Below are 119,581 nucleotides of genomic sequence, written 5' to 3' on the forward strand. Positions count from 1 at the left end.
AAGTAAAACAAAGTGCCAACAAAGAGTGAGACCTCACACACAGGAAGACAGGGTTTTCTGTTTTGAATTTATGGGTGCCAACATATCCTGAATTAGATAAGTGGTTAAGAAAATGAATGGATGGATGTATTTCAAAATTCTTGGACATGGTAATAAATCTACAATAAATGAAAACTGAATAATTTATAATAAACTACATGTCTAAATTATCTCGGGTAAAGATCATTTACACCCATGTTGAAAGTCATCTGTATTGAGATGTTTTGTAGGCTACACAGCAGAATGTTGTTCACTTCCTGGTATGCACACAGATTTACGACAGAGACATGGGGAACATGGGGAGATACAGTATCTCCAGAGCTGGGATGCAGTTCATCACGTCGCAGAGAGCCTAGAGAGCCTGATAATGGGGAGATGTATGGGTCTGTATATGTGGGAAGTTTTGTGTCTGTGTGTAAGAATGAGGGAACACGAGGCAGCACTAAAACGTCGCACATGGTGTTCTGATGAACTGTGGGAATAACAATGGAAGAATTATATTTGTGACCGTGATGCTGTGTCTGGCTCTGCTCACAGTTAAGTCTGATTAACCCCTGTTACTTTCTTTTCTCTCTCTTTCTTTGTCTTTTTTTGATCTTGAGATCGAAGCGCAGACCCTTCATGATCTGCGGGTCCTCTGCAATCTTAAATAATAACAGCCCTCTGAAACGATGGCAGATCGGTTACAATCAGTTTGTCACTTTTATTGTTAAAGATTGAACATCAAATTTAGACCAGTCTTGCAGAAAGTTGGCTTCTTAAATGGAGCTGTTTTTGCTTTTGTTGTTGTAGCTTGGTATTGTACTAAATGTAGAATTTCTGCAACTAAGAAAATTATGACATTGATTTGTTTTTTCTTTTCTCTTTTTTTTTTGCCCGGCTGCCTCTTTGGCCACTTGGACACCTCAGTGCTCTTTGGCATTGGTCCTGCTTTGCCTGTGTCACAGCAATAGTGAGATTAAACCTATCCAAACAGTGACTAAACGCAAAACTAAACCAGGAACAACAAACGCAAAGAGTGCGAGGAAAAAACAACAGAAAAGATCACAGCCATGCAAATTACCCCGCTGTCGCTCCATCTGCCTTCATATGTGTGCTTAAATCAAGTATTTTAAACATGAGTTCTAATTATACAGCAAACACCAAAATAATGTTCATAGATGCACTCGAGGAAGAGCAATGTAGCTTCTCTTGTTATAATTTTACCGCATGTGACGACAGTAACAAAAGCTAATCAGGTAATGTTTCGAGTCATTCCCGTACCCTTTAGTGCTTTGACTGTTTGATCTTGTCACCCCATTGTTGTTTGCCAGAGTCCTTGATCTCATTATTATTAGTGCCTGCATGCAAATCACACGCAACCCACTTCCTCTTGTGTGGTGGGGGCGGCAGTCTGTACAAATGTGATAACTTCCGGTTGGTGGGTCTTACATACATAATACTTTTATTTTTTTTATGTGTTCCAGTGCTGTTTCCTCACTGGCGTATGCACACCGCGATGGATACACCAACTTTTGTTCTTCAATTGCAGGCAAAAGCGACAAGCATTTCTCAGGCTGCATTCAGGAGAGCCTTTGGAAGGGGACAGCCTTGTCATATCTGGTAAAGAAACACAGACTTCAAAGGATGCAGCCCTGAATGGGGCCACAGACAGCATGTGTACGAGAGCATCAGTGCACAGTGACGCACGCGGTGTAGACATTATTAATTGGGTTACATCATAAAACGTACAACACGAACACGTCTTCACGCATTATATGTTGTGGCTTCATTACTAAGGTCTTTACATGAATGGGCTTTGTCACTGATCATTTGTTTATAAAGCCATCAAGGGATGGAGCCCATTTTCTTTATGTGTTTATATTACTCATAAATATGGAGGACAATAAAGTCTGAGATCCCATGACTAATTTCAACTGACTGGGCTGAACGCTTGGACAGACTGTTTGGAAAGACTATCTGTGGAGTACCCTGCGGAAACATTTCAACCTTATGTAACTACTTCTAAGTTCAACATATTTATGACCAGGATGATGAGTCTACTGGAAACTGTATTCCACTGGTAATCTTTTAAAATGTTCTCTCTGTTCTCGCTCCCCCCCCCCACACACACACACTTTTTTCGTGTGTGTGTGTATTTGTGATCATTAGTTGGTTACAGTGCAATATTATTTCTTGTCTTCTCACTGCAAACTAAATTATGAGTTGCTGTTTTCTCAGCTGGGTGCCTGGGACAACAACAAAAAAAGAATCCCCTTTTCTAATCTGGATATGCCTGAGTGAATAACAATAGCTTACTGACTGCCCTCTGGTGTCAACTTCAGTAGGAGGGTGTCTTTTCTTTGAGGGGATTCAGTCTTCCAAATTGGTTGTTGAACATGAGTAACAATAACCATGATTTTAATATTATTTGCTCACAAGAGTACAAAAAAGAAATAAAAATTAAAAGAAATTATGCAACATGACTGCATTAGGTGATGTGGAGTTGGAGTGTCCTCTGTTGATCATGTTGAATTCAGGTTGTTATTTACATTCAAAAATGCAAGTAAATGTTATATTTTTTTAATGCAGCAAAATCTTGCTGCATTAATCTAAAAAAAAAAAGACTTTGCTGATTAATTGATAATCCAGATCTCATTACTTTTGCAATGACTAAGCATCTCTAAGTGTTGCCATTTTTGCTTTTTAATAGAAATTCAATATTTTATTTCCTCCGCACAATAAAATGCACATTGGAATGATGACATTTAGAATAATTGCCCTTTTTTATTATGAACAAAATCCCAAATGTAGCAGTGGCATCTAACAGCAAGACCCAGTTAGAATTGTTTTAATATCTACCTGTCAACAGATCCTGTCATCACGTGGATGCCACTGGACTCCTATTAAAATCTGCAGTGGGGGACTTGTTTCTTCCTCCTTGCACTTTCTTAGTCAAGGTCACAGCTAAAAATGAATGAGTAACAGGCTAACTTTGTCAAACTAAGCTCCATGTATCCCAAGAGTTTTCAATTAGCCTAACACCAGTGTTATTTTAGCTCATGTAAAGCAAGTAACATCCACATGTTCATAGAAATTTTAAGCTGCAGTAGATCGTATTCCAGTTTAAGAAGGTGATGATAGTAATACAGGCTCTCTTGTCAGTTGTTAAAAGCTAAATCATATTTTGTGCACTCTGGTCTGAGTGGATGAAAGAAAGAGATAAGAAGAGGATATCAAAAGGTGAAAAACCTAATAAAAACACACACTGGTGCACACAGTGCAGCGATGTTTAGTAGTTTCAATGGTGGTGTGGGGAACAGGTGTGTAGAGGAGAGCTCTGTATAGCTCCCAAACACCAATGACTTTCACACAATGACTGCTAACATTAAACTTCAAACTGGCAGTTTGATGATGGAAAATGACTGAGGCTGAATGCCTCTTCAAACAATGAAAGGAACTTCTATGCACTTCTTAACACATTAATTCAGCCAATCAAGTGGTTTCTTTGCAGAAAAGGGGTTAGAGACACTTTTCGCACACACTGCTCATTACACATTTGTTCCAGTAGGTGTCTGTGTGTATGTGTAATAAAACAGGTCACTGAGGTCACATCCTAACCTGCCAATATAGCAGTCGCATCATATACTGACAATATGAAATGATCAGCGCTGAATGAGACCTCTGGCCTTTATATGATACTGAATGCTCACCCGCTGTCGATAGAGACATTTAGGGAATCTGCAAAAAAGAAGAAGCCATCACATACCCATCCATCTATTCTGCAGCTTATCCAATTCAGGGTCGTTGGGTGGCTGGAAGTTATCCCAGGCAAAAAACAAGCACCCTGGACAGGTCACAGAGCTAACTCAGAGAGACAGACAACCATTTGCATTCACACTAACACCTATGGCCAGTTTACAGTTTAGGATCACCAACCTAACCCCATGTCTTTGGACTATGGAAAGAAGGCAGAGAGAACCCACGTAAATATGGGGGAGAACATGCGAACTCCAGCCAGATGGTGGATTCAAACCCAGGAACTTCTCGCTGTGAGGCAACAGTGCTAACCTGCCCTAACCACCTACCCTCAACTCCAACTGGTCACAAATCACTGCCCCTCCCTGACCCTGGTTCTGCTGGAAGTTTTCTTATGTCAAAGGGGATTTTTTTTTCTTCCAGTGTCACCAAGTGCATGCTCACAGATGATTCTATGATTGCTGGGGTTTTCTTAGTATTATTGTAGGGTATTTACCTTACAATATAAAGTGCCTTGAAGCAACTGTTGAATTGAACGAAATATAAACAACAGCTTTAGTTTCTGTCTAATAATGTAATATCGATATGAAAAGACCTTTGAATGAAACGGGTTCCTTTTAATTTATATCGTGTAGTCACCCTTTTGTTTACACATTTGTTCAGTCTCTGCTACTTAAAGTGCGTTATTATGCAGAAGTGAAACCCCATTAATATGTAAACTTAAGGTGCGAGGTGTCCTGACGTGCTTTGTTATGAAGTTCTGGCTCAGCTGGACACGCGCGCATAAATGAACAGTGGCAGTTTCATTAACGTCGTTATAAAGCCAACTCTACTTTTAATAGAAATGCGTGTCACTGTTTTGCATATGAAACGCACCTCGTGCGTTATTCTGTTTGCATTTTCTGCAGAGATGGTTTAACCCAAAGCTCGTCGCGCGATTGTGATGGAGTTCGCCAGGTTCAGATTGTTTTAAGCAGTTCTGCATTACAGTAAATAGTCTGAACAGCTGGCGGCTCGCAGCGCACCGCCTGGCGACAGCTCTCCAAGCTGATAAGTGCCCTGAAAGTAGCAAGGGAGGGGGGTGTTCCATTGAAGGCTGGGACTCGCCATATCCTCGACAACCCGGAGAGCTGTAAAGTTAAATTAAAGAAACCCCGCTGGTGATCTGGAGCATTAATAACTTAGTTTATGTTACATTTTTATGTGCCTTGGTGCGATCGGGCGCGCAACAGAAGGTGAGCGCACATGGGCGAACATTTGTCCGTTTGAGTCAGTGACCGAAAAAAATAACTGTGAAAAAAAAAGTTAAGCCGGCGACAGAAGACTAACGGGAGGCTATAATGTCTGATTCTTCCGACCCTCGTCAAGAGAACACACGGAGGGGTTCTGGTTTGGCACGTGGAAAAAGACCACCGGATCTGGAGCTGTCAGAAATTACTTTTAGTGAGCCCGAAACAGGGACACCTGTGGGCAACAACACGTTTTGTGAAAGGGACAAAATGCCAGAGGACGGGTGTACCCCCAACGATGTACCTCCCGTTCACCTCCACCCTTATTTTTCTCATCCCCGGATGTCTGTGCGGATGTCGGTGTACAGCACCGGGGTTCGTCCAGTCCACACCCGAACCTACATCCAAGGGCGCGTGTATAATTTTCTGGAAAGGCCGTCTGGCTGGAAATGCTTCGTGTATCACTTCACAGTGTGAGTGTTTTTATTTTCCTAATCACCCAGATCCACTGGGTATTCAAGGGCATAATTGCAACTCTAAGATCCTAATTAAACAGGGAGTTAATTGCTCATGTAGAGCCTTGGAAGTCCTCACTACAAAGAACTGTTAATCCTATGAATTTTATAAAGATGCTACACAGATATCGCAGCACAACCGCAGGTCCCATTAGGAACATTATATGGATATTTTAGTCTTACCGTGGCAGATTAAAAAAAATAGCATCTAATTCATCACAGACAAGAGAATCTTGGACAAAACAAGCCTTCACAGGAGGAGTATAGGAATATTATACAGATCTTTCATTTGGGAGACTATTTTCCCCAACACCAGTGGGCATTTAATTTTGCAGAACAGTTTGAGTGCAGCAGAGAGGTGTTTTGTATTCAGCAAGCCTCTGACAAGAGAACTTTAAAAACCAATTCAGCCCAGCAGGAAATGTTTCAGTGTTTTCCCTTCCTGACAGCATGATCAGTATGAAGGACTACCTTTTATAAAAACATAAAAGTGGGGTTTATCAAGTGTGGCTCAGGTTATATGGGATAAAGTACCACTGTCATGAAAATTAGAAAACTTTGTCTTTCTTGGCAAATGAAATGTTGTTACTGAGGATAAATACTGTACACCTCTGATATCATGCTGTCTTTGTGTTTCTTTCTTTCTTTTTCCAAGTGTAACCCATGTCCAGTAAACTCACAGTCTGATATGTCCAAGATGGAGAGTTCAGGCCCAGGTTTAGGAATGTGGGATATGATCTCCGAGCACAACCCCACCGTGTGCTGTCTGTCCCCACTTGCTGGCACTGATAGCAGGCAGCTAAACTTGGCAGCATGTGTGCTTTAGAGGAGGTAGTGGCCCTGTCTGGCAGTGCCACCCGGTGACCCTGTGGTGTCGGAGGTGATGCAGGGGAACTCGGCCTGTCAGAGCGGCTTAGTCTCAGCGGCTCAAAGGGAGCAAAGGCAAACACAGTGCAACTCAAACATGTTAAAACATTACTGAGAATGAGTTGACACTGTAAAGTTAGTACTGTACAATTACAGGAAAATCTTGCAATGGTGTCTCAAGAAGGCCAAATCACAGGGGTTTGATGAGATTAGGTTACATGTGCAGGTGATCATTTTGGAAAACTGGGTTACGAGGTTTCCTCTCTCCTGACATTTTTTTTTCAAATTGAGAAATTCTTATTTGTTGTTTTTTTTTGTTGTTGTCTGGGTTTTCTTTTTGAAAAGAAAAAGAAAAGATGTAAAAGTAAATGCAGGGCATCATAATACTCTGGGGATCACTGCAAGAGTCACACTGTACTTTGTATTCTGAAATTTGTACTAAATATAGTGATGTGCAAGCAGAATAATCACTTTCACCTTTCTAACTGTGTCCCTGTTAGCAGTGGTCATGGTCAAAGGTAAACAAAGGAGAAACTGCCACGATTGGGAGACGGAGGGAGTCTTTTTTTAGGACATTGGCAATTCGATGGCACCCTTTAATGGCAAAAATATTCTCAGTGCCGCACATACAGATTCAGCTTTTTGAAAAATGGAGTACATTTGAATATATTCAAAACGATTAGATTAAATTAGATCATTAGGTTTAATTTGGTGGCGTATTGTTGTGCATTTAAGACGGAGCTTTATTGCTACTATGAGAGCAGCAGGTGCTTGCTGTAAGTATGGTGTGTAACCATGCAGCAGGTTTTTAGTGTCAGCTTAGTACCTTGTTTTGCAAATGTTTGAGTGGGAGAAAGGCAGTTAGGAACAAGTACCGCCTTATCACTGCCCCAGAACTCAAACACCAGAGTGACCCAAAGCCTTATCAGAAGCATGTGTGTGTGTGTGTCTGTGTGTGTGTGTGTGTGCGCGCACGCACAGGTGAATGCATATGTAAGTCAGTTTAGTGATATAGCATGCTTTAAGGGTCTGAGGAATGCTTCATTATGTTTAAAAAGAAAGGGCCCATGCATTTCCTTTGCAATGATTATAAAATATACTTAGCTATTGGAAAGAAAGTCTTGCTCCACATATTGCTTTTCTTGTAGCACCACATTTAAAACGAGTCTTCAGTGCCACAGTAAACTCAGCATTGTGTTATGAAGCCATTCCACATGCTGGTGATGGATCAATCAACTGGGAAATGAAGAGAAAAATCAAATGAAAAGTGTTTGTTTTTTCAGACTAACAATCGGAGGATGTTCTGTCAAAGACAACTTTAATAAGAAGATTTAATAAGAAGAGACATCAAGTTATTCTTTTCAATTAAGCAAATTTTTTCCCTCCATTTTAGATGGAGCTAAGAGCTAAGTTACCCAGTGAAGCACATACACAAGACTACCCATCATCTAGGAGCTGTTATCTCTGAACTATTAACCCTAACCCCATATTGGCCAAAGTTTTGGCTGTGTTTTCTTTATAGTTTTTCTTTTTCTTTTGATTGATTTATCTCTGTTTTATTGCGGGGGGTTTCATGGTACGTGACGGCTGAATGAAAGAGCTAGTTATATGGTCAGCAGCATTGCTACTCTTATCCTGTCCCCCACTTTGTCTCCACACTCGCTGCACAACAGACTGCAAGTGAATCTGTCCATCAATAATAGATAGGAGCAAAGCTTTGAGCTTTTGTTTAGAGTTCAGTGGTGCCTATGTAGCTTAGCCGATGTATTATTTTGTCCGTTGCTACACCAAGCCCACGGGTGCCAGACAGCAACACAGAGCCTGTATTATCTATAGGCCTCGAGGTCAAGGAAGTGAAATATGATGGTGCAGTTATAGTGGAGAGGGACTGACAAGTTAGATAGTCTCAGATGAATATAAAGTAAAGCAGAAGTGTATGCTCAGCATACCGAGTGTGTATGTTTACAGGGATTTCAAACGCTCTGAAATAATTTAAGCGGTGCTTCACTGACAAATTACAACCATTAGCATAACAGAGTGTATGGTTTGGAAAGTTTGATGTTCAGCTGTGTTTCTTTTGATCTTCTCTTTAACTGCCTCTGTCACATATTAGCATAAAGTTTGACAAATTACACTATGTTCTTACCGGTGAACATTTTGACTTTTTTCGTGTAATGTGGCTCGCTCTTCTTCGATGTATTTACTTCCATTTTTACAGGCAGCAGTCTGAAGATGTCGTTTTGAAGAGTCAGCTTACTGTGCTGCATTATCTACTTGTTCGGTCCTTTCAGACAAGACAAGCTGCTTTAGCTGTGTTATGCACCAGCCCTGAGCAGGTTTCTCCTCAGTCTTTTATCTGTGTTGACGTGTGGCGTGCACATTCATGCCTGTGTGTGCGTGTGTGTGTGTGACTGTGTTTAAGCTAAACACAGACACGCACAGAGGGGGTTATTTCGATTCCTGGCCAGTCTTCAATGAACTGAAGCTGTAGCGTGTGGCGATAACACTGACTGGAAACTGTAACTCTCCATATGTAAAGTTTCCATACAGGAGTGTTTTCACGTTGGAACAAGACAATGAATATTTAGGGCTGTGGTGGTTTTGGAGGTGATGGGGTGAGTTCATGTAGCTTCAGGCTTCACTCGCCACTAAAGCTGCAGTGTCCCTGATATGAGTCTGGACTGTACTTAGTGCCAATGTTGGCACCTAAAGTAGATTAGACTAATGAAATTGTTTTTTTTTTCCTTTTCTTTATTTTTTTGTTGGTAGTTTTATTTTACATTTTTCAATCATCTAAGCATTTTACAGCTCCAGCTGTCACCATGTTTGTGTACAGTTAAATTAGTTACAGCTGTCATTCTTATATAGCCGGGAGTATAGAAACAACTGAGGTGTTGTTTCTCTCACACATATGTACACACACATACACAGTTTCTATGTGTGCACTGCAGTGATACAACAGATGGACTCTCTGCAGTAAATGTAGTTAGCATTGTTATTTCCAAACTCTACAGCATTATAGCTGCTAAAGGTTCTCTCTGCCGAAGAGCAGCAACTCATTTAGAAGAAGACTCACTTATTCACAGATGTTGTCACCCAGGTCAGCGTTGGTAACATTATACAGTGATATTTCCTTAGTAAACAAGAGAAATTTCAGTGGAGTCCTGCAATTAATCCTGGAACTTGGAGCTACGTGAAGGTTAATCAGCTGAAAGTAACGTCATCCAAATAACCTGATAATGTTATCTCTCTAAATGTCACAGGACTAGCTACATGTTTGCAGGTTGTCTCGGTTTTGGTTTAATTTGTAGATTAGGTAGCTCATATGTCACTTTCATCCAAGTGGTAATTTCAAACAGCATTACTCTTAGCCCTCCTACTCCTCCGAAAGAAACACTTGCTACATTTGCAGTTTGCCTTAAATAAATAATTAAATTAAACTTTTTTTTTTATCTTTCAAAGATTTTTATTTTACCTGTTTAGTTATATAAAATTTTTTACATTTTTCAAGTGATTATTCATGTTGTTTTCCGTGTGAAAAACAGGTAATTATTCACTATAATTCTGTTGCTGTTTGGTTAAGTAACATACACATATCCACTTGTAAATCTGCTTTTCCCAAAAGAAACAAAAATCACACATAATCTAGTGTTCTTTAACATGTGTACAATGTAGATATGTGCAAAGCGTTTTTGTTTTATCGGGGGGTTTTGATCAGTGAGCCACTTAACACTGACCTATGAATCATTCAGGTATAACCTAACTCACTGGATCAAGCAGTTTTGAGTTTACACACACGTTAGCAGAAAGCCCATTTTAAGATGTATCTTTAGGCACTCTCTTACTTGCAGCCTGTCACAAAAGAACATATAATTCTTTCCTTGAATCTAAAATAAATAAATAAATAAAATTCCAAGAACAGCACAGTTTGACAGGCATAAAATAGCATTTTTGTACCAACAAGGTGATTCCCAAAGAGCTATTGGCCAAAGTCTTGACACATCTCAGCATTGTGTACAGAGTGTCCTTCAAAAAATCAAAGGAAACTGGACAAGTGGAGGACAAAGGAAGAGGCAGCAACAGATGAACATTATAAGAAAGTCGTGTACTTGGTAAAATTGAGAAAAAAAAATCTAGCAATGACCTAACACAGGACCTGAGAGATGTATCTGGCCCTTCATTTGATCCAGCTACTGTTCACTGAAGCCTCATCAGAAATAGTCTCATTGGAAAAGCAGCTGTCAAGAAGCTATTCTTAAAGAAAGAAAACAGGGAGAAAAGGCTGAGGTACACGAAAACTGGACTGAAAATCAGTGGCAATGGGGCTTAAGGAGGGGTGAACACTATCGGTCATGGATAGGCTTCCTCAGAGCCCAGAGCTAAACAATACTTGAAGCAGTGTTGGGTTGTCTTGAGAGAGAATGGAACAAAAGGCACCCAACGTCCAAAGAATAGCTTTGAATGTCCTTCAAGCCTGGAGAGGTATTCCTGAACACTAAGATATTGCAAGAAAACTTGCTTAAGAGAGTTCAGGGTGTGTTTAAGATTAAAGGTAATCATAACTCTATTGACTTCAAGGCTTGTTAGAATTGTACAAACTCTGTTTTTCCCATTTATGTTTGCAGAGACACAGCAATACATTTGTTTCTGGGTTAGTCAAAGTTTTCTTCTGTGCGACGGCAAAAACACTGACATTGAAACAAGAATCCATTCAAAAGTTTTGCCCTTTATCAGCAACATTCCATTCCCAAGGTAACGGAAATGAAAAGCCAATCATTTTAACCTTGGCCCTCCTGGCAACTTTTTGGCGAAGTATCGCATGACAGTTCTGTTAAGCTGCCAAAGTGCGAGTACACTGCTCGGTAACACGGCCGTGGCATCACTGGTGACATCATACTGAAGTGAAAGAGGACAGTAAAATACTATCTTAACTGTGGTGTCATATGGGCTCAGAGATATGACTGGAAACTGTGTTTAACTCTGGTTCTCAGCAATGCACCGTGTGATTTAAAAGTAGATCATATGTGATGAGCAGCTGTTGAATTATTGGCTAAAGAATTGCAATGCTTAACACTAGCATTACTTGAGCTCTGTAAGCTGAGGTTACTGCAGTACTGCAATGATAAAAATTTAAAACACAAACGTCTGTCTTATTGGACTGAAGCACATGTGAGAAGGTTATGGGTTTGAAAATGGTTTATCACTTATATTACAGTTAGTCCTGCTTTTCCACCTTCCTTTAATGTCGTCAAATTAAACAAAACCTTTCCCTTTGACTTTTATGAACAGCAGAGGGGAAAAAATCAATAAAATTGATGTTATGTTACAAGGTACTGTGTAGACCTTTTAAATAATGTCTGCTCTTTTCTTTCAAATAACAAAAACATTGTTAGAATTTAATCTCAAGGTCACATGGGTAGTAGGTTTTTGGTGTAGTGTCACAGCAGTTTAAAGCTTTATATCAACAATATATATTACTCAAGTAGTATGAGGAGTTTCAGACATCTCATTGTTTCTGCATTTGAAATGCTTGTGACCTTGAGAGGGATAAGGAGAATGTTAAAGAGCAATTTCATGTTTGTTGATACTGCTTGTGGGTTGTGTGCAAACCAGTGTTCTTATTATTTGACAAGTTTATCATGTGCTTTGCATTCATATGGTTGAGTTCAAAAGGTTCCTACTATTTCCTCCAGAGGGCTGTCCTTGAATGTTTTCTCAGATTCAATCAAATACTTTTCATGGTAAAAATACAACATAATGCCATGCTGTCTGGAACCTTCTTTTTTTGCAAGGTTGTTCAGAAGCTTAAACCCAAAGCAGACACCAAAGCTGACTGAATTTTTCAGCTTAAATCAAAGTGTGAACTGCTGACATAAATATGAGGTGAGGTATTGAAAAATGGAGTGAGGATTTTGCAGTTACATGTCTTGCCTGGCAATTTATGCAAACTTTTGAATTAGGGAAAATAAAACTGATTCATAGTGATGATCCATTTGGCTAGTAGTATGCAATTGGATGTTATAAAAAATTATGGTGCTATGTATGAACTGTATTGTAAAACTTCATAAAACCTTTTAATCAAGATTAATCTATGTTCTCTTTCATTCTCTGCAGATTTCTGATAGTTTTGGCCTGTTTGATCCTCAGTGTTCTCTCTACCATTCATCAGTACCAGGCCCTGGCGCATACAACACTCTTCTGGGTGGTGAGTGTTCAATTTTAAAATTAAGAAAAGGAACAACTGAGATTTTCTTAAAGAACACTGGTTTGTGCCTGGTTTGTTGTTATTTGGTTTTTTTCTTGTATATAGAGCTTTACATAGTGTGGACAACAAATTTTACAATAGCTTTAATATTTCATCCAGAAGGTATCCCTGTCCGATGCTGGAACCGCCTCAACTGTTTAGACAAACAGTGGCTTTACTCTGAGCTCCTCCAAAATGACCAAGCGTCTCACCCTATCTCCAAGCAATAGTCAAGACATCCGATTCTTGTATCTCAGATATTATTCTTTTGGTCACTGCTCACAGCTTATGCCCGTAGGCAAGGATAGGAATGTTACCAAGTAGATGAGTTAAAGTATCTCTGTGTAGACTGTGTAGACATTAACATCTTTAAATATAACTTGTCATTATATAAAATTTTAGTGATACTGACAAGAAATTTTCATAATTACGTGACATTTTTTTATATTTATGTCTGTTTATGTAAAAGCAAAAAAGGTCCTTTTGTAGTTATTGTGATTATGACAATAGAGACAGACTGAGTCAGATACTGTATTCTGTAGGTGATTAGTTGTTTGCTGTTCTTTTCCCTTTTATCAGTTAATGTTTATTTCATCTAACCATGACCATTCCATGACCTTAGCTTAGAGTGAGGCCTATAAATAATGCAGCATTCTCATGCTGTAATCTCCTCTGAAGTGCTGAAGGCTCAGTTACCACCTTTTAATACATAATCAAACCAACCAGGACACAGTGACTGAAGATACCACGGGGGAAGAAAGAATTAATACTATGGATTCCAAAAAAAGATCTGTTTGCACATAATCATAAAGAAGGTGTTTGCTAGATGCTCAGTGACCCAGCGAGTACTAGAGGGACTACTCTCTCTAGAGGTACCAAAGTTTATGACATAAAAACAATCTGATTTTGTTCCTGATGGTCTGCTATAAGCTTCAAGTAGGCATACAGTCCCTGTGGAACAGGAGGTCCTGCTACCGTACCTCATGTTGTGCTATAATAACCACACACATCCACAGGTACAGTCACGGCCACAATTCACATTTCATTTGACAACAGAAACGAGTCATGGGGATCATAAGCAGGGGGCTACGAAATAGGTTTGCAATTATTTTATGAATATATTGTTTGGTGTATTGAATTCACTGACAGTTTCCAAGGTCCTCGTGTCAAATCTGCTGTGCCGTATGACCAGACAAACTACCAAATACAAGTCACGACAACACTTTCAAGCAATTGCAGACAGTATCGGGATCTTCATGCTTGATGGTTGCAGTGATCCACGAAAGGTAGCAATGTGCGAGTACAAGATAAGGAAAAGAAGACAGCTCTAAAAAGATGTATGGATATTTTTTTAAGGTTGTAGACTTACTTGTTAGGCTGTAAAGATATGCAGGGTGCGTTTGCCAAGAAATGCTGAATCTAAACTGGTTTTGTGTATTTTTAATTATCCTGATCAGCAGTCTGTGACCCACTTGTTTCTGAAAGACGGAAGAAGTGTGACCGAGGTTTAAAAGAATCCAAATCAAAAGCAAGATTCACCTCTTTTTCTCACAGCCTGTCCTCCCTTTTGAGTCTCCTCATCCGATCTTTTATATGACTTCTATCATCTGCTCGGCACCTTTGTTTTGTCTCTTTGTGTTGGCCTACGTAACACAAACAAGCCCAATTGGGATATAGAAGGCTTCTGTTCTTTGCTAAACAGCTATCTTTAAATCAGTTTTTAAAAATGATGATGGTGCAATTAACAGTGACCGAGTTACGATGTATATTTTGATTTTGCCTGTGCGATGTGATACGTGGATAAAGCACTGTCTAAATGTCAGTGTCACAGTTCAGCTGGTCGCTGATCAGCTGTTTCGCTTTCTCTAGAGTTCTCTCTCTCTCTCTCTCTCTCTCTCTCTCTCTCTCTCTCTCTCTCTCTCTCGCTCTCTCTCTCTCTCGCCAGGGCGGAACTCATTATGGGTTCACGCCCTTGGCCTCCGGCGGAGGTATGGCAAGAGGAATGGGAAAATGGGACAGGAATTATGAAGACAAGGGTGAGCAACCCATGCAAATAGGATGCTCCAGATTAACGCCGGAAGAGCAACAACGGCATTGGAGAGCTGGTGAATGCTTCTACTGCGGGGCCATATGGCCGTTTACTGTCCTGACCAGCCAAAAGACCGCGCCCGCCAGTAGAGGGGAGAGTACGGGTGGGCGAGGTTTCCTGTTCACAATCTCCTCCTCGCTTGATGCTTGCGGCTAAACTAATGGTTCGTTCTGTTTCTCACCCACTCCACGCACTAATTGATTCAGGTGAAGAGCAGAATTTCATTGATGAGTCCCTCGCTCAAGAATTAAAACTAAACACTAAACCACTGCCACACTCACTCCAAGTTACCGCCCTCAGTGGGCAACGTCTCCCGGATATCACCCACATTACTGAGCCAATATCATTAACCCTCTCTGGTAATCATTCTGAGACGTTGCAGTTATTTGTGTTTAAGGCTCCTCTCACACCACTAGTCTTAGGGTTCCCCTGGTTACGTCAACACAACCCAGTCCTGGCTTGGAGGAAGTAAAGCATTCTAGGGTGGGGAGAGGAATGTCATATGTCTTGTCTAAAGGCCGCAACTCCACCCGCAAACCCTCAGAGTAACCCCCCACCATCAGAGTCACCCGATCTCTCGTCTGTGCCCTCAGTCTATCACGATCTTAAGCAGGTTTTTTGTAAAGATAGAGCACGTTCTCTTTCCCCTCACCGGCCGTACGACTGCGGAATTGATCTTCTCCCAGGCGGCCCATTTCCTACCAGCCGATTATACAGTCTTTCAAAGCCTGAACGGGACAGCATGGAAAAGTACATTAACGAGTCGCTCGCTGCAGGTCTGATTCGCCCGTCATCATCCCCTGTTGCGGCGAGGTTCTTTTTTGTTGCTAAGAAGGACAAGAGCTTACAGCCGTGCATAGATTATCGAGGCCTCAACAATATCACCACCAAAAACAAATACCCACTACCACTACTGATACCACCCTATGAACTGCTCCAAGGGGCCACAGTTTTTACTAAGCTGGATCTGCGTAACGCGCACCATCTGGTTAGGATACGAGAGGGGGACGAATGGAAGACGGCTTTTAACACACACTTAGGCCATTTTGAGTACCTCGTTATGCCGTTTGGTCTAACCAGTGCCCTAGCTGTGTTCCAGGCCTTTGTCAACGACATGCTCCGAGACGTCCTTAACCACTTTGTGTTCATCTAACTTGACAACATTCTCATCTTTTCACGCTCCGTCTCTGAACATGAACGTCCGGCTGGTTTTGCAACGTCTTCTCGAGAACCATCTCTTCATGAAAGGTGAGAAGTGTGAATTTCATGTGACCATGGTTTCCTGGGCTACATCATTGAACAGGGTAATCTCAGGCCCGACCCAGCTAAGGTCCAGGCTGTCATTAATTGGCCCGTCCCGACAAACCGCAAGCAACTCCAAAGTTTCCTGGGTTTTTCTAATTTCTACAAACATTTCATCCGTGACTACAGTAAGCTTGCTCTCCCACTAACTCGTCTCACATCTCCTAAGATTCCCTTCTGCTGGGAGGAGTCAGCACAAAGGGCTTTCAGCCTCCCGAAGGCTCGTTTCTCCTCCGCACCCATCCTGGTTCAACCTGACCTCGGCCTGCAGTTTGTCGTGGAGGTGGATGCCTCGGACACAGGGGTGGGGGCCATTCTATCCCAGCAACAGAAGGGTAAGCTCCATCCCTGTGCCTTCTACTCTCGCTGTCTCTCATCTGCTGAACAAAATTATGACGGTGGGGACAGGAAACTGTTAGCCATTAAGCTCGCCCTAGAGGAATGGCGTCCCTGGTGGAGGGCACTGCCCACCCCTTTGTAGTTTGGACAGACCATAAAAATTTGGAATATATCCGGTCAGCGAAGCGGCTTAATGCCCGCCAAGCTAGGTGGGTCTGTTTTTCACAAGATTTCAGTTTACTGTAACCTACAGGCCAGGTTCCCGCAACACCAAACCCGACGCTCTTTCTCGTCAATTCACTGCCTCTGAGGAGACTGCTCGAGACTCTCCCATCATTCCCCCCTCGTGTGTTATTGGGGGCCTGACGTGGGAGGTTGAATCAGCCATTAGGGAGGCCCAACGAACAGAACCAGACCCAGGAACTGGTCCTCCTGGACTACTCTTTGTGTCCTCCTCTGTCCGGTCACAGGTGCTACACTGGGCACACACAGCAAAATTCACCTGCCACCCAGGGGTCCACCGCACTGTCTCACTCCTTCAGCGCTTCGCTTGGTGGCCCTCTCTCATCAAGGATGTCCGTGAGTACATAGCAGCCTGTCCAGTCTGCGCTCAGAACAAAGGTGTTAATCAGTCATCCTCTGGTCTCCTTCAGCCCCTGCCTACGCCAAGCCGCCCCTAGTCCCACATCGCTGTCGATTTTGTCACGGGCTTGCCACCTTCGTCAGGTAACTTTGTCATTCTATCATTGATCGTTTTTCTGAAGCAGCTCACTTTGTTGCCCTTCCCAAGCTTCCCACGGCCCTGGAAACTGCCCAGCTCCTGACAAACCACATCTTCCGTCTCCATGGAATTCCGGTGGATATAGTCTCGGACAGGGATCCGCAATTCACGTCTCGCGCGTGGAAGGAGTTCTGTTCCTCCCTGGGGGCTCAGGTCAGTCTTTCCTCTGGCTTTCACCCGCAGACTAACGGTCAAACGGAGTGAGCCAATCAGGAGCTTGAGGCGGCCCTCCGATGCGTGGCGTCGACCCATCAGACCACCTGGAGCAAGCAGCTCCCTTGGATTGAGTACGCCCACAATAGCCTCACCTCCTCGGCCACCAGAGTGTCCCCTTATGAGGCGTCTCTGGGTTTCCAACCACCTCTGTTTCCGGCTGTAGAGGGTGAGCATTTCGTACCTTCTGTCCAGCAGCACATCCAGAGGTGTCGGCGCGCTTGGAGGACCACACGGGCTGCCCTTCTCCACACGGCTGAGCGGAACAAGCGCCTGGCGGTTTATGCACCCGGACAAAAGGTTTGGCTGTCGACCAGATTCATTCCGCTTAGAGCTGAGTCTAAGAAACTGTCTCCTACCTTTATTGGTCCCTTTGTGATTGACTCTCTGGTGAACCCGGTGTCGGTCCGTCTTAAGCTACCCCGGAACATGCGGATCCACAATGTCTTTCATGTCTCTCAAGTGAAGCCCTGTCTTTCCAGCCCCCTGTGCCCTCCTTCCAGGCCCCCTCCGCGCGCCCGGGTCATCGATGGCCATCTGGCCTTCACCATCTCACGCATCAAGGATGTCAGGCGCAGGGGGCGTGGTTTGCAGTACCTGGTGGATTGGGAGGGCTATGGAATGGAGGAGCGGTCTTGGATCCCACGTGCGGCCCTTCTGGACAGGAACATGCGGGCGTTCCATGACGCTCATCCTGAGAAGCCTGGGGGTCGCCGGGAGGCTCCCGTTGGGGGGGAGGGGGGTACTGTCACGGCCTGGAGGTTCAGCTGCTCGCTGATTCCCCCCCAGGGCGGAACTCGTTATGGGTTCACGGCCTGGGAGGAGGAAACAAATGTGCCTCATCAGTATGGATGGCATTTAAGCCAGGTAGCAACGGCTGTTCTTTGCTGGATCGTTGTGAGAATCTCGTCAGTGAAAGTCAAGCGTCTAGCAAGTGTTTTTCCATGTAGTTGTGTGTTTGGACTCTAACAAGCATTTCTTTGTGTGCAGACCCTCTGGACTGTTTTCCCTGGTGTTCCCTGAGTGACGGGTGTCCGAGTGGATTCGTGTTTGGAGAGAGACAAGAGTGTTCACCTGGATTTCCCCCGGAGCCCTGCCCCTCTCACCTTTGTATATAGCACTGCCCCACACCTTTTGTATATACACTCATTGGACATTGTTCATTAATAAATTCTCTTGTGTGCATCAATCCCTGGAGTCCAGTGCGTGAGTCCACCTTGTACACCGTGACAGTCAGAGTAAACAGATGTTTCATTTTGACCAGTTTGTTGTTTTGAAACCCCAAATGTCAGTGTGTGCTGTTTAAAAAAAATATCTATTTCATTTATTGGTGGCCCTGACCGCTGCATTACAAAGAAAACAACAACAAAAAACATTTTAGGGACAGTTTTGCTCATACTTTATAAGTGACTTTTCTACAAACAATTTCAGTGTGTCCCGCTGGCCTAAGAGGGTAAAAGCGCCTCCTCTAAAATCAATAGTAAATGAGATAAACTTAACCCCGAGACACCAGCTGCTGAGCACAGAGGAGCTGTCTGGGTGATGAGTGAGTCACTCAAGCTTGGATAAAAGAACCTAAAGAAAGGATAAAAAGGATTTTGAGGAGGACTGGAGCGTGCCACATGTGACAAGTTCACCTTGGCCTGAGGATAATGGGATAAAATAGTCATGGTGGGTCATGAGCCGGCACATCTCAAATCCTACAGGTTTATTTTCTGCTTCATATACAGGGCTGCTGTGCGTTCTTCTGTTTAAAAGTCAGACTTGTAATTTAGAAAAGAAACCAAAAAAGTCTGAAAGTCTTTTGTTAATAAATACTATGGTATCATCAAATATACATGCATTTTATTGCAACCTGTTTTTCTGCCTTAGGTTCACCCTCTGGAGATATTTAATCTTCTTATTCTTCTCTTCTACACAGATAATGAATAATTAATATTTGCTGCTAAAATCTCAAACATTCATCTCTTCCATCCTGCATCCCTGAGGGATTGTTTTGTACTTTGTGCTTTCTAGTTTAGAGATTTGCTCTGACCCTGCTACTCTTTCATTCTTTCCTCCCCCACCACTGAAGCCTCTCCTTTGTCTTGTTTCTTTCTTCCTGTATGCTCAAGGTTAACAGAAACCACTCTGTTCTTTAGTTGGAGATGGAGCTTTGGCTGGCACTGTGTAGTAGTGTTTTTGGCCAGATGCTTGGCGGTTTGCCCAAAGGATTCACATTCTCAAAAGAATTTGTTTATTTCTTTTTGGATCCAGAGCACCGTGACCTATTTAAAGTATAGCTGCATTGTTTTTGAGTGTGTCAAAGTGCAAAGGAATTCAGGCAATCTAAGCTGGCTGACCTGGAATTTCACTAATGAGACCAGTAACTCATCCTTCAGTGTAGATTACCATTACTAAATACTAGTAAATTACTAAATAGATTGGTGTCCTTTGGTGTTCACCCCCCAAAGGGTGGGATATAGTGAGAGTCTAACATAAGGGAACGATGCAGGAATGAGAATCAGTGATTTGTCTGGGTCAAAAAAAATCTAATAGCGTGGAGACAATGATTTCAGGAGGTGTTTTCGATTTGTTGTCACCCCCCCCCCCCTTGTGGTTCTCATAATAAGAGAAAAAGGATGGAAGAAGCAGAGTTGGGTGGGTGTGTAGGGGTGAGGGATTTCTGAGGAGTGAGATCTAGCGTAGCAGTGGGGTTAGGCACGAGAAGCTGGATGAGAATGAGGATTGATCTTTGCCACCTTTTTTTTTTGCTTGTCCCCCCCCCCCCCCATTTCCCCATTTTCCCTTCCGTAAATAGCTTCCTTGTCAAAATGTGCTGCATTGTTTTCTTCTAAATAATAAACAGACAGCTGTGTTTAGGTTCGATTTCTGACCAAAGGACGCATCCTTAAGGTCTTATAAACAAAAAATGATAAATTCCTAATCTTAACTAATAATTGTTTGCAAAATCATTTTTCTCTCTAAATTCCGAAAACCACATCGTCTTAGCTCACGTCTTATCTTCTCTGTGACTGATGGCACGTTGTCACCTGTCAGTGAAATAGAGTAAAACTACTGTCAGTATTCTGTGCATCTATCAGCTGTCTATAACACTGTCATCATGTGCAGACACAAGACACATAAACACTAAAAAAAAATTGCTCTACAGTACCCGAGGTAAAGAAAACTTTTAACTCAAGCTCCACGATTTACACCAGAGCTTTTGATGTAGAAATCCTTGCTGCAAAATTAAATACTTTAACATTTTACATATTAGCTTCCAGGAACACACTTTAGCATATTAATAATCCAATTTTCATTTTACAAGGTTTACATTTTTAGCTCAAATAATGAAAACAGCTCCAAAAGTTCTGAGATTTCGCCCTTAAAACACAATTTGCTCATCCAAAAAAAAAAAGAAAAGAAAAAAAACTAAGGAAAGGTTAGTGATTTACTGTCAGACAGCTGCTATCCTGAGACGTGGAGTTTATTGTTGCCCCATCAGTGCCGCCCACATAGTCCGAGAACCGCTGGGTTACACAAGCAATGTAGCTTTTAATGGTAAGCATATCTTAAATATGTTGATAGGCTGCTTTTAGGCTTTGCTAGCTTTAGGCCAGATTAGTTCCTACAATAGATGGTAAAAAGTTACCATTGTTATACGGCCCACTGCTTTTGCGCCACCATTTTGAAGCCTTTAAGTTTGCAACTTCCGTTTTAGCATCTTGATTTTTTTAAACTGGGTGGAACCACATTTGACAAGAAAATGTGGCTAAGAGTAGCACTGGCTGCTAATTTGGTTAGCAAGGTGCATTGACAGGCTAATACTCAAAGATCTTAAAGAAATTTGGACTTACCTATCACATAAAGGTACTAGGACACTAAACAAGCATAACTTTAAGCCATAATACATTTTAAATGGGTTATTAAACTATAACTGCTTTGCTATTATCACAAAGAGGGAACTTAGCTTAAGAGTACACAATAGTAAACATTTTTCTGCCACAATGTGACAAGAGGCGCAGGTCTGACTGTGGGATAAGACTTCTAACTGACAATTCCTTAGCCAGTGAGCCAGTGTGATACCATAGCTAATCACCATTTTAAAACATAGTATGACTGAGAGTTACAAAACAGACTGAACCTGTTATTCTGTATCACCCATAATCAGTGACTGAGAACATCAGCTCAAGTGAATACAGTGGTGCAGTCAGAAAGCTGTTTTCAGTTAGTGTTCAGATACAGTATGGCTTTAAGGCACTTTCACATTGGCTATTTTTCTGGCTCTGAAACTGTGTCAATGCTTGGATTTAATTATTTGGGGCAAGCTGCAAATTATATTCACGAAACTTTCACATCGGCTAATTAGTCAGTATAACCTAAGAAACTGTCACTGGGCTACCAGCTGCTATGAGTTTTCTCTCCTCTACACTAGTGGTCCCCGGGCCTTGGACCGGTACCGGTCCGTGAGTCGTTTGGTACCGGGCCGCGAGAGCTGAGGCTCAGATGTGAAATGTATAGTTTTCAGGATTTTTATCGGTTTTCAGCGTTATTTTGTTATCGTTTTTATCATTAACTCGGTTTTCCTGGGTCTTTTCACGTGTGTTATGAATAAATCTTATTTTTTTCGGTACCGGTACTAGTTTTATTTTGTTGTATTTATCCGCGACACCTTAAAGGCCGGTCCGTGAAAATATTGTCGGGCATAAACCGGTCTGTGGCGCAAAAAAGGTTGGGGACCGCTGCTCTACACTGTCATTGTAGACAACTAAGCTAGGCTAACAAGCTGCTGGCTGTAGCTTCACTGTACAGAAAAATGAGTGGAACTTCGGATAAAATCAAGTATCTTTTCTAGAATGTTTAAGTTTTTGTTTTATCAAAAGAAAAATATAAAAATCGATAGTTTGCCTTCCTCTTCCTTCCTAAAGCCACCTTAATCCTTGGGTAACATTTGCATGTGAGCAGCTAATGTAGCTTCAAGCTGCCACAATCAGCAGTAATGGGTGGGCTACAGAGGTCTTATAACCTACTTTTTTTCTCACTGTACACCTCCAGATTTTTGTCAAATCCCAGCTGATGCTGACTCAAATACTCAAGTCACTCTGAAATATATCAGATCTTATACGACTCTCTCCGGAGATAGAAAGACTTTATGTAACATTGCTCACATATATATTCTTCAAGATTTAATAACTTGGATGCGTAAAATAATCAAAATCCAGTTTCAAAATCAACTAAATAGAGATAAAGATTATTGAACCACCTGTCAGAAAGCACACGTACCTTATTTTATTGGGTACATTAAATTATTTTAACAGCTGACTCAAATCAATGGTGTGATACAAATAGGAAGTAGCAAATGGAGTATGCACAGAATGAAAATGAATATTTGACAAATTGGAAGTGTTATCAGGTTTATCTTGGTAATTAATAATATTTTATCCATATTATTTGTAACACAAACATTGTTTTAGTCAAAGCAGCTGTTCAGCCGTTTTTGGACCGAACATCCTGCAGCAGCATCTGATGTTTGTTTGTTTTTTTCTCCCTCCCTCCCTCTCCCTCATTTGTCTGACAGGAGATTGTCCTTGTGGTGTTCTTCGGCGTGGAATATTTTGTCCGCCTTTGGTCAGCAGGCTGCCGCAGTAAATATGTTGGCATCTGGGGCCGACTACGCTTTGCCAGGAAGCCAATATCTGTTATAGGTAGCAACACAACCCCCGTGCACACACACACACACACATATCTTTACACATGCATGCTGACAGACATATCACTCCCCACCCACGCACAAAATTTAAACAATATCTGTAATATACCCTGAGCTTTATCCCAAAATGAGATATTTAAGACAAATTCAGCATGAAATTAAAACTGTCACTGCAATATTTCTTGCACCTTCAGCTTGTTATTCTTAAATTTGATGCCTTCAGGTGTTTTTTTTACTATGTTGCAATGAAAATTAGTATTAATAATGTTTGTAACCCTTCTAAGCTAAATTGATTAATAGAATCACTCTGAAATGAAAACTGATGATAATTTCCTAAAATAACACTTTCTGTACTTTCTTCTTTGACCCCCACCGTCCCACCCCACCCCCATATGGAGAACAACACTTAATTGTATTAACCACCATAATCATGAGTGTAAAAATATTCATATTATATACGTTATTGGTTATGGCATATGTAGGCTTAAGACCCCTCGTTCTCTATTAATGCAGATCTGATTGTAGTTGTTGCTTCGATAATCGTGCTGTCAGTGGGCTCCAAAGGCCAGGTCTTTGCAACCTCTGCTGTAAGGTAAGAGACTGTGTCTAGTATGTACATCAGAAACTTTGTGGCCATAAGTATGAAGATGCTTTCTGTACCTCTGGCCTCGATAACATAACTATGTGCCCCTGCACAAAGCCAGATCCATAATGAATGGTTTCATCAGTTTGGGGTGAAAGTTTGTAGCCATGACTGTATGAACGTACTACACCTCTGGGATTAAACACTGAATTGCAAGCCAGGCCTATTGCTCACTGCTCTGCAAGGGAGAAAATTATACGAGTTTGCTCTAACATTTGTAAACGTCGAAATTCTTTACATAGGAATGGAGACCATTTATGATATATGTGATAAAGATGCACACATGCTTTAGGTATCCAAATATTTCTAGCCTTATTGTGTGTGCATGAATATTAACATTCAATTGCTGTGCAGAATAATATCTGCATATAAACACTTTCTCTTTTCCTTTTCCTGTTTTTTAATTGACCAGGGGGATTCGCTTTCTGCAAATCCTGCGTATGCTCCACGTTGACCGACAGGGAGGAACATGGCGTCTCCTGGGCTCAGTTGTCTTCATCCATCGGCAGGTACACAATCACTCCTTTAAAGGCTTCAAATTAGATTTTACGTCCAGAACTATTACCACCACCAGAGCTTCGGAGCATTATTAGTTATCTGCCAGCTTTCTGTCAGGGGATTATGCCAAGGATAGTCTGTCCTCTTCATGTTTTATTTTTCCTTTCTATGCGGTATAAAGAGAAGGTCCTCACATGGGAATACCTCATACAGTTAAATGAGTATTCAGCCGAGAACCACAACAAAAGCGCCACTGCGTAATAGCTTGGGTTTTTGGGTTATAGGCTCATCTGCTGGAGAGGGCCATGTCTTTCTCTAGGGTATCATTCAGCTGAGACACAGAGGTGGACATGATTAGCCCCAGTGGTCACAGTAGTTGTCCTTAATGTAAGTATAAAAAGAGAGAGTGATGAGCAGGGGATCAAGGATGTTACTCATATAGTAACACCTACCAAGCTTTCTTGTATTGGCTGTGGCTGATTTTGCTTGCAGCTGAAGCTGGTTATCATCAGCCACTGACCTCTGCTATGAATGTCAGCACAGGGACATATTGGGGCATTTTCAAATCTGATTTCTGACTGGCTGTAGAAAGCACTTTAGCTTGAAGGTAAAAAAAAACTAAAAAAAAAAAAACTGGTTAAGTTTGGAATGTATGTGTTATTGAAGGAGAGTGCAGTATCTATCACAGCTGATATGCCTAGGGGATGAGTTCTTGTGAATCTGCTAAGTTCTGTTTCCTTAGAAACCTCCTTTGTGTTGCATGCTGTGCTCCTAATTAACCGATTGTTTTAAAAGGTCATATTCACCTTCTCATGGTTAGTTCAGCTAAATTACTATTTAATAAAAACAAATATACACACAAATATACAATCTGCAGTGAAAACTTCAACCCAAGAGTGTTGTGCTGCATCTGACTAATTTTGAGGAAGTATATAACATTTCCTAGAAAACAAGAAAAGGTTGACAGAGATAATGAACATAGTTTATGCAGTCCATCTTTTTTTTTTTAATTTTTTGATTTCAAATGTATGCAATCAAGATGTTATTGTTTTTGGTTTATTTCAAGGGTTTAACAAAAGTATTGCATTAACCTTTTAGCAATTAAAGTCAAGTATACAGAATTATATATATGTCTAAACAGTTCCTAACAGACAAGCAGTTTCATGGTCAAGTCTGGATATTTTCGTGATTATGCTATGGCAAATTGTGCAGATGAAAGATCTGGACTTGATTTCAAGTGATGAAATCAGCTGTCCACTGGAACATTCAGAGATCCAAGGATCCAAAGTGGTGCATTCTTAAAAAGAATGAATGCATTGGCCAGCTCAGCAATAACAAAGTGCCAGGACGACAACGGAAGACGACTAAAGTAGACGATCACAGTATTCTTTCCACCTTCACAACATCTGGCCAAAATGCCTTCATGACTGCAAATTTTTATATCAAAAGTTTCTAACAAAGTGCAAATCACTGGTTGCAATCCAAAAAAGGAAAGTCAGATTAGACTTTGTCATAAAACATCTAAAGGAAATTGACAAGATCTGGGGGAAAAATAAATCCTTGAATGGATGAAACTAAGATTAACTGGTATCAGAATGATGGCAAGAGAAACAAATTGAGAAATAAGTGAACAGCTCAGAAGCTTATTACAAATCTGAAAGATATCACATCATCTGTCAAACATGGGTGAAGGTAATATTGCACAGGCATGTGTGGCTGTCAGGGGAACCAAGTCACTAGTGTTTATCAATGATGTGACTGGTGAAAGAAGAGCTTGCAAATGTTCTCTACTCAGCTAAATCCTGCAAATTGATTGTATGGCATGTGAGACTACAGATAGAAAACTACCCAAAAATTTTCTCAAGACGAAGAAATTCAACTGACAGGTCAGTCACCTGATCTCGACCGAACACTGCATGCTTTTCACTTTCTGAAGGCAAAACTGAAAGCAGAGAGATCCACAAACAAATAGGAACTGAAGACTGCTGCAGTAAAGCCCCGACAGGACATCTCAAGGGAGGAAACAGCATTTAGTGATGTTCATGGGTTTTAGACTTCAGGCCGTCATTCAAAGGATTTTCATCCGTGTACTGAAAACAATCACGAGATTTAAAATTACCCATGTTCATTTGACCAATTCGTTTTGAGCCCTGAAAATAGAAAACTGTGTATAAAAATGACAGTTATTTCTAAACAGTTAATGCAAATGTTTTGTTATGACCCTTGAACTAAAGCTGAAAGACTGCACTTGAATCCCATCTTGATTGCTTGATTTAAAGTCCAGTGTGATGGTGTTCAGAGGGAAAACTACAAAAAATCATGTCACTGTGGACCTAACTATAAATTGTGCCTTTCTTTGTCTTTCTTAATCCTTTTAATCATCTTGTAACTCCCCCACCCCCCAAATTTGCTTAGAATACACCTACAGCACGCAAAACCCTGTGGGACTTATTTCAGGTTGTCTCAATTTTCCAAACCCTGCTAGCTGAGAGTGACAAGCCTTCACTGATGTAGACCATTTAAGGGTTTCACTGCCCAATTCCACTCACACACTGGCTGGGCTGTTCCTAAATGGACTCTGAAAGGAGAGGACGAGTGTGAGACTGACTCTAGGAGAGGCCTGGCTAAATTCAGTCCTGATTGCAGGCATCAGAAGTCATCATGTGTAACATATAGGGAGCTGTTCCATGAGAACCACATTCATCACATCCATGCTTTATTTTTGTTTCACCTTGCACTGCAGCCACTGTGGGTATAGTTCTCATATCTTCTGCTAAGGCTCTACACAACTCCAACAGCCGTAAGGGAAATACATTGTGTACTCTCACAACAGCCAGTGCAGTAGGGGTCAAGTTGCCATCAACCAGCTGGTCTCTGGTGTATTGTATATAATATATGTTCCTTTGTGAGTTTCTTGGTGTTATACAGAGCAGGAATATTTTGCTCCGCTAGACTCTCGGATAAACGCATGAAAGTGCAGCCCCCCCTGTGTTAACAGCTGGAGTTTTTAAAGTCAATGGAGTTTCATTCACTCCAATCAGTATCCAATCCTTGTGTTATAACGGCATTTACATACACACACAGTGGCATTCTAGTGCCTGTGGCTCTGAACACAATTTGCACAGTTGCTCCTGGCTGATACTGGCAGATGGGAGACACACCTCGTGAATGTGTTTGCCAGGTCACGGCGGCAGCAACACATCTACTAAACCTCAGGTAGCAGCTCAAGGAAAATGTACCTGAATGCGTTAAAAGCTGTTATTTCCAAGAATCAAGTTGCTAGCAGTACGGATGACTTGAAGGTGTTATAGAGGCTCTGTCAGGTGTTTACTGGCAAAGGTCTGATGCCCAGAAACATTCCCAAGAACAATGTGTGATGAAATGAGGAAATGCAGGTGCAAATGTGGACTACTGGGAGATCGCAAGCACCGTTTGTTTAGAGCAATGAAAGGCTAGGATGCTTACATCTGCTGCTGCTGCTCTGTGTCGCAATCTCAGAGTGACAGTTTTGGGCCGAGACACGAATAAAATTTTCACTTATCAGGAATTCATCCCAATTTGATGCAGGCAGCGCTCTGGCACTTTGAGTAGTTAAACCCAGTTTAAAATCACGTAGTAGGTGAGTGCACTTAGAGAGCTTTTTCACAAAGCAGTAGTCTAATTACACTCAGACAGGATGAGAGCCCCAAACCCAAGTAGACCTCCTGAGCAAATTGTAGACAGCTGCTTATTGAATCTGCAACACGATGCTTTATATATATGATAAATACACTGGAAGACATCAGACGTCTGGGTTTCAAAGTAATTTATGATGATTTACCGCACATCTGAATTCAATCAACACCCCTGCGGTGATTACTGATTATTACTGAACTTACTTTTAGTTTAAACTCATTAGCACTTATGGCCCCTTTAAAACTCACGACATTTTAGTGTTTGCTCACTAAACCATGAGCCATGAGCATTTTGATGGCTTTTCACTTGATCAAAAAAAAAAAACACTTGAAAAAATATTCTGAATAGAGTCGCACAGTTTTGGTTGAGATAGAGCGTCATAATCAAATTTCAGATGGCAGTTTTCAAATAAGATCCCATCCAATTGATGTTCGATTGAAAGAACTGGTGCCGAAAATTAGCGGCAAAATGACAGGTTGCATGATTAAGAACAGCTTTAAATTCACTTTTGGTTATTGAATGACACAAGCCCGCACAGGCAGCAAAATGCTCCAATGGAAAAATGTAATCATCATATTTACCCAGCACTCTTACATGAATATTCACATCCATATGTCATGTTATTAGCAAACACAGCCACATCCAGCTACAGGCAGCTGACTGGTAAGCTAACTGATGCATTTTGCCAGAAAGTATACATAAATTCACACCTCATATTACTTAATATTTTCTCTAACATGGTCACATGTTTGAGTTTGAAATATGTAATGTCTTTGTGCATGTGTATTTCAGGAGCTCATCACAACCTTATACATTGGCTTTTTGAGCCTGATCTTCTCGTCGTACTTTGTCTACCTGGCAGAGAAAGATGCTGTTGACAGCAGTGGCTCCACTGGTTTTGGGAACTATGCTGATGCCCTGTGGTGGGGAGTGGTAAGCATTTGTATTACTTATAGTGTATGGCCATAAATCATTGTACACACATTTTTGGGACTCCTGCGACAAAAAGGGAAATGATAATGTCAATCGAAAAAATTAACTGTGAAAGCATATATATGGAGAGAGAGAGAGACTGGCGAGCAGTCATGTTGAAACAGAAAGGGGCCATCCCGTTCCCACAAATTTGTTAAGAGTTGGAGCTAAGGGGCTCTCAAAAAACAAAACCTACTTGAGCCAAGCGCACAGACTCATCACTCCAGAGAACACATCTGCACTGCTCTAGATTCCAGTGGTGGTGTGCTTTACATCGCTGCATCCGACACTTAGAAGCTAAGGCTCAGACTAAGGCATGGATGCAGCTGCTCAGCCATGGAAATCCCTCTACGCTTGAAGTTTAGAAGGTCTGTAGTAACTGCCTGCAGAAAGTTGGTGACCTCTATGCACTATGCGCGTTCACTGACCTCGCTCTGTGATTTTACGTGGCCTACCACTTTGTGTCTCAGTTGCTGTTGTTGTTGACTGTGGTAGCAAGGAATTTTCATGACTATGACCATCACGGTACCATCCTGAAAATCACTGAGCTCCTGAGTGCAACCCACTCGCTCACAAATGTTTGTAAAAGAAGTCTCTATTTCCTGCTGCTTGATTTTATACACCTGTGGCCGTGCAAGTGATTGGAACACCTGGATTCAATCATTTAGATGGGTGAGTGAATACTTTTGGCAATATAGTGTATGACACACAAAAAAAGGAAAATTATAATATTCTCTTTGTTGAGTCTTGGGATTTGGCAAGCAGTTGTGATGGTTGAAGAAAGTCTCCAGAAAATGAAAGTATGTTATTGAAATGTTCTCTAAAATGACAGAAACTTGAGCAGAGCTTGCCTGGGGCTCTGAGGAAAATTCTGCTTAGGGGGCCCTCCTAATTTACCCATAAGCCATGCACACTGTGTGAGATTGCCACACAGTCCCACCTGTCAGCACAGTGCAAACAATTTGCTCAATCTGTTCATCTACAATTGAGTATACTTATACAGAAAAGTATGAGATAAACAAACACGATTTCTTTCACACAGTATATTCTTTACAATCTCAAGATGACACATGAGAATGAAATGCTGCATGAATGACTTTTTGCTTTGTTGTTTTTGTTATCATTTCATATGCACAGCTAAGGAGCATTTATATTCTAATACTGAATCAATTGTAATTGTCAGTCATTGGCTTTGCAAAGAGTTTCCTTTTTTACATGATCACTGTCGACTTCAGGGTGCTTTTGTGGAGTGCAATCATACTCCTACATTGTATATTCTGGACTGGCCCTTGCAGAGGCTGCTGCTGTAAAGCATATGTTTCATTTCATGAATGTGCATACGAAGCCATATGGTCACATATGGACACATGTGAAGTGTGAATTGCAGTTTCTAAGCCGTGTTGATTGTTTGTGTTTATCAGCATATATAATTTCACTCTCACTTTAGTCGGGCACAAAGACAAAGAACCCAGCCATGGAAATGGTTAACAAGCAACACACAGTCATACCAAGAGATGCTCTGTCCAGCTATGTTAGTAAGACAGACAGGCTAGAGGGATTTGCACTACAAGCAAGCACATCAACTTAATGTTAAGGTTATTTGCTGACATTTTTCTTTCTTTCTTTCTTTCGTTTTGGAGAAAAACTGGAGAAGCTATGTTATGGAAAATTTCAAGTGCTCTTGGGGGCCCTCTGCTGTCTATGGAGCCCTAAGCAAACACTCAGTGTGCTTCTGACCTGATTCAAGCCAGCTCTGTGTGTGTGTGTGTGTGTGTGTGTGTGTGTGTGTGTGTGTGTGTGTGTGTGCGTGTGCGTGTGTGTGGGGGGGGGGGGACGACGACACCTACCAGTATCACCTGTGAATAAGTATCTTTTCACGGATGCTGATCTGTGTCATGAGTTATCCCAGTTTTAATCATGTTTGGGATTGTGGTATAAAACATAACCAGAGTGTTCACATCCCTGTATGATTCTAACATTATCTCTATGAGTTCTATACTGAGAAACTATAACAGAAGTCATTAATATGAGAATGTCACTGCTTTGCTTTATGATTCACTTTGCCCCATTATATGCTGTAAGGTTCAATATTCAACCCTATGTCAAATTTAGTGATGCAGTTTAGCTGTTTTACAACTGAATGGGATTAAGGACATAAAGTATTCCTTATAATGTCATATATATTATATATAATGTCATAATATTTCCCAAATACAAGAAGATCTGCCAAAGACTTAGATAGACACTCATAAAACTGAATTAGCTAAAATACAGCAGCACTTTAGAACGTTTGTTCGACTCCACAATGTCACTGAAAGATACATAAAAGGCCTGCTGTAGGACATATCTGGGCACGTAGTATTATCTGTCCGGATTATGATTTTTCCCAATGAGGATGAAATTGTAATGTTTGCATAGAACGTAAAGAACGTGTTTACTCATGTCTGATACACAAAGCCGTGTGAGCAAATAATCTGCACGGTTGCAAAAGCAGCAGCCGGCAGGTTATATCAGCACGAGTCAGGCCCCAGTAGAGTGCCCTTCCACAGTCTGTCTAGCTGGTGTTGAGAGCACAGTGACCAGTATTTGTTCAAAGTAAGGTGTGCTTTGGATGTTTAAAATTAATTACAAAATATTTTGTCCTTACCTGAGGTGTCCTGGTGTCCTGGGCAACTGCCCAGCGCCCTTTAACTAGAACAGAAACCCATGTAAAATGTTAGTGAAATTATCCTTAGAAATAACTGTCAAAGTGAAATGATCCAAAACGATTCAATTATGATTGTCTTCTGAATTCTGAGATTTGACATTTCTATCCCGGCACAAATAAGATTTTGCGGAAAACCCTGACTTGTTGTAAGCTGCTTTTTACCAAGTGAAAGGTCAGATATAGACTGTTTTATCTGTACTACTGATGTTACAGTAGGAGTTGTGTGAAGCCCCTTGGGCAAATCCAGTGGGCTGCTAATACAAACAGCAAAACAAATAGTGCAGAAAACACGGGATGAAAATTTATTTTCAGACAATAAGTCACCACCCACTCGGCCTCATGGAAACTTCAGGGACTCTGATATTAAAAAATGCACACACACACACATTCTCACACAAACACATACACAGCAAAGTCAATAACTTGTCTCAGTATGAAATGAAAGTTGTTGTTGTACACATTAGATCCCCTGATTTTTTTTTTTTTTTAATCTGATTTGGGTCTGCTGTCACACACGCTGAGAGTCAGTTTGGGGTATTTCAGCACATGAAGATGTTATTAAGAGTCCAAGAGGTGAAAAGATCAGAGTTGTAGTTGGAGGATTGGGAAATCAAGGGTCTAATGCACTAAAGACTCAAAGCAGAGAAAGTATTTGGTCAAGTAAAGTCAATAGATAATTGTGGGTTCAGCTGTGGATGTGATGATACAGTTTTTAAACTGTTTGCTAGCAGTACTTTCACTGTTTTTTTGCAACCACGCGAGCAAAATGTCTGTACTCTAAAACGACTACTACTGTTTTTGGATCAAGTCAGTGTTGGATACTTTAGAAAGTTAATGATTTTCTGTACAAATCTAATAACCCCTGTCAGTACCAAGTGCAGTTCATTAGCCCAAACTATCAAGTTAATGCTAATGCTAATGCTAAAGTAAGCTCTGAGCACATGCATGAAAATAGATGTGCAATGAGTAACTCGGTCGATTGGAAAGTGTTGCCCTGGTGCCTGTGTGCCTGAGATATCCACTCTAATTGGTAATGTTTAGAGTGTTTAGAGCAGTTTGTAGCCTAAGCGTTTTAGGGTTACTTTACACATTGTTCTTTAAAACTTTAGCAGTGTTAAATATTAGCACTCCAGCCTGTATATGTGTGATAGAAAATAAGGAAAAGCATAATAGGTCCCCTTTACTGATAGGGTAGTGGTTAGAATTAGGGATGCAGTGATAATAAGTCTCCAGGAAGTGCATACAAGTTATAATACTATTCACTGAAATGACTGGAATATGAGCATTGCAGTTTCACAAGAGACATCTGGAGTTCAGCTGTGTTTCCAAAAAATGTATTATTAGCAGCCTAGTTACTGAAGAGCGAGGAAAAGATGGTATCAAATTGGTATTTGAGTCAGCAGATACTCAAGAGTGTGGTATCAGCAACTGCTCTAGCCTATCTGCAGGGACCACGGATGTACTACTGACTTTGATGATCCCCAGATTTTTCAACCAGTGATGATGATATGTAGTAATGGCGGCCGTGTCTCAGGGGACCAGTGGTGTCCTTATGCAAAATATATGAACCCCAAAATCCAGCTGTGTGTCCAATAGAAATAAAGAACATAGAACAAAGCAGTTTGTGATACAATCAAACCAAAACAAGCAAACAACCTTTATTTGTCACATACACAATTATACAGAGTACAACATGCAGTGAAATTCTTGTGTCCGAGCTGCGGACAGGCTGCAGACATAGCCGCGCCATTCCAGGGCTTGGTTTTTAGCATGGGGGGGTCTAGCCAGGACCCTTACTGGATGCCGGATGGGAATCGAACTTGTGACTCCCGCTCCGAAGGTGTGTAGTTCCCATTTAACTTTTCATCTAGTGCCTCAGGTAATTATTTAAGCTGTCCTATACTTTGGTTTATTAAAAACACATACCCTAGCTGTATATTTTGATGAACACTAATTATAAAACGCTACTGTCGTCATTGTCTTGTCTGTGCTTTTTTTTCCTTTAGGTCACAGTGACAACTATTGGCTATGGAGACAAAGTGCCACAAACCTGGATTGGAAAGACTATTGCTTCCTGTTTCTCAGTCTTTGCCATTTCATTCTTTGCCCTGCCTGCAGTAAGTGCAGTGAGAAATTTCCACCTAACCTTATCGTTGAGTTGTGCTGTGAGGATTACAGAACAGCAGTGACTTTGCTGAGAAACATAGTAAATCAGTGAACCCAGTAAAACTAGGTAAAAAATTGGATTAGACAAGTACAGTTTTCCTCATCACTTTTCATATTACCCTTGGTTCAATATTCATAATAAGGTTTATGAAATGTCTCAAATACTTAGAGCCCCAATTATTTACCTTTAGTTCAAGAAATAAAAACGCTTAATCTCCCCATTTAAATCCGCTAATTCCGTGTTTATGAAGGTTAATGGGAAAAAATAAATTATTTTCAACCGAATAGAATCATGAAGTATCTCTCTTTGTTTCTTCCTTCTTTCTCTATCTTTCGGATCGTGCAGCTGTCTGAAAGAGTGTGGTTAAAACTGAATAATGAGAAAAAACTCTGTGCTGTTCTTCACAGGGAATCTTGGGCTCAGGCTTCGCCCTGAAGGTGCAGCAGAAGCAAAGACAAAAACACTTCAACCGACAGATCCCTGCAGCTGCCTGTCTCATTCAGGTATTTGACCAAGAAAATACTCCCAACAGTAGCTCAGTGCAGCCGGGGGATTATGCTGTCTCAGAGCTACAGTCTTATTATGGAGACCATCCTTTCATGTAACCTTTTCTTTCTTTTCTTATATGGCAGACATGTTGGCATGAAATTTGTCCTGTCCAACCGACGTATTGCTATTTTTATGCCCCTCCAGACATCGTGGAGATGTTTTGCGGTGGAGAACTTTGATTCTGCCACATTCAAGATGTTTTTGAGAAAAAGATCAAACATCCCTGCCTCTTCTCTATCCACCCCCAAGCCCAAGAAATCGGTTAGTAATCATTTTATAGATTTCTCTGTAACTGCTTCATACACCCGGTTTCTCGTTTATTAGACACAGGCAAAGTGCAACTAATGTAGTCTGAAGCAACACCCCTGCAATACTGTAAATCCTAAATTCACAAAGGTTTTCATGAAGGTTTATGCAGGCTGTTTTTGTTTTTCAGTTATTATGTGCTCACTGTGAAGGCTGTAGTCTGCTGTGCTGCATTGTGTTGCTTTATACTGCAACTTGTTTCTGATGTTTAGACTGTACTCAATGATGCAAATCTGATATCTGATATTGATGCAAAAATACTGGAAACACCATAGTTCTTATGAGAGAGGTCAGTCTTTTCCAACTAGTAATGTCTAACAAATAATAGTAATAATAGAAAAAAAATAATAGAAACAAACAAACAGAATTATTGTAAATAATTTCATAAATTAATGTCAGATTGGGTTTCAACCCCCTCACTCACTCTCTACTATCAGACAGGCTTAATCAACTAGTTAGATTTAAGAAAATCATCTATTACTGTGGTATAACAGAATCACAAGACTGGACATCAGATTTTAAAAAGATACACATAAAAACAAACAAGAAACGCCTGACAAGGGGGAAAAAAAGTAAGCAAGTAAGACAGCCAGAGGCAATTTAATAATGATATTGATTATTCAGCATCTTTGCAGCCAACCATACATCTACTAATGCATCTGTTTTTAAATGTTGCTTATGTGCAGTCAGTAACAGTGTTTATTTTGGCCCTCTTTTTAGACTCTGATCCTCCTACTGTATTTCCATGTAATTATCATCAACAGAAATGATAAATTATTTAAATGCATGACAGCTCTACACTTTTTAAAACAGAGAGTGGCGGTAGAGAAAGGTAGGCAGATTATCAAGATCATTACATCATGTAATTTGGAGACTGATATGCCTTTATGTTTACGAAGGTTTACTGGCTACTAAATCTAATTCCGTTTGACAGTTGAGACTTTGGCTGCAAAATCACAATGTAACTCCAAATGTTTTTCCCACACGGTTACCCTTTTGTGTCACTCAAGTTGCAGCCAAACACTTCATTGAGCTGTTCGCATTTTCTTGAACAGGTGAAGATGAGGAAGAAGTTGAAGAGCAGTGACAAGGATAATGGTCCAACTTCCCCCACAGTTCCGAGCATCACCTTCGACTCTGTGTTTGACAGCGGAAGGGAGATGAGTTCAGATGTTTACAGCACTGTTGGCACAGGTACTAAAACCTATTGAAAGAGTGAAAAACAGTTTCTAGAAGAAAACAGACTGATGTTTGTTGCAAGTGTGTAGATATATGGAGTGGTGCCTTTTCTTTCCTTCAAATCAGAATTAATACTCACAGCATCACTTAATGAGTAAAGATTTCATTAGCGCTGCTCAGGTGTCAAACCAAAAAGTCTTTCATGATACAGAAAATAGAGAATGTTGAATTTAAACTGCAGATATAAGGCTTTCCACAGCAGGTGAAGAAGACAAAGTCCAAACATTAAAAATAGAAAAGCGCATTGCAGGAATATAACGTGAGGTTGCATTGATGAGTATGAACTGCAAGGGTCCTCTGCTGAACTTGTAAAAATCTGCACAACACACAGTGCTGCTCATTCAATGATGAAGAACTAGAAGTCAAATAAAGAAGGTATTCAAATCAATACTGCATCCTGTCAGTGTCACTTAAGGTTATGTTGTTTGTATTCCAACTACTTTGATAAGTTCACTATAAATCCTTCAAATCAAACCTTTTCTGATAGCTCAGGAGTAGTGCCACCAGCAGGTCAAAGTTTTCCCTTTTCCTTTTCACTGACACTGAATGACTTTTTTACATTATTTTACTTTAATGTATAAATGATAGAAATGTTCCTGTCAGCAGCCTGAATCACGAGCTAGACAGTACAATGAAACACTGTCCTTGCATTAGTATTTAAGAGCCATTTGAAACTACTCAACACATCTAACATTAGTCAAACTGAACTAAATGTATTGTGTATCATGTGGAGCATGCGCACTGCATAGCATTGCACAGACACAATTTAATATGCAATAAGATTGTGGCCAACTTTAGCAATCAGCAGTCACCTTAAACCCTTTAATGTTAACGCTCCCATTCTTGTGGTCAGTGTAGTCACAGATTTTCTCATTCAAGGGACTATGTGGCATTTTAAAACCTACATACAAACAAATCAAAATGTGAGTTCCAAAATATCATATGGCCCACTTTCTAACTTCCTGGTTTACAACATCCTGTCATGGAGAGTGGGGGCTGCAGCCTTTTGGGGCTGAGAATATTTGAGCTATTCTCATCAAAAAACAAGCTGAGGAACTTTTGCTGAAGTAACATATACTCACTAATTCAATATCATCCTTGAAAATGCCTCTTTCATTTTTTTTCCCTGTCAGTTCATTTTCCATGTTCATCCATTTCTCTCAGAGTGTATTCCCTAATGTTGTTCTGCTCACCGAGTAGCCTATTTTATACCTTTTCAAAAGATCATCATTATTACTCCTCTCACTGCTGTATAAAGGACATTAATGGATAGCCTGATCTAGTAGACTGACCAACCAAGACACAGGAGAGGACCATCTGTTTACTTTTTCAAGGAGATAAATATGGATAGTTTTAGCACATCCATAATATATAAACATCTATTTGGATGCTACTCTTTTCAGGCCCTCATTATATAACCTCTTTCTTTAACACAATCTGGTAATGTGAAAAGCTGCTTACATGGGTGACTGCAGCACCACCAACACAACAGTGCCAATGGTTTTGCTTTGCACTCATTTCTCAGTACAAGGGCAGAATTTAATTAAGCACCATTGTACGGTTCTATGCATGTCTGTGCTCTTCACGATCTCTGATGCTACAGGTCTACTGCACATCTTACATTTACAGCATGATGCTTTTAACACGTCCATTTTTTAACTAAGTTGCTACATTGCCATCTGTTGTATGCTTGGGGTGAGGGGATGCAGGCACCGATGCTGGCTCAAGTGCTCAGCTCCTTACAGAGTTGTCAGCTTACACTGAAAGCGTATCCTGTCTTTTGCATTGAACAATTTCATCCCTGCGTTAACCTTGTTGGTTATCTCTGCTGTGTGGGCATTTATTCCTCATAATTCTGTTCACTGGGTATGTGGTTACATAAAATAGATACAAGTCATTATAATTTTGATTGCAAGAGTGGAAAAACTGAAGGAAAGTAATTTTCCATCAGTGTTTTTCAGTTCATAATAAACAGAACTATCAGGTGTATTGCAGATGTGGTGTTTCTTTTTACATTTTAAGTCTTTCTACCCCTTTTTAATTCTCATTGTGCTTCTTCCATTCGACTTAACTGACTACTTCCTTGCTTTTTTCTCTTTGTGTTTTGTCCGTATGCCTGATTTAGCCGGACTCTACACTCTGGGAGGATGTGGTGAGCTGCATGTTAGTGTCCACATCCTGGTCACGTCCTCTGCGCACTCGCTATCCTCCCCTAATGCTTATTTTTAACAACCCATCAAGTCACTTTTTGTCATTGTCAAGTTTTATAACAGCATGCTTTCTTAGTCAGGCACCCATGAGGTAATGAAATGTTGTGTTGTTTTTTAATGACTAATGACTATGAAAAAGGATTCCAAGTGCCACATTCATTTTTCAGGATAATTAAAGTTAATAATTTATGCTTGCGTTTTCCATCATGTATTCTTCAGATCGCCAGCAGTCCTGGACATCTTTGTCCTCTCTTCAGTTCAGCTCACCACCTCCAGGTAACTTCAGAGCTTAATGATGTTTTTATGTTACTTTGTTTGCCTTGAGTATACAGTCTGGCGTTCATATAAAAGGTGCACATGGCCAAAGAGAGGCCACTCATGAGGATTATTGTTTTGGAGCCTTGGGTTTAGTATTCTGACCATCGCCATCTTTATTGCTGCTTGCTTGTTAGATTGGATATTAATTATGACCACCAAAAAAAAAAGATTGTGCACAAAATGGACACCTGAGAAAATACACAGCCTACAGAACAGCCGATTCATGGCACCTTCTTGTCTCTCAAAGTGTCCAGGCCCCTAATAATGCTAATAATGCTAATAATGCTAATGCCTTAACAATTTAAACCCCTCTACAAATGTCATAAGAAGGAAAATTAGCTAGTGAGGTTTTGTGGTCTTACAACTGCTAACCACGTGATGTTAATGGTCCACCATTTTTGATGTGTGACTATGTATGATCAATTCAGTAGGACCTCAGTCTCGATGCCCTAGAGACGGTGCACAATAATCTGGCAAGGGAAAAATATGTATTACCAAATAGATCTTGGAGGTTCCTAGCTGTTGCTAGGTCGCAAAGAAGGTGCCCGTATGTGACTGCTTTGGTCCCTAACTCCAGTTGCCCACAGTTCATAGGAAACATGCCAAGTTGTCTGAGACTGCAAACATTTGCCAACTACTCTTCAAATGGGGATGAAACTATAAAAGTGTGACACAAGTGAGGCACAACTCTTACTTTGAAGGGAAATGCCCTCGATTTCCAGTTTGTGTCGAGTTTGTGTTGCACTTTTATAAGTTTTCTTATAAAAGCGAAGGTTTATAGAAAAAAATTGTATCTTTGATGTAAAAGCTGCAGCAATCTTCAACCACACCAAGGAGGTTTTTGGTGCAGCACCTTCTTTATGACCAACTTCACCTAGTGGCATGAAAGCAGCTTCCAGGAACCATTCATCAACTGGATTACACATTTTTCCCTTGTGGTTCCCTTATGATGGAGGAGGCCAACGGTGTGCATATGATGTCATTTGAGAATCCTCTGTAGAGATTGAAGCCTTTTCCCAGAAGAAAACAAATGCATATTTCTGTTGTAAAGTTAGAAATTTGAACATGGATGTCTATTAAGAACTTTTGAAATTGACTTCAAGTGGTCATTCCAGGAACTGCAGATTTTTGGCACTGGTGTGCTGGCTTCATTTTTCAGTTTTAGTTGCAACAAGTTTTGGTTTCATTATGTGTGATGTTACATACAGTTTGAAGTGTTGTTGCCAAGAGGACTAAGGGTCTGATGTGTTTCGATGATATGCAAAGTAATGTTTGGCATTTCATCTAAAAAGCTGCCCAACAGGGAGTTAAAACATTTTCCTGCATTCTGTTATTGAGAAATATCAGTGTGCTGGTCAGGGCAAGTCTTATCACCAGATGACAACACCAATTAAGATCATTTGATTTACAGTGCATTTCAAGCAGTGCCATTTAACACCTTTTTTTTATTTCACACATCAAAATCATGAACCTGTTGTGTCACACGTCTCTTACTGGTGCAGTTTCAAAACACTCCAGTGGCAGATTTGGATAATTGAGGGGTTACATTTTGTCTTTCTTTTTTTTATTTTTTTTTTTATTAAATTTTACAGTTTTAAGAGACACAAAAAAAGTCTGTTTATCCAAGTTTATGTGGCAAAGAACAGAAAGTGCCACTCTGCTGGCATGTTGCATTTGAGAACATCTACAAAAAAAAAAAAAAAACCCATCTGTGTCTATCCAAACGGAGTTGTTTCCTCTCTTCCCTGTTTTTGCAAGATGACTGTAGCTGTAAATTCAGATCTCTTTTCCCATCTAAATACAGCACTTTTATAATCCTAAACAGAGCTCTGGAGAGTCGAGATCCCAGGTCACATGAGGCCTAATTTTCCCACAGTTCACAAGCCCTCACTAAATCACTAGCGATTCTGAAAGCTACCATAGGAATGTCTTTTTCCCCCCTTTCCACTGTCTTCAGATAATGTTACTTTTCATGCAACTTATGGGCATATTTTTGTTGTTGGTTATATCAGCATACACAACATTAGTGCATTAAGGGAAATTAGAATACATTTAAATGTGTAAGTAAGTGTAAATCGCAAAACCTGTTTGAACAGGATGTACACAATGAAACTTTATCTGCAGTGTCACTACAGACACATATTAATAGCTAAATTCTAATGAGTGTGTGGGTGAACGTGCAGTGAAAAGAAGCCCTGGCCTTTTAGAAGTCCACTCGCCCAGCGCGCTCCGGAGGAACTGCAGCTTTGCAGACGACATGGAGCTGGAGCCAGAGAGAGAGAATGAACTGGCCCCAGCCTCCTCAGTGTCACAGTGAGTTTACCACCATAGGATTCTGTGTTTATGTGTACGTTCGTTTTAATGACCATGACATGGAAGGTTTTTATGCATTTTGTTTTGGGGTTGTTGTTTTTTTCCGCTATTTGTAATTAACCTTTGAAATATGCCAAACCCCAGAGGGCTCGTGTCTCTACTGTGTAATGAGTGTGTATCAGGGAAAAAAAAAAAATCACTTGCATTTGCTGAGGCACTTGCACAGCTAGAGACTGAGAGTGATATGAGGAAATGAGTGTTAAGTAACTGCAGTGCAATGTGAGTGCACAGTAAGTGAAACAAATGGAGCGACAGTTTTGACCCGTGGGACTTCTTTCTAAACGGAGGAGTAATGATGCAGAGTGGGAAATGCATGCAGCAGCGTTGTTGGCAAAGATCACTCTGTGCTCTGCTGACTTCAAAATACGTAACCAGCTGTTCTCATAGAGCAGCGCCACATCAAATCCCATGCTGCATTGTGCCATTATAAGATACTACACTTTGTGTTATCCATGACGAGACAACACCAAAAATATCTGAGAAAAAAAACCCTTGAAGAATGTGTTTCTCTTCACCAGGTTTGTCTTTGATTACACGCTTTGTTACATATTTAACACCAATTTGTCAGTTTTATTTTATTTATAAGACCGGAGAATAGCTCAGTTTAGTCATTGGTACAAATCGTGGTGTATAGATTCTCGCTATGGAATACTTCCCAGGAGTCATATTTCTGCAGCTGCCAGTTCTGACTTTGCAGTGCACTATGTTTTGGCAAATTGATAATAATCGAGGTACTGAGACTTTCAACAAAACTGCCAAACATTTGTCCCAAACAGACGAAAATTACACCCCCAGTTACCCAGAAGACAGAGCTTTTAAAGTCATAATAAAAGAAAAAAAAGTGTGTGAGGCAAAAATGTACAGCTTCATAGACACTTTTTTGAAAATCTTTTTCACATTACATTTTTGTTTATACCAATCACATGAAGCATTTGGAACAGGGGCGATTCTAGGATCAGAGCTTTGGGGATGCTGAGCACCCAGAGAGCTGCCCAGCCAGGCAAGATAAACTTTACTCGTCACGATGAGACTTCTTCCCTGTCTCTGTCAGTCCCTGCATCCTTAAATGTCTCCAGTTGTCCTGAGTTCTCTCTGACTGTCTCCTTGGTGCATTTAAACCCCTGTTCTTCCCTGTCCTCGTCCTCTGTTGTCTTCGTTTCCGTTATCAGTCATCGTAATTTTACCATCTCTGTGCAAGTCTGCAAATTTCTTTATTAAATCATAAGATTGTTAAATTGATCAAGTCTCTCTGTGCCTGGGTCCTCGTCACAAAACATGACATCACTTTGTACATTTTAACACAATTTAATCCCCACATTTGTAAAAGAAAAGCAAAACACTTTTTTTAAAGTCTGTAACAAAACCATCAAACCAGATAAATGTTATTTAAATGCTGCAAACGAAGAATGGATTGGAATAAAAAAAACATTTCAGCATAAAAATGTCGACAGTACAAAAAGCGGAGTTCATGTGTCTTTAGACCTTTCCAAAAAGCCACAAAAAGCACTCGAGGAATGTTCAACAACCATTATTTGCTTGGGTTTCATATTTTTTAAAGCACAAATTTCTATGATGAAGACAGGCTCTGTGGGCTACATTATTGATCACTACTACTAATAAATATAAGGCAGGGGTTTGAAGTTACACAAAGTGTAGATTTCAGCTGTTTTTGGAAGTCTTCTCTCTGAGTTCATTACATACCTCACAGAAGCAGACAGCAGCAGAATGAGTTTTTCCAAAGTTAGAGAATTGCATGTATTATTGCATGTAACCCACCTGTATTTACTTATATGTTATATTATAAATTATTCTCAATGTAGAGACACGGTCAGTCAGAATCCATGTCACCTTTAAAAATTTTATGGATGTTTGCCCCTATTTAAAAAGCCTCCTCATAACTCATAGTGATAACAAAAGCATTGGTTCAATACTGATCGTAAGAGTAACTTTTTGAACTGTCAAAGCATAACAGCTAATAATAATGAATTATTAATATCAACACTTTACCGAGTTCTTTTGATTCCTCAGAGGCATCCGATGGAAGACAAAACACTGCTCAGTAGACCATTCTAACAGAATATATGGCACTAATAGTAATCAAAATGCCTTTGCTGTTTTGCATTAAACAGCACATTTAGGTGCTATTTAAATAGCACTATATATATTAAATAGCACAATCAAGTATCCCCTAACAGCTCCAAAGACATCCTTCTAATCTTGCTAAGGCTTTAATCCGTGGGATTTCATTCCACTTATCAAATTTAGGGTTGCAGGTGGGATTGGAGCCTATCCCAGCTATCATAGGGCAAAAGACAGAGTACACTCTGGACAGGTCACCAGTCCATCTACAGGGCTGCCACAGAGAGAGACAGACAATCATTCATTCTCACAATCATGGCTAATAGGGAATTTAGAAATTTCAATTAACCTAAACCACACGTCTTTGAGAGGATGTACTCAGAAAGAACCTACACATGTATGAGGAGAACATGCAAACTCCACACAGAAACGCTCCAGTCAGCTGGTGGATTTGAATTCTGATGTTGACTTAAAAAACTGCCCAACATGTTGCCTAGTGACTCCAGTGGAGTAAAGATCAAAACTTTTGCATCCGCAACACACATATGCAGACTAAATGATTGATGTACTCAGACCATGATAATGATCAACATTAATAAAGTTCACTGATGGCTGTTACTGCAAAGAAAATGAGAGTGAAAAATATGCTTACTCACTTCCTTCAAGCCCTGTAGAATCTCACTTCTCAACACATCAGATACGTATTCTGAAGCACTGAATATCTGATGTCACCAGGACATTAAAAACTGCATATATAAAATCACCCATTAAATCTGATAAAAGAAATGAAAAAAATTTTTGCTGACTTTCCCCAAACAGGATTTAAAAAATCTTTTTCCTTTGGGTGCTTTAAGCGTCATGTTTGTCTCAATACCACTAATGTAGCTGACTATTTGTTAAGATCTCTGTTGAACATAAAATGATCATAGTGACTTTGGTTTCTACTGAGGAAGCCTAGAATACGTAGTCCAGCACATAATCCCCTTTAAAACTGTACAGAGTTAATTACTAAGCTTGCTAATAGGTAGACTTGGATGCTTTAGACAGAACAAGGCTAAGCTCCTCTTTTTATTCTCTGTGCTACGTAAAACAAACTGTCTCTTAATTCCAGTCTTAGATCTCCTCTTTTTAAGTTTAATAAGCTCCATTTCCAAAATATTTAACCATTTCTTTAAGGATTATAACCTTACAGATTCCTAGGATGTTCACATCACAGTGTTCATTAATTGTAGATGAAAATATTAAAGAAACATCTTTGATATTCAAATGCTTCCTTTTTTTCTGAAGAAGTCACAATTTGCCATTAGAGCTAAAATAAATTTGTCTCACTGCCTGGCTTCTGCTTATATCACTACCACATAATCCTTTTATGATGCAAAATGGATTCTATAATAGTTCAGGAGCACATTATTGACGTGTCATAGTGCTAATTTGACAAAATGTTATGAAAGCTGTATGTGAAAATCAGCCCATTGCATTGCCTCTGAAAAGTCCATTATGAGACTCTCACTTACCTTGTTATACACCGGACTTGACAAAGAACTCGCTGCGCTCCCACCTCACATACTCGCTCACTGCTTTTCCAGCGTAATGAGCCTGTTAAGTAATACCTATTTAATAATTCCCACAACATAATAATGGAGGCTAAATGCCCGACAATCACTCTAAGCTTTGTGCTAATGATTTTTCGAGAAATGTGCAGACCTTGAAAATTACCCGCCTTTGTTCTTTCTGTAACTCACCTTCATCACATTCAAAGGAAGACAAGTAATAGAGGAGCGGCTTTTGATGTAGATGGAGCAGTAATAATGAAACTTAATATTTTTGCCTATACTGATAAGAGTTCAGGTATGAAGGTTAATGTCTGCCAGTTTTTTCATAGTTTCACACGTTCATTTAATTCAGTGAAAGAAGGGGTGTAAACAAGTGTAACAGGTTGAAGGCGACCAACCTTGATGCAAATGTGTTTTTCACAGACTCACAGAGTCTCACCGAAAAGCCATCCGGGTGATCCAGAGAATGCGTTATTTTGTGGCCAAGAGAAATTTCCAGGTAATTATTACAATTTTTTTAATAGCAAAAAAGAATAATAATCACACATTGGGAAATAATTGATGTTTATGTGCTCTACTTAAAATTGCGTAACCTATCTGCATACTCTGAACACCTGCTAACAGCAGTATTTATTCATTTCTAACATTTCAGTAGTTATTAACTAAGTACTGTACTGTTATTTACTGTCACACTGTCACTGTGCAAACGTCAAACGCAACAACAGAGATTGGGGAGCAACGATAATACACTTTGCTCCAGGGTCACAGCAAGCAGTGGTTCAGCTGAGGTTGCAAATGAGCAGTTCAGATCAGCAGCATCATTATAGTAATAGGTTTTTGAATTGGATGTGGAAAAAAGATGAGTACATCTGGATATGAGTCCTATACTGTATGTTTTTTTTTCTTTTAGATGATGTTACTCGTTGTCACATTAGTAACGCTTTTATGACTTCTCTAATTCTAATCAAAGGCTCAAGCCATGAAACGCTAGCTGTGCTTTTAGTCTGTTTCAGTTGTAAGTTAATGTGTTTATTTCAAGTATAAAAAAAATTAATTCCACTTCACTTTATGTCCAGCTAACCTCTGTTCAGTGGGGTTTTTTTTGTACAGGCTTTGTTCTTTATCAGCCAGTCACAATAACATTTCCATGATATTAAATTAATAAAAATGACTGTGTATACAGGATTTACTTTATATCTGGTTTCTAAACCTCACCAAACATTTGTGGAAGAGAAGGAGCACTCTCTTTCTGTTCTAAACTTTTACATTTCGGGCATAATTTAAAAAAAAATCTTCTGGGCCTTACCAGATCTTTAGTGATTCAAATATAACTTCAGGGGGGAAAAGTGTGACATACCACACTTTATGATTATTTATTTAACAAAGAAGCTAAGTATACCTCATGATTCAGTACGCTGTAGAACCACCTTCAGCAGCAATAACTTGAAGTAATTGTTTTCTACACGACTTTATCAGTCTCTCATGTCATTGTGGGGGAACTTTTGCAGGCATTCATTCATGCACAGCTCTCTTAAGGCCCTCTTTTTTTCTCTGCAATTTCTCTGAGCATTGCACAGCCTGACCTTGGAGTGAATTTGCTGACATGTCCATTCATAGTAACTCTAGAAATTATTTTGTATGTTGTCCATGTGTGAATAATCTTTCTCCCTGTGGAACGATGGACTTAAAATTGTTTAAAAGTGACCTTGTAATACTTCCCAGATTAATGAGCAGCAACAATTACTTAGCTAAGATAAGATCGTTGCTATTGTCTTTCCTCACTGGCTTTGTATTAACACACTGCTGAATGCTCCAGGGCAGTAAACTGCCAAAACTTCTGCTCTTGCAGAACTCATCAAATTTGCTGATGAGCAATAAGACTAGTGCACTAATGTCACCCTTTTTGTTTCTATGAAAGCAGTAAGTGTGTACTTAGATTTTCACACACTGTCTCCTGAATTTTGGCTTAGTTTTTGTTAAAGAAATAATACCAAACTGTAATATGTCATGTGTTGTTGTTCACCTGAGACTTGACTTAACTAATTTATTATTTCTATGCCATGAGTAAAACCTTTCTTCTTTTACATAAGTTTCTTTGACAGGATCATTTTCTAAAGAATATCCAGTTTCTGGCATGTAAAGACATTCGTAAGGGTTTGATCCTGACAAGACATTTGTAATAAAAAGAGATGACGTTTTGATTAAACAATCTGAAACTCTCTGTTGTAGCAAGCTCGTAAACCGTATGATGTGCGAGATGTGATTGAACAGTACTCCCAGGGTCACCTCAATCTCATGGTGCGCATCAAGGAGCTTCAGAGACGGTAAATGGTTTAAATAAGATGAGCTTCATGTGAATTATATCCCCTGAGTACAGCATGGATATATGTGTACAATACTGTCAAAGGCAAAGAGATAAATTTAAAAAAAATGAATGGAGGAGATCTAGGAAGATGAAAGGGGAAGTAGAGAGAGTGTGTAAATATTCCTCTAACTTAAGGCTCCCATTGTTTCCCCCAGACTGGACCAGTCTTTAGGGAAGATAACTTTGTTCCAGACAGGTTCAGGTAATGAATCACTCCACTGACTTCTCCAAATACATTACAGCAGCTATGGTACAAACCACAGACCTAATCCTTCTGTCTTGTTATTTACTTGACTGTTGTCTGCCTCTGAAGACCGAGCCAAAGACAAAGGCAACAACTCTATCGGATCCAGACTCAACAGGATGGAGGACAAGGTGGGATTTGTGCAACCTCAGTGGAAAAATACAGCAACACTCACCAGCCTTGTAGAGTTTGAGATTCTTTCTTTTCTTTGTACAAGAGAAAAGTCAAATATTTAATTCCGTCTCCATTTATCTTGCACTATAATTTGAGCTTTTATTGCAGTTCACAAGGGTTATCCCAAGAGGATGTTTACAATGACAATTTACAATTCAGTGAACCCATGAAAATAAACTGCATTTGGGAATTTTCTGGGTAATGCAACAAGAGCTGCCTTTGTTTACTGTAATGTAACATGAGCCACTATGCATGTGTGCACATGTGGCCTCGTTTTTGTTGATTCAAATATAAAACTTTAAGAGCCTGTTCCAGTTCTGTGGCATAAAAAGAGGAACTGTTTGCTTTCATGTATTTCAAAGATGCATCAAAAAAAAGAAAAGAAAAGGGAACACAATGTGCAATTCCCTCCCTGAGTTTTTATATACATCTGTGATTTTTTTTTTCTCTTTGTTATTTGTGATTGGATTAAAAAAAGATCAAACTGCGTCTAAAGTTTTTAAAGATCTCCAAAAGTTGATTCTGTTCATCTGGACGTAGTGTTTTCTGGGAGAAACGTTTCGTCACTCATCCAAGTGACTTCTTCAGTCTCAGCTGACTGCAGGTTTCCCCAATCTCATGAGGTCAAGTTGACTACACAGCCCATTGTTCCTTCAGTGGGCTGGTTTCAGTCATTATGCAAATGTACTGTTCATAAGATTGGGGAAACCTGCAGTCAGCTGAGACTGAAGAAGTCACTTGGATGAGTGACGAAACGTTTCTCCCAGAAAACGCTACGTCCAGATGAACAGAATCAACTTTTGGAGATTTATTTTCCTGGATGATTGAGAATGCATCAAGAAGTTTTTAAAGAATTTTCATCTCATAATCCTGTAGTAAACATCACTTTAGTTTCTGTTCTTGAAGTGTAATTCTGTATCACAGAACCATAACTGACCATGAAAACTACAATCATTAAAATAATTGGCCCAAACTAAAAATGCTGTTTGTGCCACACGGGTTAATTAAAACTGTATGAACAATGTAACTGTAGCTCCTTCCTTTAACAAGTAAGCAAACCTAATTTAATTTTAATTACTAAGAGGCACTGTTGGTGTCATAGCTGTCACTTAAATGAATATTTGATTGAACTCTTACAGATAACACACATGGACCAGACTTTGAATCGCATTGTGGAGTCCCTCGCATATCTGCTGGAACAGAAGGATGCTGGTGGCGACGGTGGGGGCGGGTCAAGGCTCGGACCGACCTGTAATGTCCTCCCCAGCCAGGACAGCCTGCCAAGCTATGACCAGCTATCTTCACCCTCTTTGTGTGCCTCCTCCAACACCGCCAGCACAGTGGTCTGCCCCAACCCGCCCCCGAGCACCACTGGCAGTCAGGATGAGAGCTGATGAAACCAATAAGCAAACACCAAGTTTTTCTTCTTTTAGTATAATATAAGATATTTAGGATGACTGTCCCAGCAGACCACGGGGAATATGGACATCTGTGAGAGAAAAACAATAATTCAACACTGCAATATCTCTTAACAGTTACATTGCTATTAGATTTTTGTAATTGCCAGGTTTGAGTATTGTAAACATTTATTTAGGTTAATGCCAAAAACCCTGCAACTTCAACCTCCATTCTTCCTGTTTAGCATATGCATATGTTGAAATTATAATAATTTGCAGTAACTTTATTACTCTTAGGGGCCTTACATTTCTATATATCACTTGAAAATCCCAAATGAAATACTGTTTTCACAGTTTTCCACTGTTTCACTTCGTTGTTAATGTGAAGATTTCCTTTCTCTTTTGACAATAAAATAATGCAGTAATCATAATCATGCCTGTGTGATGTGAAGCAAATAACTTTCAATGGTTCATGTTTTTATGAACCAATCCTGTTACAGTCTGAGTTACTTTTTTTCTCAAGCATTATCCTGCAATAGCATATGATTTATTTCAGTAAATCGTTCGATTAGGTAGAGGATCAACAGGGGGTTCTCACCCCCTTGGGGGACACCCCCCTAGGACTTAAATATGGGGCTCTCCACCCTTTGACCTTATAACTGAAGAAGCTTCTCGAATGAGAGTTGAAACGTCTTCAAGCAACTTGAAGAAGTCCAGACGCTTTTCTTAACAAGCTCTTTAGACTATGTCAGTAGTCCCTCTTCCCCCCAGTGGATGGTAATGGTACTTCAGGTGGGCTGTTGTTGAAAGTGAATTTGTATGCTATGATATATGATTACTTTTCTGGCTAATTTCTGATCCTGAATTTGCCTTATATATCCATAATAATGTGGGGGGAAACGTATGTAGAAAGAAAGGGGCTATGACGTGTCATAAGCAATGAGTTAAATTGCAACTAAGGAAAAACATGACCTTTGGCTTATATTATGACCAAAGCTCTAATGAGAGGTTTGGGTGAGCCACAGAAAACATCCAGGTTTCTGAACTGATCATGGGAGTCTTAAATTTAGGAAGTGCTGATTTACATTGTAGCTGACCTTTTTACAGACTTTTTAATCTGCATTTGTTTTTTAATCAGTAAAAGCTTAAGGTGCATATATTGCTTTAGAATCAATTATTATATTGTTTTAATTACTATATTGATTACTGAAATTTCAAAGTAAGGTCGAATTATTGAGAAAGAAAAATGCAAATAAACTTCCCAAATCTGGAATAAATAAAATATCTTAAAGTCATCACTACCAAGCCTTCTTTGAAATAACACATTAAACTGCATTCATCTTTGAGATTGTTCTTATACATTAACAGGTTTTACTTGAATAAATGCCATTATTTACTATACAGTTTCAGTTACTATTTGTTTTTTAGCACAACTTTTCCGTAGCAATAAAAGATTGAACTAATTATTACTGAGTGTCTACGTATTGAGTCTGCTGGCCTCGAGGAATCTCTCACTAAAACCAGTGAGATAAATATTTGAGTTACAGAAAGACATTTTTCTTTTGTAATAGGTATTTTGAAGGAAAAGCAAACAAAAAAAGCCAGTATTTCACACTAAAAATGAAAGCAAATAATCCAACTAAGAGTCCTTGTCTTGAATGTCTGGAGCACCGTTCAAGTCACTGCTTCCACAAGTATTTTGCATCACTCATGTTTTAACACAATGAGGTGGAGCTGTGTGTCGTGTCCTCGCCAGCTTATTGAAACAGTCAAAAGCATGGCTAATACCATGCTCTTTAGACAGCTGACCTTTGAGCGGCAGATGGTGACCTTTTCCCTGCTGACCATCCGTGGGGTGTCCAGGCATTCCTTCATACAAGTACCCATGTGGAGAAAGGGCCCAAATGACCATCTGCCTCTGGTGTGGAAAACAATGGGCTGCACCCTCCTAAAGTGTGCTGAGGGTGCTTGGCCTTTGTGGCGATCAGGAAGAGGGTGAGGGGAGAGTTTCATTACAGGGAGGGCATGGATTGTTTGGGATATTGGAGTAATCTGCGTTATAAACAATCAAACAATACAGAAAGTCATTATGTCCTAAAGCTACAATGAACTGATTTTTTTTATGTTTCTTTAGCATCTGCTTAGGTGAGGCAATTTGTAAGGCACATTTCATACAGAAAGAAAAAAGAAATAAAACACTAACATGCTAATTTAGCCAGCAGTTTGCTTCGCATCAAAGGGTATAATTTCTTCAGATTGTATTTGTTGAGTGATCAAACACAAGTGGAAGTCCTAATGTGTGTCTTTCCTGCAATTTCTTCTACTTTGGACAATTTAATTAAATCCCAATCAGAAGAAACCACCGTTTCCAAAACAAAGCAGTACTCTTTGCAGGATGCTTTTTGTTTTTTCTTTGTTTGCTTTTTAATCAACCTATGGGTCATTATGAAGGAACATTTCTTATTCTCTCAGCAAAATCACTCTAGAATTGCATGAAACAATCATTGCAGGCTTGTTAGTGACAGTTAAATTCACAGAAAATGTACTGATGCTTGTAATGCTTCTCTTTCAGGGAATGTAATTACTGCTGGAGTTGGAAACCTGGGAATCCTCTAACCTATGGGAACCTATGGACCCATGGGACAGTTTGATATTGATTTTTGACACGTTTATTTGAAAAATAAATCCACTGGAACAAAGTGAATGATCATTTGTCTCCAATTCAGAAATAACACAGTTAGCAACGTCACCGAGCCTTTTAAAAGTGTTATTGTCTTTCTTTTTTCTTGCTTGTGTAGCAAGTATGAACAGGAGGTCTTTGGGAAAGTGACATTTGAGCAATCGTAAGGCAAAGTAAGAATAAGCATAAGTGATATTGCTTCAGGCACTTGTCAAGGATGATAGCAACTTTGACTATGAACAGGGACTAAGTGAAAATAGAAAAGCTGAGGGAAGACCTGGGGGTGGGGGGGTCGAGGAGTGCCAAAGGCTGATTTGTAGGTGAAATAGATGGCACGCTCTGCTTTGTTGCTATTATCCTGCTCTCAGGCCAGATGGCCTCTTGAAGTTCTTTAGAGCTGAAAGCCCAACACTGCAGGAGTGCACATACTTATGCGGGATTTGGCTTTTCTAATGGGCTAATTTGGCAATTACAGTTTATATTAATGGATATAATTTAAAGCCTGACGGCACATTTCTTACAATTGTGATTATGAAATATCTCATAATAGAACCCAGAAAATGCAATTACTCTGAAACAATTTTCTTCTTTGAATTGCTAAACTTACAACCCGAATAGTTTTTCTTCTTCTATGACTTCAGAGAGAGAGAGAAAGAGAGAGACTTATTAACCTACTCATCTGTGTCTGCTGCAAAGACAGCAAAAAAAACACTAAAGATGTACTCTCTCATAAGACTGCAGTCATATTGAAAAACCAATCATTTAGAAATCTGTTCACCAAAGGGCACGGCTATAAATAGATGAACATTTTAGTGTAAGAAAAAGCAGTCTCGGTGTCTTGCATATAAAGACAAGACTGACAACACGTTTGACAGCCGGAGGATAAAAAGATTCAGCTCTATTCAGTGTCAGCAAACTGTCACAGTACAAAATGTGGTGCACATTGTTTTGGATATTACCAATCTGTAGTTTTAACACTGTGTATTGTTGATGTGCTGCAGTTCTCAATTTATGTCTTAGACAAGTATAGATCTGTAAAGTATTGACTGGCAATCATGCATGAGCTTCTGAATGGCTATGTCTGATTTTATCAGAGTTTTTAGAGATAAAATTCACATTAAAAAGGTTTGATATAGGAGATGAAAATGAAACTATCACAAATTTGTTACTTTACACGAAAAGTTTCCTGGTGTTAAAAAAAAGTCAACAGGCATAAAATGTAATGATCAATAATCACAGTTTATTAAAACTGTAATATGCACAGAAATGTGCTACATATTCATTTTATATAACAATAATGACCTAACAAAATAGTGCTTTTTTAGAACAAGTTACATTAGCAGCACGAGTGTATAACAGATTTTTTTTTTAAATGCCAGTGAAGAACATTCATAACATCCATAAATAGAATAAATATTCTAATAAGAGATGTAATCTCAAAAAAAAAAACCCAAAAACTGCTAAAGAAAAAAAGAATAAATAAAATCCACCAACATACAATAAAATAAAATAAAATAATTTGTTGTGGGGATCAAGTCCATGAAAACATAAATAGTCATTTTCAGCTGCATGTTCATCTTAAAGTCTTGCGCAGAGCTGCTTCATTAGAACCGACGTGAAAATGATTCGGGATGCTCTTGGTTGTTGTTGTCCTCCTTCTCTTTGCGAAATAATCTGAAAATCGGAGAGAGAGATTGGTCAATATTTTTGGCATTACATTTGTCGATAAGCCAACAAACAAAAGCTAACGGGACTCGTTTTCCTGTACCTGTGATCCGAGCATTGTCTTTGAGACTGGCTGCCGGTTTGGAGAGCGCCCTCTTCCTCCTGTGGAGCGTCTCTTCAGTGGGACTCTTGCGCTTGTTGGTGATGTTGGAGCAGTTCTCCTGGTCGGTCCCTGCGCCTTCTTCGCCGTCGCTCGGCCTGTCCCCACCTGAACCGTGGGCAGCGTCCTTCGGCCGTGCGGGATCCTGATGGAAAGCCGCAGTGCAGACTACAGGTACTTCCTCCCACTGAAACCGGCCAGGCAGCGGGGTTTCACACTCGAAGTTAAAATTCCAGCGCCGGCTGTCCTCCTCAATGATCGCCTTAAGCTTCAGCTTCAAGTCCCGGCGCAGCTGGCTGTGGTCCACCGGGCCAAACAAGCTCCTGCAAACAGACTCCCTGCGCCTGGTGGGCTCCATCCTTCAAATTGTTAAGTTTTTTGGTGGCGATGGTGGTGGTGCACTCTGCTCTGCTCGATACTTGACTGCAGGCTGATTTAAAGGCTGCAGGGCGCAAAAGTTTTTTGTTTGTACACAATGACAAGAGACTTCTGATTGGCTGCAGCTGTTGGAGAGGGACAGCTGTGGTGTGGGGGTTGCTGGTGGTGGTGGTGATCCAATCATTGTGTGATGAACTCAGCTGAAACACTGGATAAAAGCTCCTGATTGTGTTTGTTAGTCTGTCCTGTCTAGTGGTCACAGAAGAATTTCTTCTTACCACCTCCTGACCCAGTATGAACCTTCCAGATCCCTCAGGTCATCTGGATCCGGTCTTTTATCAGTTCCCAGAGTCAGAACCAGACACGGAGAAGCTGCATTCAGCTTTTATGCTCCTTATATCTGGAACAAACTCCCAGAAAGCCTCCGATCAGCTGAAACACTCAGTTTATTTAAATCCAGGTTGAAGACTCACCTGTTCTCAGCTGCATTTAAATAAAGCACCAAATCCACACTTAAGCTTAAATTTCAAAACTTACATTTTAACTACTGATTTTATCTACTGTTCTGATTTTATCTGTTTTGATTTTATATACTGTTTTGTTTGTTTGTTTGTTTGTTTGTTAATTAGTTTGTTTGTTTGTTTGTTTGTTTGCTTGTTTTAATCAATTTTAAATCATGCTTTTTATTTGTTTTTGTTTCTAATGTCTCTGTAAAGCACTTTGAATCACCTTGTTGTTGAATTGTGCTATACAAATAAACTTGCCTTGCCTTCTTACTCAGCATAATCCAGTTCAGTTATATTTTATTTATTTGGAATCACAACAAAAGTTACCTCAATGCACTTTAAATTTTAAGGTAAAGACCTGACAATAAAACAGAGAAAAGCCCAACCATCAGATGACCCGCCTATGAAAAAGCACTTGGTGACAGGAAAAACTCCCTTTTAACAGCAAGAAACCTGCAGCAGATCCAGGCTCAGGAAACCGAGTGTATAACAAATTTATAATAACACTGCCTCAGTGAGATTTACCTGTATATATACATGTGACATAACATTTTTAAAAATTAATAATAACTAGTGATTAAATGCAAACTGGTGTATAAACACATAGAGACTGAAGAAAAACACTCAGTGAATCATGGGAAGTCTCCAGCAGCCTACACCTATTTTAGTGTAACTAAGAGAGATTGAGGATCACCTTAGCCAGTCTGATCTATAAGCTTTATAAAATAAATATTAAAAATTAAAAGAAGAAAAGCTTAGAGCTTAATCTTAAAAGTAGAGAGGGTGTCTGTCTCCCAAATCCAAACTGGGAGCTGGCTCCAATGAGGTGGGGCAAGCTGAAGTCTCTGCCTCAAGTTCTACTTTTAAATACCCTAGGATGCCCCAGCATGAATGCACACAAGCACATTTATAACCCATGCATGGCTGCAAACCGTCAAGAGGTACAAACCAACACTAAATTGTTTGCAAGTATTTCTGTTTATAAAATGTTTTTGTTTGTCACACCAGATGGCAAAATGCAGTTCAGTCCCCACGAGCTGTGATTAAGTGGTCTGTGAAGGCAAGTTGGGAGACTAGCTTGAAGGAGATTTGAAATTTAAATGAGTTACGGTTTTGCTTTTTTGCAGGCACAACAATACTCTATTCTAAGACTGAATGTAAAAAGATGGCGGTAGCCACATGTTTGGTGACAAGGAGCACACAATAAAACAATAAAACACTCAGCCTCAAGCTGAGTGTTTTATTGTCGGTATCTTGATGTCTTGAAAGCAGAACTGATGAGTTGGGGGTTGATCTGACAGTGAAACCTCATGTTGGTATTACTTGTTAGTAACAAGCTTGGCCTACCGTGAATTACACCCTGCCATCATCCGTCAAAAAAAGAGAACATTATCTTGTTATTTCTTTAGCTGACATTGGAAAAACAGGAACTTTTCTCTCATGTAATTGTTTATCTAATAGTTAATTACTTTAGTGTAGTATGAATGGCTGTGTGGGGGAGGTAGTGAGGGGCAGTCTTTATCAATTGGAAACGTTGGAAAACTTATACAGTTACATTTCTGAAAACTATGCACTCCTTCACATTTTCTGAAGCTGTCCAGGGGACTGGATTAGAGTCTTTGCTAAACTGGGGGCAGCATTCTGGCCCCCGGGCCTTGTATTTGACACCCCTGCCTGGGGCTCTGCTTTCCTCATGGACATTATCTATTCTGCTTTCCTGGGTGTTCAGCTACTACTCTGTTCTTTACATCACATTCACTTTCCCAGTACTGACATCACTACCTGCCTTCTTTTGGCCAATTAACCTCCACTCTGTGTGCTTTAAATCTCAGTACTCTTCTGCCATTCCCCCTATCAGACTCTCATTCGTACAACCGCCCTCCTCCCCGTCTCCACCTCATCCGAGTTGGTTAGAGCTACATCAATCTTCAGCTTCCATCTTCATCTTCACCACCACCAGTGTCTAGACTCGGATGAGTCCTGTCCTAAATCCTATCACCACTGGGATTCTGTTCTTCCATGATGGATCATCGGAGTCTGATCACTAAATGTGTTAATTTATTTCTTTTTCTCAATAAATCATGTCCAGTTCTTCCGAATGATCTCTCCTCATTGAACCTCTTTCAGAAGCCTGAGGAGGCACTTCTGTTTTGGCTTTACTTTTCAGACATGGAGCCCATGCTCATTTTTTAAAATACAACCTATACTTGAGTTAGTTGTATTGCATTAGTTGTATTTTGGTGAGAAATCTTCACAAATACACTTCAAGTGGACCAGTAAGAGAAGACCACACATGTAATTTCCTGTTCACTCAGGAACTCTGCTAGAGAAACTGTGGGTAATGTACCTTGCACAGCAAGATCAGAATAGTAGTGATAAAGAAGGAACGATTCGCACTCCTCATATGACTTTTCCCGATCAGTCTGGTGACCTTTGAGCCCCTCTTCTCTAAACTTGAGTCTGCCACTGACCGGTAGGCATTTTGAGTCACACCCCTGATAAACTGAAGCAAGTGAGCACAATACAGAGAACCAAAATGAAGGAAATACACTGAACCTTCGTGTCCATTCGTTTTATATACAACACACACCATTCACTGACCATGTCAAACATATGGAAAGTTTCCATATGGAAATGTTAAGCCTATAATTCCTAAGCTGTCCAAGAACATTGCCCTGAAGTGTAGAGAAATTAGACACAAGGCTGTTCCATTTTGCAAGTAAAGGTGTGGTCCAGATGAGGGTGATGTGCAACGGCTGACCAACATGCAAAGTGATGGTGCACGCCAGTGTCTGGGATTGGCTGGAGGGAGGGCCCCACCTTTGCGCTACTTCCTAATAGCCCAGGAGGTTCACCTGAGGCTTGTGGAAGGACACCCGCTGAGCTCTCACAGGTGTGGTTCTGCAGGGGAACGAGAGGTGAACATCTATTTCAGCCATGCAGGAGGGACAAGACACACCTCTGGTGAGTATCTAAACTGCAGCTCATTTCTTTTCTCTTCTTCTTCCTTTTGTTGTCTTTTTTGGTCTGAAAAGCATCATCTCACACACGTTAAGACATGTAATGATGACCACTGGATCACCATTGCGTGTCTGTGTGTGTCTCAAGCTACATTAAGATACAGTTGATCTTAGTTGATTAACTAAGATAGTTAATAATAAAGTAGATAATTAAGGTTTTCAAGTCAAACAACAGATCAGAGAACAAAAAGTTAAAATAGCTCAAATTTGAATCTTCAGATTTTACATTTTAGTTTTTTTTTAAAAAACAGAATATATTTATTAGCCATTCACCAAATCACTAAACTTGGTTAAATGGCAAAGTGTGAGGAAAAAAGGTGCTCAAAATATTGCTTTTGGAACATTATTGTTAGTTTAAATGACAACAAATGCATAAGCATTTAAAAGACGCCCCACATATGAGCCCTAACAAAGTTCATTTAAATACTAGACTTCAAGCTAGAAGTGCATGTGTGTGTGTGTGTGTGTGCATGGAAGAGTGTGTGTGTCCTTGAGATACACACTCCAGCACACATACACACAGCTGCTTGTCCTTTCCTCTACCTTTGCATGTAAATCGTCCTGTTTGCATGCCCAGTAGTCTTCTCCCTCCCAGACCCAGACCTGTAGTCAAATAAAAGCCTCCACAACAAGCTGCTCTCTCCCATTAAAACATGGCTGAACACAAATTGACTCTCCGCCTGTATATTAACCATTGCACCACAGTTGCGTTAAAACGCGTGTTCTTTACTCAAAGTAAATGGGGAGGCTACTGCTGTCGGTCACAGGAATTTGCACTACTATTATTTTTTTGTTTGTTTTAATCGTCTTTCACAAAGCTGCTCAAGCGCCCATGCAAATAAGGCTGGCTGATAAAAGTGTCTGTTTACTGAGGCAAATGGGTAATCTTATCAATATTAAATGAGCCTTCTTTCTGAGCTCAGTGTATTTTGGTTCCTATGAAAAGACTCATCCCGAGATAAACTGAACTGTAAAACAATAGCTCCGTATAAAGAAGGTCACGATGTCAAAAGCAGATCCCCTCCCCATTTTTCTCAAGGTTCTTTCCAGGTTAGGTTGTTCCAGGTGCCTTAGAGAATTTGCCACATTTTTTTTTTCTGCTGATTTATGCTGTCTTAGTTGCATATTCCTCTTCATATAATCCCAGACTGACTCCATGATGCTAAGATCAGGGCTCTGTGTCTGCCATGCCATCTGTCGCAAGACTCCTTGTTCTTCTAGCTCAAAACAGTCTGTTATGAGGCTTTAAGTATGTTTGGTGCTGTTGTAATGCTGCACAATAAATGCTGGTCTGATCTGATGCATTGACTGATGTACACAGTCCTAAATATCTAAAGCGCCTAAAATTTTGCACAGGGCTAGCAAATGTCCTCATTTCACAACTTATAAGGGAGGCTTGCGTTTAGAGGTTCAGATGCATGCCTGTTTCCCTGCTTCGTGCATACCAGCAAAAAAGAGGGTTTTGTGCCTTTGTAGTTCAAACATGGGGCACGAAGCACTTTGCATATGAAGCGAGAATGAAAATTCTGCCAGCTTTGCATTGACCACATGTACTTCTAAGAAGCTTTCCGTCTGTAGAGCCAGCGGTGAGTGAGTCATAATGGATTTATCGTTAAAGTGACCTAATATCTGGGTATTCATTTGTTTACAGGGGACGCTGCAACCACAGACGCGATGCCTGCAATGTGGGGACACGCTGGAGTGGTCAGAGGAACATGGGTGCGTGTGTTTGTGCGTGCAGCGATCTGAAACAAGAGAAACTTTTTTTTTCTTCTACAGTAGAGTTATCGGCTCTGACAGAAGCTTTTATCTCAAACGAGTGTTCAGAAGCATTCGTGATGAGGACGTCATCATCAGAGCAGCTGAAAAGGCCGATGCTTAGGAGGGCAAGAGTGCCACAGGATGAAACCATTTGCACTGGACTAACAAACATTAACTAAATCCAAGTACAGTTTTCTATTTAAATTATTCATGAGAGCCGGTCCATTCCTGGCTGCGGAGAAATGAATGCTTTCTCTGATATTAAATAAGAAGAAAAGCACAGAGCTACATTTTTCATTTAGCTAATACTGGACGAAGCAGATAAACCATAAAGCCTTTAAATCATCTAAATGAGTTCATTTAATGAAATAACCTCCCTATTTTTTATTCCATCTATGCATCTTGATCAAATTAAAAAAAAAATGGTACTGCAGGAAGCTTCAACCCTGTCTGAAAATATTAGGCTTTTACTCAAGTGAAAATGAAAGTGAGAATAAATGGAATAGCATTAATTACTGGTTTCAGTCCACTTATGTTCAAAAAAAATAAAAAAAATAAAAAATGATATGGGAAAGAAAACAAAAAGAGTGTATGTTAGGGGTATTTAAAATATCGATAATAATTAATTCAATGTACAAAAAAATAGAAATGAGTGTGGTACATGTGGAGAATTTCCATAATATAATATTATGTCTGATCAGAATCGGAATCATCGTTATTTGGCAAAGTTTGTGCATACAAACATGGAATGCATACAAAAAGAAAGAAAAAAACAGGCAATATATAAATATGCAAATATACACAAGAAAAACACAAGTTGCAGAAAGTCTTTCGAAACTATACAAAATGCAGCAAACTACAAATGGGCAGCAATGATATAATTGCAAAAGATATAAATAGGCTGAACACAGTGCAACCTGGATGAATCTTAGATATGAATTTTAATAGTGCTTTAACGTCAACGTTAAGGTGTTTTTGTTGAACTTTGACAAGCTTTTTTTTATATAAAAAAATACATAAACACACACGGTAATAAGAAGCAAACCAAATCAGCAAAGAGAACAGTGTAACAGCCTTGGCGGGTGAAATTAACTGTCCTTTTGTAATTGCAACAGCACAGAAAAGTGTTGCTGCATGTTTATGAGGAGCTTTGTGGGCAGGATAGTCTGGATAAAAATTGAATCTGATTCTTTTTCATACCTTTTCTGTGCTGCAGAAGACTGATGCATATAACAATTTCACACTTTTTTGCTGTCAGTGTCCTGCTGGGCTGTTCCTGCTGCTCTACAGTAGATGAGACTCTGGAGAATGTAGCCAGGGGACTCGGCAGCAGAATGAAGAAAGAGAAGAGCCACTGGGCAGCTGGCAGAGTTGGTGACATTGACTTTCTCGGTCCGACTAAAACGAGAGGAAAGGTGAGACTGGATGTCATAACGAGTAAGGAAGGTAACATAACAAGAGTGTGCAGTTCAACCGGTATACTGACACATCACTTTTCCCCTCGCCTTCAATCAGTTTGTGAGGGTGCGCAGCAACACCGACCCAGTGCTGATCTACCAGATGCTGACAGAAGAGTGGGGTCTTGCTCCTCCACACCTGGTGGTTGCAGTAGTGGGAGGAGATGAGGTGGCTCAGATGAGGCCCTGGCTTAGGGACACACTGAGAAAGGGACTTGTGAAGGCTGCACAAAGCACAGGTTATAATCAAGGGTACAAACTGCCCTGGCTTTTGAAATCAAAAAAATCTTTTAGGCTGCTATACTGGCAAGAGAGTGCCTTTTATTTGATATATAAAGTGTTGTTGTTTTTTTCTGTGATATTATGTGTTTTTCATTAATAAATGATATGATTAATTTCAGAATAACTAGCTTTATGATTATATTGGCAGCTACATCAGTTTAATCTGCAATCTTGGATCCAACTTTTCAGTTTGATACTCATCAGAATTCCAACTTTGCAGAGAGATCATGTAAAATTAGACATCAAACGTTCTAAACATCTTATGTACATATACAACTGCATTGCTGTTCTCTAGGGGCATGGATTTTGACTAATGGCCTTCGCTTTGGCATCACCAAGCACTTAGGCCAGGCGGTACGAGATCACTCCTTGGCCAGCACCTCTTCTAAAGTTCGTGTTGTGGCCATTGGCATTGCTCCCTGGAACATGATCCACAACCGAGAGGCACTACTCACAGCCAAGGTTCCTGTTCACACAAAGGCAGCACAAGGCCAATATTAGTATCCTCCGTGAACTAATATTTACATCTCTCATGTTAATGTGTTGTCGCTGTCCTCTTTCTTGCTGAGTATCCCTTCATATTTTCTTAAGGTTGATGAACCCGCAGTATACAAGCCTCAAGACTTGCCCCATGGATCAGTGTATTCCCTGGACAGTCACCACTCTCACTTTGTTCTGGTTGAGGAAGATCCCAACAGACCCGGAGCCACCAGTGAAATGAGGGTGAAGCTGCTCAAGCATATCTCTCTTCAGCGCACAGGTTACGGAGGTAAAAAAATCTTTTAGGTCATTGCTGGGAACCAGAATCTTCGCAGTATGCCGTATGTTAACGTTGCTTCATTAAAAGTTTATATGATTCCTTTACATGTACCTATGTAAAACTGAGTAAAAATGACACTGGAATGTACTTACGAGAATTCATTGTGACAAATGGTAGCTTTTATGGATTTCAATTATGGATGCATTTTGGCATTGTTTCATTGTGGTGTTGCACATAGTACATGTGGCTGCTTCATATATAATTAGCTTCTTTTTTACAAAAGAAAAAAAAGAAAAAAAAAGCATATTCATATTTTATGATGTTTATGAATTCTTGAATTACTTCACAAGCACAATAGCAGTGAATCTAATGGAGTCTATTTTTACCATTTTAATTGTAAATTAAAAATTTCATTGTAATTGTAAATTGTAAAGCATTTTGTGACTTTTGTTCTTGAAAAGAACTATATAAATAAGCCTCACTTAATTGCTTACTTACTACTTTTACTGCATATTCAAAAGTAGCCTGTTTCCATAAATAGTGTTTCAGTCAGTTTCCAAGGTCATTTTCAGGTCATTTTCCTTTTCGGGTTTCCAAAGCTGTTCACATTTAATATCAGAGCAAAAATAAAAACAACATTTGGTTCAACTCTCCACAACTTAGAGACAAAGGGAACACATCACAGAGATATTTTTACACATAGAGCATGCACAACCGATGTAGGAAACACTTCCTGTTAGTAACTTGCTTTAGCCTGCCCAGAGCTACTAATGCTACCCCTGTAAGCTTCTTTGCAACCCACCATCACCCCAGCTTCTCCTTTTTCTGCATTTCATTCTGTGAATATTCTTCTAGGTGCAGGAAGTTTTGAGATCCCTGTTCTGTGTCTCTTGGTCCACGGAGAACCCAGGATCCTAAAAGTAAGCTTCTTTTTTTTTTCATTGTGCTACATTAGCTTCTCAAGAACTTTAAAGGCGAAAGCACGAAGAGACCCTCTGAAAGGCAGATTTGTTTTGTCATTCAAATGTGCACATTCTCAGTTTGAACGCTGGCTAAGGCTTGAAAATTAGGCTCTGAGTCAAATTTTGGTGGTGCCATCTCCTGAGGCAGCTGGCCAAAGCCAGACTGAGAAACAAATTCTTTCTGTTTTCACAAAACTAATCTCTTCAACCAAAAAGCCCATCAAAGTCACCAATGCATTTGCATAAATAGAGCCATTACTGAGGAGATTATAGACTACAGCTTACACTGAGAAATATAATTCTTGTTGATGTTTAGTTGGGAAGTTATCATCTTTAAAAAAAAAATCATATCAACTGAAAATTCATCAGAACACTGTGTCCCTTCTTGCAGAGAATGTATAAAGGCATTGGCAATTCGACACCATGGCTGATCCTGGCAGGCTCTGGAGGTGTGGCTGACATCCTTGTCACACTGATGAATAGGGGCTGCTGGGATACGGACAGCGTTCATGAGCTGCTGCTGGACACCTTTCCAAATGCCCACCACAGCACAGACATCAGTAACTGGGTCAAGCTGGTAAGAGCGATGTGCACAGCATGGAGGCAGGCACATATACAGATATGCACATCACAAGACTTGAACATTGGCAGAAAAATAGGGCACACTGGGGAAGATTGTGAAGGAAGCTAATGTAGGATTTTCATCATTATCATCAACATTTGTATGTGATGACCTAATTAAGAACACAAGGAGGGAAGCCAAGACAACAATTTCGTAACATGTTTTTTTCCGAGCTGATACACATAGTAAAGGTACTTTGTATACAACACATTAAATTCTCTTTAATAAATTGCGTCACTCAAATGATATTTCCATAATTACTGACTATCGACCTGACAATCAGATTCAGAAGATACTTGATCACGAGCATCTCCTCACTGTCCATGACCCGGAACAAGAGAGCTCTGAGCTGGATACAGTCATTCTCAAAGCTCTAGTCAAAGGTAAAACATTTTCTTGTGAGAGATATGTTTAAGAAACTTTTAATTTCCTAAGGCTGCACAATTACAGGTTTCCTGACATGACAGTTGCAATAAGAAAGAGCTTTGACATTTTGAGCGCTTGATAGATTGTAAATCTGTTGACATTTTGTGTGTGTGTGTGTGTGTTTATCAGCTTGCAAGAGCCAAAGTCAAGAAGCCCAAGACTTTCTGGATGAGCTGAAGCTGGCAGTGGCCTGGAACAGAGTGGACATTGCAAAGAGTGACATTTTTAATGGAGATGTGGAGTGGAAGGTGAGACAAAAGGATATGATCAAGGTTTGACAAATTCTGGTAATTAAACCTGGCGTACCTTCTAAAGCAACATTAAAAGGGAGTGGGAACTTTTTCGAGTACAATCAGTGAGAGTCTGGGCTATTTAAGGTAATTAAAACAATAGCTAGCCCAGTCATGAATATGCTAGTATTCTAATATGCTCACAATGATATCAATAATATATTTCATCAGATATAATATTTTTCATTATCACTATTATAGCCAAATGTGCTGGTTTCATAGTCTGTATATAAAAGATGGATGCAGCTAGCGTGACATTGCCCACTGATTTGTGCACTTCTATTTTGAAGGCTGAAGCCTGACATTTTGGCAGTTGCCATGTTTTGCTGACATGAGATGTCATGACTGAAAAGTGGAGACTGAGTGAAAAAGCCATGATAACTGCACATAGACAGGCAGCAACAGTCCGAATTATACCCTGCCTTGTCATCTATTTTTGTCTAAATAAAAGCAAAATGTACAAACTGAGCACCATTCTCTGCTAGATATGATTTAAAAGTAGTGAATGATACCATGAAATCATCATTATAGTGTTCACTGAGATCATAAATAAAGTGGAAAGTAGTGTTGTTTTTTTTATACATTTTTATACAATCTGACCTCTTTTTGCAACCAGCCCACGCCCTCTACTGGCCGTTAGGAAGAAGGCAGGGTTTGAAAGAATTTAAGAACCAAAGAAAAAAGTTTTGACACACTTCTATGCTGGAATTCAAACCTAGAGGCTATGTCCACCTTTTTTGTAGGGGCTGTTATCATTTTGATATATTAGCCTGCTAACATTGCCAAATTAATAGATGTTAGCAATTAACACCAACCTCAAAGCACCAGCTGTGCCAGTAGGATTCACCTTCAGAGGATCATGGATGTGTGTGCAAAATTACACAGCAGACCCTGTTAGCTACCCTCTTAGACCTCTACAGAGCATGTTTTTAAAGCTGTTTAGCATGTGCAATTTGCAATATTCACATTTGCATTAAATCTGCAAGACAGGGATTTATTGAATAGTGTTATATTATAGTAATAACAATAAGAGTACCAATCAAGACTGGTAAGGCTCTTCATAATAACAGAAAATAATATTTTTACAGCTGTGAAGAAGAGAGGTCATGAGTGAGTCACTGTAATAAGTCTACTGATCTTTGCAGGCTTGCGATCTTGAAGAGGTGATGATGGATGCACTGATCAATGACAAGCCAGACTTTGTGCGCCTTTTTGTGGACAATGGCGTGAACCTGGGAGAGTTCCTTACCTATGGCCGTCTTCAGGAGCTTTACTGGTCTGTCTCAGAGAAAAGCCTCCTTCACAACCTGCTCCTCAAAAAGTACGAGGAGAAGCAGCTTCTGCTCGGAGCTGCCAGGACACATGGTCCACCCGTGCACCATCCTTCCGAGCAAGGAGACCGAAAACCCCGCTTCACCCTCTATGAGGTCGCCAAAGTGCTGAAAGACTTTCTCCACGACTCTTGTAAAGGCTTTTACCAGAAGACTCCCACGGTAGGTGATGTACTCTTCTTTTGAAAGTTCCAAACAAACAATATGCTGTCTGTGTTAGGTTTCTCATCCCTTTTGGTCTGCCAAATAAAAATGAAGCAGTGTCTCTGTGAAACCACATAAAGGTTTGCATTCATCTATGAGATGTGAGCAGCGAGCGAGAGAGTTTACCTCTAACCCTCTCAGACAGCTATATTCGCAACATTTAAGCGCCTGAAAGATGCAATGAACCAGATAATATATAGACTTTGTGGTAAACTGACTTCCCGGAAGACAGTGAATCTTTAATGGCGGCTTTAATGGCAACTCATCCTACCTACACTAATAGCAGAAAAAAACATCAAATCTACTCAATAAAGCCAAAGTGCTCTTTTCAGAGCAGCCAGCCCTTTTGTTACTCCTATCACATCATCATTTTTTTCTTTCTAACTGCAGCAAAAAAGAAATGGATCATCGTGGAAAATCACACCTGCTGTTGCACTCTAAAAATCCCTATATTTTCTCTAATTATGCTGTCAGGTTTTGTGCTACTCACTGTTGTAAGGCTGGTGGTCTCAAAGAAAAACACAGACACAGTCAAATGTTTTCTTGGCTGAAGGTCTGCTTGGCTAAATTCATTACATATTCCAGTTGACAACCAAGCAGCTATGACTTCTTTACAGCGGAGCAAGGGAAATTGGTTTTGCGGTAAAAGGACTGTCGTAGATTGACTTATGTAAGCACTGCCTGTTCTGTAAACTGTGTGCGGCTGCCTCATCTACTATACATATTAAATACATTCAGTGTTCTCTCTGTGTGCTCCAGGAGAAGCCAGCAAAGGGTCGACTGTTCCACACCCAGAAGAATCTGGCTGAGTTAGAGGAGCGCTGCGAGCATCCTTGGCGAGATCTCTTCCTCTGGGCGGCCCTTCAGAACCGGCAGCAGATGGCTAACTACTTTTGGGCCATGGTCAGTCTTGTCAGCTTCTTTAGTCGGTTGAGCTACAGCTCGTACTATCTCAGCACTGTGCGTCTCAATAAATAACTAAATGTGCCTGGCTTTGGAAAATTCTACTCAAAGCAAAGTGAAGTGAGCAGAATTATGCTGTGATAGTTTGCGTTCTGCTTTGGGTGTGATGAGCGATGCGGGCCAGCCCAGTAGAGGTGTAGGTCAGTCCTGCCATATGAAAATGTCACTCGAGATAAAAAAAAAAAAAAAAAAGAGCCCAGCAAACGGCATATTTATCAAGAACTGAGGTGAACTAAAAAGCTATCTTATCTCCAAGAACATTATTCAAATGAAGGTCAGGCTGCTTGCTGAGGCAGCCAACCAGCCGTGAGCCAGCGCATGCGTGTCTAACGTCCTGATGAAGGTAATGAGACATATAGGCCGACAAGGGATTGATGTCCCACAAATAGTTTAAATGACACTCATCAATGATAATTGCTCTTTGTTTTCAACATCTTTTCAAAGCACCTTTCATTTCTTTATTGCCATTCCCTGAACTGAGGCAACCAATTATTGTAATCTCACACGCGGTCATCATTATGTGCTCTTTTCCAACGTCTTATATTTCAAACATTATCTGAAATTATGGTAATTGCGTTCAGCGTGTGCCCATCCCCCACCTCTAGCGCCTCAGCACTCAGACTCTGGCCTGGACTCTGGCATTCGTAATTTGATTGTTTGAAGTATTTCCCACGTTGAAGGCGACAATTATTCTTGCAGGCTAGCAAAATCTCACATATTTATTATGTGCATATACAGTATGTCGACCCAGGAGCGCAAAAAAAAAAATGCAGCATAATCAACACAAATCATTGATCCTTTAAACAAAAATGGGAAGAGCCCTCTGCTGCAATATGCTGCTCTTCCTCACAGTCCAGTGCATGAGTATTAGCATTACTGGTGACTTTAAACTGACCATAGATCTGCTTGTAAGCATGAATATCTCTTGAACATCTCATAAATATGTATTTTCGTTAACCCTGGACTGATGTTCCATCCAGCATCTACCCAGCCTTCCACCCATTGTCAGCCCTTTATACTCCAAGCTATCAGAGCCCTGGTTGGATAAGTGGTTAAGAAAAGAGTGAGTCTGGCTGCTATCTATATGTAATACTTGCTTTCCTTGTCTTCCCAAGACCTGTAAGAAGTTAGAAAATGTCCATTTTTATATGTACAACAGGCAGGTTTATAATGTCAGCTATATATATATGATGTAAAGAATCTTCAGGGGAACTACCTAGCCACACTGTGATAACAGTCATTTTTTATTTATACTTTACACAATCCATGCAGTTCATATACAACCTAAAGCAAGCAGCTTCCTTCTGGGTTATTCAATAGATCAAACTACAGAGACTGAAAATAAAACAACCATTCAAATATGCCTTACATTCAAGGTCAGATGGTTAAAGCCCTTCAAGAGCCCGCTATCATACCCAAACTGTCTGACTAGTTATTTTGGCCGATAACAACGGTGTCGCACGACATGTAAGGAAGTGCCTTTGAATACAGGCTTTAGAAATCACAGGGGGGAAAAAACCTACAAGTTGTATCTGTAGTAGCCCCATGCACACAATAGAAGCATTTAGATGCAAAAGATGCAGCTCTCAAAAATTCAAATCCCCCTTTCAGACCCATTTCTTGGATACAGCTCTCTTGTAATCTTTCAGGGCCCTGAGGCGGTTGCGGCAGCCCTGGCGGGTTGTAAGATTCTGAAAGAGATGGCACGACTGGAATCTGAGGCTGAGTCCGCACGTAGCATGAAGGAGGCCAAGTATGAGCAGTTTGCCCTTGGTGAGTACGTAAACTGTTTAATGACAGGAGCTGATAATGCAATGGTCAAACACAGCAAGAGGTAAAACCTTTAACTTCAAGCCAGCAGTGCTTTGCTTTGCTTTGCTTTTTGTTATCCACAAGCACAAACAGATTCCAGTTGAGGGACTAAAATATAAATCTGGATGTAATCTAACTGAGCGGTTGACACTGTGTAACTACTGTTCTTATTGTGGCAGATGTCTTTGGAGAGTGTTACTCCAACAGTGAAGACAGGGCTTATGCTTTGTTAGTGAGGAGAACACACTGCTGGAGCAAATCTACAGTCCTTAACTTGGCAACTGAGGCAGATGCCAAATCCTTCTTTGCCCACGACGGAGTTCAGGTGACAAGAAGACACATGCGGTGCTCCGTTTTAAAATTTATACGTTTCATCCTACAGATTAAGTATTGGGAAGCCGACAGATAAGTCTGGTTCTTTGCCGCCATCTCTGCTGATATACTGGGTTTCCACAGCAGTTATTAAACATTTCCCTCTGCACTGTATGCCATTAGATACTTAGAAGCCACTCAATGCACAGTTTTGTCTAAATATGCCTCCAACAGACGCCCTTGTCATTAGAAAGTCATCAGTGAGAGTTAATTGGTATTCAGTGTCAGTAGGGAAGGTTAGCACATGGGAATGATATATTTTATTCATAGCACACAGTCGGAATTACCTTTTTAATGGGATGCTGTTAATTATTATCCAGTACATGTGTAATGTTTCAAGAGAAAGTGGGTTTCCCTGGTCTCAGGCAAAGTAGTTGCTGGTTAATGAAATGGTTTGACTGGGGGAGAAGCATTTTGATTTTGATTTTTTTTTTTTCTGTCTGTCTATCTGTGATAACGCCACATATGTTTCTTCTGTGAATATGGGCTCCAAGCTGCAAAGCAGAAATTTTGTAAGGCCTCTGGTGCCCCCTTGTGGTAACCTGAATTTAGACACTGCTAGTTTGCCAATGTTGATGAACTGATTCTGTTCTGCAGGCTCTGCTCACAAAGATTTGGTGGGGGTCTATGTCAACAGACACAGCCATCTCCAAACTCGTGGTGTCTTTCTTCTGTGCACCGCTCATATGGACCAACCTCATAAAGTTCAGGTGATCAGTCTGTTGATGTACTCCACCTTTTGTCTTTGCCATGCTGATGAGCTCTGTGTCACTCGGTTGTGTGCATTATCTGGGTTTTGGGGCTTTCTTGTCAGTGATGAAGAACTTGACAATCGTAATGCTGGCAAGCAGTTTGCGGAGCTGGACAGTCTGGACACAGAAAAGGCTTTACTTCTAAGCGATGATGATGATGACCCTCTGTGAGTTTGCTCTCTTGTTTAATTTAGAGATCATAGACTTCAGCGTGAGTGTACACTGATCTGCTTTTTGCCAAAATGATTAAGCTAAAAATATAATTTCATTTGTTGTTTATATTTTCTATTCAGCAAGACTGTTTTTTGTGACAACAAATTAGCTACTTAATGTTTTCTTTCCATTTTTGATTATTTGCTTTTAATTCGATTTACTTTGAGTAAGTTTCCAGAGTGGATTTTCTTGTTTCAGTTGGTTTTTACTGTTTTAAAAGTCTTTATTACTTCAAGCGTTAGGTCTACACTTTTTAATTTTTACTATATGAAGGGTAATTTAAGGAAAGTCAGTACAGGTTTTCCATTAAAAGCACTTAACTATTTGAATGCTGTTGACTTACAGACTTGTAGACATCCAGAGTGTCGATACACAGATCCATCAATGCTTCACAATGTTTGTTTGTTTTTTCACATCTAATTGTGGTTTAGTTTTTAGTTTAGTTTTAGTAATCTATAATAACCTTGGTGCTAAAACCCTATAAACACAAATGAGCTGCAGTGTGAATAATAATGCGAATAAAACACTTCCTGATGTCCGTCACACCATCTCAGACTTATAACATCAGTAAACATGTTTGAATTTTAGAATCCTGGCTGTTAATCTCCATTTACATGATTATATCTATAGTTAGATATAGATTTGTCTTTACATATTAATGTGGTGTCTTTTTTTTCCCCAGGGACTCTTCACCTGGAGGTCAAGCAGATCAGAGCTGCGCCTCTGTTTGGTGGCGTTTCTTATTGCGTCGCTGGCGTCGCTTTTGGAGCGCTCCTGTAACGGTGTTCCTCGGCAATGTCATTATGTATTTTGCTTTCCTCTGCCTCTTCACTTACGTGCTCCTGCTAGACTTCCGCCCGCCGCCGCCTCTTGGCCCTGGAGCACAAGAGATAATGCTCTACTTCTGGGTCTTCACAATGGTGCTGGAGGAACTTCGACAGGTGATCATCTAATCATGCTGGCACCTATATGATGCCAAGAATCAGCATCTTTCTCTCTAGGCAGCGTGACACCTTTTTCGAAGCAGTGGCATTTCTATTAGACGTGTTCGGCTCTGACACATCTGAGTAGGAGGTGATGTGAATCGCTACAGTGAGCTCATTGTCTCAGGGGTTTTAAGCCTTTCGCCTCTTTTTTGACTCCCTCCTAGTGAGCCAGGTCAGACAAGCATGATCCCTTATTGCACCGATCCCACTGAGCTCTCTTCCCTTGGGCACAAAAAGACCCAGATGACAAAGTCCTTCAACACTCTATTTTTCAATGTGTATTTCAGACAGTGCCAGAGCTGACAGAATTATGGTAGAGATTTCCAAAATAAGAACCACACTGCTGCAGGCAACTCTGGCATGTTACCATGCCCAGCAGGGCCCCTGTGCATTCAAAAGGATGGCTCTGAGGTGCATGCCTTTTCCTAAATGAAGATAATGCCACAGGGGCCTTGTTATCATACTTTTTTACAAATAAAAACTTCAACAGCCTAGTTCTACCAGCTTTTTAATAAACGAGTAGTCCCAGTCTGCTCCCTCTCATAGAGTTATAACAGTAGTGCATTTTGCTCATTTTACCATCTTTTACTGCAGATTTATTAAAATGATTAATTGCTGAGTGTAAGCTAGGTTTACCTTAAGTGTTTAAATCTACAGCTTGTACCTGGGGACAGTTGAAAGTATTTGGATGTCATGTAGACATCTGTCGAATGGCACTCAAAGCTTTCGCACAGCAGACTGTGACTTTGTGAAAGCACACACGCTGCCCTCAGCTTATTGACAAACCAACTGCGCCATCAAGGGACCAAGCAGTGGTTCTTAAGGCACGTTCAGGTAACCTGTTAAAGTCACAGGAGAAAAGTCAACCTCACACTCTAAGTATAAAAGACATTTGACAGGACTCACCATTTGCTTGCACTGAAGGTCCCCTCTAAAGCAGCAGGGCTGTGGGGACTGCTGTGCAATACCACACATTTAGGCATCAAGCTGATGCCAGGTAAAAGACCACTATTAATGATACCAAATACCAATGCTTTTAAACTACAAAGGCAGCCTGTGCAGGGGAGAGCAGTGTATCATGATTTATGACATGAATCATCATCAATTTGAAAATTCTGAACACATTTTAATGAGCACTAAATCACTGTGATTAGTATTTTCCACAAAAATTAGCTAACACAACAAAACACACCTTTCAGCTTTTCAGAGTGAAGTATCGATCGTATCGTGCTAGTATCGATCTGATACCAATACCAGCCTTGGTATCAGTACTATTGACTTTGGGATCGACCTCTAGCTGTGGTCCCTGGAGGTCTGTTCGAATGTCGTTCTAGTATTTGATCTGAAAGAAGTCAAGACAGGCTCAGATTTTCTGATGAACAGTTTTACAAAAATATTCAAAAAGGATATATCTCTTTATTAATCTTTATGACAACAGAGCTTCTTCACTGATGAAGAGATGAGCATCTTAAAGAAGTTTAAACTCTACGTGGAGGACAACTGGAACAAGTGTGACATGGTTGCCATCTCACTCTTTGTTGTTGGGGTCTCCTGCAGGTAAATCTAAATCTAATGTGAGCACTTAGGCTTTAGTATGTGTCGTGGTGATGATTGTGGCTAAAGCATCAAAATAAGTAAGCAAGTGGTTAAATGAATGAATGGCTGAATGCAAAAAAAGTGTTGCTACAGGGTGTGATTTATTTATTATTTTTCTCTCAGGATGGTGAATGACACCTACGAGGCGGGAAGGACAGTTCTGGCCATTGATTTCATGGTGTTTACTCTGCGTCTCATCCATATCTTTGCCATTCATAAGCAGCTGGGACCCAAGATCATCATTGTGGAAAGAATGGTGACCAAAACAAAATCATGGCTTACGTATAAATTTAAATTGTGCTTTTGCTAATAGACCAAGACGCCTAAAAAGAAGATTAAGACGGAGATCTTTTGCTCTCTCTCTTCTGTTTTTTAAACAGATGAAGGATGTCTTCTTCTTCCTGTTTTTCTTGTGTGTCTGGCTCATTGCATACGGAGTTGCCACCCAGGCTCTCCTCCACCCCAACGACCAAAGGATTGACTGGGTGTTTCGCAGAGCGCTGTACCGTCCCTACCTGCACATTTTTGGCCAGATCCCTTTGGAGGAGATAGACAGTACGATACATCCTTTAACTGTTTATCTGTTTGTGAAAAATGCAAAATACTTTGCCAAGACGTGTAATTAATGTTTTGTTTATGCTTGCCATTGGGGTTGTAATCTGTTTGCCCTAGATTCTTTTGTTCCCCCCCCCCTTCTAATCTTATCGCATCTTGTTCTTACATTTAATGGAGCGCAGCTGCTCGCATGCCTGAAATGAACTGCACCGATGACTCAGACGAGATTATCGAGGGCCTGCGGCCACCATGTCCCAACATCTATGCCAACTGGCTGGTCATCCTGTTGCTGGTTATCTACCTCCTCGTCACCAATGTCCTGCTAATGAACCTCCTCATTGCCATGTTCAGGTCAGGGGATGAGAATCCAGGAAAACGTGCATACATTTGCCCGTCTGATCACATGAGATGAGCCAGTGGCTTATTGAAATTATAAAATTAAAAAGAAAAACACACATACACACACACAAACTGGTTTACTTGCTTCTTCCCCTATTTGCAGCTACACATTCCAGGAAGTGCAAGGCAACACAGACATCTTATGGAAGTTCCAAAGATATAACCTGATCGTGGAATACCACAGCCGTCCAGCACTGGCCCCACCCTTCATCATCATCAGCCACCTCTCTCAGCTCTTCCTCAGCCTGATTAAGCAGCCGGAGTCCAAGCAGGAACGTCTTGGTATGAAGGCTCTATATACACTTTTTCATTAGGGGCTATTAAGCCGTTATTTGAAACAGACATTGAAAGAGTCCTCTGCGGCTTAGGTGGCTAAACAAAAACCAAATCAAACACAGGCAAACACACGGCGGGCTTATCTTTGTCTTTCACCCACCACGTGGAACTTTTTTAGGTTAATTGGTTACTCACTTCCTTGCTTTTGTGTGTTGCCAGAGAGGGAGTTGCCGGCGGGGCTGGACCAGAGGCTGATAACATGGGAGACGGTGCAGAAAGAGAATTACCTGGCCAAAGTAGAGCGTCAGCACTGGGAAAGCAGCGAGGAGAGACTCAAGAGCACCTCCTCAAAGTAACGGTCACTTTATAATTCTTCTCAAAAGTTTGCATGCTATTCTCAAAGCAATTAAGTTAGAAACTCTTGTAGTACCTGCACAGCACCAACCTGCGTCTCTTAAGGTTAAAATGTTCTAAATGACTTTGTTTGGGATCAAGAGTTCAAAGCTTGCTGAAGACTGTCAGTGGATTTAAGGACCAAGAGAGACGACTGGCATCCATGGAAAGTCAGGTAAACGGTATACTGAGCTCAATAGCACCATCCAGGGATGCATTTTCCCAAATCTATTTCAAGTTTAAAGTCTAGTGCAGAAGTAGTTTATAAGTTAAAAACAGTGACCTCTGACTTTTTTTTCCTCCAGGTCAGATATTGCGGAGAGGTGCTGTCCTGGATGGCTGAGTGCTTTGCTCAGAGCACACTCAAATGTGGGAAGGATGCGCCGAGAGTTCCGAGTGAGTCAAAAATCAGCGAGAAGAATGACAGTAATTATGCAAAAAGATTCAAACACAGTGCTTTGTGCCTTTTCGATGTAGTCCAAGCAATAATATGTCATTCTCTAGCGTCTCTTGCAGGCGACAAGACAGATGGCGCTGCTGCAGATGCATCTCAAAGTCAAACAGCGAATGAAGCGAAGCAAGAAGAGAAAACAAAACCGGGACATCCAGGATATGGGGCCAACAAAAAATTTCCTTACATTGATGAATAAAAGTGATAATGGCTGCATACAGACAGCTGAAGAATACTGAGAGAGATGAAAAATATTTTTTAATCCAATAAGGGGAAAATGGACCTTAAATGAGTGAAATGGTGTTTTATTTATAAAAATATTGGGTCCTTTAGAGGAAAACATTAAATGTTCCACTGTGGTAACTGTGTTTAGGAGGACAGCTTTCATTCATCCAATCAATTATTAGCATTTCATGGAGCGTGACAATGTTGCATTCACATTTACACTTCAATTATTTAAGGTTACATTAGTTAGGAGCTTGAGTAAAAGGCACTTTGAGTAATCCGTCCATCATTTTTGCTGTTTGTGCCACAGTGATGCCTCAAAAATCAGGATGGGCAGAAGCAGTGACGCTTGAAATGCGGCATTTGGAATGGACAATAAGTTTTTGCTGATTCTGTTCCACACAATGACCTTTCTCACAAGATACCCCTGTGGAGCTTTTGTGTTACTGCTGTGTTTCTCATCAAAATTCTCTGTGTGAGATCCTGGCGTGCCACAAATGTGGCAAATGCATCACTTTCTTCGTAAAACATCTGAAAGGGAATTTTGAACGTTACCACCCCCAAATGCCCTTTGTCCTACAGTGGAACAGAGAGATTGTTCCTGATTAAAAGGAAAAATGGCCAGCGTTAGTTCACTGCTTGGAATTCTGTTTCGCCTTTTCAGGTTTACTTGTTCATTTGCATCTATTCTAAGATAAATAGCACCTCCAGTGTTTCCAATATATGCTGTTTACCCAGAATATACAAGGATGGAGAGGGAGGGGGGGGGCTCTAGGCTTCCATTGGTTTGGCTTGCCAAGGTGAGTCAGTAGACTAAGCACACATAAGGGGAATGAAAATAAGATTGTGTCTATGCTAATTATTATAAGCGTTTAACTTTCCATTGTTACCTAGTGACCCTTTTTTTTGGTTCATGATTCAATATTAGATAACATATGATCAACTGTGGTTACAACAAATTCCCACAACTGATTCTAGGGATTTAAGCCTGTTCACTTAGGTTTTTATAAAATGCTCAATTGTCATTTTCATCCTCTGCTGTTAAGAATATGCAATACATTATCCACATACCCTGCACACACTTGCAGATGACAAGGGAAAAAAAAAACCAAAAAGTCATCTGCTCTTTAAACAATGATTGAAAAATGACACTAGAGGTAAAAAACAAAACAAAAACAAAAACAAAAAACCCCCCCCAAAACCTAAAAGTCCTCATGCTGTGTTCTACATCAATAGCAAGAGAGCCTGTGGTGCTGAGCTGATTAGATACAGTTCACATGGTCTTAACAGCGTAGTTTTAAAGTAAATATCTCTCATAATGATCTAAATGAATTCTGCTGTACATCTATTACAACAAACATTGAGATCTTGAAAAAAAATAAATACTAACTATTTTAAAAGGTTGTTAATGTCAATTTTTCTTCCACTTGATCACCATCAATTAAAAATGAACTTTACTGAATTACTAAAACACTGGTAGAGGTACCATAAATGTCAGCTTGTGGAAGATCCCACACAAAGGAGTGCGACTTTAGTCTCTTGAAGCAAATGCCTCAGGTCCTCTTGGCTGTACAGCTGGTCCCTCACGGTGAAGGATATTGTCAAAACGTGGCGTCACCTCGCAGCGGATGAGCAGAGTGTCGTCTTTAACATAAGCTCTCTGACTCAGCTGAGACAGGTGCATGAAGGTGACATAGCCAAATCCTTTGGGATTGCGCTGAATTGTCGGCTTCTGGAAGGCCTGTAGATCTGGTTTAGTCTCCATTGCCTCCATGTGATGCTGACCCTCAGGGCCCTGGTCTAGGATGGCGAGCCGGATGGTTCCTTGAAATGGCCAGGTAAGCTGCCCATCAAAAGCTCCTTGCATGGTGTGCACAAATAGGGAGATGTAGTTGGAGCAGCGAGGGGCATTGGGGGTCTGCAGGTGTAAGCGCAGGCACAGCTTGTAGCCCGGGCGGCCTGTGTAAAAGCCGGGGCTGTGCTCAACCACTGGCTGGCCCGCTTCTTGGTTCCGCAGGTGGACTGAAAAACCTTTGAGGCGCCAGATGAAGATACCATTGCAATGCTGGGCCTCCAGCTCTTTTACTGTATCCTCCAGCATGGACACTCTACGCCTGAGTTCTGCTAGCTGGCCTGCCTGTGAAAATGAAATGGGAAAATATTTGAGAGAAAAAGAAAGAAAAGAGGCTTTGAGACTAATCTAAAAGAACAAAAACAAACCAAAACCCCAAAAGGTCAAAATACACTTGGATATCACTTACTTGGGTGTCTTTTAAGATGATGAGTTCACGCAGCTGGTGATCCTGCTTCACCAATCGTCCATCCATCTCACGGAGCCTCTGCTGCATCTCTTCACTAGACGGACCTGGAGCACAACTGCTACTGCAGCTCAGAGCTGCAGCCCCTCTGGGCCCACTACAGGCCAGTACTGATGCTGCAGCTCCTTGATCCTCAGAGGAAAGTGAAGGTCCTAAAGTCCTCAGGGGTTTGGGTGTAGTACCATTGAGGCTAAGGCCACGCAGAAATTCAGCCATGTAGCGCATATGCATCTGTGTGAACTCCTGCATGTGCTGAGCCAGGTTGTGGCGCTGCATCTGCAGAGTCAAACCAGCTTTAAAACTTGTGTCGCAAACTACAAAACCTATTAACCCAGACCTTCCCAAAGTGTGGGGCGCAGAGCCATTGCAGGGGGGGCGCAGTATGAAAACGGGGAAAAAAACAAAACGCTTGGACACTGCTGCACAGGGCTCCCACACAAATGCAAAGCAGGAGATGAAGCATCGCTGAATATGTTTCCAAACCAACTTCATTCTAAGCCAAAGACTAGAAAATATTGTGAAGCATATCTTCCCTTTGGCTTCACCTGCACAAGTGCTAAGGTAGGTCTCCCCTGCAGAATTGGTTTTCCCTTCGTCGGGAGCAGCGCTGGGCTGTTTAAATCACAGACAAACAGTATCCCACATTCTTGATTTTTAGTTCACAAACACTTGTTGTAATAACTAACTACTCCTGACATTTTGGAGATGTTAGCTCTTTATACAGTAAAGTTACAGTGGGATACAAATAATATCAGGCTGATCCTGCCACGATTTGTTCCCCCGGTTCAAATCACAGACTAACAGTATCCCACAGCTGTTTATGTTTTTAAACCCATTTTGCACAGAGAGACATTTTTTGAAAAATGTATTGATAGCAATGTTGAATATTATTAAACAGGAAAAAACAACTACATGTAATAATTACACTGTGACGCCTCTGCCTTTCTAAATAGAAAGACAGTAACTGCGTGTATATGTAAGCTATAAAACCTGACGATAGTCAGATTAACAGTATTTTGTCTCTATCTGCCATTCTGCAATTCATCTCATGTAAACAATAACGTGGCGCACAGCGTGACGTGAAAAAAGGCACACACCTTTGACGTTGCGTGACGAACTCTGTATTCCTCGTCCACACGTAAACACAAAAAAGGAGTTTTAAAAAATCTCTGTTTTCGGTGATTCGAAACGCTGTTTACGTGTGGACGAAACAGCTGCGTTTTCAAAATTACCCGTGTAGGTGCGGACGCAGCGTAAAAGAGTTAGTAGTTTATTTTATTACTACCTGTAATTTATTGCAGATTACTTGTATTTGCTTAATTGTTTACTAAATGTTTGAGGTGTGAAATAAACCATAATGGAGCAAAATATGGGTGTGTGTGGTTGGAGGATGTGTTTGTGTTTGTGCTTGCGTGCGTGCGTGCGTGCGCGGGGGGCGAACATTTTTCTTGTAAAACAAAGGGGGGCCCAGCAAAAAAAGTTTGGGAACCACTGTATTAACCTATTAAGAATATGCTGTATGAGAGCTGAAAGAATGGAAATCTAGAAATTGATCACCTACCCTTTCTTTACATCCAAAGATGCTAAAGTTACAGGCAATAGGTGCTTTTGGGCAATCTGTGTCACAGTGAGACTCCATCTGGGGGGGAAAAAAAAGTTATTAGTAAATTAGCTTTAGTCATATTCAGAATGGTTTTTTTTTAAGCATTTCAAAGAGATTGCTTATTGCTGAAAATGACAGACAAAGGGAACAAGGGAACAGGAATAACAGACAACAATTAAAACAGAAGTGGTTCCACTTTCTACTGCTGAAATGGTGACAGCCCTTCTGCACTGTAACATGTGATGTGACTGAGTTTGGAATGGTTCCCCATTGCTTAAACAAGAGAGTAGTTCCTGTTTTGATCACCACTTCCTAACCGTTCATTCACCTGAGGCCTCTTCTTCATGGCAGACTCTTAAAAGACTCACCTGGTCTCTGACGAGCTCCAGCTCACAGTACTGACACTTCACACTGGCAAAGGGACACTGTTGCTGATGAAGCTGAAAGAGCAAATGAAAGGAGACTATTAGGAAAATTTCCCCACAGACACACAAAACATCACTGTAACTCTGCCATGAGATCTGTTCTTGAAAAGTGATTCAATGGTACCTCTCTCTCCTCATAAAGAAAGCATGCCACACAGTCTGGACATGACATGGGTCTTTTTTGGCACTGAACAGTTATGTGCTCTTCTAGTTGGCTCTTTTTCACAGACTGCTGGCACTGTGGACAAGGCACAGTGGCAAACTCACAATGCACCAAATGATCCTGGAAGTTAAAACAATAAAACAAAAAATAAATAAATACAAAAAACATTTCATTTGCTTCTGTAGCAGGAAAGTCTTCATCTTTAATCATATAGCATTTAAAAGACATCAAGTGTCAGCCAAAGTGCTGAACAAAGGGATAATATATAATCAAATAAAAACAATTAAAATAGATAAGATGAAAACAGAAAACATTGTGAGACATCCATATATGTTTGTAAAAATATGTGTACATGCAAATATGCACATACATATACAAAAATGTACATTCAGCACACATACATAAACATAAAATACATGTATACGTATACACATGCAAACATCATTCAATGAGATAAAAGACCAGAATAGCTAAAACAGAATAAAAGTGGTGTCAGGAAAGCTGTAACAATTCCTCTGTCCACACCAGAGAAAGACACAAACTGGGGGATGAACTGTTATTTATGTGCCAAGAAAAAAAAGTGTAGTTGTGGTGGTGTTCTCTGAAGTCATTTTATTGTGTTGACAAACTTGTTCTACAGCAATCTCAAAAATGTCTACAAGCCGCTGACACCTGTCCATTTTATGAAGTTGGCAGTCAGCAGTAGTGAGAGGTTTATAATCACACTGACAAACAGTTTTTAAAAGCAAAAAGCTTTTAAAAACAAAAACAAAGTGATCACAATCATAAATATGTCTTTGAAATGTTCACGTGCAATCCAACTGCATCTTCAAACACCAGCCTGTTAACATCCCTGACTTTGTGTTCTGTGTTGAGCTGTGTTTGGATCAAACATGTCTGTCACGGTTTTTTTACCTCCAAATGCCGGAGCTCCATCTTGTCGGCACAGCCCAAGTTTGGACAGCGAACAGTTAGCGACAGAATTTCCCTTTTGGCAAAGTTATCAGGGAACAGTTGGTCTTCTGACAACATTTCGTTGTCCACTGGGCACCTCTGTCCCGTATCACTGATTTGCAAGAAGAACAGAAATCGTTGGTCCCTTTTGTCTACTTCACTATTAAAACAAGTACCAGTGAATTTTTGGATCATTCAGAAGCCTTTCCTTTCTAAATCATTACTTAGTAATTTGCCAGATTGCTCTGATGCTAATAAAGAACTAACAGGGATTCGAAACTGGCCTGTGAAACTTGTGATGATAAATGAAATAGAAACCTAAGTGTTTATTGTTGATTAAAAAAATGCACAATAGCATACCGGATGGATTTCTCAATGCAGCTCTTGCAGAAGCGGTGACCACAGCGTGTTTGAATGGCGTTCCTCAAAGCCATGAGACAAATGGGGCACTCGTATTTACTCTCCAGCGGTGGATCAAACTCCACATCGTAGCCCTGCGGGGGGGCAGCCTGAAAGCTGCTGCTGCTCATGAAGGCACTAGGGTTCTCTGAAGGGCTAAGAATGGACTCCTGTTCTTTTTCCAGCATTGCCAGAGCACAGCCAGACAGCGCTCCACCAACAGCTCCATCATAGCTGTCTTCCTCCAAACTCCCCTTATTGCTTTCACAGCAGGCCATTTGTAGCAGGTGGCAAAGTCTGAAAGAGGTAAGGAAGTGTGAAATAAATTCTAACTGTATTAACTTTAAAATAGTATAATAAGTATATATAAATAGTATATTAAAATAGTATATTTCCCTGTTAGTTCTGTATTAACTTAACACACTGGTTACTGCTACAACTACACATGTTTCTTTTCCAGCTATTTATTAATGAGTGACTTATGTGTATATATATATATTGTACTATTGTACTATTCTTAGTTAGCGTATTGTCTGTCTTGTTAATGTTGGTTTATAATGGAGCACTGTAACAAAAAAATAATTTCCCCCAGGGATCAATAAAGTATTCTGATTCTGATTCTGAAATAGACATTATGCATTTTTCTGCTTTTAAAATGGGGATATGTTTACTTCAGCCGCACAAAAGAGATTTTCTTTTTGTATGAAACTGCTAAAAAGGTTTTGTAAAGTTACACAATGATATGATGTTCAAGAAATATCCTCCTACAACCATCTTTATAATTTCCTCCAATCAACTTCCTCCCTTCTTTTAGAAAAAACCTAAAGCAAATCAACTCATTTATCATGAAAACAGGATCCCTATGGGAAGGTTTTAGGGTTATTTCTAATGATCTTTTTCCTTAATGAGCAATCAGACAATTTATTTTTCACATAACCACATTACCAATTCATTATTTGGCCTTTCCTTACTCGTCCACACCTAATCTGTGGGTTTGTAAGCAAATCATATAACAGAAGAGTTAACACACTGCTCCAAAGACACACACACACACACACACACGTGGGAATTCACTTCAGAGAAGATTCTTGGATTCTTGCAACAAACCAAAATAAATAGAGAAATCTTCACAAACCCGAGTATGAACTAATGAAATATGCAGTGTAGTCTTTGGTTGGTTATTAATACTGAACAACACATTTTGTAACAACTGGAATTAATCTTAAAGACTCAGTCTTGAACTTAGATTGTAAGATTAGTACCATTTATCGTTACTCCTTATATCCCACCTAGCTTAACAAACCAAATAAGCTAATCATCCTTGACTATATGCAGCTTTGTAGATAAAAACATGCCAACCAGACTGTCAACCTGTACAGTGAGTCATGTACAAGCTATGGGCGTCGTAACCTCCTCCTTGAAGCTACCATTGCCCTACATGGGGCGTAACTTTTACTTTTCATTAGTCAGCATCAGTCAGTCGATAAGGTTCTGCCTAAACTCCAACATTCGGTATCAACTTTTTTTTATTTAAAACACGTTACAGCTAGCTAACAGTCTGCATACAACGACTGGAAGTGTTGGCACTTGACGAACCAGCCATGCCCCTGGATACGGAACTACAAATGCGAATCTGGTTGCAGTCAAAAGTAAAGTATTAAAAGAAAACCACTGACCAAAACAGCGGGAAGCGAAATCACGTCCCCCACATCGGCGAGAAAATCGTTATAAGCTCCGAATGTGTCCGTGAACGCAGGTTTTTATTCTCGTAGCACACCCACCTTTGCCTTGAAAACGTCTCGAACTTTTGGTATCTACAGAATTTCCTGTTTTTTTCTTTTTCCAAACGTCATCAACGATTACATTTTTTCGCGCTTTGCAGACGCGAGCGCCATCCCCTGGTGGGAGTCTATTGTTGTCGCAGGAAAAAAATAGAAAAAGAAAAAGGGAGACAGAAAAATGGCGGACCTCAGGAAAATCTGCCCGGAGTCTTTGCCCTGCCGTGTCAACTATTCGCGGAAAACGTCGCTACATGGAAAGCTTTTCATCCTCCTGTGTATACTTGCAGTGGACTCCGGAGGGGCTACGACCCACTGGGTTGTCACAGAGGACGGAAAAATTCAGCAGCAAGTATGACAGCTCATTGACCTGCTAACGCTTACGTTTGGCGGCTAGCTTATGAAGCTAACTATTTTTCATAGCACCGACTGTAACGTAACTGTAGTGCTTATAATAATTTAACTCGGTGCGACTCATTTGTCAGCTTGAGCAACTGTGGATTTAGAGAGAAAGTTCCGTGGATATTAAAATCCCGATTGTTTGACCAAGTGGTTTAGCTTTATCAGACTAGTTCCATTATCTTTTGGTTAACCGGGTCAAGATGAACACTTATATTTTTATGACAGTGTGTATGCCTCCCTTGGAAGGCGCTTGCAGATATGCCAGAACGTCAGTGGTGTTTGGTGCCGACTATAGACAGGGACATTACGTGTTTATGTGTATTAGGAGCGTCTGACAAGACGAGTGTGCGTGTGTGACATTAACAATCGGGCGCACTAGTTAAATCAATGACTCCACATTATCTGAATGTTGTCATATCAGAGATTAATCGACTGCCCAAGTCTTTTTCGGCCTAAGTGAGCGAAGCTAAGCACGTCGGTCACGATCGCGCTGTTTGCTTTTCAGGTGGACTCCCCTTTAAATCTGAAACACCCGCACGATGTTGTAATCTTCATGAGGCAAGAAACTCGCGTTAACTACCTCAAGAAGCTGGAGGTGGGTTTACCCATTTATTCTTTCATTCATGCTGGTCATTCGCTGTCTTTACATTTTTTGAATGTCCTGTTTTGACAAACACTTTGTTAAAACAGACCGTAGTTTGTGTCATTACATTATTAAATTAAATTCAGTCCTTTAATTTAAGATCCAATTCCAGTTTCTCATGCCTCACTGCTGCCTTCTTTTCTAATTGTTGAGCAGAAGCAGCTAGTGGCACAGAAGATTCATATTGAGGAGAATGAGGACCGAGATACGGGTTTGGAGCAGAGGCATTACAAGGAGGATGCAGACTGTGTAATGGCTAAGGTACCCCTGGGAGACCTGGATCTGTATGATGGCACTTATGTCTCATTGGAAAGCAAAGACATCAGGTCTGTGCCATTATTTTGCTTTTAAATATGCATTTATGGTTTCTGCTCCTAAATAACCTCACGGCCTCTGTGTGATTATGATGAAATTGTCATCTTTTCTTCTCCTCTTTTCTTTCTAGACCTGAAGACTACATTGATTCCAGGTCTGCTCTACCCCCAGATCTAGAGAAGCCAGACTGTGGGAAAGTGTTTGAACTACCTTATAGTATCCATGCTTTCCAGCACCTCAGGGTGAGTAGACACCAAGCTCATCATCTGTTGTGAAGATATAGGGCCGCTTGATGACAAGTATTATCTGCATGGCTTTTTTATTTCCCAAAAAAATATTTTGAAATGTTATCCTGAACCTAACCTCTGGAACTGAATTGCAGAGTTGCATGGAATTACATGGCAGTTCTTGTTTAATTAGGCTTTAAGCCTATTTTACACTTAATTACTAGAAATGGACCAACTGACCAGCCAGGGACTGGAATCTGCTGTTTTCCGACATGCTCATCCCAGATCAGCCAGTCTGTCTCATGTGGGTCTGATTATGAGCTGGTCTGTTACACAGATGGGTAACGTGAGCAAGTAGTCATGCCCACACTTGCAGCCTTGTGCTAACATGTCTTTAACTAGAATTTATTTACTGTGAGTGAAGACGCAGTTTGCTAAAATAAACAACAGACCTTATTAGACACTTAAAGCACCCTCGCCCAGCTGTACTTAAACATTTTAAAGAAGCTAACAAAGGCAAAGAGGCTAAAGTTAAAGCCATCGAGAGCTCAGAGCCAGCCAGCCAGCCACAAGGCAGCAGCCTCAGTATGAGCAAAAGATCATAGGAGCTATGAGGGAAACTATGCTGATGAGTAAAAAGGTTCAAGGTCCTGGTGATTTTCTAAGCACAGTAGAAAACAATGGAAGTAAATGGCATTAGATTTGTTATATATATTTATTGCAGCTGCTTTTGTTTGGGTAGGTCAAGCATGCCAGGTATAAGTGGATGTATAGCAGCTCATTTAAGTTAATCATTTATGCCTCTTTACAATAACTGAGCAACTTTCATTCGTGTCATTGAGAGAAGATCCTGTAACTTGGTCTGGGGGAAATTGTAAAGTTTAATCATGTCTTTTATGATAATAACATTTTTCTGAAGAATAATTGATTTTTGCTCGTATATGCTGCCACTTTTAGTTCTTAGAAAGAAAATCTAAATCAGCAACAATCGTTTTCGGCAGACCACGCTTAGAATAAAATTGATATTGGCCAAGAAAATTGCATCAAGTGCATTTCTGTTAATTACCACTGTGCCATCTAATACAGTTCAGTATAACATAACATACCTACAGTTTTGGGTTTTGTTAATATTAAAACGGTGATTATTTATTTTTATGTTGTAGGAGGTGCTGATGCCACTGTTGTTTGTTTGTTTTAAACCAACCCTTTGTTGCAGTTTATCTACAAACTTACTTGTATGATGTTTGAATTTAAATTTCTCCTTGAATCCAATATCAAGATGTTTATCGTTAATTAGGTACATACCGATTCAGGTTTTTCTAGTTCCAATACTATTCCCATACATTGGAAAAGAGGATTTGTACTGATACCAGTGTTAAATTAATAAGCTGTATTCCACACTGCAAAGAGTAGACTAGGAGTCCTTTTTTTATGCGTAAGGAGACGGTAGTAAATGAACAAGAAACAACAGGATCAATTTAAATGACATGGAAAACATGTATTTATATTCCATCTGTCTATTTTCTTAACTACTTTTCCAATTCATTGTTGTGGAGTGGATGTGGGTTATCCCATTTGTGAGAGAGCAAAGGATAGGGTACAGCTTGGCCAGTCCATCACAGGGAGACTGATAATCATTCACATCACATTAATCACCACTGTCCTATACCCGAATATGCAAACTTCACCCAGAAAGGCCTCATCCGGCCGGCAGATTCAGGCCCTCTTGCTGTAATGTGAAGGTCATAACCACTGCACTGTGTCAAGCTTGTATTTATGTTATTCACTTTATTTGTTTTTACAAGTCTCATTTTAGGTAATTGTGAGAGTCTTTACTGCAGACTGCTGTCAAATGGGGTCACAATAGTAGGGCTGGGCGATATGGCCTAAAATCCATATCACGGTATAATTTGAAGCATATGCGGTAACGATATATATCGCGATATATTCTTTTCTTCTGTATCACGTATTTTACACACTATAAGGCACGCTTAAAATCCTTTAATTTTCTCAAAAATCGAGAGTGTGCCTTATGTGTGAATTCTGGTTGTGCTTACTCACCTCGAATCAATTGTATGTGGTACACGGCGCGCAGAAATCTGTCCAAAAATGTTTTAGTACGACTTTGGTAAACTATGAAGGTGCACTGCATGATGGATTGTCGGAGCATTACGGCTGCCGTAGTCAGGAGCCTTGCGGAGTAATCTGGGTCCAAAACTCCCTCTGCTTCAGGTCCCAAAGTCAAACAAACACTGCGGCATCACTGAGAGTTAAAAACTGTCTAAATTATTTGATCTTTAATAAAATGATCAGCGTTGCTGCTTTACCAGGTTTAACAATATAGTTTAACATCCAGGCATCCATGAAAACAGAATTGATTAAATTCCGCGGAGTTAGAAGTTGGCAGGAAGTTAGCTTGCTAGTTTCCACCTATACATGATATAGCATGTTCTGACTGAGAGACTTCTCGTACAGCTCTGCTATCACTTCCAACATAAATGAAGACAGAAAACTAAACAGCAGTGACGTTTTGTAGGGTTACTGAAGTCGGACTAGCTGGTATATAATGATGTGCTACGTGATTGCTAGCAAAACAGCTACGTTAGCATAACATTAGCACAGTGAAGCTGAAGGACGAACGCCAACTTTTTTCCACTCGATAAAAGTTAACGTGAGGGATTTTGGTGGTTAGAGACAAATGCAATTGCATGACAGGATGCTGTAAACGGACCAAACTTCAGTCAGGAGAACAACTGAGATAATCCATCCATAATATGAGGTTAGTCATTAATATACTGCAACAACATGGGAATAGAGCAGCTGCGAGAAAATTCAGCATTAATGAATCAATGGTACAGAAGTGGAGGTAGCGCAGTTTTTGGCTTTCCCCATGTCACTACCCAATCCATACCGGAAACCCAATCGGTACCACGCATGTGCGAAAGGTGTCTACTTCCGGCCGTTACGGGTCAGAGTATCTGTTAAGATGTTAACAATAATAATTATCTCTTAAAATGGTTGCAATAATGAAACATTTCAATATAATGTAGACAAAAATGAAAAATAAAAAGATAGTTACGGATCAGTACTCCCCGATCCTTACTGCGCATGTGCAAAGTCGGACCGTACAAATCGGGTCTACACGATCCGTACTGTGCATGTGCAGATTTTTTTCTTCTTCTTCTTCTGTTTCATTTAATGGCAGTTTACTCCCCAGTGTACGAGGATACCTGCTGACCAAGCGAATGAACCGTATTGTAAACTAAAGTAGCGCCATTACAAATGCATGTTTAATTTGATTTAGTGATAGTCAAGTTCGTTTATGCTTGTCTGTGCGGAGAGGATTGTTGGAATAGTGATGGTGATGTCCGCTATCGCTGTCAATTGTCAATAAACACTTAATCTGGCTGATGAATCTTCACGTGACACATTACTAAGTCAGTATTATTAAGTCTGTAATTCTGCGCCATTCTTCTTATTTTACGGCGCTGTTGTTCAATTGGGGGACACTCTCTGTTGAAGAGAAAAGCATGAATTTGTTTGTAAACGGATTATCCATTGTTTAAATGTCCTGGGCAGTTGAAAAGGAGGCAGAGCTGTTGAGAAATGCTAGGAGCTAACTGGGCGCTAACCGTGTCACTCAAATACATTAACTGGGGGGCCAAGCAATATGGCGGCGTGAAGAGTATTTTTTCGAGCTCTCAGCACTAGAATGTTATAAAGCAGTTTTATAGCACCTATTTGACGTCTTTCTAGCTTCCAAGACTATTTTGAAGATCAGCGCAATAAAACCTGCTGAATCTGAATCCAAATTTAATAACAACAACATGTCGAAATCTGTTCAGAAAAGGCTGAGTAACTCGGGCAAACCACATGCAACTAGCATGCTAGCTAGCGACCATAGGTAATGAAAGATATGGATTGTCAGCAGATGGTTGAAGAAGAATTTCCACCACTACCAGTAACGCCTTCCAAGCCTCCAGTGGCTAAAAAACCAACATTGTCTACCAGTCACTCTGATGGCGACTCCCTGAAAGCTGATGCAGTCAACACTTTGATCAATCTGATCAACACCAGAAGTGACGCCACTGAAGAAATGGTAGGAACAGTTCGTACGGAATTAAAGGACATAAGTGATAAGATTATGGTCATTGAGAAGAGGGTTGAGAAAAAACGAATGGCTTACACAGAGATGTGACGAACGCATCTCTGAAGTTGAACGCTACAACCGCTGTTGGAAACTGAGACTGTATGGGGTACTGGAGTTGGAGAAAGAAGATGTGCGCGCAAAAGCGATTGAGAGACGCCAAACGGTTCTGCCAGCAGAAAAGGAAAAGCTTCCAGAGGTCTTAGACATCGCTCCTCGAGTGGGAAAACCAAAACAAAATGACCCGAGACCCAGAGGGATCATCATCCAGTTCATCTCAAGGAGAATTAGCGAGAATTCGCGGTGTGAGCAACAATTCTAACTCGAGACATTCAAGGATAGACTTTTGGTTCGTTTCAGAGAATTTTGACAGCAATAGCATAGATGTAGGTGCATGGCCTTCTCCAGCAACAGATCATAAAGCCATATACATTTAAAATAAATTTAACGTCCCTAATTCCCTTCCCTCTGTTTAACTTCCCTTCTAATTCTTCTGTTGTTAAATTTACATATTGGAAACTCAACAGCTCATTATTACAGAAAGACGGTGTGAAAAAGGATCTTAAAGATCTGATCTCAAACTTTTGGTCTATAGCTCAAGAAAATTTAAAGTTAAAGTATGGAAATAACTGGGAATTATTAAAATTTGAAATTGGCAAATATTTAAGGAAGATTGGCAGCCTTAATGCGAAATCCAAAAGGTTAGAGGAAGAAAATATAATCTCTCAAATTACACAGTTATCTAATAAACAAATTGACACTTTAACTGAAGAGGATAAATTGAACCTTGCTAAATTACAAGATAAATTAGATCGTTTATACTAGCCAAAGCAAAAGGAGCCTTTATCAGATCAAGGTCTAAATGTTTGAAGAAAGTGAGCGTAATTCCCATTATTTCTTCAGTTTAGAAAAGAAACTCAAGCATAAATAATATTAGCAAATTAATGGTAAATGGGGTTATAACAGAGGATTACAGATTAATCTCTAAACATTGTAGTCATTTCTATAAGGAACTTTATAGCTCTACATTTTCTCAGGAAGCTGCAGATCACCTCTTAGAATCGCTGAATGTTAAATCTATCAGCCAAGAAGATTCTATATTATGTGATGATCAACCCATTTCATTAGAAGAAGTCAAAAATGCAATTGGGCTATTAAAAAATAATAAATCTCCAGGTACGGATGGTCTTACTGCAGAATTATATAAAACTTTTTCTGAAGAGTTGTCTCCCTTTCTTCTTGAGGTATTTGCAGAAAGCATAGGAAACCAACAACTTCCCACTACGATGAATCAAGGTTTCACCACGTTGATTCCGAAGCCTAATAAAGACCTATTAATGATTGATATTTGGAGACCAATTAGCTTACTAAATATGATTTATAAAGTATTTACTCTAATTGTAGCTAACAGACTTAAGATGGTTCTTGACTCTGTTATTGATGAAACACAATCTGGCTTTATGCCCAAAAGACATATAACTAACAATATCAGATTGGTTTCAGATATTCTTGATTATTCTGACCTCATAAATTGCAATGGTTTCATATTATTTTTAGACTTCCACAAGGCCTTTGATACGGTGGAGCATGAATTTATATTTCAAGCTCAAGAGAAGTATGGTTTTGGCACTTACTTCTCTACAGCGCTTAAAACATTATACCATAACAGTAACAGCAGTATTAAATTAACAAACGGCACTTCACCCAGATTTAACATACAAAGAGGGATAAGACAAGGCTGTCCCATTTCTCCATACCTGTTTTTGTTAATTGCCCAACTATTGTCTAACCATATAAAATCAAGCAATGTAAAAGGTATATCGCTAATTGGCAAAGATTTACTCGTAACACAGTTAGCGGATGACACTACATTATTCCTAAAAGATGAATATCAAATCTCTCTTGCTATTGAAACAATCTCCATATTTTCCAAAGCTTCTGGATTGTACTTGAATATTCCTAAATGTGAACTTATGGCGATAAAAGAATGTTCGAAAACAGCTTTGTGTAACATTCCAATAAAAATAGAAGTTTGTTATTTAGGTATCATAATAACCAAAAGTTATTATAGTAAAGTAGAATCACTCAAAATTTCTATCCTATTCTAGAGAAATTCAAACACAGATTTAATCAGTGGCTCTTAAGAGATTTGTCGTTAAAAGGCAGAGTATTAATAACTAAAGCAGAAGGTATCTCTCGTCTTACATACGCTGCATTGGCATTGCACCTTGATAATAAACTCATAAAAGAGGTTGATAAGTTACTTTTCAACTTCATCTGGAAAAGTAGGACACACTACATTAAAAAAAACAGTTCTTATAAACTCCTATGTCAGTGGAGGACGTAATGTATTAGATTTTAACACTTTAAATAACACATTCAAAATAAATTGGTTAAAGAATCTAATTTCTAATCCTACTTCCATTTGGAATACTATACCTGTGTTCATGTTTTAGGTGGCACTGAATTTTTCCTTACCTGTAATTTTGATATTGATAAAATCCCTATAAAAATCTCTGCTTTTCATCGTCAAGCTTTTTTAGCATGGACTCTTCTTTAGCTGGATGGCGATATACGATATACATCTCGATATTTTTTTTAAAAATTTAAAGTAGCCATAAAGTAAGAACAAAAAGAGAGTTCTTAGTCAAAGCTGTGTCCCAAATCTCACATGGGCACTTTTATTAACATACCGTGTAGAAAAAATTGCTGGACATTATGGACAATGCTGGGCATCCTCTGCACATGGCCATAAACAACCAGAGGAGTCTGTTCAGTGACAGTAGGGGTGGGCGATATAAACAATATATGATAGAAACTATATAAATTTGGCCAACGATAGAGATTTTGACTATACCGCTCTATCGCGATAGCGCATGTTGATGATGTCATCAAGCTGCGCCTGTTTTGGTCAAAAGCATCGCAGCGGCTAAAATCATTATCATTTGCAAATTATGCTGGGCGACAGTCACAGCAAAGACATGAAGCACTTTTGAAATATGGGGAAAGCCAAAAACTGCGCTTCCTCCACTTCCGTAACATTGATTCATTAATGTTGAATTCTCTCGCAGTTGTTCTATTCCCATGTTGTTGCAGTATATTAATAACTAACCTTGTATTGTTCTCCTGACTGACGTTTGCCCCGTGTATAGCATCCTGCTATACGATTGCATTTGTCCCTAACCACCAGAATCCCTCACGTTAACTTTTAATGAGTGGAAAAAAAGTTGGCGTTCATCCGCCAGCTTCACTGTGCTAATGTTATGCTAACATAGCTGTGTCACTAGCAATCACGTAGCACAACATTATATACCAGGTAGTCCAACTTCAGTAACCCGACAAACGCCACTGCTGTTTAGTTTTCTGTCTTCATTTATGTTGGAAGTGGTAGCAGAGCTGTACGTTTTAATTAGTTTCAAAAATCTCTCAGTCAGAACATGGTATGTCATGTTTAGGTGTAAACTAGCGAGCTAACTTCCTGCTAACTTTTAACTCTGTTAAATTTAATAAATTCTGTTTTCATGGACGCCTGGATGTTAAACTTAATTGTTAAACCTGGTAAAGCAGCAACGCTGATCATTTTATTAAAGATGAAATAATTTAGACCGTTTTTAACTCTTAGTGTTTGTTTGACTTTGGGACCTGAAGAGGACGGAGTTTTGGACCCAGATTACTCCGCGAAGCTCCTCACTATGGCAGCCGTAATGCTCTGACAATCCATCAAGCAGTGCGGCTTACCAAAGTTATACTAAAACATTTTTAAAACAGATTTCTGCACGCCAAAATCGGTTTGAGGTCAGTAAGCACAACCAGAATTCATACATAAGGCACACTCTCGATTTTTGAGAAAATTAAAGGATTTTAAGTGTGCCTTATAGTGTGGAAAATATGTTATACAGAAGAAAAGAATGTATTGCGATATATATCGTTACCACACATGCTTCAAATTATATCGCGATATGAATTTTAGGCCATATCGCCCAGCCCTAAGTGACAGGTTGCTTCTCCCAAAGACAAGAACCAACAGACTTAAAAACTCCTTTGTCCCACACGCCATCAAACTGTTTAACTCCTCTCTGGAGGGGAGAGGGAGGGGAAACAGGAGAACAAAGGAGGGGGCAACAACTAAGCTGTAGTGCCTCTTCTCTTCACTTCACTGTGCAATACTTTTTGTTAATAGTCAACGGTGCAATAGACTTCAATACTTGAAATGTGCAATTCCCTTGTATTCCTATTTATTCTATTTATGCCTTTTGTATATTTTATTTATATATGTCTCTGTATTTATATATGTGTATATATATATAATATTCTGCTCACATTCTGTAACTTCTGTCGGTGCTGTGCTTTTGGAAACCGGATTTCCCAGAGGAACCCACCCGAGGGATTAATAAAGTTTTATCTTATCTTATGTACAAGAAAAAAATACTCAGAAATAAATTATCAGCATGTATTAAATAATAATGCTCCATAAATAAAATAAAACATGTTGTTTTTGTGCATAACAAAAAGCTCACAATTGTGCAGTCAAAATGTAAACTAAAAGACGCTGCGCAGAATAACAAAGACAGACAGATTTCGCAGCTGCTCTGTTCCCAAGTTCTACTGCGTGACTGACAGCCTTGAGTTTGAAATCCTCTTTGTAACCGTGTCTCTTAACAGGTGCCATTTATGGTCCTTATACACACACAGTACGGTAACATTACGTTGAAGCAGAGTACGTACTACTCTGCGAGGCTCCTCGGTAGCCGTAATGCTCCAACAATCCATCAAGCAGTGCAGCTTTTGTAGCTTACCAAAGTCGTACCAAAACATTTTTTGAAAGGTTTCTGAGCGCTGTGTACCACATAAAATCGGTTCGCGGTCAGTAAGCACAACCAGAATTCATACGTAAGGCGTGCTGTCAACTTTTGAGAAAATGAATTGATTTTAGGCGTCAACGCGTTAGCCCGGTTAGCTCGTTAACGCCGTACCGCCCGACACACGGGGCGATCCGCGGTAACTTGTTAACAGAGATTTATGTTAACGTTACTGCAGTTATGGCGTTAACATCACGCTGACAGCACTACAATAGTAATCTCCAAATGTTTTTTTTTTACCGACCAGCTTCTCTTTGATAGCTGCCGTGTCCATCCTGTCTTTGCCTGCAGGTGAAGTGATGGGGGAGGGGGAGTTGTGTTCAGTGAAGGAGAGAGGCGAGGCCGAGTAACGTTGCATAGAGACAAAAGTGGACGAAAGAGAGGCAAACTTGCGGCTCCGCAAGTATAATTATAGCGTAACATAGACTATATCGATATAAACGATATTGTCACATCTCATATCTCGTATAAAAATATATCGATATTTTAAAAAAATCGATATATCGCCCAGTCCTAGGTGTACGGCACCAAGGAGACTTCAGCCTTTTTGCTTGTTTGATCACCTGCTAAAGTATGATCTAATTGCCTTCCCCTTCTCTCTCCTCTAGGGTGTACAGGAGAGGGCAAACCTGACCTCCCCACTTCTTTCTAAGGAGGATCCTATTTTTAGTTCATTGTCTCCTAAGCTGGGTCGGAGTGCTGACGAGGTGGGTCATCGCATCCATCAAGGCTTACTGAGGGTAAGGGTCTCTGTGAAACATTTACTCAGTATACTTAAAAACAAAAAAAAAGTGACTGTTTCTGTTTTTTCCTTTGGAGTTGGTGTAAGAGTATGATATAAGTACTGGCAAATGGTCCAGATATAATTTTTGCATGTCTGCTTATCTAAATTTGTTCTGTTCAGATGATTGGTTTATGACACCCAAATATTGAAGCAATAGTCATTCTGAGTGCAAGGCCAGACACGTTCTGAAGCACAGATTATCAGTGAGTCTTATTAAGGTTACTGAGCTCTGCTGTCCAACGCAACAATATGAAGGAGGAGGAAAAGCAAAAATTCTGTAGAAAGTTAAAAGTTGGCAGTTTGTGTATTTCGTAAGGCATAAAAAAAGACACATAACTTTAGGATTGTGTGTTTCAGAATTCGTCGTCCTGGGTGCTGTACAACATGGCGTCATTTTATTGGCGTATGAAGAATGAGCCTCAGAAGGCCGTGGACTGCGTTGTGCGCGCTCTGCATTTCTCCCCAAGGTACTGTGAGGCTCGTCAGACGAGTTTTGCGGTAATATTTAGTTTATTGCGTGCGAGTGGTCACACGTGTGTCTGTGTGTTTGTTGTTCCTGTAGGCAGCACAAGGATATAGCCCTGGTTAACATGGCCAACATCCTACATCGTGCCCATTTTTCAGCCGATGCTGCTATCCTCGCCCACGCTGCCCTCGACCTTACCTCAGACCTCTTCACCAGTCACTACACTTTAGGCAACATTTATGCTGTAAGTTAAAGGGAAACCTTCAAGCCACAGTGAATGCTCGAGTCTTTAAATCCTGTTTTATCACAGCATTTCCTGAATTTCACTGTAGTTAGGTTTCAGAGAGAAAAATCAAAATCCTGTTTTCTTACGGACTAGTATTTTAGAAAATTTCTGACTATCAGTGGATTTACAAGCAAGGCCTGTAAAACAGTTTTCATATTTAGTATTTCGCATTTAGTATCAGTATTTTACAAAACGTATTTTTATATAACACTTCTCTTTGTGTCCACCAGACTTTCTATCAGTGTACTAGTCTGTACATATTTTTAGTCTGTTTATCGTTCTGTTGTGCACGCAAAGCGTCGCTACATAAAACAGGTAAGTCTGACCTCTGCTGTATCTGTCGTGCTTTATGTGTCCTCTTCTGTTGCTGTCTGACTAGATGCTTGGGGAATACAACCACTCGGTGCTTTGTTACGAGCAGGCACTGCAGGCCCAGCCAGGCTATGAACAGGCCCTAAGGAGGAAGCATGCTGTGTTGTGTCAGCAAAAACTGGAGCAACGCCTGGAAGCCCAGCACAGGTACACAAGCATTTTAACACACTCTCTAAGTGATTTTGGTTGTTTTTGTTTTTACTGTACATTTCTGTTACTGATGATGCCAAAGAAAAGCCTTGCAATGAAAATATATTGTCATTTGCTGTATGTCGAGGTTGTTCAGTGATTACAAGAAATACGCATAGACCTACCTGTAGGGAAGTCAAAATATGTGATTAAAATAAGTGCAGAGCTGGCAGCCAGTGGACTATTTTTACACTTATCCATGTCTACCAACTGTCCTGTTTTTCCTCTTTGTTTTCCATATTTGTAGGTCCCTACAGCGGACACTGAATGAGCTGAAGGAGTACCAAAAGCAGCATGATCACTACCTTCGCCAGCAGGAGGCGCTGGACAAACACAAGCTGCTGCAGGAAGAACAAATCCTGCGCAACATTATCCATGAAACCCAGATGGCCAAAGAAGCCCAACTTGGTGAGATGCCACATACAGGAATTAAACGAGAACAGAACAGGAAAGAGAACGTTTAGAATAGTCATGAGATTATTGCAAAGTATTGTAATCACACAGTTTAGTTAATGAGTTTTGCAGCAAATTACGTTCTACTTTGGAGAAAGCTAATTGCTTTACCAGGTCAAAAGATAATATGAGGAGCCTGTGCTGGCTGTGGTTTAGCTTGTTACATACTAAATTAATGTGCATTTTTATAATTGTGAAAAAGAAGTGACTTGTTCAGCCAGTTGTTTTACTGCAAACTGATGTGTATCAGTTCTGAGGAGGGCAAAGTTTATTACTTGGTTTCACATAGCAGAAGTGGTAAAGCTGTCAAGGTGCAGTAGAGATGATTGTAAAGTTGTGAAACTCATAAATGAACTCAAGCATGAATAAGCAAATTCACAATATGAGCAACTCAACAAGATGTCAAGTCACATTATTCTAGGTTTACACATGGTCCCTTTAAAAAAACAAAAGTAGCGTTTAGTTGGGGTTAGGTGCAAAAACAGGTTTGGCTATAACGTAGACTACGAGGAAACAAATTAAACAAACTTTATCTCAATCACAATTTTGGCTCCACAAAATCATTTGAATGCGATCAAACGATATTAAAAGTGTGTTCTCTGTCAGTACAACACCAAGAAAAAGCAAATTAAGCACTTGCTAAATCATCTTGATGCATTCTCCATCACCCAGGTAAGTAAATCTCCAAAGGTTGATTCTGTTCATCTGGATGTAGCGTTATAGGGTGGGAGAAACGTTTCGTAAAGTGACTACTTCAGTCTCACCTGACTGCAGGGAGCACGGAGTCAGGGAGGCCATTTACGTGAAAAGGGAAAGACCATCTCTGAATCGAGGAGGGGGCCTAAGGGTACATCTTTCGCCATCCTACAATGCTGTGATTGCAGCCATTTCCCAACTCTCTGTGAATGGTACTCATGGCCGTTGATCAGTGGTCATTGATCATTGGTCATGAGAATTTGCATAATCATGATGAAGGAACTGACCTCCCAGCCCATTGTTCCTTCAGTGGGCTGGTTTCAGCTATTATTCAAAGGTACTGTTTATAAGATTGGGGAAACCTGCAGTCAGCTGAGACTGAAGAAGTCACTTGGATGAGTGACGAAATGTTTCTCCCACTGAAAACGCTACGTCCAGATGAACAGAATCAACCTTTGGACACTTGCTAAATCAGTGTCTTACCATTTACCTGCATGTGCCACAGCTGTTTACTGCAGCTGACAGGTTGAAGTTTCCTGGACTATTCAGGAGAATATTAAACAACATTAAAATATAGATTTAAAGCACCATGAAAATATCTGACACTGCAGAAGCTGAAGAGCTTGTGCCTTAAAGCTGATCATCATCCCACTGCTCGGAAATACTTTGGAATTGGTGCCAGCCTGAACAAACGATTTGCCAAGAGAGCACTAGAGTTGTCTGTGAACCACAAAGCAACATAATCATTTGTTGTATGTTGAGTTATCCGGCCACCTGCAGTATAATTAATGCATGTAGACCAAAAAAAATTGTGCAATTGTGAATCTTCCAAAATCAACTCCGATGTCAATAAAAGCGAGCCTTGCAGCACATCAGTGTATCCAACCAGATCATAAAGACATTTGGTCAAAAAGTATATTTCCAATAAACACGGTGATTAATAAAGGCAGACAGTTGTCTTTCTACAGTGACAAAACCTGTGTTCTTTGTAGAATCTCACAGCTGTCGAGTATTTTACTCGAGTTTTACTAGAGTTATTTTACGTGTTATTCACACCCACCATGCAGGTACAATGATTGGAGTGAAAGATTTTGCTAGGTTAGGTGTTAGGTCAGGCGAATAAAAACCAGATATTCTAATTAACAGGAATATAGCGCAGTGTATAAAGTGAAAGCAATGCCATGTCTGTTTAATTTTCTGTTTAAGTTTTTTTTTTTTTTTTTTTTTACAATTTATGTTTGTTATTTTTCTTCAAAGAGATGCACTTAATTCTGGCAAATTAGAAAGACCGGTTTTATTTTAGTCTGTACATTAGCAAGAGTGTCACACAATACGAATATGAAAATAGGAATTTGTTTACATGACAGCAAAAAAAGATTTCTGTCACTGAAATCAATGAATAATCATGACAAATAATTGTGATCTCAATTTTTAACAGCATTTTGGTCATAGTCATACAGCCCTAAAACAGTCCTTAGGCTCCTCTGAACGGTGACTTCAAATAAAAAGTTTTCTGATAAGTTTATATTCTAAATTGCTAGTTACGAGTCAGTTATTGACGTTGTTGGCTTCAACACACTAAAATGCTTAGCTTTAGGTTCTAAGATGGGACTACGCTAACTCACTTCCCAGTGGCTCAGTCCTTCTTTTATAGTCTCCGAGTGTTTAGAATAACATCTGAGAATTTTCCATCATGTGTGTTTCAGGGAACCATCAGATGTGTCGGCTGGGTCAGCAGCAGCACAGCCTCTACTGCCCGTTTGACCTGCCTGTGCGCTACCACCGGGGTGATCTGTTTGAACATGTTCAGTATGTCCAAGTGAGTCTTTGGAAAAACTGTTTATAAGAAAATGTAGACATCAAAATGATAAACGCTGACCACCTTCTTGGCAGATGTGCACACTATTGAAAGTATGTTTAACAAGTTCATCACGAGAGGTTATTCTAGTCTAAAAGCAATGGCATAATCTCTTCTTTTCTGAATGACTTTAGGGATATCACTTTTTTGCTATGAAAAATCAGTTCTAGTTTACAAAAATTTTTCTATTCAGTTGCAGTTAGTGTCCTTGCCAAAGTGACTGTTAGATGTGACAAAGAGAAAAGATAGTCTGTTAATATGTTAAGAACTGGTGGATCAGTCAGTCTGCCTTTTTTTTAAAGTTTTTTTTTTCTTTCAAGTTAAGGCACAAAAACCATCAAACAGTAATGAAACTGGCTCTCAGGTTCTCATTTCCTCTGAAAGGAAAGACTAAGAATTACCTCTGCTGTACAGGAGACGTTTTCAGTCTCAGAAATTAGCGGCACACTGTAATAGCTGCACACGACTACATCCCTCGATGATAAATTTACATCAGTCACTCTGTTGAGAGCTCTTGCATACGGGTAGATGTGAACACTCTAACACTGGCAAATGCATGTAAAACTCAAAACATAATTTGCATTTAAAACATTTTTTCACTTACTACATAAAATATGTCACGGTTTGAATGTCATCAGTATTTTTCTACAGTGTAGAGAATATCAAAACCAATGAACAATCCACGAATGAGCATGTGTGTTCAAACAGAAGGACAGTGTTTCTTAGCCCAGGGTTTTTGTTTGTGTTTTTATAGACAAGCAATTTAAATGCAACGACACTGCTGTGTTCTTTCTACAAGAATAAAACAAACATTTATTTATTGAGTCATTATTTATGAAGAACCTTGTTTTACTTTGTGCTTCTGTCTTTGTTCGTAGTTTGGAGAAGAGGTGTCAGTGGCATCCAGTGTGGCACTTGTGTCAGAGCGCAACTCAAACCAGACGGAAGCCAGCCTCCAGCTCCACCCCACTGTGTCTGGGGGCCAGGATCCCGCTGCCGCCCTCTGGGGCAGCCATCAGGATTACACAAAGGCAGGCTAAACCAGTTACATGTTTTTTGTTTTTGTTTTTTGTTTTCTTTTAATTTTCTTTTTTTTTTCACAGGTGAAATCTGTGACTGTAAATAAAACCAAACAAAATAAATAAAACTCAATAAAACTCTTGCAGTGCTTAAACAAACTTTAAACAAATTGCTCGAAATGAACTTAAACTCACCATAGTACTTACAGCACTGTGTGGGAACTGGTGGTTTACATTTGGCAGACAAATTTAAATACTGAAGAGAAAAATATTAGACTTGTAAAATAGTCACGTATAGCCTGGATAAACTGGATAACTAGGGCGTGATCATGTTTTGAATAATTAGAGTTACAGGAAGTGTGTTTGTGCTGTAGGACTTGCAGAGGATGTTGTGGCCTCAGAGGTCTGACTGTGCCCACGAGTATCCAAGTGTCCCCCCAGCTCACCTGCTGCCAACCTACTACCTTTCACCTGAATCACAGGGCATCAGGTCAGTACAGATTCCTGGATGGACACATTTCTAGTGGTAGCAGCATAGATATATTAGTTTCACATTCCTCAGACGGATCCACAGGAATGCAAAAGAAACACATGTGTTCAAAGAGCTTTGCAAAAAAAAGAATAATGAGTGAAATATGTCTGCTTATGTTTATTCAGCCCAGTGGCAACTCTTCTTTATGGGACCAGCAGTCTTTCTGGGACAGTAGGTCTGCCAGACTGTGGTCCTGTCCTCCAACCATACCCAGCCCTTCTGCCTGCCTCACTAGAGTGGCCCCTGGAAGAAAAGGAGCTGCCAGATTCTTTTGCCTCTGAGGTATCTGTCTGTCTATTTGTACACGTGCGAGACATTTGCATATGAAAACAACCACTACAGTCATCTTGTGCGTGTGTGTGTGTGTATTTTTTTTTTTTTTTTGTGGCAAAGACTATCCCTATACACATATTTCTGTCTATGTATATAGATACTGCAGTTACGTAGTGGAGGATGGACGCTGGACCAAATTGGCCATAGAATTGCTCAAGCCATGAATCAAGTAAGGGAGCTCCTCACACCCACACAGGTTCTGATCGTTACTATGTATCTTACCATCTGGTGTATAAGCCTAAATCTGTATAGAGTGCTACAGAATATGTTTATTTTTCTTTAAATATAGTTTAGATGAACCCTTTACTAACTCAGTGTTCCTGCAGTCCAACTTAAGTTGTTGAGTTCACTAGAAGTTTCCATTATATCTGAAGTCTGATTATGAATAACTCTAGTCACTCCAAATAGCTCCCAGCTCAAATTGTTTGAGGCCACCTTAAGCTAACCTAAGTTTGTTTTGTATGTATAGGCCACCATACCCCGCTGGCAGGTCCACAATGAGGCAGCTCTATTTTGGCGAGCCAAAGGCAATGGTAGCCGTGCCCTGCAGTGCCTGCGCCAAGCCTTGAGCTCAACTTCGCCTTCCCATCGCCACCTTCCTCTCGCCAATGCTGCAAACCTGCTGCTACACCACGGCCTAAGCACCCACGCACAAACACTGCTCGAGTATGCATTGGCACTTAATGCGTCAGAGGTAAATAACCTGCTGGGTTATGCTATTTCGGTATGCTGTACAAGTAGTTTGTTTAGGTGTGCTTTATATTTTGGTTCGTGTTGGAGAAACGTATTTGCTAACACAAACTGTATTCATCACATCGCCTTGCGTCAAAGGAAACAAAAACACGCCTGTTATCGTCTTTACAGCACGCTGCGTTGTACTAGACTGAAAATCCCAAATCAGCAGTAGTGTTTTTTTTGGGTTTTTTTTTTTATTGACTGTGCTGAATGCGACTTAACGAACAAACTTCTGATGAACTGCATTTTTGATGGCTTCACAGAGCACCACTTCTCAATTGCTGGGATCAGTAGTGTTATTGTGCCATGTCTGAGCACTCATCAAGGTGGTTCTAGGAACAAATGTCCCGAGCACTGGACAACACATGTCAACATGGCAGAGGAACCTAGGAAAATTTAAAACCTGGGTTTTTGCCTAAAAATGTGCAGCATCTAGATGTTAGACTCATTTTACATTCTGGGCCACATATAGCACGCTTTGATGTTAAGTGGGCCGGACCAGCAAAACTCACCTTTCTGATAGTCTAAAGAAGTTTAATCACACATTTAATCCTTAAAATATTTTAATATATAAGAAGAAAATGCAGTTTCAAAAATATATCTCGAGTTTTATATATGATAAATAAATGCTGCTTTAAATTTCTTAAATTGCAAGAAATCAGTATGAAAAACCAGTTTGGTTAGGTCATTGCGCAGACTGTTATTTAATTAAAAACTCAAGTTTTTTGTTAATTGATGGGTTTTATAGTAAAGAATACAAAAGTCTTGCATTTTTAGTACATGGTGAAAAAAAATTTTGTGTCATTTAATGGTTTATCTATTAGTTGTTTTAGTGTAGTATGAATGGTTACAGTGGAGGTGTTTATTAGAAGGAAAAGCTGTAAAAATGTGAAAATACAGTTAAAAGTCAGATATTTTGTGCCCTTATTCACATTTTCCAAAACTGCCAGTGGGCCAGAATGGAGTCTTTGTCTTTGGCAGAGCTGATTTTGGCCCTTGGGCGTTATGTTTTGACACACCCAATCGAGAAAATGCCATAGAGAAGCCACAGACTAAATTTGATACGGAAAATTTCCAATATCATTCTAAATCAAGCTTTGCGGGTAAAAACTGGTTTATGCGTGTAGAGAAATCTCATGCTATAATAATTCAGGAACCGCAGGTCAATTGTGTTATATGTAAGCTGGAAACTGCAGAAGTGCTGTTTTACATGCATGATTTAAAAAAAAAAAAAAAAAGAAGCAGATCCTCCCAGAAAACAGGAACAATGTTCATTATCACGCACATCATCCACCATCTAATTTCACCCGTCTTGACTTGTTTTTGTTTTTATTCCTCCCTCAGCCTCACACCCTGCTCAGCCTGGTGAGCGTACACTTGGCCCAGGGCAATGTGACAGGTGCCCTGGCCCTGTTCCGCCACATCCTGGTCACGGCCCTTTCCTCCTCTTCCTTCACGTCCTTTTCTGGCTGTGAGCAGTGCCGCAGCAGTCTACCTCTGCTGCGTTGTCTTCAGTTCTACCCCTCCCTTTACAATCTCTCAAACCGACAGTCCTGCTCAAGTGAGTAACTTGGGGGGTGGGGAAAAAATACCACCTAGTTTTGTCATTTATTTGTGGGTGGGTTTTTTTGTTTTTGTTTGTTTTTTTTCTGGTAGAATTTTCTGTTTTGCTATTTAGTTACGGAGTGTGTCTAAAATGATGAATTACAGTACAGATTCAGATGATCAGCAGTGACCTAGTTGAAAGTTTTGCATGACAAAATTCAAGTGGGAATATTTTAAAGAAATCTTTGCATACTAAAAACAAGATAAATATTTATTCAAAACTAATAGTTGCAAAATGATAATGTTCTTAAGTTGCTGAAACCCTGAAATATCTGAAGTTTTGTAAAAGGAAGAACTGTTGGGTAATCTCTTTTAAAGGCAGAGCTTTATTGAGCGACCAGAGAAGCTCATTCTCTGCCCACTGGCTGTGTTCTTGGGTTTTTTGTTTTTTTCCTGTGTTGGTTCACAGCACGCTGAAATGCTGTAACAGCCACTTGAGCAGAATCTGTCACATCTAATTTAAGGGTTTTAGTTTTATTCGGTTGAATACAGGATTAAACATTCCCAGTAGTGTTTAATGCGGGAATGTTTGAATTAATCAGCAAATGTAATAGCATTTATTAAGAGCTGGTGAGTCTAAATGCATTTTATTAGAGCTTTACAAATATTTATTTTTCTATCTCTATAAGCTGAAGTGAAATTTAGCCTCGGACTCATCTGCTTTGGGCCTTACACTCACAAACCACCTCGTGTTGCTCTGCCTGAAGCTGCAAGAGTTGCTGTGAAAAACTGCTTGTATGTTGGGTTTCTTTCCTGTATTCATATCAGTGGGAGTGGAGAGAACAGTGCTTTGAAGTGAAGAAATTTTTCCACTCAATAATTTAAGCTGCAGAAAATAGCTGATGCCAAATTTAGAAGGAACTATATTTTGCACTCTAAAGTTGAAGGTTGCGTCCATAAAGCGCACACCAAATGTCTGAGGTTGCTTGAGCCCTTACAAAGCACATATCTACCATTTAGATTTTTCAATAAAAATCAAATGTACTAAAAAGAAATAGACTTATAGTAAAAGTAGTGATGACTGCTGTCCTTGTGTTTTAGATCTTGTCAAGGGAAGTACTACAGTGAGCTAGAAAATAGGTGCAGAAACAGCTGTGGTCTCAAACTGGTGTCCCTGATAGATAAGATCCATCGGTTCTTCTGGCTCCCTGTTCTGGCTGTTGTCCATGCAAGGCCAGCACAATGTGTACATGCATGCACTTAAGCACCCAATGAAAAAATAACATTTGAATTATGTGAAAGATTTGAGGTAAAATTCATAGCCAAACATTATATCAGTCAGTTTACAGTAGTTACCGAACGGCTGCCAAAGACCTACTAGTACAAGAAAGAGAACCATATAACGTGGGGGAAAACATGTAGGCTTCTTCAGAGGACAGTGAGACAGTAAATGGAGTCGATACGTAGATTTTGAACTGTTTTTTTTTAAACCCAAAAACAAACACAGTAGCTGTGTTTTCACTGTTTGAAGTAAGTACGACAGAAAATTGTTTCCAGTGAGCTGCAGTGCAAAATCTGTAAGGCTGTGAGCTAAGGTTGAACAATTATCACATGATATTCTGGATAAATGTTAAAAGAATAGCAAAAGATAACCAAAATTATTTCATAGTTCTCCACCTAAGTGGGGGAAAATACTTTTTAAAAAGTTGTATTAGCTAAAATTACTGAAGCACAATGTCTAAATTGATAAAAAAAATAGTTGCAAATATGCAAAACCCTTACATAATAATCCATTCATCATTGTTTAATTAGTCTTTTTTTGTTTTTGTGCATTTGTGTCCGTTTTTGTCAAACATATCAGAATAATTTTGTAGTTTCATTTTAACTGCATGCTTTTTGTGGTAATTTATAGTTGATCCGGAGGGCACTGCCTGCATGGCTGAGGAGGACCTCGGCCTGCAGCTGGAAGACTGGGAGGGCAGTGAAGAGAAGCAGGACGCACTGGCCATTTCTGCCATGGAAGACACTCTGCTCTTTGAGAGTAAGAATTTGATATGTGGCGTCTTCACTGGCACAATGAAGCAGTCAAGAGATTATGTCTGTGGCACTTCAGCAAGGATGTATTTGGTCTAAATAATTCAGAACTTGAGATTCTGTCTTGTGCAGTTTGGCATGTGGCAAAAATGTGGTTCCCATGGTCTACTTTGGGGTGTCCTATCGTTTTTTCTTGTTTGTTTGTTTTGAGGTTTACATGCTCTTTCTTTCCTGTTGAGCTAATGTTTCGTAATCCTATTCATTCCTTTCTCCGCACCATGCAGAGGTCATCGTGGACAGTAACGGCTCAGATGAGGCAGCCGGACAGCAGCAGGCTTCTCCTTCTGCATCGGCAGCGGCAAAAATGAGCACTTCTTTTGGAGATGGAGGAGAAAAGGAGGAGGAGGACTGGCAGCTGAAGGAGGATCTGATGGGAGCCTTTGAGGGTGCACTGGATGTCGGTGGGAAGCGAGGTGACCTGCGAGGTATCCGGGTGCTAAAGAACGACCGCGTCATGGGTGCTCGTCCTGGTAGTGGGCCCTGTTTTGGAAACTGTGAGGATGATGAGGGAGCAGAGTGGGTAAGTGTGGAAGTTCACTGGTTTTTAAATGGCAGAACTGAGTTTGAGTAATCCTTGCTAACATCTGTCAGATATTTGTGAGTACCTTAATTGAGTATTACTGCTACTTATTGGTCTTCAGATCACTTTCCAAGTAAAGCGGGTCAGAAAGGCTAAAGTGGATGGGTCAGAAAGTGTTTCCACCTCTGATGACAGCCAGAATGGGGACTCACTGCCTGGGGGTCACTCTGTTTTGGAGATCAGCGGTCCAACTATCCCATCGCCCGGTCCTTCAGGTAGCACATAAACCTTTAGTATTAACTGACAACATCACGCACAGAGAGGTGTCACTGTATTTTACTTTTTCTTTATTCTTTGGACAGGTCGTTGGAGAGACTACACAAGTCTTGGCTGGCCAGGGCCAGAGGAGTGCCAGCGGATACGGAGGGTGGACCTCACTACTGTAGCTAGCACTTGGTTGGCTGTTTCTGCCAAGAACATTGAGTAAGGCTCTCACTGTCCTGTTTTTATCCTGTATTTATGAAGTTCTAAACAGATTCAAAGAGGATTTGTTTTATTGCCATATCGCTGTGAAATCAGGTGGCAATTTCATTTTTAACAGAACTTAGAAATGCATTTAGAAGAAATAGACAGCTGGATAATTTATTTTTATTTTCTCTCCACTCCCTCCCGTCAGCATCACAGAGCACATAGACTTTGCCACTCCACTCCAGGAGCCAGCTGTTGAACCTTTATGCAACGCCAACCTAGCTGCTAGTATGCACACCCTCGACCACCTGGCAGGGGTAGCCAATCGTGCCGCCATCCATTACACTGGGGAGAGCCAACTGCGTGAGGTATGCTGAGGCAGAAGCCGGAGATAACAAGCGCCAACATATAAAATAAATGCAAACAGCACAAGACTGGAAAAAAGTTCTGTGCTAAGGTTTCCTTTACAGAAGGATTTTTCTAAGATGAACTTAATCACATCAAAACTAATGTCACTACATTCTAGTCTTCTCATCCAAATTGTTGACAAGCTTGTATATCACTCTTTTTAAACTTAAAAGTTTCAAATTACCCTTAAGTGGGGGGAAACACACAACATTTAATAACAATCTCAGAACCTTCTTAAGAAATAAAAACACAATTTTGTTGTGTTTAACTTGATTGACAGGATTTTTTTAAACCCATCTTTCTTACAGTAGCTCATAGTGTGATTTATGTCTCTTCTTTTCCAAACCCAAAGGTCCTGCAGAATCTCGGCAAAGATAAGTTTTCCCCACAGTCCTTTGAGCAGGTGGGCACCCGCATCGCTAAAGTCCTGGAGAAGGTAAGGACTCTCTGATGGTCCAAGACAATTTAAAAAGAAGTTTTTGCTTTAGAATAATAGATTTTTCTACCTACTATGACTTGAATGTACAACAAGTCATGTTCATATATCAGGAGAATACTGTTTTACTGTGATTACCATTAGACTAGTATTTTAATAAAGGAAAGATGTCTAAAAATATATTCAGCTGTATAAACATCTGATCACTGGTCGTCTCCTTGGCGCTAAAGCACGTTATTCAGAATATCCTTCGCTTTAAGTCAAAACTGAATCTAGCAAATATAAACACCCCACTGTGAAAGTCAGTACTGTAGTTTATTCACTTCTGGTGGTTTGTTTGTCCAGTCAGGCTTTATGATTAAACTCTCCAAAGTTTTTCTCTGAATATTATTGTACTTCTTTTGATAGCTGCACCATGCAACTCCAGTGCGACTAGCATGGTTCATTGAGTTTTTCTCTTCTCTAATCCCTAAAACGGCAGAATCAGACTTCCTGGGTTTTATCCAGCATGGCTGCACTATACTGGAGAGTGAAAGGTCAAGGCAAGAGAGCCATCGACTGTCTACGACAAGCACTCAACTACGCTCCCCATCATATGAAGGCAAGTTAGGCAAAAGTTGTTCCCAACAGTGGTTTTCTTGTGAAAATGAAAAATAAATCTCTTTATATGTTTTGTTTTGTTTTGTTTGTTTTTTCTCCCTCTCGTGACTTTTAAACCAGGATGTGCCACTTATCAGCCTGGCCAACATCTTCCAGAACGCCCGGCTATGGGAGGACGCGCTTACAGTGGCTCGCATGGCAGTAGAAATTGCTCCGCACTTCGTCGTGAACCACTTTACCCTTGCCAATGTCTATATAGCAATGGTAACAGCCACAGTCACATTTTTTTCTAATAATCCATCAATATTTACTGAGAGCTGCTCACCAGCATCATAGGTGCATCATACCACATCAAGTGTCTTTCCTTTTCTCGTCACCAGGAGGAGTTTGAGAAAGCCATGCGCTGGTACGAGTCTACTTTGAAGCTGCAGCCAGAGTTCGCTCCTGCCAAAGATCGACTGAGAACCATTCAGTGTTACCTGCTCACCAAGAGGGAACGTCGTCAGCCCTAAACCACTCAGCCAGTTTAATCCCAGTAGTACCCACTGGCCATGCACACATCAGATAAACACTCACACACATACATGCAGACAGAATACACATCAGAAGATTGCAACAAACCTGCACAAAGTAAAAGTGTAAGAAAAATGAACTAAGTCAAACATGAGGTGTCGAGCTTTATATTCAGCTGAATCTGAGTCTTTGTTTGTTTTTGGGGGGTTTTTTTTGGGGGGGGGGGATTGTTTTTATTTTTATTTAATTTTTTTTTAAAAAAAAGGTCTAACCAATACCAAGAATTAAGTTTGAACTGTCATACAGTAAAACTGTAGATAATCTTGGCCCACTACTTGCAGGATTTTTGTGTTATGTCTCAAAATCAAAAGGCTCAGACTCATTTTTGCAAATCCATTTTTGCATGATTTGCAATAAAAGTTGGACAAAACGAATGACCACAGAACCCACCTTATTCTCTTACATTATTTTATTTAAATTGAAGAAAAGCTTAAACTGTCTTTCTTGAAGACATTTTACTGCTGTTTAATATGAGGAAGTGGGATCTATAACAAAAACAAGTATATTGCTCTATTACGCTGAAGGATAATGCGATACTACCGCCTGAAAATGGTACATTTTAATCTAAAGTAATTGGGGATGATACAGTATTTGCTTTTGCTGAGACGGTATGGAATGTGCTTTTCAACTCGAGCTTAAATGAGGTTGACTCGATTAATATATTCCCTCACTATTTCTGCTTCTTAAAATGGATGGGGACATTCAGTTCTTTTGCACTTTTTTTTTCTTATAGCATTCCTATTTATATGGGACCTAAACGATTAGATTTTTGCGCCAAGCTACAAAAGACAGAAAATAAACTATGCTATTACATTTGCTTCTTAACTTATGGAAATCATCTGGCAGAAAAATGATATCTCATTGCCCATCTATAAAAAGAAAAAATAATGTTAAAAAAAACCAGAATCTGTATTAAATGTACAGTATTAAAGGCAGTGTGTGGATTTCACTTTGTTTCTCTGTGTCATTTCTTTGTTTCACTGGAAAATAAAAGCATAGGGGAGATTTCATGATTGAAAACTATGATCATAAAGACAAGCTCAGCATTCTTTTTTTTTTTTCCCACTCATGTAATCTTAAAAAATTGCCAAGTGGTGGCACTGTTTGAATTTTTTTTAACCAACTTTATTTCCCAACATTGTTTCTCTCTTTGCGAATCCCATTAGGACAAAGTTAAAAGTGTATCTTGCAGTCAAAAAGAAGTTGTATTAGCAGTCATTCATTCTATATTGCCAGATCTGCTACTCAAATACCCAAACCTGTTCCTTGGTTATCGTACCAAAACATAAAAATACATGAAAAATAATAAGTTAAAGTTAAATGCCTCTCGTATTCCAAAGGCTGTTATCAGCAGAGACTGACAAATACTTCCCACCCACCCTCAGCTTTTTCAGATGATGTGGTGTTTATATGCAGCATTCTCCTGTTTTACTACTACTATGAAGAATGAACCTCTTTCAAAGGATGTTGTATTGGCATTGTGTGAGTTGAAGGTAATAACAGATTTTCACGCGTTAGGACAGCAGAGCTCTACAATGAGTGTGTTATAGCAAAAATGAGATTGCCACAACATCACATCAATATTACCATAAGTTATTTTTTTAAATAATATATCTGTGTTTTAATTATTTTGTGTGTGTGTATAAAAAGTGCCTATCATTGAAAAACAAGTGCAAAAACAAAACTGAGTTTGCTCCCACTGAAAAGCACCAATTGTTTATGTGATTGTGAATATGGGCTTTAACAGTACTTAAATGACTAAAGCTGCCAGCAGTGATAAGGACGCCAAGCAGGTCAGCAGAGCACAGCTGTCACATTAGAAGCGTGGTTGTATGTACTGTATGCACTGACAGGAAAACCCTGCTTCTGCTTACAGCACCCCTGTGGTCAAGCAACAGATTTTCAGCCTGACCCAGTGGAGTCCATACGCCACATTTGGTGCAAATACAATCAAGGATTGCTGGTGTACGGTGCTTAGCAAATTCATTAGACCACATGTCATGAAAACAGAAATAGTCTGGACAGAAATCTGTCCATAAATAAATTCATCTGGACTTTTCTGAGAAGTCAGTAATGAATCAAGCATAGGATATACAATCTGATTTTTCTGCAGATCAAATAACTATTCTGTCACCTTAATCAAAATAAAGTGTTTGAATATTATTTTCTGCTTTTTGTAAAACAATACATTTGAACATTTATGGCTAACAACAATAATATTATTTTAGCATTAAAAATATAAAGACCTTGCACATACTGACAGATTAACCATAACAGAAACCTAAAAAAAATGATAATTCTGGTAATTACCAATACTGTTAATTTAGGTCAGCTGTGGCAGAAACCTTATAATGCTCTAGGCATCGTAGCTATGATCTCACTTCCTGTTTGGTGGCTTTGCTCCGATTGGCTAATGATCCATCTGATAACTTGAGACTAGGTCTGACAATCATCTGTCCCATTTCTAATTGAGAGGGAAAAAGGTGACCTGTGAAAATGCTTAAAGTTTTTCAGAGCAGCAGCAGACATCACAGTTCACTTTGAATGTGTCTTAATCCAAGAAGCCAAATGTCATGTATGTGGTTCAAAAGTTTTTTGTGCAAAAACGCAGCTCTAGCTTGACCCATGGTGGCGCTAGAACGCTCTGGGCACAGACGTGACACTGGATGCAGTTTTCTTCTTCTCCAGTGAAAGAAGAAACAATGATGCACTGTGAGAAACGCTAGAAAATAATTGGATTTATAAAGCTTTATACGTGTGAAACAATTCATATAGGCTTCATGAATTGAAACCTGGCTGTGTTAAGCATTGTTTACTTGTACGCAATGTTGCCAATGCAGCATGGAGTGCCTTAGAACAAATATGGAACAGTGTGTTCATTCACATAAACAACAGTATCTTTTTCTGCCGCCTTGTTCTTTTTTTTCCACTTCATTTCCAGGATCTAAAAATGGCACACACACACACACACACACACACAATGCAGCCTGCTATTTTTAGAACCCTGGAAAGGAACAAGATGGTTGCAGAGGAGCTGAAGTGTATGCACAGACTCCTATAAATACAAGCACAACACATGGGAGGGGAAATTTGCAGCTGCACATTTGCTGCCCTTTGGATTCAGCACCACTGAGGACAAATGAGCTGCTGCATTGCTAATGGATGTTGTTTATTGTTAGCCCCCTCACCCACCCCCCAGCCTGTGCAGACGAACTCATTCTCCTCTGTGTTTTGGAATGTTTCTCAATGAATAATTGACTGGAGTGGTATTTTTGACCATCCCTGTCTTGGGTGCTGTATATAAATAGTTCATGTGCAGCAAAGCGTGCGTGTATTTATCAGGGGCGTCAGGCCTGGGAGTAGGAGCCCTGTTATGTAATAGGCATGTGAGTTGGCACACCACAGAGACGCTGCATTGAATGGGTGTGTGTGATGCTCTGTTCCCATTGAGTGTTTTCAGAGTGATAGTATACTCACTGGGAGTCCTTTGTCAAGTTTGCCGCAGCTAAGGCAGCTAATTTTGTTACTGCGATTGGTAAACATGAACTTGCATGCACCATGGCGTTTAAATAATGCACTTTGTTTGATGCATACGTTTATGCATTATAAATCAGCTGTAGCTCACTTATCCATGTTAGGTATTGATTTGGCCTTTTCACAGTATCGACACTGACCTTGTAAGTGTAATAACATGAAGCTGCTGTTGTTTTTTTAATAGTGGGGATGGAGATGTATAGTTTGTGCAACACTGTGTTGCATTTCTACTGATGCAAATTTGAAAATTAACATGCAGAATAATTTTTGCAACTGTCTGTTTATATTCTGCCAAAATTGTCTGCTATATAGATGTAAAAAGGCACTTGAGGTTGAGAAACAGTGGAACAAATGTTCTAAGATTCTAATTTGTTCTCATGCAAAACTTTTTGATGCCACGCTGAAATTTGTTATCACAGCTGATGGTATGTAGTTATATTTAGCTCGCCACTGCTGAATATAGTAACAGTGAATGGATGTTGCTGCAAGATATTACATAATAATAGTGAGTTTCCTACATGGACATGAAAGGAGATGACTGTTTTAAAGGCACAGAGATGACGAGAGGATGGAGATTTCAACACGCGAGGAAGAATGCTGTTTTATTTGAACGTCTTCTCTGTAGCTGTTGTCCAGTGTGTGAACTGGTTTCCAACAGAGTCTGTAGATACGGTCATTTTTATTTGATATATTGATTCAACATTTAAAATTGTTTTTTAAAAAAATTGAATAGAACCACACAACTGGATTATAAAAATACCAATAAATACGTGCATTGCATTCACATAAAAGTGAATGGGCAATGTTTGCTTTGGTACACTATGCACATAGAGTCCACACATCATAGTACACACCATTGACCTTTTATTTCACAAAAAACTCCAAACATCAGTTGTGAGTCTGCTTACAGACAGAGGAATGGTTTATTTGAAGAGTTTCAGCCAGGATTTAGAGTGCATCATGACACTTCTTATGGCCTCTTGATGATGGACTCATCTTTGTGCTTCTTCTTCTAGACCTCAGTGCAGGATTTATTACGGGGAATAGCAGGATTTTTCTCCAGAGACTGCAAAGACTATTAAAATGTATTAAAATGTCCTTCATTGGTTTGAGTTGTATTTATCTGATATATTCCAATTTGTCCTTGAAAATGAGGAATGTCTCTAACACAATTGGAGATAAAGTATCTGAATTTCAGGAGCGGGACCCTGCCTCCAAACACATTTCTTCCGGTTCTTATCTATATATGTTCCCTCAGTTCTACAAGCTGTTCATTCTCGTTTACATCCCCCTCCCTCCCCTTTTAAATTCTTTCACTTCTTCACTTCTATTTAGTACATGGGGATCTGCCAGGCCCGGGAGCTGCTTTCAGTCCCCTTCAAGGCCTTCCCCAAATCGCAGCTCAATTCATTTCTAAGCCATTCACCTGTATCTACTAAAACGCTGTCAACTGCTTCCCTCAGTCGATATGCATATATTTCCATTATCCCTTTTATTGGAATGGCCATTATTCCAGGGTGTACCATGCCCTTCGCCCAATGATACCTGGTTCCAGCCCTCGCCATGACCCTGACGTGAATAAGTGGTTAATAAAATGCATGGATGGATGCATATATTTCCTTTGCTATGCAGATGATAAACAGCTATATTTATCCATGAACCAGATGACCCTGGACAGGTCGCCAGTCTCTCGCAGGGTTAACACATAGACAGAGACAACCAATCGCACTCACATCCACGGGCAATTTAGTGTTTCCAGTTAACCTATCCCCACTAACTGCACGTCTTTGGACTGTGGGAAGAAGCCAGAGTATCCAGGGAGAATCCACGCAAACACGGGGAGAACATGCAAACTCCACACAGAAAGACCCCGGCCTGTTGCTGTGAGGCAACAGTGCTAACCAGCATGCCACCATGCTGCCCTACTTAAAGGCTAGACTATTGTAATTCGCTATTGTCAGATAATTCCCTGAAAAGCATTCATCTAAAATGCGGCAGCAAGAGTCCGGACAAAGACCAGAAAAAGAGCTCATATTTCCTGTATTAGCTTCTCTTCACGAGCTTCCTGTAAAATCCTAATTGATTGTAAAATCCTTCTTCCCACATACAATTCCTGAAATATCAGGCCACATCATATATAAAAACTTCATAGAATCATATTATCCCAGTAGAGCACTTTGCTCTCAGACTGCAAGCTTACTCGAGGTTTTCAGAGTTTTTGAAAGTAGAATGGGGGGACATCCATCCATCCATCTATCAGGCCCCTCTCTTGTGCAACCAACTCTCAGTTTGGTTTCAAGATGAGAAAACCTCCTCTATTTTTAAGATTGAGCTTAAAATTTTCCTTCTTAATAAAGATTATAATTAGAGCCAGACCAGGTAATCCTGTGTGCACCCTCAACTGGTCGCAGCAGATGGCTGCCCCTCCATGAACCTGGTTCTGCTGGAGATTTCTTCTTGTTAAAAAGGAATTTTTTCCCCATTGTTGCCAGAGCACTTTGGGAGGGGTTGGGGCTTTCATATGGAAAGCCCCAACTACCATATGATAGTTGGGGCTTTCCTTGCTTTCTTTGTATAGTTGTATGGTCTTTACTTTACAAAATAAAGCACCTTGAGGCAACTGTTCTGGTACCATACAAATAAATCTGAACTGAATTAAATTGCATCATAGGGCACTTTCCATGATGAATTGAGCAGATCTTCTCCATTTGTTTACATAATATAACCAAAAGTATTTACTCATCTGCCCTCACATGAATATGAACTTCAGTGACATCCCATTCTTAGTCTATGAGGTTTAATATGAGCGGGCAGGTGATGAGGGAAAGTAACAAAAAGTGTCCGGGTCGGAAAAAGGAGACAGGGAAGCAAAAGGGTTCAATTAAGGAGTTTTATTAAAGTTTTTATTAATAACTCAACTAAAAGAGACGGACAAGCCGCTATCACCATTTAAAGAAACAAACAAAATCTCAGGCATCGGTCGGTAAACTGAAAAGTAAGTAAAAAAAAGTTTAGTCACCAATCACTCCTCTCCACAGAGTGGGAGTAAACAATCACTGAACACAGCTCACTAGCTGCACCCACCAACATTTCTTGCTGATGGGAGTCAGCTGTACAAAAGAAAAAGGTGGCACCCAAGGCAGGAGAGATGGTAGGACACACCCACATAGGCAACTTCAGGAGAAGGCCCTGCTGGGTCCGTAACACCATTACTTCAGAAATGTATTTGTGAAGTCACACACAGATGTTGGATGGAGAAGGCATGGCTCAGAGTCTCTGCTAGTCTCTGATCGGGTTGAAGTCAGGCCAGTGAAGTTCTTCGGCATGAAACTCGCTCATCCGTGTCTTTATGGACCTTGTTTTGCGCAGTCTTGTTGGAACTGGAAGGGGCCATCCCAAAATTGTTACCACAAAGTTTGGAGCATACAATTGACAAAATGTCCTGGCATGTTGAAACATTACAAATACCAAGACATCCTTCATGGGCGCTGGTTTAGCTCAGTGCGTTGAGTGGGTGACCACATGCCATACGGCTGAGAGCAGCCCGTTTGAGTCGCACCCGCGGCCCTTTGCCTCATGTTTTCCCTCTCTCTCTGTCCCCACGTTCCTGTCCACTCTGCACTGTGACTATCGAATAAAGTTGAAAAAGGATAATGTTTTTAATAAAAAATGATCAAATGTTTTTAAAAAAGACATTATTTGACTGGACCTAAGAGGCCGGGCCCAACTCCTAAAAAAACTACCTGACATCACTAGAGACTGTAAGCTGAACCTCCCACCCCTGTTTGTTTTGATACCATGGACAGCTCCTGAGAAACCTTGTCACGGTCTTTCCTTGGCATGCTGTTCCCCTACAGATCTATTCGTCGAGGTAGTCAAAAAAGGAGCAGAAAACAAGTGTTTTATTTAAATCACAATTAAGGCAAAATAATTTACACTGAGCTATTTTCTGTCTTCTCTCTCAGAAGAGCTTTCTGCAACTGTTTCTCAGATTATACTTTAGGTTTTGGATTTAACATCCTGAACTTTTTGTTTGTTCTGTTACACTAATAGCTTAGTCCCATTGCCACTGTGCCAGAGCTAGCTCTGTGTATTTTGTGATGTGAGAACTGAATATTACTGAATTTGGACTGTGTTAAGCAACTTTATTGTGTTACATTTTTTTTTTTAACAAAACTATATCTAGGTTGGGCAACTATCTGGAAAAGTATTCATCTTGATATTCCAATAAATGCCACCCATCAGTCCACCAATATACTGTAATGCTGCTGTATGGCCCAACTTGTGATATTGCAATTAACATTTTACATGATGCCAGACTTAAGTGTTGTCAGAGTCTTCGCATGTATGCTAGACACTAGCCTGCATCAGAAGCTTAGATTCATATTTGGACACTAACACAAGAATTTTTTTTTACCTGTTTACTGAAACATATTCCAATTATAGTTATATAACGAACATGGACATAATGTGTAAGATCAGCTATCATTTGAAGGTATCCACATTCAAATTTGATGAAGTGTTTAGGAGTTCCCGCTTCTTAACGTGTGCCACCCTCTTTTTAAAGGGAGCCAAAGTAATTGAACAGTTGACTCAAAGGCTATTTTATGGGCAGGTGTGAGCAATTCCTTCGTTATGTCATTATCAGTTAAGCAGTTAAAGGCGTGGAGTTTATCTGAGGTGTGGTGAACTCAGCAATGCAAAAAGACCTGAATGTCCATGGAAGACAACAGTGGTGGGTAATTGTAGAATCATTTCCATGGTGAAGAGAACCCCCTTCACAACAGCCAACCAAGTGAACAACACTCTCACGGAGGTAGGCCCATAAATATCCAAGTGTACCATAAAGAGAAGACTGGCTGAGTTCAATGCAAGGTACAAACCACTCATAAGCCTCAAGAATAGAAAGTCTAGTCTAGACTTTACTAAAAAAAAATTATGTGACACAGGACGAAAGCAGCTGAATGAATTCTGAGGTGTTCAGAGACATACTGTCTGCTCAAATCCAGCTAAATGCAGTCAAATTGATTGGGTGGTGTTTCATAATACAGCTGGACAATGATCCAGAACATACACCCAAAGTAACCCAGGAGTTTATTAAAGCAAAGAAGTGGAATATTATTTACTGGCCACCTGGTCTTAGCAGCTGAGTTTGCATTTTACTTGGTGAAGACTAAACTTCGGACAGAAAGGCCCACAAACAAACAGCAACTGAAAGTCGCTGCAGTAAAGGTCTGGCAGAGCATTGAAAAGAAGGAAACCCAGTATCTGGTGATGTCCATGACTTAAGGACTTCAGGCTGTCATTGGCAGCAAAGGGGTTTCAACTAAGTATTAGAAATTAACATTTTCACTTATTTAATTTGTCCAATTACTTTTGAGGCTCTGAAATGAAGATGGTGTTTAAAAAATGCTTCAGTTCCTCACATTTTTATACAATCTTTTTGTTCAAGCCACTGAAATAAAGCTGAAAGTCTGTATGTCAACTGCATCTGAGTTGTTGCATTTAAAATTCAATGTGGTAATGTACAGAACCAAAATTAGAAAAAAAAAGTTGTCTCTGTCCAAATATTTATGGACATAACTGTAGATGCCTTAGTTATGCAAAAAAGAAAAGCATTTTTGTTCTGACGCATCAAGTTTGCATATAAAATCCTACAGGTTGCAGCTTTAATGAATAACAAGGTGCTTCATTCATAAAGGGATAAATTGATAATACAAAAAAAACCCTATAATTTGCTTAGGAGTGCCCCCCCCCCCCCCCCCCCCAACTAGAGAAACCAGATCTCGCCCGCCTTTCTTTCCCGTGTTTATATTTTGCCTCTCATACAGTATAGTAAGCTACCTTGAGCAGAGAAACCCGCAGCGCCAGGCATGTTGAGTATGGGAGTTAAAAATAGCATCATCGGTCGGCCAAGCGCCGCTCCGTTACTACGCGTTTCAGCATTCTGCCCTGTGCAGTGGGAATCTGCAGGACTCAGACCGCGGCAGCAGGCTTGCACCGTGTGTGTGTGTTTGTAGTCCAGCTCCGCATGATCACACCGAGGGCCACTTGTAGTTGTGCTGAAAGGGTAAAACCAACCCACAGTCGTTTTAAGGACCTTTACCACCTTCACGGGCCTTGTGCTGTAAAATAAGAGCCGACAAGACACATCTGACGGCTGGTGTTGTCTCAAGTTGACCAACCGAGCTCATGATTTAGGCAACTCACCGTTTTTATTGTCGTGCAGCAGGCTTTTACTCCCAGTGACATTACACAGAGCTCTGACATTACATTAGACCGTGGCCTTTCCGTATCACCCGCTGGTATTTTACATTTCCAGAGCTTCGCTGGTCTTTCGGCTCAACGTAGGCAATGGAGGCTCCTGCTTCCACCTTCAAAGTGGGAGATTCTCCACCTGACGTCAATGCCGAGTGACTGACGCAGCCCACAGGAGAAGGAAGTCTGCTTTATAACTAAATTTGTTATTGGCGTTAAACATAAAGCGGGCTGCATAAAAAATGACCTCTTGTGCTAAAGCTAAAGCCTGGTTAGCGCGTTTTTAACCACATTATTTTATAGTCACATTTGATAGGCTGTGGGGCGTCCGCGCGCGTGTGTTGTGGATGGCGGGGCGCGAGGGGGGTTACAGGAACCGTGCTTCCAGCGGCAACACCATGAATTAATAAAAAATAAATAAATAAAATCAAAAGCCTATTTCTGCCTTCTTTCGCCATTCGGTTTAAATCAAATCGCATCTTTCCCCCCCATGTCTTCTTTTTCTTTTCTTTCCTTTTTTCTCCACAGTGTATATTAGGGAAGACATGCGGGCGTGCACGCGCGCGTGGCAGTGCAACAAGGAGGGAGAAGCGGGAGCTCGCGCCAGTTCTCAAACAGCCCGCACGCGCTCGAAATTCCTCCAAGGAACCTCTGCGAGCTTTTCTTTTTTCATCACGCGCGAGCTAAAAATAGAAACGGGGTTGGATCGTGATCCAGAAATAGATAGGGGGCATCACTCCTATAAAAGGCACACCATTCAAGAGTACAGTGAAGAAGCGGAAAGCCGGAGCACATTTTATGGTTAATAAAAAGAAGAAGAAGAAGAAAAGAGGCGTTTTATTTGGGGGGCCTCTTTTTACGCCACTTTTCGTATTTTTGAAGGAGGCTCCGCTGCTACAATGGTGAGTTGTAGGCTATATACCTTTCTGTACCTGCCTGATCTTTTTTTTCTCTGTTTTAAATGCTTTGCTAAAAAAGAAAGCCGTTTGCTACAGTGTTTCTATTTACAGTGCTGTAAAAGACGAGGGAACCACAAATGTTTGAAAAAACAAACAAACAAAAAACGCCGTGTCACGAGTGTTTTGTGTGGATTTCTGCTATTTTTGCCGCATGCTTGAAGGGATATCAAAGCAGTCCGCGTTTGCAGCTACGCGGGGATCACCCTCAGCTATGCTTAAAAAAGGGGGGTGGATGTGTCTTTTTGTCGGTCTGCTCGAAATAATGTTGCCATTGTTGCTCTTATTAGCGGCACTTCGTGACGTTAATCTCAAGCCTTTCGCGGTAGACGAAGGCTGTTAGAGCGAGTGGGGAGCTGTCCCCGTGTTGGTGGTGCTGAAGTGTTTTAAGACTGGCTTTTGCTTTTTTTTACACTCTAGTTGTAGCTTGGTGCACTACGTTTTTCACAGTGGGCTTTTAGGGTGATTACTTCTCTCTGGTTGCTTTTTCCTCTTTTTTGTCTTTAATTGGTAGTGGAAAGCTCTATTATCTTTTCGCTATTCTTTCTCCAACCCCCCATTCCCGTTGCTTACGCTGCAGGGTGAGCAGCTCAAGCAGCAATCCGCCTCAGATACTCAAATATAGCGCAACCTTTACAATTTGATCCTTCTTTGCAGATTCCCCCCCTCTTCCGTGCACGATGAGTCTCGAGTCGTGACTGCTGAAAGTGAGTAAGGCGCGTGCTGCGTCAGTGGCGTCTGGCTTCGGTGCGCTCGAGACAGATGGGGGGAATCGTGACCGGCTGGGAGAGGCGTCCACGAATGAACGGCTGGACGGCCCAATGAAAACGAAGCGAGGGTAGGGCCCCTTGGTTCGGCAGCTGGAGGTCTGGAGCCAAATTAAGCGTTTGCAAATAAAGAAAACTTTATTATTAATGGGACTGAATGGGAGGGGGTATGGTAGTTGGTTTTTTGGGTTTTTTTTTTTTTTTTGCAGCATCACTGAAAGGGATCCACAAGTGGTGCAATCACATCACGACGTTTTCTCGCGCGCTTTCAGCTGATGTGATGGATTTAAATATATATATATATATATATATATATATATATATATATATATTTATTATTTTTTGGACTGAGTGTCACACTAATGTCCGTAGTGAACGTTGTTTGGGAGGGGGTGTTTCGGAGGCGGTGGAGTGGGGGGTGGTCATGAAAAACTGTCAGGTGCTTCGGCCTCCTGCTTAGGTGCTCCTTTCCTTTACGTCGCTATTGGTCGATGGCGACTCGTCCCGTCCAATCAGCTCGCTGCCATCCTCTGCTGCGTGTTAAAGTCTATAACGGCAATGAGATGCCGCCTCTCTTCGTCGCCGCTCTTTTTTAATAACAAGAATTCGCGCTGTTGCGAAGCTATGTCGATCCAGCGGATTTGAGCTCAATTTTGCTAGATACGTCTTCGCTGGGAAGTCATCTAAGCTCGTGATCATGTGCAAAAATCGATCTAATGAGCAACGTTTCTTTTCTTCTCCATTTTTTTCTTTCTTTCTAAAATCTGAAAACACTTTGAGGATGAAGACCCCGAGGAATCGGTGACTGGAGTTTTTTTTTTTTCTTTTTCTTTCTTTCTTCTTTTTTCTGAAGCTGTTGCAGTTGTCCGTCACGAATCTTTTTGCGGTCTGGGCTTGCTGTGCATACATGAACCTGGGAAGCCCTTACCCCAAAAAGCATTTGTGGAGGATCCAAACATCGTTCGTGTTGTTGAGACTGAGAAGTCACATTGCTGCTGTCAGGCTCTGTGGTGTGTTGGAAGAATGAGATTTGGGATCACAAAGTGTACAAGTGTGACCCATGCTTTCAACACACACACACACACACACACACACACACACACACACACACACACACACACACACACACACACACACACACACACACACACAGAGTGCTCAGTTGTAACAAGGTGTCTTTACACATTAAATTTAGATTTAATTTTTAAACACACGAATCTCTTGCACCTCCTGCTTTGATGCAGCACTGAGTGAACAGAGGGAAGGAAAACAAAACAATCAGGAGTGCTGTCTTGCACCTCAGAACCCCTATCCAAACTCTCACACAGCATAATTATGCACAGTTTTTTTCTATTGTGCTATAAATAAACAATTTATCCTCTACTAATAGTTTTATTTTTTAAATTAATGATTTAGTTATTCTCCATAAACATTACATCTCCATCTGAATGC

The 119,581-nt window shown here is 40.2% G+C and overlaps 5 protein-coding genes across 7 annotated transcripts; 3 read left to right on the top strand and 2 right to left on the bottom strand.

Moving 5' to 3' along the window:
• The first annotated feature begins 4,878 nt into the window (after positions 1 to 4,878).
• Positions 4,879 to 48,948, top strand: kcnq1.1 (potassium voltage-gated channel, KQT-like subfamily, member 1.1). The gene is made up of 17 exons (XM_006793786.3): positions 4,879 to 5,479; positions 12,503 to 12,593; positions 22,917 to 23,043; positions 23,562 to 23,640; positions 24,104 to 24,200; positions 28,657 to 28,797; positions 33,550 to 33,660; positions 34,118 to 34,213; positions 34,404 to 34,520; positions 35,621 to 35,759; positions 38,234 to 38,290; positions 40,516 to 40,645; positions 44,761 to 44,836; positions 46,567 to 46,661; positions 46,858 to 46,904; positions 47,016 to 47,077; positions 48,260 to 48,948. The coding sequence occupies exons 1-17, from the start codon at positions 5,118 to 5,120 to the stop codon at positions 48,512 to 48,514; spliced, it is 2,082 nt and encodes a 693-aa protein (XP_006793849.1). The 5' UTR covers positions 4,879 to 5,117; the 3' UTR covers positions 48,515 to 48,948.
• A 3,803-nt stretch (positions 48,949 to 52,751) lies between these two features.
• cdkn1ca (cyclin dependent kinase inhibitor 1Ca) lies at positions 52,752 to 53,424 on the bottom strand. Its single transcript, XM_006793785.3, has 2 exons — positions 52,966 to 53,424; positions 52,752 to 52,871 (listed from the first exon to the last, which is right to left on the bottom strand). Exons 1-2 carry the CDS (start codon positions 53,378 to 53,380, stop codon positions 52,771 to 52,773), a joined length of 516 nt encoding a protein of 171 aa, XP_006793848.2. The 5' UTR covers positions 53,381 to 53,424; the 3' UTR covers positions 52,752 to 52,770.
• Positions 53,425 to 56,790: 3,366 nt separating this feature from the next.
• On the top strand, positions 56,791 to 74,155 carry trpm5 (transient receptor potential cation channel, subfamily M, member 5). Its single transcript, XM_087840852.1, has 25 exons — positions 56,791 to 56,870; positions 58,578 to 58,645; positions 59,946 to 60,102; positions 60,203 to 60,383; positions 60,722 to 60,888; positions 61,018 to 61,195; positions 62,042 to 62,106; positions 62,540 to 62,725; positions 63,054 to 63,153; positions 63,326 to 63,444; positions 64,632 to 64,979; positions 65,781 to 65,924; positions 67,634 to 67,757; positions 67,976 to 68,121; positions 68,766 to 68,878; positions 68,983 to 69,087; positions 69,816 to 70,074; positions 71,558 to 71,676; positions 71,839 to 71,971; positions 72,096 to 72,270; positions 72,453 to 72,621; positions 72,773 to 72,951; positions 73,165 to 73,297; positions 73,441 to 73,513; positions 73,644 to 74,155. Exons 1-25 carry the CDS (start codon positions 56,844 to 56,846, stop codon positions 73,986 to 73,988), a joined length of 3,813 nt encoding a protein of 1,270 aa, XP_087696978.1. The 5' UTR covers positions 56,791 to 56,843; the 3' UTR covers positions 73,989 to 74,155.
• Positions 72,506 to 81,713, bottom strand: traf6 (TNF receptor-associated factor 6). 3 transcript variants are annotated; one of them, XM_035909092.2, is made up of 9 exons: positions 81,553 to 81,712; positions 80,822 to 80,862; positions 79,838 to 80,173; positions 79,439 to 79,589; positions 78,485 to 78,643; positions 78,304 to 78,375; positions 77,894 to 77,971; positions 76,276 to 76,608; positions 72,506 to 76,151 (listed from the first exon to the last, which is right to left on the bottom strand). In XM_035909092.2, the coding sequence occupies exons 3-9, from the start codon at positions 80,152 to 80,154 to the stop codon at positions 75,546 to 75,548; spliced, it is 1,716 nt and encodes a 571-aa protein (XP_035764985.1). In that variant the 5' UTR covers positions 80,155 to 80,173; positions 80,822 to 80,862; positions 81,553 to 81,712; the 3' UTR covers positions 72,506 to 75,545. The 3 variants fall into 3 exon arrangements, with proteins under 3 accessions (XP_035764985.1, XP_035764986.1, XP_006793845.1); XM_035909093.2 differs by lacking the exon at positions 80,822 to 80,862 and having other exon boundaries at positions 81,658 to 81,713; XM_006793782.3 differs by lacking the exon at positions 80,822 to 80,862.
• Positions 81,714 to 81,771: 58 nt separating this feature from the next.
• On the top strand, positions 81,772 to 106,769 carry ttc17 (tetratricopeptide repeat domain 17). Its single transcript, XM_006793784.3, has 25 exons — positions 81,772 to 82,006; positions 82,562 to 82,651; positions 82,856 to 83,025; positions 83,145 to 83,256; positions 92,856 to 92,987; positions 93,389 to 93,498; positions 93,594 to 93,741; positions 94,163 to 94,302; positions 94,592 to 94,752; positions 97,200 to 97,312; positions 98,230 to 98,382; positions 98,745 to 98,860; positions 99,028 to 99,184; positions 99,333 to 99,404; positions 99,705 to 99,929; positions 101,315 to 101,531; positions 103,428 to 103,556; positions 103,834 to 104,129; positions 104,251 to 104,404; positions 104,492 to 104,612; positions 104,806 to 104,965; positions 105,358 to 105,441; positions 105,923 to 106,042; positions 106,162 to 106,305; positions 106,422 to 106,769. The coding sequence occupies exons 1-25, from the start codon at positions 81,836 to 81,838 to the stop codon at positions 106,551 to 106,553; spliced, it is 3,627 nt and encodes a 1,208-aa protein (XP_006793847.2). The 5' UTR covers positions 81,772 to 81,835; the 3' UTR covers positions 106,554 to 106,769.
• The last annotated feature ends 12,812 nt before the right edge of the window (positions 106,770 to 119,581 follow it).

Source organism: Neolamprologus brichardi, chromosome 1, assembly GCF_056152115.1.
Source record: "Neolamprologus brichardi isolate AB-2024 chromosome 1, ASM5615211v1, whole genome shotgun sequence".
In the NCBI taxonomy this organism is placed as follows: Eukaryota; Metazoa; Chordata; class Actinopteri; order Cichliformes; family Cichlidae; genus Neolamprologus; species Neolamprologus brichardi.

Bases quoted from the DNA above. Each gene is read 5' to 3' on its own strand.
- traf6 (XM_035909093.2), bottom strand. From the start codon at position 80,154: ATGGCCTGCTGTGAAAGCAATAAGGGGAGTTTGGAGGAAGACAGCTAT. The intron at 79,590-79,837 runs GTATGCTATTGT...CTTGCAAATCAG, and splicing joins TGCATTGAGAAATCCATCCG to TGATACGGGACAGAGGTGCC. The intron at 77,972-78,303 runs GTGAGTCTTTTA...TTTCCCCCCCAG, and splicing joins TGGAGCTCGTCAGAGACCAG to ATGGAGTCTCACTGTGACAC.
- ttc17 (XM_006793784.3), top strand. From the start codon at position 81,836: ATGGCGGACCTCAGGAAAATCTGCCCGGAGTCTTTGCCCTGCCGTGTC. The intron at 93,742-94,162 runs GTAAGTTAAAGG...CTGTCTGACTAG, and splicing joins CTTTAGGCAACATTTATGCT to ATGCTTGGGGAATACAACCA. The intron at 97,313-98,229 runs GTGAGTCTTTGG...CTTTGTTCGTAG, and splicing joins AACATGTTCAGTATGTCCAA to TTTGGAGAAGAGGTGTCAGT.
- trpm5 (XM_087840852.1), top strand. From the start codon at position 56,844: ATGCAGGAGGGACAAGACACACCTCTG. The intron at 60,889-61,017 runs GTTCCTGTTCAC...TATTTTCTTAAG, and splicing joins AGGCACTACTCACAGCCAAG to GTTGATGAACCCGCAGTATA. The intron at 68,879-68,982 runs GTGATCAGTCTG...CTTTCTTGTCAG, and splicing joins ACCAACCTCATAAAGTTCAG to TGATGAAGAACTTGACAATC.
- kcnq1.1 (XM_006793786.3), top strand. From the start codon at position 5,118: ATGTCTGATTCTTCCGACCCTCGTCAAGAGAACACACGGAGGGGTTCT. The intron at 33,661-34,117 runs GTAAGTGCAGTG...TGTTCTTCACAG, and splicing joins CATTCTTTGCCCTGCCTGCA to GGAATCTTGGGCTCAGGCTT. The intron at 47,078-48,259 runs GTGGGATTTGTG...GAACTCTTACAG, and splicing joins TCAACAGGATGGAGGACAAG to ATAACACACATGGACCAGAC.
- cdkn1ca (XM_006793785.3), bottom strand. From the start codon at position 53,380: ATGGAGCCCACCAGGCGCAGGGAGTCTGTTTGCAGGAGCTTGTTTGGC. The intron at 52,872-52,965 runs GTACAGGAAAAC...TCCGATTTTCAG, and splicing joins AGACAATGCTCGGATCACAG to ATTATTTCGCAAAGAGAAGG.